We start from the raw sequence: 142073 nt of genomic DNA on the forward strand, positions 1-142073 counted from the left end.
TGAGGGGGTTAGTGAAGTAAAAGGAAGTATTTGGCTAACAATGGACCTTGATAGATGCAAATCCACATCTGAACTTTCCTGGGAACGTTCGGGCTAACATATGGGCAATGGTTTGGCCTGTAGAGAACTGAGTCATGCATGGACATGTGACTTGCCCATGTGACTCCAAAACTCCATCTTGCAGCTGTGATTCTACACAGGGGGAGAGAGGGGTTTCCACCCCCGAGAGAGACTATATAAGCCTGTGGAAATCTCTCCATTTTGTCTTTAGCTGGCTCAAGAGATAGCCTCTCCACCCCAAAGAGATGCCTGAAAGAAACTGGAACAAAGGACAGTAACTACAGGGGTGTGAGTGATTGCTGGACCCAGACTAGGAAGGAGTCTAGTCTGTCAAAGAAGCTTATTGGAACATCTCTGAGGGTGAGATTTACCTGCATTTAGTTTCTTACTGTATTAGGCTTAGACTTATGTGTTTTAGTTTATTTTGCTTGGTAATTCACTTTGTTCTGTCTGTTATTACTTGGAACCACTTAAATCCTATTTTTTATATTTTTAATAAAATCACTTTTTACTTATTAATTAACCCAGAGCAAGCAATTAATTCCTGAGGGAGCAAACAGCTGTGCATCTCTCTCTATCAGTGTTATAGAGGGTGAACAATTTATGAGTTTACCCTGTATAAGCTTTATACAGAGTAAAACGGATTTATTTGGGGTTTGGATCCCATTGGGAACTGGGTATCTGGAGACAGGAGCACTTCTTAAGCTGTTTTCAGTTAAGCCTGCAGCTTTTGGGGAACGTGATTCAGATCCGGGTCTGTGTTTGTAGCAGGCTAGCGTGTCTGGCACAACCCGGCAGGGCACTGAAGTCCCAAGCTGCCAGGGAAAACTGGCTCAGAGGTAGTCCCAGCACATCAGGTGGCAGTTCACAAGGGGGTTTCTGTGACTCAACCCATCACAACAGTCACAGAGTTTGTTCGCTGCCTAGCAGAGGACAGCAGCTCAGTGAGCAGATAATGACATTCCTGGACACCTCCAAGCAGCAGGGACTTGTAGAACAGGACCAATAGCTACTGTGTATGTGCTGTGCAAGGATGACAGGCAGTGCAGGAATTTTTGGCAGACAGGAAGTGTAAGGAACATCAGTTACTTTAGCTTTGATCTGCTGTATTGATACCTGGATGGGAAGGGCATAACGGGGAGTGAGGGAAGGGAAAGTGGAAAATCAGAAATTTTGTTTGGCCAGAGATATTAGGCCATCCTGACTGGAGATGAGCTAATTTTTTTTAGTTTATTGGCGTGTTGGAGTTGGAGTCATACAGTGTATTGGGAAGAAAAGTGAGTGATGTTTTATTTTGCAGTGAATGGAATTGTTCAGTAGTCAGCACTTTTACAATCTGACTGGTGCTCAAATATGGATTTAGGAGCCTAAGTTTAGGCCCCTGTTTTTGAAAACTTTGACCTAAAAGAACAGTAACCATGAACAAAAATTAAGTGCCTAAAAAGAGCTTTAGGAAAACTTATCTGTGTCAGTTTTTTGAATATTATTGTGGGTGCTATGGTTTGTTACAATATGATGTGACAGCAAGAATTGTTTGGCATCTGAGAGCCGGAGGGTGGGCCAGTCCCAAATATCCACAAAGTTGCAGTTGAATCTTTTGTCCCTGGGTAGGCAGCCTCCAATTTCATAGCGTATGAATAAAGAACTGTATAGCAAATGATAGAAGGGATGGGATTTTTGGGGGCAGCGGTGGGGGGAATGACACATTTCCCAAGCAACGGGATGCAATTGCAATTTGATCAGTTAGCGGACTTTCTCACACTCAGCCATACAAGATATTTTTAAAGGAAGACTTTGCATGGAAGTCCTCATCGGTTTAGTTTAATGGTTTTATTCAATATCTAGTGCTGTTTGTGTATTTTTACAGTGTTACTTTTATCTTCCCAGAGAACAGAATAATAAACCCTTTATAATTATTATTGGTGCTGAGCATCATGCTTGATTAAATCTTAGCAGACAGCTCTGCCCATAGTGATCTCTTCCTATCTCCCCCGCACACACCCCATGCAACATTAAATCAATAAAACCACAAGAAATAACTCAAATTACTTAAGTAAGACGGTACTTTCCATTTTAGTTTACCTCAGGCAATTTAAACAGGCCCCCTTGAAACAGTGACAAGAAGAGTTATAGGAGCTTAGGCGCACCAGACACCAATTACAATTTGAGAAGTAAATGCCATAATTAACAAGACATTTACTTTAATCTAAATCAACTCAAATATGTGGCTGGATAAAGGAAAAAAAGGTAAAGGTAAACTCCATAATTATAATAAATCGGTGCACTGGGGAAATACGTACCTTTGAGGGATCTTCTTTTATTCTGCAGTTAACTTTCAAGTGTTTCACTCAAGCCCCCCGCCACCACCACATTCACTGCCTCTCTCCCTTATAGCCCACAATCACTCTGACCAACTCCTCCAGTTTTGTGTGTGCATGCTAAGTGTATTGGGAGTAAAGCTGTGTGAATAACTGAATATTTGGTTTAGGTGAAGGTCTGAAAATTTAAAAAAAAGTTTTGGATCAGCCTGATACTGAAATGTTTCAAAATTTTTGGCAGACTAAAATGTTGGGGGGAAAAAATTAATTTTGGGTCAACAAAAACAGTTTGGTTGACCTGAAAGTAAACATTTTGTTTTGATTTTGTGGTTTTTAAAATGTTTTCTTAAATAAAATGGAGGGAAATTCTGAAACAAAACCTTCTTTCAAAGTGAAATGTCAAAACTTTTCATATCAGAAATGCCAAAACGAATAGGTTTGACATTTCTGAATTTTTTTTCCTTTTTCTTTTTTCTGACTGAAACACTTTACCATAATTGACCCAAATTTGTAAATTGTTTTGGTTGACCCAAATTTGCATTTTCTGGGGATGCGGGAAAAGGGTTTCCACAACAAATTTCACCCAGCTCTTGTTAAGAGTGCAAGGGGGCCAACATGGAGGTTATCACACCCGGATTTTCACACACAAGCACTCAGCATTGGCAATTTTACCATTGACTTCAACTGGAACAGAATTAGACCATCCTAAGTGCTTGTGAAAATCTCACCCCAGATTTTTCTAGTATGGAAGTTCTCAAATTGGAGGGGTGGGCCCCCTTGGGGGATGTGGAATGTATTCTGGGGAGGTGTGAGAAGCTGGGGCCGCGGAAGTACTGTGCACATTTTACCTACAGCAATGAATAACTAGGAAAGCTAATTCCTCCAGACATATCAGGTCCTCAGATGGCGCTGTGGATTTCATGGATTTCTGTTAAGCCTGCATAATATTATACAAAGTCACTGCCATCTATACATTAATCTGTTTGCTATGACGCAGTGCACATGTAATTGTAAGCATCCAACACAAGTGCAGTTTTGCTTTTGCTCTTATTACAATGGATTGTTGGCTCAGTTTGAATCAATGTCTTACCATTTTTAATATTTAGTCAGAGTTGCATGTTGATTTTTTTATCAGTATATGTACTTGTATGTGGGGGGGGGCATAAACTACTACAGACACAAAGAAGGGGGGCGTGATCGAATACATTTGAGAACCACTGCTCTAGTATAACTGGACCTTCAAAGAGGCACCATTTCTCTCAGCTACATAAAGAGCATATATTTGTATGCTTTGCTTTACATTACAATCAAGTGAATAAAGACATGAGCCTTCTACTTTTGCTTGAATATGTTTAAATAACTGCCTAATACATTTATTCTGTGGAGAGAGCCCTATTTATATAAACCTCTGCTTAGGCCATATTTTTGCCACCTGCGATAGTCTTTTAGAATATGTGTTGATGATAAACCATTTTGAATTCCCTGATGCTCTTGCTAACAAAGATAAGTGAGAAAAATCAATTTTTTGTTTTTTTAAAAAAAGAGAGACAGCACTATCCTCTTTTAATTTACAAAGGCATTTGCCAGAATCAGACAAGTATGAAAAGGTAAAGAGAAGGGACTGTTAAAAATGGAGCTTTATGAGTATAAGATGAATGTGTCAAGGTTAAAGCAGTCCATTAATCCCAGGGTTGGAAAGAAAAACTGCAGTTAATAAAGTCTGTCCATGCAGTTTTATTCACTTCCATGAAGGAAGAAGAGCAGTCTGGAGACCAATTACAAAGCACTTGTCTGATTTGTTTAATCCCTTATTTCCTTTTTTGATCAAAATAACAATCTCCCCTCCTCCTTCTCCCCCCCACCTCCCCACAGAATAAAAATACCAAACTTGTGTAGAACATATTGGGTTTGGGTACAGACCCGTTTCAGACCCATAACGTTGTATAACGTTAAAAAGCCTTCTCACTCTTTGACTCTCGTATCTTGTGGAACACACGTGAGTCAGGCTTTTCAAAATCTCAGCACCCACAGCTGTGGTTGAACTTTCAAAAAAGCTCAACATCTGTAGCTTTTTTGAAAGTCCAGTCTCTTGTTTTGGTGGGTTAATATGGGAGCAGAAATCCTTAGAAAATCTGGCCATCAGAGCCAGATTTAGAGCCCTCAGGCACACAGGGCAGTTCCCATTGAATTCAGTGTCATTGAAGCCAATGCGACATAGAATCATAGAATATCAGGGTTGGAAGGGACCTCAGGAGGTCATCTAGTCCAACCCCCTGCTCAAAAGCAGGACCAATCCCCAATTAAATCATCCCAGCCAGGGCTTTGTCAAGCCTGACCTTAAAAACTTCTAAGGAAGGAGATTCCACCACCTCCCTAGGCAATGCATTCCAGTGTTTCACCACCCTCCTAGTGAAAAAGTTTTTCCTAATATCCAACCTAAACCTCCCCCACTGCAACTTGAGACCATTACTCCTTGTCCTGTCCTCTTCTACCACTGAGAATAGTCTAGAACCATCCTCTCTGGAACCACATCTCAGGTAGTTGAAAGCAGCTATCAAATCCCCCCTCATTCTTCTCTTCTGCAGACTAAACAATCCCAGTTCCCTCAGCCTCTCCTCATAAGTCATGTGTTCCAGACCTCTAATCATTTTTGTTGCCCTTCGCTGGACTCTTTCCAATTTATCCACATCCTTCTTGTAGTGTGGGGCCCAAAACTGGACACAGTACTCCAGATGAGGCCTCACCAATGTCGAATAGAGGGGGACGATCACGTCCCTCGATCTGCTCGCTGTGCCCCTTCTTATACATCCCAAAATGCCATTGGCCTTCTTGGCAACAAGGGCACACTGCTGACTCATATCAAGCTTCTCGTCCACTGTCACCCCTAGGTCCTTTTCCTCAGAACTGTTGCCTAGCCATTCGGTCCCTAGTCTGTAGCTGTGCATTGGATTCTTCCGTCCTAAGTGCAGGACCCTGCACTTATCCTTATTGAACCTCATCAGATTTCTTTTGGCCCAATCCTCCAATTTGTCTAGGTCCCTTTGTATCCTATCCCTGCCCTCCAGCGTATCTACCACTCCTCCCAGTTTAGTACCATCCGCAAATTTGCTGAGAGTGCAATCCACACCATCCTCCAGATCATTTATGAAGATATTGAACAAAACTGGCCCCAGGACCGACCCCTGGGGCACTCCACTTGACACCGGCTGCCAACTAGACATGGAGCCATTGATCACACTACCCGTTGAGCCCGACAATCTAGCCAACTTTCTACCCACCTCATAGTGCATTCATCCAGCCCGTACTTCTTTAACTTGCTGACAAGAATACTGTGGGAGACCGTGTCAAAAGCTTTGCTAAAGTCAAGAAACAATACATCCATTGCTTTCCCTTCATCCACAGAACCAGTAATCTCATCATAGAAGGCGATTAGATTAGTCAGGCATGACCTTCCCTTGGTGAATCCATGCTGACTGTTCTTGATCACTTTCCTCTCATGTAAGTGCTTCAGGATTGATTCTTTGAGGACCTGCTCCATGATTTTTCCAGGGACTGAAGTGAGGCTGACTGGCCTGTAGTTCCCAGGATCCTCCTTCTTCCCATTTTTAAAGATTGGCACTACATTAGCCTTTTTCCAGTCATCCGGGACTTCCCCCGTTCGCCACGAGTTTTCAAAGATAATGGCCAATGGCTCTGCAATCACAGCCGCCAGTTCCTTTAGCACTCTCGGATGCAACTCGTCCGGCCCCATGGACTTGTGCACGTCCAGCTTTTCTAAATAGTCCCTAACCACCTCTTTCTCCACAGAGGGCTGGCCATCTATTCTCCATGTTGTGATGCCCAGCGCAGCAGTCTGGGAGCTGACCTTGTTAGTGAAGACAGAGGCAAAAAAAGCATTGAGTACATTAGCTTTTTCCACATCCTCTGTCACTAGGTTGCCTCCCTCATTCAGTAAGGGGCCCTCACTTTCCTTGGCTTTCTTCTTGTTGCCAACATACCTGAAGAAACCCTTCTTGTTACTCTTAACATCTCTCGCTAGCTGCAGCTCCAGGTGCAATTTGGCCCTCCTGATTTCATTCCTACATGCCCGAGCAATATTTTTATACTCTTCCCTGGTCATATGTCCAACCTTCCACTTCTTGTAAGCTTCTTTTTTATGTTTAAGATCTGCTAGGATATCACCGTTAAGCCAAGCTGGTCGCCTGCCATATTTACTATTCTTTCAACACATCGGGATGGTTTGTCCCTGTAACCTCAACAGGGATTCCTTGAAATACAGCCAGCTCTCTGGACTCCTTTCCCTTTCATGTTAGTCCCCCAGGGGATCCTACCCATCCGTTCCCTGAGGGAGTCGAAGTCTGCTTTCCTGAAGTCCAGTGTCCGTATCCTGCTGCTTACCTTTCTTCCCTGTGTCAGGATCCTGAACTCAACCAACTCATGGTCACTGCCTCCCAGATTCCCATCCACTTTTGCTTCCCGTACTAATCCTTCCCGGTTGAGCAGCAGGTCAAGAAAAGCTCCCCACCCCTGCAGTTGGCTCCTCTAGCACTTGCACCAGGAAATTGTCCCCTACACTTTCCAAAAACTTCCTGGATTGTCTATGCACCGCTGTATTGCTCTCCCAGCAGATATCAGGAAAATTAAAGTCACCCATGAGAACCAGGGCGTGCGATCTAGTAGCTTCTGCGAGCTGCCGGAAGAAAGCCTCATCCACCTCATCCCCCTGGTCCAGTGGTCTATAGCAGACTCCCACCACTACATCACTCTGGTTGCTCACACTTTTAAACTTAATCCAGAGACACTCAGGTTTTTCTGCAGTTTTGTAACGGAGCTCTGAGCAGTCATACTGCTCCCTTACATACAGTGCTACTCCCCCACCTTTTCTGCCCTGCCTGTCCTTCCTGAACAGTTTATAACCATCCATGACAGTACTCCAGTCATGTGAGTTATCCCACCAAGTCTCTTATTCCAATCACGTCATAATTCCTTGACATCACCAGGACCTCCAGTTCTCCCTGCTTGTTTCCAAGGCTTTGTGCATTCGTATATAAGCACTTGAGATAACCTGCTGATCGCCCCTCATTCTCAGTATGAGGCAGGAGCCCTCCCCTCACAGACATTCTTGCCTGTGCTTCCTCCCGGTATCCCGCTTTCCCACTTACCTCAGGGCTTTGGTCTCCTTCCCCCGGTGAACCTAGTTTAAAGCCCTCCTCACTAGGTTAGCCAGCCTGCTCGCAAAGATGCTCTTTCCTCTCTTCGTAAGGTGGAGCCCATCTCTGCCCAGCACTCCTCCTTCATGGAACACCATCCCATGGTCAAAGAATCCAAAGCCTTCTCTCCGACACCACCTGCGTAGCCATTCGTTGACTTCCACGATTCGACGGTCCCTACCCAGGCCTTTTCCTTCCACGGGCAGGATGGACGAGAACACCACTTGCGCCTCAAACTCCTTTATCCTTCTTCCCAGAGCCACGTAGTCTGCAGTGATCTGCTCAAGGTCATTCTTGGCAGTATCATTGGTGCCCACGTGGAGAAGCAGGAAGGGGTAGCGATCCGAGGGCTTGATGAGTCTCGGCAGTCTCTCTGTCACATCGCGAATCTTAGCCCCCAGCAAGCAGCAGACTTCTTGGTTTTCCCGGTCAGGGCGGCAGATAGATGACTCAGTCCCCCGGAGTAGAGAGTCCCCGACCACCACCACCCGCCTCCTTCTCTTGGGAGTGGTGGTCGTGGAACCCCCCATCTCAGGACAGTGCATCTCATGCCTTCCAACCAGCGGAGTCTCCTTCTGCTTTCTCCCCCCAGACATATCATCTGGTCCACTCTCCGCAATGGTACCTGTGGAGAGAACATGAAAGCGGTTAGTTACCTGTGTCCGCGTTGCTGGAACCCGGACATTCCCCCTTCTTCTTCTGGAGGTCACATGTTGCCAAGCTTCTTCACTGGCCTCTTGGCTCCGCTGTGCAACCTGCTTTAAATCTTTAGAGCTTTGTGCCGTAGAAGCATATCCTGACTTTTGTCCAGAAAATCCTCCGTTTCTCGTATGCAACGCAGGGTCGTTATCTGTTGCTCCAGACCTTCAATCTTCTCTTCCAATATGGAGACCAGCTTGCACTTTGTACAGACAAAGTCGCTTCTGTCCTGTGGAAGGAAGACAAACATGGCACATCCAGTGCAGGTCACAACAGCTGAACCCCGCCCCCTTCCATATCACCTTCCTACTATGAGCTTCCTCAGAGAAGTTGGCAAGCTGTAAGCCTCACTGGGCTCACTCCAGGCGAACTCCCAGGCAAACTCCTGCTGTGTGCTGCTCTGCTGTCCCCCGCTGCATGCATGTAGCTGAGGGCAGAACTGAGCATATAATATACTTCTAATAATTCAGAGCAAATGTAGATAGAAGATCCCAGCATACTGAGGTGGGGTGGTTTTTAAATTTCATAAGCCAAATTCCACGCATGGCTACTGACACACAACTTCAATTGTGGGCAATGGGAGTTCTGTGTGAGTAGCTGAGGGCAGAATTGTACCCTTTAACTGTTACAAATCAGGTCCTAAGGAGTTAATCATCTGCTTGGGTGAAGACAAGAGGCATCCAGGTTCCTCAAGTAAAGAAATATCAGAAAGGAAAGCGTTCATCATTACAGGTTTCAACGTAGAAAATAGAGTCAACTGTGAGATGATGGACAAACCAGTAATATAGTGCCTGAGGATTCAGCAGAGATTGTGCTATATTGTTTGAAGGCTTTGGACAATATTGCCCAAACAAAGAAACTCTTTTAATCCAAGGGCAATAGTTTACTGCTATGGCCCTCAAACCCAGTTAATATTTATTTTATTAACCTGGTGGATGGTTTTAGTTTAGAGTCTGTTTGTGGTTTGTTTGAAGCAGTTTGTACCTGGAATTTCTGTGAGATGTAAATAACACTGAGAGTCACAGCAACAGTGGACTATTGTGTTGAACTATTGCTTTTTATACAGAGACTGCTGATCACTTGGTTTGGTTTTGAGGGCATCAGCATATGCTGCTTTTCCTGACACAACCTCAAGCATTCAAAAATCAAAAAGATTAATAAATATTTATAAATAGGTGTTGGACAAAATATTTTCCTCACAAGTGCTTGCTGGCTTTGCAGTGCATTTTTTTTTCGTTTGCTAATATTGTCGGACATACAGAAATATGTGAACAATATCATTATTAGCAAACTTCAATTATGTGCAATGCACCTGCACTTAAAATTTTGTTAAGCCATGTGATAATACAGCATTTCTTGACATATGCAGATTTTCTTTATTGTAAACAAAGCTGTTAGGAATCTGTTTTCATTGTTTGGAACATTAGCGTTTTGTCTCTTTATGTTTTGGATTATTCAGAATCATCATAGTTGTTTCTTTACGAAAGATGTTTATTTACAAAATTAGCTCCATGGGCTTAACTACATTCAGCATATATTTGCAACTATAAGGAGCTGGTGTCTCTTTAAGAAGCTATCTTGCCCCTGGAGGCAAGCCTGGGAGATCCTGTATGGGAATTTTCATGGGCTTGAACACCCACCTACTGGGAAGCCTGACAGACCATGTGACTGCTTCTTCACGGACTTAAAATGTATCCTTTCTCTCCGGTCAGGATGGAAAAGGAAAAATTTCTTGAGCCACGTGACTTACATCCCTACGAGTGGTAATATTCACCAAGGAAAGGATATATTAAGAGTAGCCAATTTTTGAGACATCAAGGTACAATGAGCAGACATCAGGATATACTGGTACTGTCCTGATTTGAAGGGACTTTTTTGGTGTACTGGTCCATTTTATTGAAACAATTATTTTGTCTTTTTCATTAAAATCTTGGGACATCTGCAGTGTAGCCAATCTCAGGCATTCAAAAATTGTGAACCAGGCCTCAGTGTAATCATGAGATTGGCATTAAAATAATGCAATTTTAAAAATAATAAACTTTGAGCTGCCTTCTGGTATTTGAGCCTTTAGGATTCACATTCTCAAGTTTCCTTTGCAACCATGAGGGCTAGAAACATCTTTTTAACTGAAAGCCTCAAATCTCACAAAATAACTAGATTCCAGGAGCAGGGACTTTAAAAAACAACCCATCAAATACCATGAGACTTGTGATTAAAATTGCAGTTGGCAACACTGTATCTGGTCAGTCTGGTCTTTTCCATTAGTGCTGCAGTGTGAGCTTCATACAATGTCACTGCTCTCCCCCTGCCCCAACTGCTTCTGAGCTGATCAGCAAGGGAATGAAAGCCACCTCCACTCTTGGCAACCGTGGAAAGATGCAAAGAGGAGAGCTGAAGCAGCAGTGGGTTCTCAGCTTATCAGGAAGGAGATCTTCAGGTCTATGACCAGCAAAGTGGTGGTGGTGGGAGAAAAACAGAAAGGGGAGTATGAGAGAGTTGGTGGGGAGGAATTGGGTTGGAGAAGAGAACAGGAAATGTGAAAGAATAGTAGGTTGAGTCTTGATGCTAAGTGAGGACCAGAGACCAGGATGGGATATTGCCCTGAAAGATATAATAAGGGGAGAAGAGTTCTGGAGGGGAAAAGAGGGAGACAGAGAAAAAGAGGAAACAAAAAACCAGAAGTAGCAGGATGATGACAAAAGATATAGACAGAAGGAGTGAAACAAGAAGTAAAAGTTGCTTGGTGTTGGAGGGTAGAAAGAAGGCTATAGCTGTGGAAAAGCAATAAAGAATAAGACAGGAGGGGGAACAAGGTAAAAGTTTGCATCATGTGTGAGGGAGAGACTGGAGAAAATACCAGTGCCACAGTTGGATAAACATACTAAATAGCAGGTGACAGGGGAGGGGAGTAGACCGGGATGAGAGAAAATAGCAACACATGTCTTGAAAACATGGTTATCTTATTGCACATCAAGGTCACAGGTCAGATCTAAGGGTAATTCTCTCTCCAAGGGCATGCCCTTCATCTCTTTGTAATAATCTAGTAGAAGTCTGCATTGAACCTTTCATATATTCTGAATCCCCACACTGTACATGTGGCATCTCCTTGGAGTTTGCTGTCAGTATCCTTTGGATATGGATTACAGTCTACAAGAGGTGCCTGGGGAGTATGTACCACATGTGATGGACATTGAATAACATGATCTGTGCTGACAAGGGTGCACCAAGGATCAACTGTTTAAGTAGGGTCTACACCACTTGGCATCATGAAAAGTGTTATGATGGATACCACCCTGTTGAGGCCTTTACTAGTTCTAACTTTCTTTCCAGCAAGCAGTGCTAAGCACCACTGCCCGGAACTGTGGTGTCCACAAAGTTTCCATGTACAGCCATGATGTGAATGGCAACACCCAAATGTTTGCAGTTCTTAAGCTGTCAGAGTGAGTTTAGAGGTTAAATATTGTCTGGGGGCCCAATTCAATAGCAAATGTTTGCAGAATAATGCTTCACTGTTTCAAAGACACTTCAGCTGTGGTGCAGAAAGCTCCCATGTGGTTTCGTTTTTGCTCCTACTCCATATAGATACTAATTATGAACAACATAGATCTGCCAAACTGTGATGTGCCCCTTCAGTAGTTATAGGAGCTCAGCATTTAGGTAGTACCATGCTAGATGTGTTAAAAATGCTGTCTGTCCTCCCTGTAGTACCCATGCACCTCACAGTCATACATGGATTTTATCCTCACAACACTTTTGTGAAGCAGGAAAGTATTAACTTCCATTTTACAGAAAGGAACCTGAGGCACATGATAGATTAAATGGCTTGCCTATAGTCAGACTCCCTGTGTGAGAGAAATGAGTTCAGGTCTCTTGAATCCCAATCCAGTGTCCTGTCTGCTAGACCATCTTCTGATCCCATGCTGCATTTAGAGTAGATAAGAACAGTGGGTCAAATTCATCCCTTTTTTAACAGTTGTGACCATTGGTATGGTGAAGTTACAACAGGGATGAATTTGGCTCTGGGACTTTATACATATCCTCTTATATTTCTTCTTTATCCTCTAGCTTCTTATTCTGCTTTCCTCTGCTCCCCAGAGTTTAGTTCTCTTGCACAGTTCTCTTTGCTTGACTGATGCACTGCTACAGATTTTCTCAGAGAAGCACCCTGCATAAGACAGCTGTGATTCAAATTGCCCAAGTGAACCAACTCTAACAGCTATAAGCAATACGTAACAGGCTGAGCCACTCTTTCCTACACTGTTTGCTGTGGTCACTGGAGTGGTAAACCATACCAGGCATGATCTTTCCCTCTGGCACATAGATTGGCCAGCAGACTTTGTGCTGGGCTAATCGCTGCGGTCAGTCATGGGTCAAACAGTGTCTGCTCACAGAGGAAACACCACAATGGACTGTAACATTAAGCCCTGGCGCTGGCTATGTGATTATACAGTGTGCCATTCTGGACAATGCACTAGAGCAGTTTTGTTATTCATTACCAACTCCTCTGAGAACTGTCTTTTTTCCCCATCTTGCTTCTGGTGATTGTTTTAAAAATCATAATTACAGTAAAAATTTGCTTTATTTCTCAACAGTCTCGACAATGAGGCATTTTGGATGACATATTCCCATTTCACAAACAGTACACACAAACGCCACCCACACATCTCTCCTCCCCCTCACAGATACTGACTCCCCCTCATCTTACATGTACTACACCTCACACTCACTCCATCTCTTGTCAACTACTTACAGCCACTCTCTGTTCTCTTCTCAGACTCCCACACACATTCTCTCTCACACACCCCCTCTCTTTCACAATCACCCCACAGAATCTCCCTCCCACATGCCTCTTTTTCTGACCCGCAAAAACACACCCAGCACCAAGTTCCTTTCTTCCTGGATGGAATTGTAAGAGGACTTTAATTCTGACTGTCCTTGCATTCATACAAGGAAGCACTTTTCCAATGGGTTTGAGCTAAGAGTCAAGAAATGATATGAGTCAGTGGTTGGGGAAAATAGTAATAATATGTTTTAAAAAACACGCAAGATATTTTCTTCTGGACATAGTTATTTCAGTAATTTTATATCACCTAATTATCTAGCATTTATACAATATATAAGGCAGGCTGTTGTCTCCCACTGTGGATCACCCAGGGTGTTCTCCTGTGAACATGTCAGGATTGCCCATTCATCAGGTTTCCCCCCAAGCTAATGGACAGGAAAGGTTGACTTTAGTTCTGATGTCTCTGTTTTTTATTTTTATTTATTTATTTTTTGCTTAGAACTGAAATGAGGGGATAGAGTATTTTTTTTAAAGTGATTTAAACAGGATACATTTCATGCTGCCAAGAGGACTCTGACAGAATTAAACATAAAGATCTTAATTGAAGAGGAAAGTTGATTTCATATCTTGACATGGGCTTAATTATTTTATTTATTTTTACAAGGGACTATTTGTGTGTGTGTGAGAGAGAGAGAGTCAGAGACTTCTCACTCTTACACTGACACGCTTTTTTTGCACCTATAAATATTCAGGTTAGTACATGCCCAGCACTGACTTTTGGGTGCTGGTGATCCTGAGCTGTCCATTGTGTTGTTAAAGGGCAAGTCCAATGCCTGCTTTAAATTAAAAAAAAACAAACATGTAATCCCTGTGTTTCAAAAGCTACTTTGTTATTGAGAAGATGGACAAAAGCTCGCCAGCTTATATTTCATGCTATGAGGCTGTTCCCTCCTTAGTATCAGACGAAAGGATGAGTCCACTAATGATGTTTACCCACCTTGGCCATAAGTAGGAAAGGGATTCTGTTATCATTAGACATTCCAGAAGAAACACCTTTAGAACATCAGCCAAACTGGGAAAATGGGAGGAGGTGGAAAGGGAGGGAGGAAAATTGGTATAATTCCTATTCTACTGCCTCATCATCTGCTTACTATCTACTTTAGGGCTCTCTAATTATTCAGCACCATCTAGCGGTAGATGTTAATATAGCAACTCTAAACTCCGGCTACAGCCAAACAAGACCATTTGAAAATTGGTTAGTATGTGGCGTACACACACTGACTCTGTCCCTCCCTGTATATATTATTCACAATTTCCAATTGGTGAGGGAGTGCTGTCCCAATCAGTGAGGTTAGAGTAGGGAAACTAGGTTTCATGACGCTTGGATGCTATTCTGCCACCAGCACCAATTTATTGTGTGACCTTGGGCAAGTCACTTAACCTCTGTTCACTTCAGTTTAGCCATTTGTACAATGGATACAATGATACTTCCCTGCTTCCTAAAGGTATTGTGAACCTTAAATAACCTCTGCAAACTACTTTGAGGTCCTTTGATGGAAGGTGCAATATAATGTATTATTGCAAAGTCACACCTTGCACAGGCTGTGCCTGCCAGTGGTGGGGAGTAGAATAGGGACACTTCCTTAACTCTACTGACATCCACTGGAGTAGGTGAGATTTTTGGAGGAACAGCTGGCATGTATTTTAGAACCAACAGGGGAGCTGAAATTCTGTGAAGATAACAGGTCAGATCCTCTGGTGCAGTGCAGCTGCTAAACATCACACCTGCTGACTGCTCTGAGTTATGCTGGAGGACTGTCCTTGCATGGAGTGGGCTAAGACTTAAGGGAGCACAAATGTCATCCCTTTGCTGTGCTGTGTGCTCCTTAGCCATAGCTGAGGATTGGGGCCTATGTGTCTATTTGGGATTAAAAATTAATTTAAGAAAGAATTTTTTGGGGAAGATGTCTCCCCAGTGGCACTGAAATGAAATAGTCTTTGGAATTCATGGTGCAGGGATGCTGTACAGTTACTGACCCATCACTAGAGGTGTACAAAATATTGACAATGACATTTGAAATGCTCAGGGATGAGTGCTTTTGATCTCAAAGAAAATAATTAAAATATCTATTTTTAAGTGATTGATTAGGGTCCTTTTGGCGTGTAATGATAGGAATGGCCTTTCCCTTGCACCCTATGACCAGCAGTCCACAATAGAGTACTGAATTTCAGAGTTCTATCTCAATGGGAGCATGTCAATGGATCGTGTCAGTCAGTCAGTAATTTGCGGGAGCTCCCTGTTAATTTGGTAATAACTGTATCCTGGGTTAAATAAACTCGGAGGCCCTCAGGATATAATTCCTGCTTTGTAGAAAGGAAACCCCCTCAAGAAGTCACATAAATAATATTGCTATTTCTCTACCACACATCTCCTAAAGAACAAAACATCTCTGTAAGATTTTTTTTTTTATAAAAAAGGTTACAGTGAATTTAAGTCTTCAGTTTGTGTCGATAGCACTGGAAACTGAAGTTTGCTGTTTAGCCACAGAACATGAGCAGTATCGACGAAAGCTTCCCCATCATATCCCACAAAATGTGCCTTAACTCTGAGCTAGTGGAAGGAATGTTATTTTTCATGGTACTTTCCGTTCTTGACCTATTCTGATGAGCTGCCAACACGGGTACCTGTTAGTGCCAGATGCAATCTGATGTGAACATCTGGGAACTGGCATGAGACCCTAAGTTCATTTCTCATAGACTGTCGAACAGCCATCAGATGATAACGGTGTTTGATCATTAGTATTACCTAAACTGTATTAGATCTGTACAAGGCACACTGATATATGCCCTGATTCAGCAAGGTACTCCAGCACGAAATCATTCTCATTGTGAAGTTCCCTCACCCATCCATCTTGTTTTAGACCATGCCAAAAATAAAAGAATTCCATAATCTATAAAATGTCACCAATCCCAAGGAGCCGTTCGGAGGATTGTACAGTATCCACAGATAACATCTTTCTTAATGTGGTGGTTTATGTTCTGTCACTTATTTGGCACTGATGGTGGCATTTCAGTGGTGGGGGCTATGGTTTGGGGAGCTTGTTTTGAGGAGAGAGTATTTCGTTGCATTAAGAGTATAGACTTATAGATTCCAAGACCAGAAGGGGCCATTGTGATCCTCTTGACTGACCCGTGTAGCACAGGCCACAGAGCTTCCCCCAAAATATTCCTAGAACAGATCTTTTAGAAAAAATCCCAATGTTGGTTTAAAAATTGTCTATGATGGAGAATCCACCATGATTCTTGGCAAATTGTTCCGATGGTTAATTACCTTCAGTGTCAAAAATTTACGCCTTATTTCCAGTCTGAACATGTTTAGCTTCAGCTTCCAGCCACTGAGCTCTGTTATACCTTCCTCTGCTAGACTGAAAAGCCCATTATTAAATATTTGATCCCCATGTAAATAGTTAGACTGTATTCAAATCACCCCTTAACCTTCTCTTTGTTAAGCAAAATAGATTGGGCTCTTTGAGGCTATCACTATAAGGTGCGTTTTCTCATCGTTTAATCATTCTCACAGCACTTCTCTGAATCCTCTCCATCCTTCTTCAATTGTGGGCACCTGAACTGGGCATTAAATTCCAGCAGTGGTCTACCAATGCCAAATACAGAGGAAAAGTAACTTCTCTACTACCACTCGAGTTTATGCATGCCAAGATCACATTAGCTTTTTTGACCACAGCATGACATTGGGAGTCAGCTGATTATCCACCTCAACCCCCAAATGTTTTTCAGTCACTCCTTTCCAGGATGGAGTCCCCCATTCTGTAAGTATGCCCTACATTCTTTGTTTCTGGTTGTATACATTTACATATAGCCACATTAATAAGCATATTATTTGCTTGTGCCCAGTTTACCAGGTGATCCAGATTGCTCTGTATCAGTGACCTGTCTTCATTATCTACCACTCCCCCCAATTTTTGTGTCATCTGAAAACTTTATCTGTGATGATTTTAAGTTTTCTTCCAGGTCATTGATTAAAAATGTTAAATAGCATAGGCCAAGGACCAATCCCTGCTGGACTCCATTGGAAACACACCCACGTGATGACGATTTCCTGTTTACAATTCTATTTTGAGGCCTATCAGCCAGTTTTTAATATGTTTAATGTGTGAAATTAACCTCAAATTAAAAAAGAGGGGACTAGGTAGAAAGTTCTCCATGAGGGACTTCTCAGTCTGAAATAGTCCTGATTTGTTGGTCTTCAGGGCACGCTGCAGGTGCACCTATTTACGAGAGCTGCTGTGGAGGGTGGGTTTTGATGGGGTTCAGATCTGTGGGAAGGGAAGGGAGTTTTGTGTTCTGTTGGCTATTTAAGTTTATTTTTGAATCTTTGTAATTTATGGTAGGGACGCCTACAATCTTGGATAAATGCTGCTAGTTATTTTTATAAAAATCTCCCCTTGAGCAAGACCTTTTTACCTTTCCAGGCTATTATTAATTAGTTTATACTTTCATATAAGTTTGGTTTATACTTTCATAAGGTGTTTTATTTTTCAAAGGTTTCATTATATTTTCCTTATATCTTTCAGAGAAAAAGAAATCAATTCCTTAAACAAGTTGATTCTTTCAACAGCTTTTCTTTTAAGTGGGTCTCAGTGTAAATAAGCCAAAGAGTATCTGAACTGGATACAGCCTAGTTGCCAACATTTCCAGATATATTCTGTGGGTAGCTCAGCTCTCTAGATTAGCCAGGGGTGTTTGTGCATCCAGCTGAGTTATAGGTTATTTCTAATATGTCTGTCCTGTTTATCAGGGCCTCAGAAGGTTTGAGATTCAAATAAGCTTCCAGGAGTTTGGATGTTTATCCCAACTTCTGAAAGCCCCATGAGCCTTCATCATCAAGTAAATCCTCTGCCCTGGAGTTGTCTTCTTGTGGAGAGGTGCAGTGACCTGCTGCCCTCTTTACAGGGGTGAAAGTAAGTCGAGTGACTTACCGGTACTCTGGGGCCAGCTCTGGGGCCTAGGGCAGAAGGGGCGGGGTTGAGGGGGTCAGAGCCAGCCCCAGCCCACCGTGTAAGGTAAGTGCCCACCCCCCCACCCCGGGGTAGCAGCAGCAGCAGCCCGGGGCTCTGGGGGCTATTTAAAGGGCCCGGGGCTCCCCTCTTTTACCGCCCTGTCCCTTTAAATAGCCGCTGGAGTAGCAGCTGCGGGGTTTCGGTGGCTATTTAAAGGGCCTGGGCGGTAGAAGCAGGGGAGCCCCAGGCCCTTTAAATAGCTGCCGGAGCCCTGCAGCTGCTACCCCAGGGCTCCAGCAGCAGGGCTATGGAGGCAATTTAAAGGGCCTGGGGCTCCAGCCACTGCTGGGAGCCCCAGGCCCTTTAAATTGCCCCCTGGGGAAGCCGGGCTGCCCCAGTACGGTGCACTGGCTCTTGCCAGTATGCCGTACCAGGGCGTACCAGCTTACTTTCACCTCTGCCTCTTTGCCTCACGTCTTTCATCATCAGGGGAGAATGGCAGGTCTGAGTATGGTGTCTTCAGGGAACATCTCCTTTCCTCTCCCTTAGCAGAGAATAGGGGCATGGGGTTCTCTCGTCTTTCCATCAAGAGCCTAATCCAAACTCCACTGAAATCAGTGGGAAACCTTCCACTGGCTGCAATGGGCATTGGACCAGGCCCCAAGCAGGTGTAGCCTCAGGGCTTCTCACCTCTGTTTATCTGATGGAGGTTTGGAAGTGGTTACGGCTTTTCCTTTATCTCTAATTTCCATGTGGCCCACTTCCTGTCCCTGGGGTCTCCTTACTGAGGAACACATGCATCATATGAATGATAACGGCTGTAGGTCACAGGTCGAGAGAGCAAATAGGGTTAGGCCCTCTTAGTCAGGCTGTGTACCCACAATTATTTTTAAAATACATCTGTGTGGGAATGAGAGAAGGGGCCAGAAGTTTCAGTAGACAAGTGATTAAGTATCCAAATGAGCCTCTCTCTTCCACTCATTTGATGACCACTACAAACTGGAGAGCATTTAAAATTCTTTCCTGGTTGACTGACAATCAGTGTGCTGGGAAATACTCTGCCTCCGGATCTGACATCGACTGCATTTTAGGGACCAGCAATTTTGAGGGCTAATTTTGCCTTCTTTGGGCCTTCCCTCAGTCTGGAGGAGGTTCAATGTGTAATGATGGATCTAAGTATTTTTAGTACATGATGATTTAGTACAGTCTTTTTCAGTCATTGGGCTCTCAGACAAGTTTATATCAGTTTACTACTCTACACTCTAGGCTCCTTTTCATCTCTGTGCTCACTATAATTATTAATATCTGTAGAGTTTGTGCACATAGATATAAAGACCAAAATATTCAACAGATGCCAAAGGTAATTATGATATACTCATATGCATGTCCCCATTTATACGGAAGTAGGGCTTCATAAATGTTTTGGTTGTAGTCCAATCCCAATTTACTTCACCAGCCTCAGGTACTTGCAGAACCACTTATCTCTAATCCTAGTATCTCAGTACAGGGATTTCCCATGTTACTTTCACAATGCCAGAAGCACTTGTCAAATGGAAGTAGAACCTAAGAGAGCCACATGGAACAGCACCACCTGGGGTCGCTTGTCTCTGCCTGCGAGCAACTCTTGCTTCACCTTTACAAGAAAATCCAGAGAGAGCAAAATTGTTAGAGTATTAGCAGTAGATTCAATACTGATTGTGAGCTGTTTAGTACCCAAAGCACTGATGACAGATCTTCAGCCGGTGTAAACTGCCATATCCCCATTGCAGTCAATGACGCTATGACGATTTACACCAGCTGAGGATCTGCCCTAGGGATTTTGTGTGTGGACCTGCAAAATCACTCTGAAGTTCTCCTCTAATTTTTAAAGCCAATCTAATTTATATAACACTCCAAATTTCAAATCGCCAGTTAACATAACATAAATTAGAGGAATGCTAGTATCTCTATAACTTTGTTTCCTTTAGGAGATACCATTTTTAGCCTAATGATGGCTATGTGCTGTAGTTTCTTTTCCTTAAAGCCAATATTATACAAATCTATCAATAGAGAATAGAATTCTCTAAGTTGGACATCTCCAGATTGTTGGGAACTCTAAGATCCCCTTCCCACACCCAAAAAGAAAAGGAGTACTTGTGGCACCTTAGAGACTACCAATTTATTTGAGCATGAGCTTTCGTGAGCTATGAAAAGCTCATGCTCAGATAAATTGGTTAGTCTCTAAGGTGCCACAAGTACTCCTTTTCTTTTTGCGAATACAGACTAACACGGCTGTTACTCTGAAACTTCCCACACCCAATGAATCAGTGGAATTTGTGTGTGTGTGTGTGTGTGTGTTTCCAAGAGCATGGATTTTGACACACAGTATTTCTTCTGATTAACTTCTGCATAACACAAGGCTAATTCTATGGCTGTCAGATTAAATGTAATGTTTTCTTTTCAATGTATATGGTGTTTTATTTAGGGATAGGATATAAATTGGCAGTAGAATTCCTACCATGCGTTGTTCACATAGATTGTACTATGTTGGCCCATGATTTTTTCCAGCTCCTTGTCCCCTTCTTATAGTGTGTTTTCTTCAATACGCATCACTGATTTCTTTTCTTACTCCCTCCAAACACATTTGGGCTGTCCTTTACATAACCTGGCCATGGCCTACAAGTTCATTCAGAGAGGGTCTTTACTCCTTCATTCTGAGTCACCATTGACCCATAGTCAGAGCAACCATCATTACTCATCCAGAGTCAACCAGTGGTCAGAAGTAGAGCTGGCTGGAACATTTATGACTAAGTGAAATTTCATAAAAATCTGCAGTTGTGACAAAGACAAAACATTTCACAGAGATATCTGTTTCAACAAAGCTTTTGTCTGGAAGGTTTTTCAAGTTTTAGGACTCCCTGGTCACTTCTAAAGAGAGAGAGAAAGAGACCAGATTGAAAACTCAGGTTTTTTATTTGAAAACAGCCATTCTGACTAAATTCTGTTTCACAAAAATGTTTGAAAAGTTTTGTTTTTTTTCCAAGGTGGAAGAAAAACAAATTTTGAAATCTTGAAAGTTATCATAAAACAGAAGTGTTGTCTCTGCAGAGCTCTCTAGTAAGAAGCTACATCATGGTGTTATCAACTCGATTCCTGTCTGGCCCCACAGCTGTATCAGTTTGCACAGCAAACTCAACTAAACACCTAATTGTCCACCAAATGTCTTCCTTCCTTCAGAGCACCATTCATGGCACTCACCGTGCTGTCTTTTGCAGCTTCCTCAAAGGTGACCTCACACCAGTGTATAAGTTGAGGGTGCTAATAAAGAAGGAGGCAAACTATACATCCTCAACTTTTCACCCTCCTACCTTAAGAGGCTTGGAGCATTTGGTCTTCAACACTTCTAGCTTACGTGGCCCTGGAAGCTGAAATCGATTGCTTGTGAGTCTGGGCATCCAGTACTCCTGTTCTTTTTGCAGATACAGACTAACACGGCTGTTACTCTGAAACCTGTCATTTGGCAGTGCTTCCCTTTGCTTGCCAAGACATTGGCTGACAGACAGTGTGGTTCTTGGTAATTATTACACAGTTCAAGTCTACTCTGAGACTACACTCACTTAGAAGGTGAAACAAGAAGACCCCAGGACAGCATCACCATGAATGTCTCTCTGCTGGCAGTATACAGAAATTATTTACATATAGAGACAGACCTCTATATTTTCTGGAAGTTGCAGGCATGGACAGGATTATTTATGCCCAGCATTTTGAAGCCATTGTCTAATTAATTTTAAGAAATCACCAACATGTTAGCATGTGTTAATGAAAAATTCAGATGCATAGGTTACCTGGCATTCAAAAGGGCAAGTAACTTAAACTTAAAAAAATAAACATACACTCTCACAGAAATACATTACAGGTGTACTTTGTTATACTTTTGCAGTCAAAATCCATTTTAATTTACATTTACATTACCTTTAATTTAATATTCTGCCCCATTGTATAAGGACAGACTCTTTCTATTGATTATCATTATTAGAATATGATAGTTTATAATTTTTTCTGCTGAATATATGAAAGAAGTACACAAACTTCCTCTTGAATTTCACAGGCGTGAGAATACTGAATCCTAAAGGGAAACAGACTACTTGAAAAACCACATTTCTGTCCAAAAATGTTGTACCTACTATAGTTGTAAGTAACCCCTAAAATGATTGTAATTGAAGGAAATTAGCGGGGAAAATGTTTTTCAATTTGCTTATTTTGTGCATTTTGCAGCATTTTGTGTTTAGTCAGTTTCACTCATCCTTTGGAGAGTTATTTTCTCACTCACTGAAAAGTCTCTTATAAACATCAACAGGAGAGCAGAGCAATCTTTATCTTATATAATATAATACGAAAATGGTGGCGCTTTTGCTCTGACTCATTCTTAAACAAATGCAGATGGTTTCATGCCATCTGAAGGCCCATTTTTCCTTTCTCTAAAATGCCTTTCTTTACACAGCTGCTATATGACTTTTTTTTTCTCCTGAAGTGACAAATGTGACCAAAAGGTTTTCAAGGCTCAGTAAATCCAGCAAGTCTGCTTTCAAGTGTTGGTGGACCTTCAACAGCATGTGTGTGTGGGGGAAAGGACATGTTGTTATCTTCCACAACACATACACAGCCAGTGTGGGTCTTGAAGTATGTAATGTAAAATTTAACACCTGCTTTCACCACAGTGGGGACCTGTACAAGTCTTTCTCAATTCGCTTACACTTTGGTAGTATGTGGGAATTACTAATGCATTAAGCAATCAACCTTATTCTTAGAAGTGTGTGTCTCTCTCTAGCACACCCTCCCTGCCTGCCCCAAAGGCAGCTCCTTTATCTGTCTACAAGACCTGGTCAGAAAATGGTATGTGTTTTCCATGTATAATTTCAAAAGAAATGAAAAAGTATAGTTTTTTTCCTAAATTTTTGTGGAAATTTTCCAGGTTTAATTTAGAAAAACATTTTTTTTTTTGAAGACTTAAAAGAAAAGAAAAGTTTTCCGTTTTTGAATGAAAAAAAAATGGAAAATTTTGATCAAAATCAAATCTTGTGGGTGTCCTGGTAGATGAACGTCTTTCTAACCCTTCTGCAAGGTTTAGGGTCTCCCTTGCCCAGAAAATGGTGCCCATCCTGCTTGACCAGGAAGACTAGCCTGAATCAGTTTAAACCTAGCCTTTTTATATCAAAAGCTCTTTCTTTGTCTGGTGGGGTCAGGAAAAACCCCAGTTTGAACCAGGACACGCAAGCCTGCCCAGGGGATGGTACCTCTCTGGGGGTGTTTATAACCTATGCAATTCACCTCCATCACCCTGAGCTGTGGCAACCCTCCCCTCCCACTCCAAGTTACATACCACCCCTGGCCCACAATGAGACATAACCATTCATAAACTTAATGCACGAGGTTTCCCCAAAGACCCTGCATGTGGCTGCAATATCAATCACATATCCCCATGATGAAGTGGTTGTGGCTAGGGTGCTTGACCAGCATCCTAGTAGAACCCACAGGTTTATTCCCTGGGTGGCATGGCAGCCAATACCTTCCCTCATTTCAAATGACAGCAGTTTGTGTCATAAACATTCTTCCCCATAGCCTGGGCTCTGTGGCATAACCTCAGTTTGACCACCCCTGTCTTTTTTCCCCCCCACACTGAATCAAGGTGACTTCCCCACCTCGCAGGGTCCTTTACATTCTTACAGATTATGATACAGTCAGACTGGAGTAGGGTCAAGCAAACTTCCAGCTCTGGCTCCAGCCTATCAGTCTCTCCTGCATAAGGTTCTTGCCATCATTGCTGTTACTGCTGGACTATGTGGACTATATGTGGTACTATATGTGGGACTATAAGTCCCCTGCATGCTCTGTAGGTGGAAAAGGGAGCTCCCCTCTCTGGAGGGGGTACCCCATCTTGCCTCAGGTCATCTGAGCGCAGCATGGCTCACCATCTCCAACTTCTTCAGCTCAGTAGCTGCTCAGATGCTGTTTCTTCAGGGGTTCCTAATTTCTGCTGTACTTTTTCATTCTGTATCAAACAGTATCGCTTTCACTGCTGTTGCCACTTACGGTAATTCACCACTGTCATATAGATCACACACACACACTGCCACCGTAGTAGCATCAAGAGATGTATCAAATTCAACCCTTACTTAAATCCATTGGCTTTCATTGAGTCACACCATGGAAGAATTTGCCCATTAGGTTTTGCAAATTATATCTGCATCATTGTTAATCTAATAAATGACAAAAATTTGATTCAGTGCAAATATCAGTTAAATCAATGGGAGCTTTGACTGGATTTCATTGGGAATTTTGCTCGGTGTTAGAACTTCAGGTTTAGGAACAATTAAAAATTAGTAAAATCTATTTTTCTTTGTTTCCTATTCAAAAATTCTGCACTGTGATCTTGAAAAGTTAGGTCTAGAACAATTAATAAATTACCCAATAAGGATATCCATCTTCCAGCACCTCTGAAATATTGTTATATGTTGCAATAAACACCACAAGAATAAAGGGCATGAGCCGCTGCTGCTACTGATCACAATGATTAAAAAAGAAACCGGGCAGCAAATTCTCTCTTTGCTATCTTGAGTCGGCGGCTTCAAAATACTTCAATTAGTGGTTAACATAACTTCCCCCCATCTCTGTCCCTTTGACTGAGATCAAAAGACCATAGCACTGTGCCATTTGTATGCCTCTATTTGTGGGAGCAAAGCCCAGCACTTCATCCTCAACTTCGGTACTGAGGCAGTCAGTCTTAGCAGATGAAAGTAGTGGTTTGGAGAAATTTTCCTATGCATCAGCTTAATGGTTTCTGAGCTGAAGTCTTGTCCTCTGCCCTGCCTCCTGGCTGAAACAGCTTTTGCTAGTCTACTACAGTGTCAAGAACCAAAAGCACAATCCATGTTTTCCGGCATAGCATGTGCAATACCTGCTACCTCCTTTTGCCAGACCCACAGGAAACATGTAATTCTCTACCAAACAAAATGCAGAACACTAGGACATTTAGGGCTAGATTCAGTCCTGTACTGTACTAGTTCACTGGAGAAGTGTAGGGGGTATAGGAGGAAGCCTCTTTCTCACTCTCATAATCCAAAGCAACAACATAGCAGGATCTATTCCGACTGCACAAAAGGTCCCTAGAAGAAAAGCTCACTATCAGAGCCCAAAAGTGTTGTCTCAACCCCCAGCTGTTATGCTGTGGTCAGCAGCACATACAAGCTGGGACATCACTCCTCATCAGAGCAGTATTAAAGGGTGTGCCACCAGATCCATCTTGTGGAATCCCATCCTGACCAGCAGGGAATTACTGGAATGGAGGATGCCTCCATCAAAGTCCCTGGTTAGGGCAAGATTTAGCCCTTAAAAAGAAAACGTTGATCATATATGCACATTTACTTTGTGGATTACTTACTCTTGTTCCCATCAAAGTCTCAGCAGCAACCTTATTAACATGCACAGCTTTCTTTTTACCCGGCACAAGAAGTACAAGGCCCCCTAGGAACTATAGCCTAAACAAACCTACTATAAGGTGGGTGCACAACCGGTTGGAAAACCATTCCCAGAGAGTGGTTAACAATGGTTCATAGTCGAGTTGGAAGGGCATATCGAGTGGGGTGCCGTAGGGATCTGTCCTGCATCCAGTTCTATTCAATATCATCATAAATGATGTAGATAATGGCAAAGAGAGTACACTTCCGAAGTTTGCAAACAATACCAAGCTGGGAAGGGTTGCAAGCGCTTTGGAAGACAGAATTAGAATTCAAAATGATCTTGACAAACTGGAGAAATTATCTGAAATAAATAGGACAAAATTCAATAAGGACAATGTGAAGTACCACACTTTGGAAGGAATAATCAATTGCACACATACAAAATAGGAAATAACTGCCTAGGAAGGAGTTCTGCAGAAAAAGATCTGGGGGCTATAGTAGATCACAAACTAAATATGAGTCAAGAATGTAATACTGTTGTCAAAAAAAATGAACGTTGTTCTGGGATGTATTAGCAGGAGCGTTGTAACCAAGGCATGAGGAGTAATTCTTCCATTCTGCTCAGCACTGATAAGCCTCAGCTGAAGTACTGTGTCCAGTTCAGAGCACTACACTTTAGGAAAGATGTAGACAAACTGGAAAAAGTCCAGTGGAGAGCAACAAAGGTGTGTAAAGGTCTAGAAAACATACAGGGAAAGCCTGAAAAAACTGCGTTTGTTTAGTGTGGAGAAGACAAGACTTTAAGGATGTAAAAGGTTGTTATAAAGAAGAGGGTGAAAAATTGTTCTCCTTATGCACTGAGGAAAAGACAATAAATAATGAGCTTAAATTGCAGCAAGGAAGATTTAGATTAGACATAGGAAGTTTTACCTTAACTGTCAGGGTGGTTAAGCACTGGAACAAATTACCTAGGGATGTTGTAGAATCTCCAACATTGGAGGTTTTTAAGAGCAGGTTAGACAACTCCTTTTCAGGGGTGGTTTAAATAAAACTTAGGCCTGGATCAGTGCAGGGTTCTCGACTACATAATCTATTGAGGCGCCTTCCAGTCCTACATTTCTATGATTCTTGTTATAAATATGTCTACTAAGCTAAAGTCTGAACTGGTTCCACAGCTTTTCCTGTTGTAACACACCTTTCTGCAGCACAAGAAAAGCATAAGTAGAATATAAGATGCAGTAACTGACCCTCCTGGTGCATAACTTTTCCCCACTCGGTCACATGCTGGAGTTATGCTTTGGTTTGTGCTAGGAAACATTCTCCAGTGGGATTCTCCAAATTCTTGCTTAACTCAGCAGGCATGGGAGTGAGCTGGTTCCATTTGAAGAGAACATACAAAACTGGCTGCTGTTGCATTTTCCTACCACTGTTCTGTAAGCTCTTAAAAGTGGAGCATATTCAGTAAGTAAGAAAACTGCCCTACGGGTTCTTGTATTTAGAGAAAAAAATATATTCTGAGATATGGTATCTGGTATTCGTTTTCTGCCTCAGACAGTTGTTTGAGGCAAGAACTCACAGAGCCAAGCCAACACAAAATAATTGACTTCTTGCTAAGGAGCTAAATCCAGTGTTATTTTGCAGCACTTCACATATAGAACCAGATTGTCCCCTTTGGAATAGAGGTGCACAGAGTGAAAACATTCTTCAAAGACTGCTGCCATATATGGAAGCTTGAAACGCCATTAAAGCCTCATGAATGTTCAATATTATCAGCAATCAGTGGGTTTAGTTTCTTTGAGGCTTGATGGAAAGGATATAAAGAAGAGACTGTTTTTACCCGTGGGATTATAAACGCCCCTTACTTCTGACTCCCAGAGACCCATGAACAAGCAGACTGTCCATAACTACAGCAAGCAGCTCAAGTGAGAGGTTTGTGCAGTGCAAATGGCAGGTATCAGATGGTCAGCAGATGGTATCAGCAAGAGTCTGCATCCAGTTGGTATGAGAGTAGATGAGTGGGGAATGGGAATGCAGTTATTTATGCTGGGAGTGAAAATAAGCAATAAGAATAGAAGTCAATCAGCCAGGTTCAAGAAGACGTAGGTGTGCTTTACCGAAGTTGCAAATCTTTTTGGACTGCTTTCTACTATATGCGTGTACAATGCCTAGCACAATGGAGCCCTAACCTGGTTATAACAAATGGTTACTTCAGTCAGATACAAATGTGCACACAGAAACTTCTGTTTGTGTCCCATGACTAATTATTATTCTTATATATCTGTATAGTGCTGTAGATGTACATGACTCTGTGTAGTCGGTTCATTATACTGAACAAATAGCAGTGTCCATGGTCAGGAGAGTTTACATTCTGAAAGCATGAGTTAGTACAATACAGGACAATACAAAATGGAACAAACCAGACAGGAATATGGAGAGAGGTGTTGTGTTAGAGCTGGAAGGGGTGAGACACAGTAGATCCTCCACTGGCGAAGGATTCACTGAGGACCCTGTGTCTGTGGCACAAATTAGAACTGCCCAGAAGTAGCTCTAAGTTATGTGAGGAGTAGAACTAGTGTCTGGATCCATCCACACTACTGTGCCAAGCCGTACTTCAGAGGAGAATATAACTAAGCCCAGTGAGGATGATCAGCATTGCCGACCCCAAACATTCAAATATCATGAGTCAGGCCCCCGAAAAATCAAAAGGTTTTTTAAATGTTGGATTCTTTCTTGATTTTTGAGCCTTCGAGGTACACTTGGGTCACTGTTTCAAGCTTTTCTCTTGAGGGCTAGAAAGTTAGTTTTTTCTAATACAACCTGAGATTCTCATATAATCACCCAATATCACGAGATTGGCGATAAAATCTCAGGAGTTGGCAATCCTGGGTGATTCTCTTCCCACTTACACGAGTTTTACATAGGTTTAGCCCTGCTGACTTCAGTAGAGTTATTCCCAATTTGCCTCAGTGTGAGGCAGAGGAGAATCAAATCCTTTACTCTTGAGGAATAGAGCAGGAAGACAGTAGAGACATTAAAGCTTTGGTTGTTTTTGTCATGTTGGTAGTGAAATGTGCTTGTAGTTCCCTAATTGACATTGGAAACAAAATCATCTGCCAAAACTATTTGGAGGGGGGTTATGAAGCTAAAAGAAAGGGCAGGGAAAGGGAAGATAAGAGCAGGGGATGGGTTTTTTAACTATACTCCATAAAACCCTATTGTCATTTAATCATTCTGATATGTCCATTGAAGTAAAACATCAGGAGTGCAGGCCACAGACCACAACTTTAGTCTGTGTGATCATTGTGCACCCATGTGCTTCCTTTAAGCAGCTGTTACACAGGTGATTCTGATCTAATTGAAGTCAATGGCAAACATCAGGTCCTAAGTCTCCAATATGACATCTAATGTATTTTATTACTAGCATCTTAAGGGGTCAGTCACCGTTGTACCGTGATGCACATGGAATTGCATTAGACCAGGGATGGGCAAACTACGGCCACATCCAGCCCTTCAGACATTTTAATCCGGCCCCCGAGCTCCTGCCGGGGAGCAGGGTCCTGGGCTTGCCCCACTCCATGTGTGCCATGGCTCCGCATGGCTCCCAGAAGCAGAGGCATGTCCCCCCTCCAGCTCCTATGCGTAGGGGCAGCCAGGGGGTTCCACACGGTGCCCCTACCCCAAGTGCCGCCCCTGCAGATCCTATTGGCTGGGAACTGTGGCTAATGGGAGCTGCAGGGGTGGTGCCTGTGGATGGGGCAGTGCGCAGAGCCACCTGGCCACCCCTCCACATAGGAGCCGGAGGGGTGACATGCCGCTGCTTCTGTGAGCTGCTTGAGGTAAGTGCCTCCTGGAGCCTGCACCCCGACCCTCTCCTGCACCCCAACCCCCTGCCCTAGCCCAGATCCCCCTCCTGCCCTCTGAGACCCTCGGTCCCAGCCCAGAACACCCTTCTGCACCCCCAGCCCCTCATCCTCAGCCCCACCCCAGAGCCCACACCCCCAGCCCCAATCCTGAGCCCCCTCCCACACCCTGAACTCCTCATTTCTGGCCCCACCCCAAGCCCTCACCCTCTCCCACACCCCAACCCCCAGTTTTGTGAGCATTCATGGCCCGCCATACAATTTCCATACCCAGATGTGGCCCTTGGGCCAAAAAGTTTGCCGACCCCTGCATTAGACACAGCCACCTAGGGCTGCTTTACAGTATGGTCTCCTAGTGCTTCTTTCCCCAAGCACAGTGGAGAGTAGTGTATAAACATACTGTACGTGCTCTGCCTTTAGTCAGACCACAATTTTTATTAACTACCTTCCTATTTTTCTGCCTCTTCTGTTCAGTGTACACTGCTAGCATGCTCACTGATCTGAAGGCAGACACACAGGCACAGCATCACATTGCTTCTGTTTTCATGGACCTTTTCAGTTTTTCCTTGACACACACTGCAGTTTTGTTTGGTTTGAGGTGGGGGGGTGGGGTTTTATTTATTTATTTATTGCACTCTGCACAACAGAGCACAGAACAATTAAGCCTTTGATGTCAAATGTGCATCAGAAGAGACACTTAGGTCCCTCTTCTTGGGCCAGATCCTTCACCACTGTAAACTCAGGTAGCTCCATTGACTTCCATGAAACTGTGCTGATTTTCATCAGCTGATGATCTGGCCCATCATGGTTAGTCTCTTTTGCTTGATGTTACCATGCTGAACTAAAAAATAACAACCAAAATGAGGGAGAGAGGGAGAAATATTTTCCCACTGGAAGAATCTAAAATTAAATTAAAGTCACATGGCAAGATTTCAGTAACTTATGTTACTCAGAATTAATTTCTTCAAACAGACCCAACCCACTATAAGCTTTGGAAACAAAACATCTAGCGTCTCCATGTTCTGGGCCACTGGGATTTACTCTCGTTCTAGTCAGGGTTTTAAATGGTCTTCTTCCTTCTCCCCCTTTCTCCTTCCTGCTGCAGATGTCACACCCAGGCTTGACTACCACAAAAGCTGGTTGCAATTTTTCAAATTTTGAAATTTCAAGGAAATTTGAAAAATAAATGGGAAAATTTTGGACAAAATGTTCGCAAATACTTCCCTCTCTTCCCCCCCCCCCCTCTTTTTTTGATCTGGTCAAAATTTTTTGAATTTTGAAATGTCAAATTTCAGAACATTTCAAATTTTGAAGTATCAAATTTCAGAAAAATGGGGCCGAGGGGAGAGAAATAATTTATTTCCCCCATTTATTCAACACGCAAATGTTCAGACCTAGTTTCAGGGACTGAATTGCTTTTCAGTTCAATAAGATCTTTGCTGCTTAATTTTTTAGGTTTTTAATGTTTCTTACAAAATGTTGGCATTATTCTGAGCTCTCCAAAATGATGGACTGACTTGACCACAATCTAACACACCCAGGAATGTAACTGAGATGAAAGCTGATGAAGGGCACTCAGAGCAGTGTGTGTCTGTAACTGAAAACCTCTCTTCCTCTAGGACACTTAACTCACCACTCCCTCACAAAACAGTTTTTTGCTTATATAAAATAAAAATAACATGAACCATGGTAGTTTCAGGACTCACATTGTCTCCAGCTGTAAAATCCAACCAAACGAACAAAGAGACCATTTTATTTCCTGCAGCTTCTGTATTTAAAATGGAGGGCTACTGTACAATAACCAAAAGAAAAAGAGTACTTGTGGCACCTTAGAGAATGCATCTGATGAAGTGAGCTGTAGCTCACGAAAGCTTATGCCCAAATAAATCTGTTAGTCTCTAAGGTGCCACAAGTCCTCCTTTTCTTTTTGTGGATACAGACTAACACGGCTGCTACTCTGAAACCTGTACAATAACAGTTAGCTCTTTGATCTCACGGACACACCTTCATAAAGTAAACAGAGGTAAATAGAAAGCACAAGGGTGGAGATCTCAGTCTGATTTCTTTCTCAAGAGTTTAGTTGAGTCACACGATTGTAAAGCAGAGACATCCATTCTCACTATTCTAAATCTTAAAATCAAAGGAGAGTGAGAAATGCCCAAATAGTTTATTTTTCACTGGTAATGAACTCAAAACCTATAGGACAAAATCTGTCTTCCTATACACAGTTGTAAGTAATAGGGGTTGCAGGCTTGTGTCCAACAACAGAATTTGGTTCCCAAAATGGAAATACAGCTCCGCAAATAGAGTAACCAGTAAATAAATAGCTGAAAGAATCTACTGTGTCCCTTTCTGCTTATTATATCCTCAGTGGTGCAAGAAAGCCGGTACAGTGAAGAACACCGTAGCATGAAGACATTTATTGCCGGTACACCGTACTGGAAAGAGACACTTTCAAGAATGAGCTGTAGAGCCCTGGGCGGATACAAATTTATACCCGCGGATGCAACCGTCCACGGATAGAAGTCAGGATCTGCTGAACCGCAGGGCCCTCCCAGGAAATACAGCAGTGAAAGGAGCCGAACGTGGGGCTGCTGCTCCCAGGAGCCAGCGCCCGCAGCTCCTCTGGCGCGGCTGTGCAGTGCAGCTGCATGGAAGGGCTGGGGTGGTACAGCTGTGCCGAAGGAGCTGCCGGCGTGGGGTGCTGGCTCCGAGGAGCGGCGGCCCCTGGTTCTGCTCCTTTCGCCATTGCGGTTCCCAGGAGAGCCCTGCGGTTCAGCAGATACTGATTTCTATCCGCGGATATCCGCATCCGCGGGTCTAAATTTGTATCCGCGCAGGCGTCTATTTGTGGAACATTTTTTGTGCAGGTTTCAGAGTAGCAGCCGTGTTAGTCTGTCTTCGCAAAAAGAAAAGGAGTACTTGTGGCACCTTAGAGACTAACCAATTTATTTGAGCATGAGCTTTCGTGAGCTACAGCTCACTTCATCGGATGCATCCCGAGTCGGGGGGTTGGTACCGTATCAATAAGAGTTAAAATCTACTTGCAGCTCTGTATATTCTGTCTCGTCTCCTTCTTTTTGTCAGGGTATTTTAGATCTTAAATATCTTCATTTATCTGGCAAACTTAAAAAGGAGTTTGATATATAAATTGGTGCTAAGACGAGGGGTGAGCTTCTGTGCTGCATCTATAAGAAATGCAGCCCAGAACTCACAGCGCCCCGGGGGGAGGAGAGGCTTTTGAGCCAGATGTGACTGGGTGGGTTCTGAACTGAGCAGGGAGTTTCTAAGAGGAGAGGAAGGGGAGCTTTTGAGCCTAGCAGTGGTGAGTGTCAGTTATGAAGAGGAAGAACTGTGCCCTGGAGGGGTGTGTGTGTGTGTGTGTTCTGAGTCCAGGGGTGCCAGGCAGGGAGATGTCTCAGTTGAGGTGATCATTCTAAGCTGTGAAGAGGCTGAGTTGGAAAAGGAGGGGACCTCAGTCTGGAGGGATAGGTGTGCATGTTGGCAAGTGCTGGGAGTTAGTTTGGGAGTAGCTGAGAACGCTCAAGGTAGGGTCTGAGTGAGAAGGGGGATGTTTGGGTTGGCAGGTTGAGTCCAAAGTGGAATTGGAATCACATGGGAATGAGGGTGTGGGCAAATTGGTGGTGAGTTTGTGTGTGGGAGGTTAACAGAGAGACTGGAGAGGGAGAGGTTGAGAGGAGAGAACAGTGAAGGGATCACAGAGGGATGAATACTGTTCTCTCTCATGTTGCCCTTTACTGTGAAGTGTACCAGGTTTTCATTCTGAAAGGGAAAGAGGGGAGGGAGACCCTTTTTCTTCCCATCTCCCTCTAAAATGCTTCCTTGTAACCGCGCCCCCCCCCTTCACCCCGGCTAATATCCTTGTAGGTGTGAGGGTGGCTTGTGACCCACAACCCCACCAATTCTTCTGAGCCTCAACTGCCACTGCTCCTCTCTGTTTTATAAATACTGTTTGTCTTGAAGTGTTTTCATAGAGTCAAAATATAAAAAGAAAACATCCCAGACTTCATTTTATAATGACAAACTTACTGAAGCTACTAAAATCTACAGACAATAGTTAATCATCACACTCTGAAAAAGATGAAGTCAATGAAGCTTTTGCTTGAGTTAAGGGCCTCAGGAGACCTCAAGAATATTCTTCTCCACTCACTGCGTCTCTCTTTCTGAGTTTCTGAGCAGTGTTCTCATCTGATCTAGACATAGTGTGAAACAAATGATAATGGAGCATTCTGCATTGGGTAGAGTATGTTTGTGTGGTAATCTTTAGTGGTTAATGGGAATGTGACACAGGTGTCACTTTAAACACTGCACAGATGCCCTTCATTACATTATTGTAACTGTAAATTTTATTAAAGAAACTCAAATAGAAATAAAGAGACAAACATGTCACATCATGAAATTTTTACACTGGTGAATTTTGTGGGTTGGGGTGTTTTCAGATCCAGCCCTCAAGTGATCTGTCTCAATAACATAGATAACAGCTAGTGGGTGACTCACCTGTCATGCAGTAATGAGTAGCAACTCTGTCACCTTCTGTTGTTGTACCCTGAGGCATGTTGGAATTCAGCTTCCTTGATAAAGAGATAAAAGAACAGAACAGAAAACTCAGGTAAAAGAAGAACGCTTATTAAACTGAATCTACCTCCTGGCCTCATCTTTCTCAGCTGCTTTTCAAAGTATTATTAATGGGAACAGATTGCTTTGATTAGTGAGCAAGTACTCACATGAGTAGTCCTATTGACTTGGATGGAACTACTCATGTCAGTAACTCCTCAGGGTTGTGAGTAAACAGCTCACAATTGGGCCCTTAAAAATTAGTCTGTCGTTAGTATATTTTTATGCCCAGAAATGGGCAACTTGTATAATATTGACTGAATAATATAGACAAAATTCTGAGGTCCTCACTCTGTTTTTACTTGACTTTTACTCAGGTCAAGGGAAACTTGCCAGAATAAGGGCTGAGTAAGACCTCAGGTTTTGGCACTGTAAGAATATGTTCATTTTTCTAATGCCTTCCATCCGAGAATCTCAATGTTCATTAATAACATTAAGCCTCGGAACACCCCTGTGAAGTAGGAAGATATTACTGCCAGCATTTTACAGACAGGGAAACTCAGGCAGCGAGAGTTTACAAACTTTTCAAAGGAGGTCTCTAATTTATGGGGGGCCTCTAATTCTGGATACCCATCTTGAGACACCTAGTATGTCTCAGCTGGGTATTCAGAAATGGAGGTAAGCAGAATTAGTGGAGAATTCTGAAAAGGTTGGCCACAGGGCCGGATCACAAGGGGTGCTAGGCACGCACAACTCCCAATGGTTTGAGCCAGAGCTGTGGATTCCTAAAGCCAGATGGAATGCTGTTGTAAGGATTTGCCCAGAGAGCACTGGAAACAGTAGGCAGAGCAGTAGGGTTATAACGTAAGGGTGAGAGGATAGTGAACACATTTCTTAATAATAACAATAACCACATGAGAGTACTTCATGCTACCTCAGTAATAAGTGTATTATGGGCTATTAATCTCAGAGGTTTGATGGCCTCTTAAAAAGGAAGCCCCCTCAATTTATCACTGAAATAACCTTAATACATAATCTTAATAAACAATTTAATTAAAAAAAATGTTCTGACTGCGAAGTTGTGTGCCAGGTTTCACTCTGGGATGCAGTTTATAATAGCTTTAAACCTCCACAAATAGGGCTTTGTAGTGGAAGTGCTGACAGGTCTTTTGTTACATCCTTGACAAGTCATCACAATTCAGTGGGTATAGAAAACGATGATGCACTTTTGCATGACTGCTTGTGGGATCAGCCTTGAAATCCTTACTCAGATTGTGTAGACACTCTGGAACAAATAATCTCTGACCTCGCATATCAGCTTCCTTAGAACGACTCTTAAGGGGAATTTTCATACAGAAGAAAACTTGAGAAAAGTGACAAATTATATGAAAGGAAATGTTCTTGGCCAGTACTTTTCTGTGACTGGAGAGATTTGGGGCCTGTGACCAAACTGTATGCATGGATGCCCAAGAGGGGAGGGCTCAGAGAACTTCCACTCCTTACACAACATGGAATAGCAACCCTTGCACTACCTTGAGCACAAGGACTGTTTGAGTCTAACACAGAGATGGGCAAACTACGGCCCACAGACCCGTCCTGCCCAGCCCTTGAGCTCCTGGACGGGGAGGCTAGCCCCCAGCCTGTCCCCTGCTGTCCCCCCTGCCCCGCAGCCTCAGCTTGCCATGCTGCCAGTGCTCTGAGCTCCTGCTGGGCAGCGTGGCAGCGTGGCTGGCTCCAGCCGAGCGGTGCTGCTGCCAGACATGCTGCTCTGAGCAGCATGGTAAGAGGGCGGGGGGGTTAGATAAGGGGCAGGGTGTCCTGGGGGGCAGTCAGGGGACAGGGAGCAGGGGGCGGATGGATGGGGCGGAGGTTCTGGGGTGTGGGGGCGGTTGGGGAACAGTGGGGGTTGGATATGCGTGGGAGTCCAGGGGGGTCTGTCAGGGGCCGGGGGTGTGGATAGGGGTCAGGGCAGTCAGGGGACAGGGAGCGGGGGGGGGGGGCAATTAGGGGTGGGCAGTCCCGGGAGGGGGTGGTTAGGGGACAAGGAGCAGGGGGGGTTGGATGGGTCGGTGGTTCTGAGGGGACAGTTGGGGGTGGGAAGTGGGAGGGGGAGGTTAGGGGGCAGGGGCCAGGCTGTTTGGGGAGGCACAGCCTTCCCTACCTGGTCCTCCAAACAGTTTTGGAACCTCAATGTGACCCTCAGGCCAAAAAGTTTGCCCATCCCTGGTCTAACACAACTGTCAGCACTAAATCTCCCAGAAGGGGGAAGAAGATGTTGGGAAAGAACCTGTTACCATGTGGTGATCAGACAGAGGAAGAAGACCTAGTGGTAGGGATATTCCCAGAGCAGGCCCACAGAGAGTGCACTACTTTTCACTCACTAGGGTTAGCTAGGCCAGTGGTTCGGGTACACAGAGGTCTTCCAGGGAGTACAACTCATCTAGATATTTGCCTACTTTTACAATAGGCTACATAATAAGCACTAGCAAAGCCAGTACAAACTAAAATTTCCTACAATGACTTGTTTATACTGCTCTATATACTATACCTTGAAATGTAAGTATAATATTTATATTCCACATGATTTATTTTATAATCATATTGTAAAAATGAGAAAGTCAGCAATTTTTCAGTAATATTGTGCTGTGGCACTTTTCTATTTTTATGTCTGATTGTGTAAGCAAGTAGTTTCTAAGTGAGGTGTACCTTGGGGGTACGCAACACAATTTGGACTCCTGAAAGGGGTACAGTAGTCTGGAAAGGTTGAAAACCACTGAGCGAGGTGGTTACCGGTCATTGCATTTAGACAGTGGCAGATCCTACTGTGACACACACATTTGAAGACTGAAGGAGGGGTCTCCACAAATTAGCCTCCCTTTTGGATAGGGGCTCCATGTGTCTCAAACTGTGTCTTTGACATTGTAGGTTGCACGTACCAGCAAGTATCAAATGTTTAAATTCATTTTCCTTTCTTTGTATCTTTCATACAACATATTGGGCCAAATTGTGCTCACAGTTACACCAGTGTAAATCCAGAATAGCTTCACTGAGATAGACATGGTTGCTCTGGTTTGCAGTAGTGTGACTGAGAGCAAAACTTAACTCATAATGCACAGAGTTTTCATTTCATTTTTAGTATCTAGGTCTCACCATGAAATCTGATATTTTCACTTTGACAAACTCATCAGATGTGTCAACTTTTGCCCCATGATTAACGCAGGACTCTCCTCACAGCAGAGTGACCGGCAGAAGGAAACTAACCAGACAGTCTGAATGATGACTGAGAGGGAATGAAATAAGCCTTCTCTGGGACAATGTTTTTTCCTGCTTCTGGAAGTTCCTCCTGTTTTCACACTGACTTCTGCATCCGGTACTTTACCAGGATCCTCTTTCACATCAAAGCATCTCTCCCCAGGCTGCACATGCAGGGGCACAACCTTAATTTCCATGGGAAAGAATCTTATCCCAAAGGAAAGGGAAAGAAATGTTTGGTTTAGCTACATTTAACATTCCCCCTTCTGCATAAGGCTTTTTCTCTGTTATTACACTCTCTCTGGTCCCTTGAGGGTAACAGCGCATTCTTTACAGCATTCAGGCCCGGCTCTCTGTTGAGGTGTTTGAAAAAGGCTATGAGGAATTTTTCTCCCATTCAGTTTCAATAATGCAAACACCTAGCAGAAAGCATGCTAAAGTCACTGGGCCAAATTCATTCTTGCTAGTGAGCTTACACCCAGGATGAGTTTGGCCCATTTTTCAATCATTCAAAGGAACTCTGCTGCAGACAAAATGGAACTCGGTCCTCTCTCCCTGTGTCTGAAGCAGCCCAGGAAGAGCCAGTGGGTGGGAGATACCGTTGCTGTGACTTAGCCAAGTGACTGCAGACACTGGGGTCAATAAGTTCACGTGAAGTACTGCAGTCAAGGAAGGTCCTGGGCAATAGGCTATAATCTGAGATGAGCTATGGTTGAGATTATGTTTCCCTGGGCAACTCACAGGACCTCAGTCAGCCCACAGAAAGGCAAGAAATCTTTGGAAACTAGAGTCTGCATCCTGCTTGAGCTTTTCTGAGTAAATTACAAACAAAAATCACAAGTTTATTCATAGATTTCAAGGCCAGAAGGGACTACTTTGATCATCTAGTTCAGTGGTTCTCAAACTTTTGTACTGGTAACCCCTTTCACACAGCAAGCCTCTGAGTGCGACCCCCCCCCCCCATATAAATTAAAAACACTTTTTTATATATTTAACAGCATTATAAATTCTGGATGCAAAGCGGGGTTTGGGGTGCAGATTGACAGCTCACGACCTCCCATATAATAACCTCGTGACCCCCTGAGGGGTCCCGACCCTCAGTTTGAGAACCCCTGATTTAGTTTGACCTCCTGTATAACACAGGCCATAAAACTCCCTACCATCACCAAAAAAAAATTCCTAGAGCATATTTTTTAGAAAAACATCCAATCTTGATTTTAAAAATGTCAGCAATGGAGAATCCACCATGACCAGTGTTCCCTCTAATTTTTGACAGGCCATGTGTGCAAAAAATTTCTTCTGTGCAAATTTTTGACAGACCCTGTTCGCAAAAAATTTCTTCTGTGCAAATTGTTGTGCTTCGGTGCAAATTTTTGTGTGTGTGGTATTTCGCCGTGTGCGTGGGGTTTAGGATCTGTGTGCACGCGCCCACACGCACAGTTTAAAGGGAACAGTGACCATGACTCTTGGTAAATTGTTCCAAAGGTTAAATTACTCTCACCATTAAAGATTTACGCCTTATTTCCAGTCTGAATTTGTCCAGCGCCAACTTCCAGCTATTGGATTGTTTTTTACATTTCTCTGTTAAATTGAAGAGATGATTATTAAATATTTGTACTCCGTGTAAGTACTTATAGACTGTAATTGTCACCCCTTAACTTTCTTTTTGTTAAGCTAAATAGACTCAGAGATGGTTCCCCATTTTCATTTCATTTTGAGACCTATCAGTTAGCCAGTCTTTAATCCATTTAAAGTGTGCCTGTTAATTTGATATAATTCTAATTTTTAATCAAAATATCATATGGTACCAAGTCAAATGCCTTACAGAAGTCTAAGTATATTACATCAACACTGTTACCTTTATCAGCCAAACTTGTAATCTCATTAAAAAATAAAAAAAAGATATCAGGTTAGTTTGACAGAACATAAACCCATTCTGATTTGCATTAATTATGTTACCCGCCTTTAATTCTTTATTAATCAAGTCCCATATCAGCTGCTCCACTATTTTGCCCAGGATCGATGTCAGGCTGACAAGCCTATAATCACCCAGGTCATCATTATTAATAGCAGAGGAGACCACTTCTGATTCAGATATCATAAAAATCATAGAAATGTAGGTCTGGAAACGTCCTTAAGAAGTCATCTGTTCCAGCCCCCTGCACTGAGGTAGGATCAAGTATATTTAGACCAGACCTGACAGGTATTTGTCTAACTTGTTCTTAAAAGCTTCCAGTGACAGAGATTCCAAGACCCTCACTTGGAAGCCTATTTCAAAACTTAACTGTCCTTTATACTTAGAAAGTTTTTCCTAACATCTAATCTCAATCCCCCTTGCCACAGACTGAGCACATTACTTCTTGTCCTACCTTCAGTAGACATGGAGAACAATTGATCACCATCTTTTTATAACAGTCCTTAACATATTTGAAGACCGTTATCAGGTACTTCCTCCGTCTTTTATCAAGCCTAAACATGCCAAATTTTTCTAACCTTTCCTCAAGGTCAGGTTTTCTAAACTTTTTATAATTTTTGTTTCCTCTGCATCTTCTCCAATTTCTTCACATCTTTCTTAAAGTTTGGTGCCCAGAACTGGACACAGTACTCCAGTTGAGGCCTTACCAGTGCCAAGTAGAGTGGGACAATTACCTCTCGTCTCATATACGACATCCTGTTAATATATCCTAGAATATTAGTCTTTTTTGCAAGTGCATCTCATTGTTGTTTCATATTCAGTTTGTGAGCCACTCTGCCCCCCAGATCCTCTTCAGCAGTACTACCACCTAGCCAGTTATTCCCCGTTTTGTAGTTGTGCATTTGATTTTTTCCTTCCTAAGTGTAGTACTTTGCACTTGTCTTTACTGAATTTCATCCTGTTGATTTCAGATCAAGTCTCCAATTTGTCAAGGTTGTTTTGAATTCTACGGCTAATTCTTCTGGCTATTGCAAAACTACAGGCAGGATGGGGTTTCACAAACACTCACTGTCTGCTCTCACTGAAGTCAATAATAAAACTCCCATTTACTTTAATAGAAGCAGAGTTATGCCAAGACTGAGTGCTTTTGAAAATCCTATGAGCAGTGTGTTCTTGTCCTAACATGACCAGTCCACTCACCCCAGATGTCAATACAACATAGTTGTTTTGTTTGCCCAATCCTTAACTGTTTTTTGGTCCCCGGGCTTTTTTCCTTCTGCATCTGCTGCCTTCCGTTTCCTTCTACCCCAGACTCTTTGATTCTATCTGGCGGTGTATGTGGGCTGGGTAAGTCTTTTTGATTATTGTTAAGGTTTTGTATTTTGGCTTTGATTGCAGTGTTTTGAGATGCATGCTCAGGTCCCATTGAAAACTTCATTAGGAATTCTGCCTGATGAAAGGCCACAGCATCAGGCCATAAATAGTTAAATAAACAAATAACTAACAGGAAGTGAGAAAAGTTTAAAATTTGGTGCCTCAGTGATCTGACTGGAACATCTATGTAAGCATTTTGTAAAGGGGACACCGCAATTAGTGAAGAGCAATATGGGAAGCCACTTCCCTTGTGCCATTTGTCTTTGTCATTTTTTTTTCAAGAAGTATCACTGCAAAGTAAACTGACATTGTTAGGGACAGAGTGCCCAGCAGAGTTGAGTATGAGGGATATGAAAGATGCCCTTTGAGCAACCCTGTTCCTGAGGCTGTGCTGTTGTGCCAGTTCCTTGCCACAGTTTCCAACAGCCCCAAGGAACAGTTCTGAAAGTCAGGGGAAGAGGAGTTCTGGGAAGCCCCAGCCATGCCCTACTCTTATTCAGCCACATCCCATAGGTTTGAGCCATGAAGGGGGTGGCATAAGAAATGTACAGTGGCTACATCCCCTGGAGATGCCTTTATATAGAGGAGATCCTCTGGGGTCTGGATCCACCAGAATTAGGGTGGCTTTTTGGGCCAATGGAGTGGTGCAATGTGGCTGAAGCTCCTGTTTAGGATGGTCTGCAGCTGAAAACTGCTTAAGGTAAGTGCAGCCATGTGAGTCGTTTACACATGGTTCTAAATGAGGGGATTTTGAGAGAGAAAGTGGGTGGGTAAATCAATTGTCAGGATCCTACCCATCCAGTAGAGGTCACCAGGGTCCCATTTTAATGATGGAAAAAAATAAAATCTTTTCTGCAGAACACCTCTGCATTGAGTTGACTTTGAAGGAAATCATTTTGGGAATAGCACCAGTTTGACACAGCACTGAAAGTAGAATTGATGTTTCCTGTTTAGTACAAGCTTATGCTTCTTTTTGTAAAGTTCAGTCTCTTAGCTTTTCTCAACATGACCGATGCAAGAAAATCCTTCCCACAGGAGCTATCGTTTCAGACTTCCTCTTCCTGGACTTGGAAGAACCCACTGCAGCTTATACCATTGGTATTTTAGAAAACCCAATTTGCAATCCAGTCTTTCCAACAAACATAGCCACATGAGCTATGTGATAGGGTGACCATGGTATCATGCATTGGACCGAATATTCTGTGCCCTGACTGCCACCTTCAGGATGCAGTGAAATCAAGTTAGCCTTGTGCCGATGTACCAGACTCTTCAGTTCATCTCAACAGCTGGTGTCATGGTTTGTTTTGCTGTTCTGCTTACAAAATGATAGCTGTTAGGATTTCAGAGATGGACTGAGGTTTTCACTGATAAACTTTGATGTAGGCAAAATGCCCATTGGTGCAGCCAGTTGATGGGTAAAGGTGAAAAGCTGGAAGTGCAGATAAAAACAGGAGCAGATTGAAAAAGCTGCTTAGACACTAAGGTGTCCAGATGTTCTGATTTTATAGGGACAGTCCTGATTTTTGGGTGTTTTTCTTATATAGGCTCCTATTACCTCCTACCCCCTGTCCCGATTTTTCACCATTGCTATCTGGTCACCCTATTAGATACCTAGCAAATTGCAAGAGTTAAACAGTCAAATGATATAGTAGATGAACAGGGAATGTTTGGAAAATTGATTTCCATATTGCTGTTATCTTGGAAAAAAATTTCATAAAAAACCTAATAATTAGTTATTAATGATTATCTCAACTGACTAGATGGGACAAAAGTTAACAGGTATGAGGTTGTACCTGTATATGTAAAACCTTGACGTACACTCGGGCCCTGATCCAAAGCCCACTGATGTCAATAGAAATTCTCTCATTGACTTCAGTGAGCCTTGGCTCAAGGCTCTCAAATCAGGCCCTCCCCGAATAATGCGCAGCCAGATTGTGGGTTGCAGTGTGCAGGTGAAAGTCCTCCTCAACTGGTCATTCTTTTATATTCTGGAATAACTGCAACCCATGGCTAATTTTCAGGGGTGGCCCCAAATAAAGGCCAACTCATAAGTCTAGTCTAGGAGCCACTAAAGGAGTGGATTGCTGTAGCAGGGTCAACAGCCAGAAGAGAAAGGTTGCCAGCTGCACAATATGTCAAGAAGACACTGCTTTGAATTTGGCCCAGGCTGGTAGTAACTGAAAGTCATTACCATCTGAAGGCTGCTTGGTGGTCCATGTGAAATACATTTCAGTTCTTAGTTGACAGGTGTCCGTGTAATAAAGCTGCTAGTAGTATCACAGCTGCTGGCACTCATTAGCCCCCTTATTGGCAGTCTCAGAAGAGAGGCCAAGAATCAAATGGGCCTGGAGACCTCTTATGCATAGAGAATGCCAATCCAGATCAGAATTGAGAGGAATATGGCGAAGGTGGTGCTGCCTAGATATAGCTGGTCTGTGTCTAAATAGAGAATGCAAGTTTCTGCTGCTGTCAGTTCATTACCTTTCACCAGTATTTTAATTTTAAAAAAATTCGAGACACATTTTAAAAAAAATTGAATTAAAGAAAAAGTGAATTCTGCCAAACTATGAGCTCCCACTCAAAAATAACTTCCCAGGAGCTAATATTATCAACCTACTTAGGGAATAATCCATTATCAGATAAAGCCAGAACTGAACAAGCAAGATTCTCCTTTATTATGAAATCCCCCTTTATCTTGACTTCCTCTCCAGCTCCAAATGCTCATTGACATGCCCCCTGATTTTAGCCCCCTTTGCACCTCTGTGTTTTTCCACCAGCATGTCAACCTGCTCTAAGGGTATTTTCCTTCTCGGAGCTAAAGTCTGCAATGTGACTAGAAGAAGGCAAACAGAAATGGCTTCAATCACTCACAGTGCTTAAAAATTCATAATCATTTCTATAGCTAAAGGCAGAAAAGCTAATTATTTACTGTCCCAACCAGTCTCATCACCTCCCGGGAGAATGTGCTACTGAGAAGCTGTACTGATACATCTGCAGGAGGGAACGCTCAGAGCTGGAACCCAAGTGTATCGGGCAGCTTCACTGGTGGGGATGTTTTCAGCTTTGAACAGAAGTGCTGTAGCAGGTTAACTGTAAAGTCGATGAGCTCAGCCACTAGGGAGAGGGGAGAAGGCAGAGCCTCGCGTTGCTCTCTAGTGAGCCTTCTGGCCATTTTGGAAGTGGCATAAACTGTAGGGATGGATTATTAAAACTAAGGGGGGTATTAAACCACAACTTATGGGGGGTGGGAAGTAGACAGGCTGCTCTGGTGCAGAAGCTCCAGAGGAATTCCCTGATTCCGCTCATCCAGCCCCACAAACAAATTCTTTCCCCGCCCTCTTCCCAGACAGACTCATGCTCTTTGTCTCTTGCCCCACAAACAATATTCTGAACTTGTCCATATCAGTGAAAATAAACATGAACATTCACAGAGGTAGTTTATACTGGTGGCTTCTGATATATATATATATATATATATACTGATATAGCTTCTATCCTTGGGAAAGTCCTGTGCATTTGTTTTCACTGAGAGAATTTGGTGCTGCATCCAAAAAAGACTGATAGGAACTAATAATTAAATAAACTATTACAGAGATATAGTGTACCTGTCACTGAGAGTGACTGCAGGCAGGGAATAATGGCAGGACTCTTCCCTTGGAAATGAATGTGACTAGTGACTTTCTCCTGAAAGGAAGGCCTTTATTCCCGTGGTCCTCTGCCTCCTTCCTCCTTGGACAGCACACAGACATACACAAGGCACAACTTAAAAGTGTGTCGGTAATGTGAGTGATGCAGGAGGAGGATGATATTTGAGTGGTGGCAGCATGTCACACATATGGCCAGCATTGCAGATTCCTTGTTTTTCAAGATGAAAGGGTCATTTTCAAAGTGTGTTAAAAGAGAATTGGTGCTGAAGGCAATGAACAGAATCAGTTGAGTTGTAATTACTTTTTCATCCTGTACTGCCCTCTGTTGATGATGACTTCAACTGCAGGGAAAAATCTGAGTTGCCCTTAGCCACTGTGATTAATAAGAATAATTTTATACTGCTATATTCTACATTCAGCTATCTCACAATTTAACCCCTACCCTGCCTCCCAATAACAAACTGCAGTTGTTGTCAGAGATTTTCAGTTCAAAAAATATTTTTGACTTGTCAAGCTTAAAAGTATCAATGCTGATCTGATTAGACCCCTACTGTGTGCAAGTTCAGTAAGTGAAGGTAGAGTTTTGACGAAGAGAGGAGGAAAGTTCATATTTTTTTCAAACTGGTTTTCATATCCCTAGCTTGTTTCTTATTTGCCTGTTGCTATTTCTAAATCATCCTGTTTCTGATGCAGCTAGAGTTTGGCAGGTTTCCCTGTGTATAGGTACATTATTTCTGCCTCGTTTACTAAACTGTTTAATTTTGGGGATGAGTCTAACTAGATTTTCATTTAGATCATACAAGCTATGCTGCATGAATGGAGAACAGGGAAGTGGCAAAAGCACCACATATGGAATTCCTGAGTTTGCTGGAATGATAGGTTTACATTCTGACCGTCTCAGGCCTTCTACCTTAAGGAAAAAAGTTGAGTTCCAGGCAGCTTATTAGGGGGTGATCTTGTCGAGTTAAAAGACAAGAGTCTGCTCCATGTGGACGTTAAAGGTCCTGTGGCACTTCAGAAAAGCAGATGTTTGTCCTTTGCCAAAACATTCTTCTCTCTCACTGTGGTTCCTTGCCGCAGAGTGTCTTTGAGATTCCTATGTGTGCATAATTTCCAAACTGCTTCGGGATAAAAGATACTAAATGAGTCAAATTGTGGCTGCTCCAGCACAGGCAAGTGCAGAGGATGCAGGCTGCTCTTGTCTCCTACTGCACCCATAGCAAGAGGAGAGCCAAGTTCAGCTGCGGACCTTGGCAGATGCAAGTCAGGGCCGCTGGGTCAGGTTGCTAGCGGTGCTAGCAGCTCCAGAAAGAGCGGCACCTGCATGTGATGCATCTATTACCCGTTCTCCTGAACGCCAGCAGAACTGCACTACACCTTTTTGAGAGACGTAGAAAGGCCAGCTGCCCAGCATGCTCCCCTATTAGGGATGTAAACTATTAACTGGCTAACATTAGTCTTACCTGTTAACCCGTCTTCACTGTTACCCCCTGGACTGGTCGGCCCACCGACCCCAGCAGCCTCGGGCTGGCCAGTTCGCTGACCCTAAAAGCCCCAGGTTGGCCGGCTGGCCAATCCCAGCTATGTTGGCCAGTCGGCCAAACCCGACCCCAGCCCCGGGCCAGCTGGAGCAGCCCCAGCCCCTCTCCCTTTAATTGGTTAAATACGTAAATGATTAAAATGATATCCTTTAAGCGGTTAACTTTTTAAATGCTATTTTACATCCCTATTACCTTTGGAGGAACTGCTAGTTGGACAGTGCCCCTTCTTCCCTTCCGCACCCTGGCTCAGCCTCTGTGGAGGCATAGCTGAGCCCTGCAGATGTAAGATCTTGTTGCTGAAGATAATGTCTGAATAGATTTCACACATTTCGCATTATTTCTGAAAAATAAATCCCTCCATGATACCCCTGTGCTGCATCCTGGTGAGGTGATGCCAATGACATTCTTCAGTCACACAAGATTCTGTCATGCAGCCACCGTCATTAGACAAGAAGCCCAGAAACAGAAGACTTTACAGATTACAGGTGTGGGAATCTAAGGTGAAAAGTGAATGGAGAGGTTGCTCACCCTGGAACTCACCGTCTTATTTCAAGACTACTTCTGAAACCTCCAGAGGCCAGTGCAGAGAATAAAAGGGTTTGGTATGCTACTAAACTATACAATATGTGACATGCAGATAAGAAAGGCTTCGGACAGCTCATAATTGTGCTGGTTCTGGGGAGGCTTCTATTTGGGACCCCTATTATGACAGCTTCCTACATATGTTTAGGATCACAGCTTGAGTCTCAGCCACCTTAACATGAACACATCAAAAGCACATCCAGCCACTGGATGAGGGATGGTACTCACAGGACAAATCTACCCTAGTGTTTAGTCACTAGGCTCCAAGCAGTCAGGCACAAGCAATCAGGTAAAAAGACTGAATGAACTGTTTCTGAACTAGCAAAGTGGTTTGCAAAGCTGGGATCCATCATGATCCCCATGACAAATAGACTGACTGACCTCTTAGAAAAAAATTATAATTGGAAAAGCCACAGGAGTAAATTCATCCCTAGCATAAGCAGGTTCCATTCCATTTATTTCAATGCAGCAGAGGTTGCGTCCCAGTTCACCAGATGGTGATCCAGAGCAGTTTACTAACAGTGTGTCTCCAGAATCAGAGGGGATTTTTATATTGGTCCCAAATAAAATCTCTTCACTGGCATGAAATGGGAGAAATTGGTTGAAGATCTGTCAAAAAAAAAAAAAAAGGAAGAAGAAATAGTAAGTTTAAAATTATGGTGAGAATGATCCATGCAGAATGATTACCACTATCATTAAAATATGCAACTCATTAATTTTAATTTAATGTAAATGTGTGTCTTTATGGACAAGAGGGCTGCAGCTGAATCCTATGTCACATTTCCCTATTGCTGTGGGGACTTTCCCATCCTGTAGTTGGAGTCCCATCCTCTGTCTCTGTAATGCTGAAAGCCTCTAAAACAATGAAAGTAACTGAGATTGAATAGCAAACAACAAAAAGTTCAGAGTTGATCAGTGATGATGAGAGAACTCCAGCTGGGCTCTCTGGGGAGCAATAATCAAGAATTAAAGTCTTGATTTTTTTTAAGCTAACAAATGAAGCTTCTTTATTCTACTTAAATGGGATAAAAAAGGCCTATTAAATAGAGCTAACACTAGTACTAATCTTCAAGCCACATCCCTGCTGGCCCCTGAGAGAAAAAAAAGAGATTCTAAAAGCGTTTAACAAAACTCACATAAAAAGAGAAGAGCGGACGATAACTCACACAACTTTGAAAAGCTCAACATCAGAAATGGAAAGGAAGAAACAACCTGGTGCAGTGCAGCTTTCCTACCCTGTCCCCCAAATCCTTCAGAGTTCACACTCTGCAGAGAGCCTTGCAGGATGTGAGAAGGGGTGGTCCCTGCCTTTTACTTCCAGGGATTTGATCTCCTGTGCACCCTGCTTTGTTGGGGTTGTGTGTGTTTCTGTCAGGAGTGATCTGAGCAGTGGGGTGGAAAGGGGTGGTGTGCCCATTCCTGGGCAGGCCTGAATATTGGCTCACTTTACTGTCACATTGGCAGCATCTTCTGTATGCTCATTTCCACCTAAATATTGCATAGGGCCTGATTTTGGCCCATAGTGTAAGTAGACCACCATCTACAATCAGTATGCTCTTCTGTGTTACTGAGCTACTCAGGCAGGGGGGAGAAAGGAGGAGGAGCATGAGTGAAGTTATCTAAAAGATCTACCACTCTAGGGATTGTCCCAATCTTCTCCTGTGTGGATGCCAAGTAAATAATATATGTGTAGCTCTGTGGTAGGGAGGGGATTATTATTAAAATGAGAATTGAGGGTAAAATGTCTTCATTAATCTAGAACAGTGGTTCTCAACCAAGGGTCTGGGGCCTCCTGGGGGGCCACGAGCAGATTTCATGGTGGCTGCCAAGCAGGGACAATGTTAGACTCACTGGGGCCCAGGGCAGAAAGCCTAACCCCTGCCATGCAGGGCTGAAGCCCGGAGCCCTGAGCCCCACCACCCAGCGCTGAGGCAGAAGCCTGAGCAACTTATCTTCACAGGGGCCCCTGTGGCGTGGGGCCCCAGGCAATTGCCCGGCTTGCTACCCCCTAAAAACGGCCCTGGCTTTTATATGGAGAAAACAGTTGTTGTGGCACAGGTGGACTGTGGAGTTTTTATAGCATGTTGGGGGGTCCTCAGAAAGAAAAAGATTGAGGACCCCTGATCTAGAACACTGAAATAATGACGAACTTGCTCCCGGGGCCATGTTGTGCAGTAGTTGTGCCATATTCTTATGCTATCCCTCCCGCTGGTGTATTGAGCCAAGCAGGAATCTAGCCCACAGCTCAGGATGAGGAGTTTGGTTTTTTTCCCCCTCTTCATTGTTTTTTTATTTTCATGCACCTCTGCATTTCCACCCAGGATCGGAAAGTGCTGACGTACCATGAGAGAGGCTGTTACCATAGCCTATCCATAAACAGGAAACAGTGGAAATTTTCCAAAGCGCTCCGGATCCTCCACAGCCTTGCACCCTTGTGTAGACATTTGCACCTTGCACAATAGGTGTAAAATGTTACCATTCTGTTTTGGGAGCATTTTACACCCACTTTGCACTGGTGTGAGAGACTACACAAGGTGCAAAGCAGTGAATCTCAGCCAAGAAGTTTAAACCATCTGGATAAGCTTCAGACAAGTCTCTGAACCTTAGGGCTTGTCTACACTGGTGAGCTTACAGCAGCACAGCTGTACTGATGCATCTGAACCTCTGTAAGTTTGCTTGTGTAGCCTCTCTGTGCCGACAGAAGAGAGCTCTCCTGTTGACATAATAAAACCACCTCTATAAGCGGCGGTAGCTATGTCAGCGGGAGAAGCTCTCTCACCGACATAGTGCTGTCCACACCGGCGCTTCTGTCAGTGTAACTTATGTCACTCATACTCCCGACTGACATAACTTGTACCAATAAAAGTGGTAGTGTAGATAAGCCCTTAGAATCTTCTAAGCTTCACCTGTTGCTACCAAAGCTGCTATTATTACAGAATAATGACATACAATTATCAAAGAAACCCTCCCCAGCTAAAGCCAGTAGGAGTTTTGATGCTGATTTCAGTAACAACAGAATCAGGACCTTTGTCTGTGGGTATCAGAGTGTCCTTTTCAAAGACTCAAATCCAGTTCTTAATTTGTAATGAAAGAGGTGTCGGGGCGCGAGCAATTAGGTGTCAGGGCTCAAGCAATTTTTTTACTTTCCTAACTGATGCAGCAAGGCCAGAGGTGCCAGGGCTCTGAACTGCCAAACCTAGAGGTGCCAGGGCTCAGCCCTGGCACAAATTAAGCACAGCCCAAACCTGATTTATATGATTAGAGATTGCACTCAACTAACATCACTGTATATTTTAAAAGAAAATTCCTCTTAATAGCCTGATTTTAAAGTTTTTTACAACATATTTATTATCTCATGCAGTGATGTTTTGTAACTTGGATTTTTTGGCTAACGAGTAGCTCATCTAATGAAAATAATGATTTTTTCATGCTGTACTACATGGTAATTTAAAGCATTTCAATTAAACAAACTGTCTCATTAGTGTGCCTTGATAAAACAGTTGAATTTTCTTTGATACGGTCAGAAATATCTATCATGCTTTTGGGATGCAATCAAACTCTCCAATAAACTTGTTGCTAAAGACGGCTGCCTTGTACCATATACTTTCAGAGCAGTCAAATGACCTAGTTTAGAAGTGTTTGAAGCTATTTTATAATGTGGAATAAGAACAAATTAACCTTGTTTAACAAGTAGTTTTCAATTTGTGTTTCAACATTCCTCTAAGCTCTATCATCTCAGAGGCAGGTTATATAATATATATTTAATAACACTGGAAAGCACCCCTTAAATGATGTACAAGGCCCTTGGTGTGTGGCACTTCCATTGCCCTCAAAATGTATCTTATGCCACAGGGTTGGTTATTTGATTATTCTGTTGCTCTTTGTGTGTATTTAGGTGAGCAAGTCTAGGCACCATTCTTTTCCTCTTTGATTTGTTTGGCCATTTCTTCCAGGTTACAAAGGACTTATTTGAATTAATAAAAATGGCAAAGGTAATGTAGAAATAATTGTAGCAGAAATAACTTTGTGTATCTGTAGCCAAGGTCAGTTGCACCTTCCTTGCAGTGGACTGCTATGATTGAGGCCAAATGTTTCTTTGAGCGTGAGGCCAGATCCTTCGCTGGTATAAATCAGTATAGCTCTATTGAAGGCGATGAAACGATGATTATTTACACCAGCTGAGGATGTGGTTTTCATTCACCGTGCTGTTATTTCCCCCTAACAATGTGTTTCGCGTGCAAAACCCCAACACAGTGCCAGGCTGTGTTAAAGTGGTGACATGCAGGAAGATGCTATAGTATAGCCTTTTACTTTTGGAGTCTTTGGTTCAAATATAGTCAAATATACATCACAGGGGGAAATGAATTGTGTGATCTCATGTTAGTGATAGGATATTTTATCCGTGTCACAGCTTGATTGGTTTTAACTGCTGAAGAGAGATAATGGAGGGGTACAAGAGAACCATGGTTTGTGATATCTTGCAAGTCAGAAGGGAGACATGCTGGCAGGACTCGAATGAGAAGTTTGCACAGACAAATAGACAATCTGCAATGTCTGCTATAACTAGTCTTTTCAGAAAACAGAACAAACAAACCCAAAGCTGAAAAGCCAATTCAAAGGGATCTGAATTTACATGTGTATTTATGATACTGGTAGATCAGGAGCCAGCTCATGTCAAGGTCCCCATGTCACAACTAAACACTGACAAATACATAGCTGGAATCAGTCTGGCTCACCTGTGTTACTAGGTTTCAGAGTAACAGCCGTGTTAGTCTGTATTCGCAAAAAGAAAAGGAGTACTTGTGGCACCTTAGAGACTAACCAATTTATCTGAGCATAAGCATAAGCTGTGTTACTAGTATCGTTAAAATAGGTATTAGGATTGTAAGAATGCATTTGGTGTTTAGACGTTATTGAATGCTAGCGAGTTGTTGCGTGCGTTAATCTCACTTATAATGTCTGTATTCCACATTGTAAGATTATATTTAAGCATTTGTAGAGTAAGCCTCTGTGACTGTGTAACTCACCAGACATGAGAGAGACATTAACTAGTGTGAAATGCTGGTCTCCAACAGAAGGTGTTATGTCCTATCGGACAAGGAAGGCTCATTGACACCAGATGAACTATTATTGAACATTACAGAGGACAAAAGACTTTGTTGTTTACACACACACCCAGGAAGATTAGTGATGCAAGTGAAAGGCTTTGTCTACACTAGGAACTGAATAAAACTTTTGTCATTCAGAGGTGTTAAAAAACACACACACACACCCCAAAAGACAAAAGTTTTGTGGATGAAAAGCGCCTGTGGGAACGGCGCTTGTCAGCAGGAGTGCTCTCCCCTCCCACAAAGCTACCTCTGCAGGTTGGGGCATCAGCGGGGAGGACACGTTGCATTCCTGTGCTGTGATTGGCCTCTGAAAATGTACAGAACACACAACCAATTCGGGGTTTGTGCCCTGGTTTTTAACAGTCTGTTCTTGAGCCATGGCAGGACAACTTGACAGGGTTAAAACTCGATCACTCCCTGCACTTTCAGCAAACAGACCAAAAAAAAAAAAAAAAAGGCTGAGAAATCACAGGGACCTGGAGTGCCCTGCCCCTCCTCCCTTCCCCCGTCCCCCAATATCTGAGCATGGAAGGCAGCATCCACACAGGGATCCCCTCCCTCTCACACAACGGGATGCTTGATGGGGGGAGACAATAAGTATCTTTAACACCATTTTACAGCTGGGGAAACTGAGGCACAGGGAGGTGACATGACTTACCCAAGGTGACCCAGCAGGCTGGTTAGCTAAGCCAAGCATAGAATTCAGGTCTCCTGAGTCCTAGTCTAGCATGCTACCTGATAGGCCACCTAGCCTCCCCTAGAAGGTGGGAAAGGAAGGATGGCCCAGTGGTTAAGGCACTAACCTGGGCTCAACTGATCCACATTCAGTCCTCTGCTCCACCATAAATTTCCTGTATGACCTTGGGCAAGTCACTTAGCCCCTCTGTGCCTCCGTTCCCCATCTGAAAATTGGGATAATAGCCATGCTCTACCTCACAGGAATGTTGTGAAGGGCTCAGGTACGACAGTGGTGGCTACCATATAGGTAGTCAGACACCTCCATGTCCCTTTCTCATTCTGTGGACCCCAGAGAGACCTCTCTGTGGGTCCAATATCTATGTTGGAGGAGGGGATGGAGACTAGGGTTTGAGAAGATGCTGTAGAGAACTTGGGTGGACACTGAATTTTACTCGGTATCTTTTCTTTTACAGACGTGTGTAACTGACTTAGGAGCCTAAGTCCCATTTTCAAAAGTGACTTAGGCACAGGAGCCTCTCATTGAAAGTCAGTAGGACTCACATTCCTCCCTTCTTGGAATCATTTTTGAAAACAGGACTTAGGTTCTTTTGGTCACTGTTAAAATAAACACCATGTGTTTTTTAAAATCCTTGTCAGACTAATAACACCGTTGTTACTACATATGACGGAATGTTACAAGTCAAATAGTGTTTACTTTCTGCACTTGACTCCCCTTCAACAGTAGAACTAGACTGGACAATATCACTTTCTGTTTCTAATGGTTTTTGCTTGATGGTTCTCATATACCAGCAGAATGATCATATATTTGGGTTCGAGTATTGCAAGGAAATATTTATATCCAACACACAAGCCCCTCATTTACCCACCCCTGCTTTTTAAGAAGGGCTAAATTCTAAGCCTAAAATAAGCAGACAGTGTCCCTTTAATCAAAATTTAATGCTTGTTTTCTATCTCCTCCAAGTACTTACAAATCTAAAGCCTTTGGAAAGAAACAAATCATTAGTGCTGCTGTTTTCTTCTGGTTTCCAGCATGTGGGAAGTTTGACCCTGAGGTATCATGTTAATTTGTTTATTGTTTTGTTATACACAGAGCCCTTTTTGCAGCCATCTGTCACAGTATTTCTCGTTTTGTTGTTTAATGGGGGCCGTCTTGTGGGGAAAGTACAGAATGAGCTAAAATCTGCTTGAGCACAAGATAAGGCCAAAACACTTCTTCAGCAGGGTACAAAAAGCATCTGCTTGCATCCTCCAGTTACAGAATAGAGAGGTCCACAGAAAAACACTTCCAAGCATGGCAGAAATATTCTGTACTGTTGTGTAAAGTCTTGTCACTGGTATGTCGGATGAAGCAGAAGTTGGCCATTAGGCCAGCGTTTTCAGAAAACACTCAGTTCCCATTTAGACACCTAAAGAAGTGGCCACATTGAGTGCTGAGCTCTTCTGGAAATCTTTGGCTCTGAGGTTGAGAACTGAGCACAAGAAAATCTGGCCCTTTGTGTGTCCATGTACATCTCGGAGTCCTGTACAAGGAGCAGCTCATCAAGGAGAAGCCTAACTGAGACAACCAGTTTGTCACAAACTCATGAAAAGGTAAAATCTCCAGGGGGTTTCTCTCCACAGAGTGAGGTATAATGTTGTAGAAATATTTTGTGTGTTCTGTGCCATACATGTAGCCAGCTGATCATAGGCATAGATATCTAAGGCTGCCTTAGCTTATTGATCCAGGTTTTCTGTTACAGTGGGAAGTTTTGTATTGCTAGCAAGCAGTGTGACTTGCTGTATTTTTCTTTACAAAGCAGAAAGGGAGAATCTTTTGAATTAGCCATTACCACCATGCAATCTGCTTAGTGCAGTTGGAGGCTGATGGGCACTGTATTGTATAGCATCATTTCCTTGTTGCACACACAACATCTAATTTTTTTACAACAAATTTCCATATGTGTTGCACATTGCATGGGTATAGATAGCCCTTAGTTGTTTTATTTCCAGGCTGTAACACTATCTATCTAGCTAGATTAAGTATTTATACCACATTCATTGCCCCATTCTTGACAGCTCCAAACTTTAGTAATTTTTAGTCCCTAGAGAAAAGTAATGTTCTGCAGTATGCTGTCTAAAGTCTTACTGTTCTTCTCTTATCTATCAATGAGTAATGCCTTCCTTGGGGCTGTGCAGGTTTGTAACTACCCCACAGTGTGAGCACGGAGGTCAAATTCAGCCCTAAATGAATGTGCAACACACTGATGTAGGGAGGGCAGACAGCTGTTCTTCAAGTTTTGGATCACATAGTAGCGTGATATTCTTTGGTTCCCAGTGTGCCTGTGATGATGTTGCTGTCCTTTTCAGCATTTCCACCTTGGTACATATTAGAAACCAAACCTGAGGTTTATTTCGGTTGTATTGTGATCTAGAGGTACAAAGGCAGTTTTCTCTACATTAAGCAAAAAATCCTTACTTTGAGGAAAGAGGCATTATGGGCCAACAACTAGGCCACTCAGCTGTGACTCCAGAGATCTGAGTTTCATTTCTGGGTCTTCTACTGACCTGCCCTGTGACCCTGGGCAAGTCACTTAGTCCCACATTTTTGAAGGTATTTAAGCATTGTTCTGAAGACTAAGTGCCTAAACCACTTTTAAAAATGAGCTTTGGGTTCCTAAATCACATAGGCTTTGCAGTGCTGAGCAGAGCAACACCAAAATACCTTTAAAAATCTGGGCCTTAATCTCTCTGTGCCTCTGTTTCCCCTCTCAGCCTTAATCTGTTTTGCCAATTTAGCTTGTAAGTTCTTTGGAGCAGGGACTGTTTCTTACTATGTGCTTATATAATGCCTCACATAGTGGGATCTGATCCCAGCTGAGACCTCCAGGCAGCACAAATAATATACAGTATTATTATTATTCAGGGAAATGACAGGTTGGCCTATTTGCCACTTTTGGTATTATCATTATTTTATTATTTATTTGGTGCACCTAGAGGCCCCACTATGCTAAACACTGTGCAAACACCTAGCAGGAGGTAGTTCATTCCCCACAGAGCATACAGTCTTAACAGACAAGACCAACAAAAGGTGGGTGAAAGGAAATATTATTATCCCCATTCTACAAATAGGGAACCCTGAGGCACAGACAGATTTAAGGACTTCCCCAAGGTCACACTGGGAGTCTGCCGTAGAGTTGAGAATTAAATGTTGATCTTCAGAGTCTCAGTCCATAGATCATCCTTCAGTACAAGACAGCTAGTTCTGCGTCGTTTTAACATTTACTTAGCTAAAAGCAAATGAAACAAAATGATCCTGTCACCCTCTTTTCCTCTTTAAAAAAAAGATGTGGTAATGGGGGAGGGGCAGTCTGTTTCATATTTTTAATTCAGTAATGTACATGATTAATGGGGTGATGCATTCTTCTCTCTTCAGATGATAATAAAAAGTGATCAAAATGGATTTTTGTTATCCTCTGGGCATTAAGAGCTTAAATGCAAAATGCATGACTTATTATATCTAGCCAACACTTAGGGGTAAATATTCAGCACGGGGAATTAGTTGTTGTTAATTGGAGTTGTGAGCTGAATTCCCAGGGCACTGTACCCCTTTGTTTTAATATTGAAATAGGGAGAAGCCAGCACTGTGATCTAGGAAAGCATGTGTATTATGCTCTGTAAGCTGGAGTGCATGCTAAAAATCTTCATTATCTAAATGCTTAATTGCAATTGTTTGAGACATACATTTAAGGGAGAACTTGCTAAATGCACCCTGGGAGGTGTTTAAGGGTTTTTTTTTAATGGGTTATGAACATCTCTTCCATACACTATTTTGAAAAGTTGGGGCCAAATCCCTCGCTAGTATAATTACGCATAGCTCTATTGATTTCAAAGGTGCTAGCTGATTTATACTGGCTGAAGATATGGCCCCACTGTTTTTCATCCATTGTCTAAATGGATAAAACATTGCATAGAAAATGCAGGGGGGTCAATTCTGGTCTCAATAACTCATGTGCAACCCAAACTGAATTCACTGGGGTTGCATAAGAACTGAACTTGGCCTTTATCTTTTCCTAATAGTAGTTCCAATTAGAAGGTTTCACTGCAACCAAAATGAGCAGTTTTGTAATGGGTCTGCTTTACAGTGGCATATTTGAGGTTGTTACAGAATCTACATCCTTGTACAGTATTTCAGCTTTCTCATATGCATTCCCCGTCTCTCTCTGAACAGTTTTTAATTACTACAATAAAAAAATCTCTCTAACACATTTAAGAGACCCAAGAACACCCTGAGTCTGCACTTCAGGTTTTTGTCCCCTGAGCCAATCCAGGCTGCACATGCTGAGAAAATGATAAAGTAGCAATCCCTGAAGTAGAGGCCACAGGTCAGACATCTCACATAACACCCTCTTTTAGCTGATCCTCCTTGCATGGTTAATTGCCAGTGGTATAATCCAAAAAGTAACAGATAAACCCAGACTAACCTTGCCTGTTCCTGTCAGTAAAACATCACAAAGAAATGTTCACAGTGCTCCTGAACGGCTCAGAAAAATAAGCTGAGATGTTTAAATGACTTATAAACCCCTTAGACTATCTCACCTGCAAATCCTTCCTGTACCTCTTCATTGATCTTTAACTTAAGAGCACAAATACATATTTTTAAAGAAAAATTGACTCATGATTGACATTTCATCATCCCTTGCCCAATATTTGGTGCATTTGCTAATGCTTCACTGTTCTTTAGGCCTCAAAGTGGGACACCAGCTCCCTTGGGCTCTTGTCCTGCTGTCTACTCAAGTTACAGTTCAGTCCTGTGCTCACGCACTGAAATCAAAGGGAGTTTTGCTATTTATTTCAATGGGAACAGAGTCTAGCCCAGATCATTCTTCTCTGCCTTGGCGGGCTTTCTTTTACCATGTGGCCAAATTGTTTGAGTCAGATCTTATTCAGTGCTTGGCGTTTTCATAGCACATATGGTCTCTTAACTGATTAATTATCCTCCTTGCAACATACCTCCAAGATAGGTAAGTATAAATTATTACCCTGTTTTGCAACTGGAGAAATAGGAAGCAGAGATATTAAGGGTGAAAATTTAATCAACTTTATTGCCTTGGGTTTTGAGTGCTCATCTTGAGACAGCTTAATGTGTCTTATGTTGGGCACTCAAAAATTGGGGCATCCAGAATCAGTAGCCACTTTTGAACATGTGGCCCTAAGTGATTTATCCAAGCCCACAGAAGGAAACTGTGTCAGAATGAGGATTAGAATTCTGTAGATCTTGCCCTCCTGGCCCTGTGCTTAGGACACTGAAGCACACAGTTGCTCTATAATGTAGGTTAAAAATAAGTATGTTCCTCACTTTAAGACACATCCATAAATGAGACAAAACAGGAGATCCTGAAGAACTGTGGAGAGGTTTCCAGCACAAACCGCTCTGGAAATTGTGAGTATATCATATAGTAATGTGGCAAACAAATAGCCTGCAGCACCTCCCAGCATCCTCTGTACATTATTGCAAGAGGGGTTTTATACAGAGTGACATGAGCTACAAACAAAATTAATTTGCATCTCACATGAAGGATAATATGTAGCTAATGCAAAGGGTCTGCACAATTATGAATGCCCCACTGTAGCCTCATAGTAGGGATCTCAGGGCAGAGTGGAGCGAATCCTGCACTGACTGTGTACTGAAGTGAAGGCATCTGCACTCATCACACATAGACTGGTGTAGATAGGAGCGTGGGGGCTGGACCAAGGTTGATGCCACTGTGTCAGCAATTACGTGTCTTCGTAATTGCTGACACAGTGGACTGAATCCCTGCATATGTGATGTGTGAGGCCAGTGGCCACTACAACAGCTTAGGTGGAAGAGGCTGTGCTGGCTTCCAAGGAGGATCCGTGCTTTAACCCCATGCTCTGCCCACATGTTGGGTGTTGTATTCCATCCCATACAACTACTGTGTGGAGATTTACACAGAGCCCATTTAATTGAGTTTAGTGCAAGACAGGTTAAATTTCACCTCCAGAGAATAGGAGGATTGCAGGTCTCCTCCAGACGGTGAGACTTTTTTTTCCAGGGTAAAGGAGGAACTAAGCAGGTACACAAATGGGGCACACCTATGTTGGTTTTATTCAGCAACTTTAAGCAAACTCGGTGCTCTAATCAGCAAAAGAGAAAAATAAACAGCTGAGCACTATAATTCATTTACACTTCAAATATACTTTTGAGTTGGTTATTCCTCAATTAATCAAATAGCTGGTGTATCCCTAAAGTAGTATAAAGTGACACATTGTGTGAAATCAATTTTCCCTTCCAAAATCATTAAATTCAGTAACCTGTGACTACATCCCTACTAATTCTGGTACCGGTCCTTTCATCCTCCATTAACTTTGGCGCGCCTAACAGGCTGTCAAAAATAATTTCCCAGAACGTAAATAATTCAGAAATTAAAAATTAATAAATAATAACAGAGAGCTACTGGGAGATAGACTGGGTCAATTAGTCGGCTCTGCATTCTGTTTCTTCGCAGCAGGGAGGTAGCCACATTCGTTACTAGAATCTTTCCTCTGATTCCTAGGTCTGATTTACGGCTCTTCATTACTGGATCCAGTCAGACACAATTACCTCCATCACCATCTCAGTTCCTAACTTCAAAGAAACACACATTTTCTTGTCTGCTTTTTTTCTCCTTGCAGCAGCCTCAGCTTGACGTCCTGGAATTTCTTCCACGCGGACTAATTAATAAGACTTTGACTTATCATATTCACTTCTCTTCTTTGATGTCCTACCTTAGTCAATCATCCTATTTAATTAGAATTTCAATGATAACTTTACTTATCTTGTGGCTAGATGTAAATTAAAATAACGGGATTTTAATTCTCTTTCTTATGAGGTTATGACATTTTTGACAGAAAAAGTTTCAACCCAAATACGACATTTATGAACTTTCTATGCTAGACGTGCATTCTGCTAAATTGTTTTCCCCATTGCTACAAAATAATTTTGCTTGTTTCACAAGCTCCACTGAAATGGAAATGAATCCGGTTACTTGTAATGTAATTTCTACAAGTCCATGTCATGAAAGGTTACATTAGCTTAGATGAATACAATTGAATCATGAAACACGTCACACAGTTAACAAGAAAAGATTATGTGATTTTGTTTTTTAGACGCAAGAGTTTCAAAGGGGCACCAGATTTTAGGACTTTTCCCTCTCTGCCTTTTTAGTCAATTCATAGCACATACCATAAAGATTTCTTGCTTTCTTTCCTTATGTAAACACCCAATCCTGCTGTTCTTATTCAACCAATACTCTGGGCCAGGTTTTCATAGACACTAAGGCAGTGTTTCCCCAACTTGGGACGCCGCTTGTTCAGGGAAAGCCCCTGGAGGGCCGGGCCGGTTTTTTTACCTGCCGCATCCACAGGTTCGGCCGATCGTGGCTCCCACTGGCTGCGGTTCGCTGCTGCAGGCCAATGGGGGCTGCAGGAAGCGGCGCGGGCTGAGGGACTTACTGGCCACCACTTCCCACAGCCCCCATTGGCCTGGAGGGACGAACTGCGGCCAGTGGCAGCGGCGATTGGCTGAACCTGCGGACGCGGCAGGTAAGCAAACCGGACCGGACCGGCAGGGGTTTTCCCTGAACAAGTGGCGTCCCAAGTCTGGGAAACACTGCACTAAGGAGTTTTAGTGTAAATGAGAGTAAGGAGAGTTGCAGTCAGTGAAAATATGGACTGAATGAGGACTACAAGTCAGGCCCTTAATGAGAAATGACAGACTTTATAGAACATGCATATGAATAAATCACAGGATGACTGCAGTCCATTCAGCATCTTTTCATCCCCAAACACATAACTCAAGGACTGCTTAACTGTGAATAGTAAAGGTATCTAGTGGGGTGTTTTTTTTTTAATCCAGAGGAAGAAGTTTCGAATCTATTGAAAAAGGTGCTTAAATGTCATGCTTTTCAGTATGGTATCATGAAGTCAAAGAGCTTCTCTACACACACAAATTGTACTGCTTTAATTATACTGGTATAGCTACACCTTGGACACAGTTATACTAATACAAAGTTGTCTTAGACCAATATAGCTTATGTGTGGGTTGTACTGCTTTAATTATACTGGTATTATACCTCTATAACCTATATTGGTACAAGATAGTTTTAAAGTGGTATAGCTGCATCTACATGAGGGGTCGTTCTAGTAAGTAAAAGCTCACACTCCTAAATGACACAGTTATATCAGCCACAAAAACTATGTATAGACCAGTAAACTCAATAAATGCCACCTGTCCGTTATATATAGTATGTCATCTTACAGGTTTTCTTCCCCATTTATTTTCATCCCCTTCTGTCTAGTCTATTGTACCCTTTACCTGCGTGCATCCTCTCCTGTCTAGTCTCTTGTACCCTCTACCTGTGTGCATGTATTCACCTCTGCTGATGCAATGTGTAGCCACACTACCAGTGAGAGCTCACACAGTTGAATGGGGATTCACTCTGGGACAGAGCAGGCAGCGTTTGCACAGCAATCTTCCACAGAGCTCTGCAAGTGGAGAACAGCTTCTGTAGCTGGGGCTCAATAGGTTCAACATATTCCCCAGTTGCATCTAGGCTTTTTTCTCTTCCATACTTATTTGCGTGCACATACAGTGCTTGCTTCCCCCACGTCTTTTAGAATTTTGGCAGACTAGGTGAGTAAATCAATGAATGAATAAGAGATTAAATAGTAGTTCGATCTTGAAACAAATTTTATGAACTAGAAGAGCCCATAGGACTGCAGAAGTCTACTAGCGAGCAACATCACCACAGGGGCAGAGGACCAGCACAGTGGATTCACAGTGGAAGCCTGCAAGTACTAGACTACCAGAATGAGACAGGACAGCCAGGAAAAGGAAAGGAGGTGGTGAGAGGATACCTTCTGAAAGTCCAATTATGTAAGCCTTAGAGCTCTTACCCTGTGACTTCAAGGGAGCTACTAGTGTGAGTGAGTGTTCTCCAGTGTGAGTATGGAGTATGGGGTTGCACAACTGAGGATCTTGGGAAGGGAGACGGTCATGGAGGAGGACTGTATAAGGAAGAAAAGAGCAGTAGCTAAGTACGGGGGCAGGGCTCAACAGCCTTTGGACTCTCTTCTGGTTTATGCCTGAAAAAGGGTTTCAGCTGGTCTTCTCTAGGGATCAGGAAGGGAATTCCCTCCAGTGGGAGTGGGGGTAGTTTTGATCTCCTTCTGAAGAATCAGATATAGCCACAGCTGGACATGGAACACTGGGGAGGTGGGCCAGGGCTATGAGGTGGCACTGAACATTCTCTCTTTCAGGTGTGTCATAAATATAAACGGAAGGGTAAACACCTTTAAAATCCTTCCTGGCCAGAGGAAAAACCCTTTCACCTGTAAACGGTTAAGAAGCTATGATAACCTCGCTGGCACCTGACCAAAATGACCAATGAGGAGACAAGATACTTTCAAAGCTGGGGGGGAGAAACAAAGGCTCTTCCTGTCTGTGTGATGCTTGTTCCGGGGACAGAACAGGAATGGAGTTTTAGAACTTAGTAAGTAATCTAGCTAGATGTGCGTTAGATTCTGTTTTGTTTAAATGGCTAAGAAAATAAGCAGTGCTGAATGGAATGTAGACTCCTGTTTTTTGTAATTTAAGGTTTTGCCTAGCGGGGATTCTCTATGTTTTGAATCTGATTACCCTGGAAGATATTTACCATCCTGATTTTACAGAGGTGATTCTTTTACTTTTTCTTCTATTAAAATTCTTCTTTTAAGAACCTGATTGCTTTTTCATTGTTCTTAAGATCCAAGGGTTTGGGTCTGTGTTCACCTATGCAAATTGGTGACGATTTTTATCAAACCTTCCCCAGAAAAGGGGGTGTAGGGTTTGGGAGGATTTTGGGGGGAAAGATGTTTCCAAGCGCGCTCTTTCCCGGTTATACATCTGTTAGACGTTTGGTGGTGGCAGCGATAAAGTACAAGGGCAAAAGGTAAAATAGTTTGTACCTTGGGGAAGTTTTAACCTAAGCTGGTAAAAATAAGCTTAGGAGGTTTTCATGCAGGTCCCCACATCTGTACCCTAGAGTTCAGAGTGGGGAAGGAACCTTGACAAGGTGCTTGGCTGGTGGATTCTTGCTCTCATGCTCAGGATCTAACTGATTGCTGTTTGTAAGGTCGGGAAGGAATTTTCTTCCAGGTCAGATTGGCAGTGACCTGGGGGGATTTTTGCCTTCCTCTGCATCATGTGGGTGTGGTCACTTGCCAGGATTAATCATTTCCCTGCCATTTCAGGGGCCTTGGGCACTGGTGCACCTCAGTCCCTTGTCTTCTTTACCTGTGATGCATAATAGTCTAGTCTCCTGTGAGCTGTAATACTTTGGCCTAATTTCAGATGTTGGGTTTAGTGTGCGGGGCGCTGGGTGACATTGGTGGGATGTGATATACAGAAGGTCAGACCAGATGATGTGGTGGTCCCTTTTGGCATTAAACTCTATGATTCAAGATGTCATGAGATGATCTTAAAATATTTACAAAGCACCTAGAGGCCTGGTTCAGTCGAGAAGTTTTGGTTATACTTTGCTGGCCAATGCTAAATGCTGTTGTTCATCTTTCTTAATATCCAGGATAAATGAATGAAGAACTTGGAATTTCTCTGGGGATGAAGCTTGGGAAAAAATTTGGTGCAACATAAAGTGCACTTCACCTTCACCTAACTGTTACCTAACACAAAACAAAGTATTGAGTAGATTCTATTGGAAAAGACCCTCTTGTACTCAAATAAATAAAATATCTTTCTGAAAAAACTGTCATGATTTTTGCCTGTCTGTACGTCTCTCTCTATCCTATGCTCATCAAGAGGGTATCTCAGTGTATATGACTCCTGGCATGTAGCCAGATTGTCTCATCTTTGGAGGAGGGTAAAAAGTCCACTGGAACTTCTGTGAGGTTCTTTGTACAGGGAATCTTCCCTATCCACCTCTGAAGAGGGAGGGGTTTTCAGTTTTGCAATGAAGACAAAAGAATGGTCTGGACACCATACGAAGCAAAGGCTCTCTAGGGAAATAAGATTCACTCCCCCCAGACCTATGCACCCAAGGACATCACCGAAGGAAATGATTCTTCAGTGATGCTCCTGGCTTCCCATTCCCTGTTGAGAAGTTGTGCTGCATTTGACTGTCATCCCTCACCAGTACACTATGCTTCATCCAAGGGGAGCAGCAGAAGTTAATGCCACACGTCAACCACAGTGCCTCCAGAAAGTCAGTTCAGCCCTGTGAAGTAGTGGGAGCAATAAAGGGAGGGTCAAATCACTTGATCATCACTAATCTGTACAACACTAGTTACATTCTACTCTAAGAACATAAGAATGGCCATACTGGGTTAGACCAAAGGTCCATCTAGCCCAGTATCCTGTCTTCCAACAGTGGCCAATGCCTGGTGGCCCAGAGGGAATGAACAGAAGAGGTAATCATCAAGTGATCCATCCCATCACCCATTCCCAGCTTCTGGCAAACAGAGGCTAGGGACACCATCCCTGCCCATCCTGGCTAATAGCCATTGATGGACCTATCCTCCATGAATGTATCTAGTTCTTTTTTGAACCCTGTTATAGTCTTGGCCTTCACAACATCCTCTGGCAAAAAGTGCCCGGAGCAGGGGATGCCAGGCCCAGTTCAGAGCTAGCCAGGCCAGGACCACAGGGCCAAGTAGGAACGAGTCAGCGGCAGGCCCTGCCTTGCACCACCCGGAGGGAACCTGGCAGCAGCAGCGAGAACCATACGAACAGAGCCCCGCTCTGCCCGAGAGACACCCAGCACAAAGCATTAGCTAATCCAAAGCCCAGCCGAGCAGTATCACCTGGGCTGCCAGGCTCAGCCGCCAAGATCTCTCCCCTCTCTAGCACTCCTTGGCCACCCACCCTGCTGCGCTCAGCCTTCTGCTCCCCGCAGGAGCCAGCTGCTCTCTGCCTGCAAGCCCAGGGACCCCTTGCTGATGCGCCATGGTCTCCTGGATAATCTGCCGCGTGGTAGTGCTGGTCTTTGGGGTGCTCTATCCGGCCTATGCCTCCTACAAGGCAGTGAAAACCAAGAACATCCCGGAATACGTCCGCTGGATGATGTACTGGATTGTGTTCGCAGTTGACTGTGCATTGTGTGAAAAAAATACTGCCTTTTCTTTGTTTTAAACCTGCTGCCCATTAATTTCATTGGGTGACCCCTAGTTCTTGTGTTATGAAAAGGAGTAACTAACACGTCCAAATTTACTTTCTCTACACCAGTCATGATTTTATAGACCTCTATCATATCTCCCCTTAGTCATCTCTTTTCCAAGCTGGAAAGTCCCAGTCTTATTAATCTCTCCTCATACGGCAGCCGTTCCATACCCCTAATTATTTTTGTTGCCCTTTTCTGAACCTTTTCCAAGTCCAATATATCTTTTTTTCAGATGGGGCGACCACATCTGCACGCAGCATTCAAGATGTGGGCATACCATGGATTTATATAGAGGCAATATGATATTTTCTGTCTTATTATCTATCCCTTTCTTAATAATTCCCAACATTCTGTTCGCTTTTTTGACTGCCACTGAACTTTGAGTGGATGTTTTCTGAGAACTATTCACAATGACTCCAAGATCTCTTTCTTGAGTGGTAACAGCTAATTTAGATCTTGTCCTGAGGTGACATGTACCCAGTCAATATGGGGATAGTTGAAATTCCCCATTGTTATTGAGTTTTTTATTTTAATAGCCTCTCTAATCTCCCTGAGCATTTCACAGTCACTATCCCCATCCTGGTCAGTAATATATCCCTACTGCTATATTTTTATTATTCAAGCATGAAATTACTATCCATAGAGATTCTATGGTACAGTTCGGTTCATTTAAGATTTTTACTTCATTTGATTCTACACTTTCTTTCACATATAGTGCAACTCCCCAACCAGCACGACTTGGTCTGTCCTTCTGATATATTTTGTACCCTGGTATTATGTGTCCCATTGGTTATCCTCATTCCACCAAGTTTCTGTGATGCCTATTATGGCAATATCCTCATTTAAGACGAGGCACTCTAGTTTGCCCATCTTATTATTTAGACTTCAAGCATTGGTATATAAGCACTTTAAAAACTTGTCACTTTTTGGCTGCCTGCCATTACATGATGTAATTGATTGTGACTTTTTTCATTTGACTGTTTCTCATCAGATCCTACCTGTATTTTATCATCTTCCATCCTCTCCTCCTTATTAGGACATAGAGAATCTCCATTTATAGTTCCTCCCTTAAGGGATATCCGAACCACGTGCTCCTCTGCACCTGTCGGCTTTCCTCCAGCCCTTAATTTAAAAACTGCTCTACGACCTTTTTAATTTTAAGTGCCAGCAATCTGGCTCCCTTTTGGTTTAGGTGGAGCCCATCCTTCTTGTATAGGCTCCTCCTTTCCCCAAAGTTTTCCCAGTTCCTAATAAATCTAAACCCCTCCTACATACACCATCATCTCATCCACGCATTGAGACTCTGCAGTTCTGTCTAACTGGCCCTGTGCGTGGAACTGGAAGCATTTCAGAGAACGCTACCAAGGAGGTCCTGGACTTCAATCTCTTACCTAGCAGCCTAAATTTGGCCTTCAGGATCTCTCTCCTATCCTTCTCTATTTCACTGATACCTACATGTACCATAACCACCGGCTTCTCCCCAGCACTACACATAAGCCTATCTAGATGTCTCAAGAGATCCGCAATGTTTGCACCAGGCAGACTCGTCACCATGCAGTTCTCCCGGTCTTCGCAAACCCAGCTATCTATGTTTTTAATGATCAAATCGCCCATTACTAATACCTGTCTCTTCCTAATAACTGGAGTTCCCTCCCCTGGAGAGGTATCCTCAGTGCGAGAGGATACCACAACATCATCTGGAAGGAGGGTCTCAACTATGGGATCGTTTCCCTCTGCTCCAGTTGGATGTTCTCCTTCCCTGAGACGTTCATCCTCCTCAACAGCACAGAGGCTGTCAGACCGGGGTGGGACCATTCTACTGTGTCCCGGAAAGTCTCATCTAGGTACTTCTCTAGCTCCTTCAGCTCAGCCACCCTGGCCTCCAAAGCCTGTACATGGTCTCTGAGGGCCAGGAGCTCCTTGCACCAAATGCACACATACGTTACCTGCTCATAGGGCAGGTAATCATACATGCTGCATTAGGTGCAATAAACTGGGTAGCCCCCACTCTGTTGCTGGACTTCTGCCTGCTTTCTCTTTTTACTGCTGCAGCTGGTTTCTTTCTTGTTGTTTTCTTTTTACCATGGAATGTTTTTTAGCTTAAGTTTAAAGAAGTTCAAGGAATGTTAAGTATGCAGCACCCCCACCCCCCCGTAAACTTCCTCACAAAACTTTGCTGTTCGCTAGCTCCTCTGGTCGCTTAGGAGCATGCTTTTTAAAGCCATGGTCTTCCTGAGTAGCCCCGCCCCCTGGTTCAAGGTTTATGGGTGCTAAAGGGCTTAGGGATCAAAGCCTCGTTAAGAAGCTCTCAGCCTTGCCTAGCAGGCCGCTTGGCTCAGCACCCACACAGTCAGCACACTGTCCCTCAAACAAACAGACCACAAGCAAACACACCAACACAAACACACACACACAACAACAAACTTACCCTAAGGGTCATGTAATCGCTCCTTCTTCACCTGGAGAAGTCCCTCGCAAAATTCCTCTGTTAGCTGCTCCTGTTCACTAGCTCCTAGTAAGCTTCTTCTTCAGCTTGAGGGTCTGATCCACCAAACCAGATAGTATTAAAAAAAGGTTGCCATCAAACTAATATTTAAAGATGCATTTGTAAACTCGTTTGACAGTCCTGTTAATCGTACAAAATAAATTGCATGTGTTTTAAAACAATAGGCCAGACCCTCAGCCAGTGTAAATCAGCACAAGTTCATTTACTTCCATGCAGCTACTTTTATTTACACCAGGTGACGTTGTGGCCCAAATTTGCTAAGTCTAGGTAGTATCGGTAACTATTCCTTGCTAATAAACTGTTGCATTTCCAAACTACTTCATCAGTAATTTAATAGTGTTGTTCTTTAACAATTGGGTTCTGTTACATTTTTATATTTAGAGCATGATTATTTAATGTAATTTAATTGGTTTCCTTACTCCCCATAGGGATCTGGACCTAGAAAGTTCAAATTAAATACTTTAATTGCTCTGAAATTCACTTGTCTAAAATGTGCTTCTTTTTCAAATGTACTCTCATATCTAGTTCAGACATATTTTTTCTTTCACGAAGCAGGAAAATTCTGGTGCCCATAATTTGCATTTAAAAAGAGTCAATAATTAACCAAAATAATAATTATAGATATAAGACAGGCAGAATGCTGCACAACAAACTGTGAGCTAAAATCTATAAATAAGGCTATGAACACACATCAAAGGTTTCTATATACATGCTACTTCCAAGAGCAAAGCTCAAGTGGCTAATGATTGCATCAGAACCTTGAGATGTGTGTACAGGTCCTTTGAAAATGTATACAACAGATTTTATTTTTTGTAATACTGTTTAAACAAAAGTAGCAGAGAACACTTCATGGCTTCATTTCACTCATTTGGTGGAATCCTGCTCCGAATGAATGAGGAGTGGGGGCTTGCATTGAAGCCAATGTTAAGGCTCTGTCTTCAACCTTAGGCAGAATTTGGCCTTATAAATCAAATGCAAATAAACTGTGTCAGTTACCACATCACCCACAATGCGTTCTCATGTGCTGTGTGAAGTAAAGAATGGAACCACCAAGAGCAACCACAGCTCAGGAGCAGAAGGAATGGAAACATGTTTTAGAATATTTTGTTCTTTGATGCCTTGGCGTCCCATAGTGGGATGGGAGCAGCATCCATGAGGTAGAGAACAAAATGAAAAACACAGGCCTTCCTATTGCCAACTAGTCACTAATTTCGAAGTGAAAAGGCCAGCCATGCTTGTCAACATACTCGTCAACCTGTCAAGGCCTCAATGTGTGGGATGTGATCTCTGACAAAGGTCCAATTGAAGAGACTGGAGAAACCTAATACAATGGGAATCTTTAAAGCTAGCATTCCTTTCTTCAGTATAGGTAACAAACTCCACTGCGTAAAGGTAATTGAAAATTATTGATAGAAATCATTTTCCGAAATAAATAAGGAGATAACATTAGATTTCCATGGGCGGAGTTGACACAGCTGGAGTACTCTCATTGGTTGTTGAGAGACCATCTGACTTCCTCTGTGCTCAACTCTTACTGCTTCCAGTCTTAGCATCTGTCCCGTGTTGTGCAGTGCAAGTGGGAGGCAGTACAAGTTCAGATAAGGGCATAATTTGTTAGTGGACTATCCAGGCTCAGATGCACCAGATTATCCCCTATAAGAACCCTCCACTATTATGTTTATGGGCTAGCAGAATTACATGGGTGGGTGTTAACAGAGACTGCTGAAGAACCTCTGATGCCGTACACCAGGGAAAAGAGGAGTCCCCATCCAGAACTCTCAGTTCAGCTGCAAGTAGAACAAGAAATATTGCAGACAGCTGTAACCTACGTGAACACAACTCATGTCACTGCTGAGTTTTGGAGGGCAAAGGGGTGCGTGTTGAGGACTGAGTAAGACAGGAATAAAAAAAAGTAGAAGGGGACCGGACATGCACAGGAATCTGGTGCAGCCACAGGTTCAAGAAACATTTGTACTTGGGGACAATTTTTCCTTGACCAGTGTAACTAGCTGTGACCTTCACATCTTTGTTCTTATTATAGGAAAGGGGAATGCATCTGTCAAGGCTGATTCCCCACTTTGGCACTTCAAGTGCAGAAGATGGGGGCCTGCAAGGATTCTAAAAAAATTAATAATGGCCACTCCAGGCTGGTATTAAACTCCCAAGGTCACAGCTTCTCTCTGAACTTGGAGGGGTAGACGCTGCCACCACCAAGTGCAAAAAAATACCCCCCTTTTGAGAACCTAAGAAGGAGCACTTGAGAATTCCTTCCTGTGGGGTACCCTCAAGCCCTTTCACCCCCTTTCCTGGGAAGAGCTGAGAAAAAAAACAAAGGAAATCAGCTGTTGCCACCAGCTAATTAAACAACATATGCACAAACCTCTTAGGGACACAAAAATCCAATCCTGTTCTTAAAAAAGGTAAATTTTATTAAACCCAAAAAGAAAGGAAATATATTTGGAACTTAGGCTTTTTGCTAGATCTTCAAAGAAACAATTACAAAAATTAAGCATTAAGATAGCTCTCTTAAGGTTTCAGCTTAAAGGTTACAAACAAAACAAAAGCTTGGGGTTAGCACAGAGGAGTCCATAAGCCAATAAGAAATAAAAGAAATAACCCTAATTGCATCTTTCTAGACATTTCCTAATTTACTTACATATCTGAGGCTTCAGATAAGTAAGTTCGAGGTATGAATTGATGATCTGTGATCATACCTGGCTTAAAGCTGTTTACAGCATTGCTGCTCTGTGTCACCACCCTTCTCCTGGAGAACAACACCAGACAAAGGGAAGTTTTTTCCCAATTTTAAAAAATTCTAGCCCTCCCCTTGGCTCTTTTGGTTAGGTGCCCACTCCTTTTCCTTTACCTGGGGGACTTTGTTAACCCTTTACAGGTAAAGCAAGCAGAGAACAGCCACCAAGAGGGACTTTATAGCTAACTAGCTGTCTGGGTGTTCATAAAAGGGAGCTCCACCCGCCCTTCATTCATCACAGCATCTATGTGTAAACAAAGTCATTCTTTTTAACCCATGGTGTCTGTGCTTTTTCAACTGCACCACATGGGCATTCCTCAGAAAGGGCTTTCAAGACCAGGATTTCACCCATGGATTTCTTGTATAAAAAAACAGGATGTGTCCAAGATGCTTTGTCTGCCCTTGTTCCATTAGCAAAACCAAACAAAACCTATCAGGTCATTTATGGTTTAGATTTTTGAGTAGTAGATTTAAAACTTTCTTCCTGTGGGCATGAACCATAACTGCCACAGTATAAAACAATAAGGTGTTCAGGAAATAATCTGATGTTTAGAAAATAGGCTTGCATAAAAAAAAATCAGGATTAGTGGAACCCTGGAAAAAACAGAACGGTCTACCCAGATATACATTTTAAATGATTTCCTTGACTTCAGCTGTTCCAGCTTCACTGATGTCAGAAAACCAGCTACTGCAATTCTACTTTTTAGACACAATCCTGGGTTCAGCAATGGTGTCAAGCAGCAGTCTGAAAACAGCTCACAAACTGAAAATTATAATGTATCAAACTGCAAGAATTAGCATCTGTGTAGACGATCCTGCTTCACTTCTGGAATGCAGAAGAGGATTAGAACCAGTCAGAAAAGAATGGGGAGAAAACAGGCATCCACAGTGCAGTTCTTTACCTTGAAGGGATCACTTGTTGGGATAGGCATGTGTTTTTTATTTTCCATTGGACAATTTTATTGCAGCAAAGAAATAAAAAATAACAAAGGAAATGGAAGTAATCACTGGGGGTTAAAAAGGAACTGCCTGATTAGGGCTCTCTGTACTTTTTCTTTATTGGCTGTCCAAAACATTATCTCTTGGCAAAAAGAAAAGGAGTACTTGTGGCACCTTAGAGACTAACCAATCTATTTGAGCATAAGCTTTCGTGAGCTACAGCTCACTTCATCGGATGCATACAGCAGCGGAGCGCCGCGGCTAGGAGCTGGCGGAGCTGGGAGACCGTGCTGCTGACTGAGCTGTCATGAGGTTTTGAGTTGAGCTGTGAACTCAAAGCCTCATGACAGCTCAGTCAGCAGCACGGTCTCCCAGCTCCGCCAGCTCCTAGCCGCGGCGCTCCGCTGCCCGCTGCCGTATGCATCCGTTGAAGTGAGCTGTGGCTCACGAAAGCTTATGCTCAGATAAATTGGTTAGTCTCTAAGGTGCCACAAGTACTCCTTTTCTTTTTGCGAATACAGACTAACACGGCTGTTACTCTGAAACTCTCTCTTGGGTTGTTTCCAGGTTTCTGAGGAAACAGCTAATAGGTGTTATATACCTCTAGCTCCGCATATTTTCAGGCTTTTGGTTTAAAACTCAAGATTCTAGATTTCTCAGGTCCTCAGGACTGCTTTCAAAATCTCAGGATTACTGGAGTAGTAAATATTGTCAATGCAGTAGATACTATGCCTGCAGCAGCCACAACCATGACAATGGCATCCACTAGATTAGAGGAGAAACAGAGAGATTGGTCCTGCAAAGGCAGGCTGCTAAGAAGATAACTCTTAGGTCCCACTGTTGTCAGAAAACATGTGAAGTCTTGAGTAGACTATTTTCCTGATTTAAAATTATATAAAAAGTTACCACATCATTTTTTTCCCTTAAAGTGAGAATTAATCCCAGTGTGGCAACTCAGGGAGCAACCAAGGGGAAACTTTCAGGCTTGTCAATTGATTGGAATCCCTCCCTGTGGGCATAGGTAGTGTCTATACCAAAGCTAGTATTTAAGCCTAAGGCATATTCAGAGAGCCTTCCAGCAGTGCATCAGGCAAGGCAACCAAGATCTGCCACCTGTGATTCAGTCCTTCTCCCCTCCATTCCCAGGGTGAGGAGGTGTGTTAAGCCCAGTGCTTGGCTCTGGCAGGGTTTGGGTTTGTAAGGTACGCACAGTGCTGTGTGTGTTAGAGCCAGGGTGGCCGCAGCCAGTGTTATGGGTCCAATTTAAGGTTGTCAGCCCTCCCGGATTGGCCAAGAGTCTACCGGAATCGGCCTCAATCCCCTGGTGACTATTAAAAGCAATCTGGGAGATTACACTCGGCCAAAAGTCCGGTCAGCGGTGCAGCAGGGCTAAGGCAGGCTCCCTACCTGCCCTGGCTCCATGCGGCTCCCAGACGTGGCCAGCATGTGCAGCGCTTAGGCGCAGGCGGTCTCCGCAGGCTGCCCCCCATGCCCTGCCCCGACTCCACCGCTCCCATTGGCCCGGAGGCACAGCCAATGGGAGCTGCCGGGGCAGCACTTGCAGGCAGGGAAAGCGCACAGAGCCACCAGGCCGCCTCTGAGCCTAGGAGCTGGACCTGCCAGTCACTGCCGGGGGCCGCCCGAGGTAAACGCTGCCCAGCCGAAGCCCGCGCCCCAGCCCCCTGCCCTGAGCCCCCTCCCGCACCCCGAACCCCTTCCCCGGCCGGGCTCCAGCCCGGGGAAGGGAGGGCGAGAGGCGGCCCAACGGTGGCGAACTGTGGGCTCTCGCCCGATCTTCTTCAACGCCCCCGCAGGCAGAAACTCACACCACGGCCAGTAGCCCTTAGTTTTCCGTACAACATGGCGATACCCATGCCCCGCTCGACTGCGATCAGGAAGCTTGACCTAGTAAACGGGAATACTACTTCCGGGCTTGCTCCGTCACTATTTGAACTTTGACCCGCGCCCTTCCTCTTCCTCTTCCGGTCCCGGCGAGACCAGGTATGGTGGCTTCCATGGCTTGGCCTATGTACGGGAGCTGGTTCGATCCGCTTCCATCCGCGGATTGGCGGGCCCGGGCGGCCTGGGGCTGAGTCCCGGGCGGGTACTGGAGTGTGGGGAGCCGCGGGAGGGCGGTATTGAGGAGCGGGGATTGGGTCAAGGCCCGGATGGAGCCTCGGGACCGGGGTGTCCCGGGCGGGGCCGCGGTTGGGCTCGCGCCTGCTGGTTGCAGCCCATGCCCCGCACTCTCTTCTGCGGCCTGGCGAGCCGCTGGGGCCATCGACAGGCCGCGGGGTTACGGGGATGCTCCGGAGCCGGGCCGGGCCATACCCGCTTGGTGGGGGCGCCTCTCCTGCTTCTCGCGCGGCTGGGGCGCCAGGCAGGGAGATGGGGGAGCCCTGCTGCCTTCTAGTGACTCGTGCAGCTTGTGTCAGAACGACCGGGAGAGCGAACACGGGGCTTCTGGGATGGGCCTGGCGCAGTGGTGGTGACAGGGCTGTCGTTCAATGGGCAGGAGACGGGGAGCAGACAGTTCTGCCTGCTATGAAAGGTATAGGGGTTTTCAAGCGCTCAGTATGTAGGTGCTAGCTACACTGTGATTCCACAACATCTCAACATAGAATAATTTGTTTGTAGATGCGGATACTTCCCCCCCTTTATAACGTGCTTTGAGATTTAGAGGAGACAAATGCCAAGACTCAGAGCTTATTATTGTTATGTTTGTGGGATTAGTATTACATCTTTACTACTAGCAGGTGTGAAACCTGAAGCATTCTGCTGCCCATGTCAAACTTCAGTGTACTGCTGTTGGCAGGGCCATTAAAAGTAATATAATTCACTGATGATGTCATCTACTTCTTGTTGTCCAAATTCTCCCCCCGCCCCTCCAAAACAAAAGTTTAAACCTAGTGGCAAAAGATCATTGTGAGTCTAATGCTCTTTCTCTCATTCCTTTATTTAGATATAAAAAATGGTTCAGCGTCTGACATACCGTCGTAGGTTGTCCTACAACACAGCCTCTAACAAGACCAGGCTGTAAGTAAGATCAAAGTTTCTGAGGGTTTTATCTGTTTGAATGTAGTTATTTACACTAATTGCATGTTTCTCTGATGCACACAGGTCCCGGACACCAGGTAACAGGATTGTTTACCTTTACACTAAGAAAGTTGGCAAGGCACCAAAGTCTGCATGTGGTGTGTGTCCAGGAAGACTTCGCGGTGTAAGTATTGTACTCATATAACCGGTTTCAGAGTAGCAACCGTGTTAGTCTGTATCCGCAAAAAGAAAAGGAGTTCTTTTGGCGCCTTACAGACTAACAAATTTATTTGAGCATAAGCTTTTGTGAGCTCACAAAAGCTTATGCTCAGATATATTTGTTAGTCTCTAAGGCGCCAAAAATACTCCTTTTCTTTTTACTCATTTAACTGGTCATTTTCGGTACCATGATCAAATACTTCAACTCCCACTGTTGCTGACTTGCTGTGTGATTTTTCTTTTCTCTTTTCTTTTCTTTTTTTTTCAGTTAACAATCTTGCCTAGTGCTTTCCAGTCTTTAATTGGAGATATGTGTTTGTTGTGAGGATTAGTTGTTAAAACTCTGAAAACGTAAAGCATTTATTGGATAGTGATGCTATTTTTTTCCTTAATTTTTGTGCTTATAATCCACAGCATCTGAGCCCCTTTAGCTTAGGGGATAAGTAGCAAATGCCCATGCAATAAAAATTGGGCATGGGTAGACTTAACAGAATTCACCTTTTTTATATATATATATATATATATATATATATATATATATATAATCTATATAGATATGGATGGATGATATTTATTTTAAGTGATTTTTTTAAATGGATTTAAATTTTCAGTTGCACTAAATTCTGGGGGTGTCAGAGCATTATTTAATGACACCCCTACGTTCTTAAACAGGATTTTTCTTACTTTATCTGTAAATTTCAGTTATCAATGGAAATAATATTTTTTTCATTGGTTCGGATGGGGGGGATGAAATTGCAGTTTACTGACATTTAGCCATAAAAGTCTAATCCTTGCTAGTCTAGACGTAGATAACTATCAAAGAGATACTGTAGTAGGAAACTGTAGTAGTTCTATGTGCAGATTGTACAATCAAAAGTGAGTTATAGTAACGGCAGTATTTTTTAAAAAAACAAACAAAAAAAACTGTCCATGTAGCAAAGGTATCATTTTATTCTTACAGAAAGAAGGAAATTGATTTAATCTTTGCTAGGATTGCTTCCAATATATCACTAACTACCCTGCCTGCTGAAACACTTAAAAGGGTTTGCAGGCTCAGTGTGAAAAGTGACATTTTAAAGGACAATGTCTATTCTAAAACTCATATTGTCATCCTCTCTGACTCTACCATTTCCAAGTAATACCACCACCAACCTAGCTTGATCTGGCTGCTGTGTCCATTGTATTTGATAAAACTGATATATTTGTAAAGAAAATATTTGGGGCTTTATTTTAATTTTTTTGTAAAAGAGGTTCTTATTTGTTTGTAGTACATGGACTGCTTGCTGGTGATTGCCAGAGAGCTTGTTCGACCACATGATACGTCGTCATCTTGTTTCTAGCACTAAATGTCTTTAAAAGATAGCTAGTACATAATGTCCAAATGTCACTTTTCAGTAAAAGCAATTACAGTAATATCTATTATGATGTAGTCTACAGTGTGATGAAGTTTGATGTAGAATATGTACAATGACTTGAAGAGACACTGTAACACAAATTTCCTTAGTTATGTTATTAACAAACCATGTTGGGTTATTTAAAAACTGATAAGTCTTAGAATTTCTTTTTATAGTCTAGTTCTCAGCTTCACTTCCAGGTTGTCATGCAGTATTTTGGCCCAAGCAATCTACTGACATTTAACTACCAGTTTCCCACAGTGCCGGTTGGGGGAGATCCTAGACCAATAAATTATCAAAGTAGGGACTTTTTAGTAAGATATTTGTAGTAAAGAGATATTGCAAACAGCTGTATCTTGTAAAAGCATATCTTGCACATTCAGCAGAAGTTCTCTTTTTTTTCCAAGAGAAACTGCTCAACATCCTTATGCTTAGTCTGAAGTGACACGCTTAAATGGTCTGCTTGATTTATTTTTTAAATATGGCTAGTATATCCAAAAAGTATGCATGATTATGAATTATTCTGTATGACATTTCAATTTTTGCTTCACGTAGGTTCGTGCTGTGCGCCCTAAAGTCCTTATGAGGTTGTCAAAAACAAAGAAGCATGTTAGCAGAGCCTATGGCGGTTCCATGTGTGCTAAATGTGTCCGTGACAGGTAAATTTTTAAAAAGCTAAGCAACTTTATCATAAATATTGGTCAAAATGGGGGAGGGGAGAAGAATTACTGTTCATATATTAGCAATAACACATTTTTCTTCTTATAGGCCAAATTTTTCAGACCTGGGTGCTTAACATTCTTTTTAACAGAATATTTCTCTTGACTGACTTGGAATGGATAAACATGGGACTATGAAACTCAGCAGTGATGTAATAATCTAGATGCATTTATATGTACAAAATCTTGTCCCCTGGATTCCAGCTGGTTCCTGTTTTACTATCTTTTTGTTATAAAGGTTTTAGATTCTTCATTGTAATTTACCATCAAACATCATGATCTTTCTGTATAAACCTGAACTTTGAGTTATGTTCTGAATACTGATTGATACAGGAGAGAAGTGTAGTTATTTAAGGAAAGCATTAATGCCAAAGCTGACCCTGTATAAAAGTATGACACTAGTTAATCTTCTAGTTTACTGTCTGTCTTAGGGCTAAATTGGCACTGCTGCGATCAATGCAGCAGAGTCGATTTAGTGAGTCTGGTTAAGACATGCTAAATTGATGGGAGAGCGCTCTCCTATCCACTTCTGTAATCCACCTGAAAGAGAGGCAGAAGCTATGTAACTTACATGGACTTAGCGCCTTAGTGAAGACAAGCCCTTACTCTGCATACATAGCACATATTCTTACAACTCAGGTATTTTAAATAGTTCTGCCTGTCTTGTGTGAACAGTGACTAAGAATAGATATAAGTTGAAGTGTTAGCTTTTTCATGCTGTTCACTGAACCCAAGTCCTGACAATTATTGTCCCTGTTAGCTGCACGCTGAGCATCTCAGCATTGATATAATGGCTTTGCTATATGGATAAATTTTACATTGCACACTAAACTAAGGCCATCTTAATTAATTTTATGGCAAAGTGCCAATGTGTATTAGCCATGTCATAGCCAGAGATAACAAAAAGGTCCCTGGTGCAATGAGCTTCGTCTATGCGCGTATTAGACCAATTTGAGTCCAGATCTCCAAAGTTAAAAGGTTAATATACTATTCCCTGCCTGATCTGTACTATAACCATTGCTAGCAATTTTTCTACCTTTAAGTATTTTTAAAAACCGAATTGCAGAGATATGTGGAAGACATCAGGTGTGTGACTGACATAATGCGTAGTTCAAAATTTTCCATGCTAAATGCGCCACCGCCCTCCCCCCCGCCGCCCTCCCAGCTTGTTGAGGATGCTAGCTCGTACACTGGTGTTTAATTCATCTATATAAAAGTTTTATTTTGTGACTAAGACAGCCTACTACAGGTGTGAATGATGTGAAAAGCAGCTTTATCACATGAAACGTGTATCTTTAAGAATAAAGATAGCTTGATATGGAAAAAAGTGATAGTAAAAAACCACCTTTTTGAACTGTGCAGAACTAAGTGTGAAGCACTAATATTCACGACAGCTTGAAGGTAAATTGGGTGTTTGGATACAACTCCAGGAGGTGAAGGAAGTTTCTAACTGTGAGACGCTTGAGCACTACTGCGTTATATCCTACAGAAAAGGCAATCTAGGGTTCAGTTAAACTGTTTTTAATATTGATTAACTAGGAAGGTGACAATTCCAGGGTTCTTTTGCTGCTGGGCTACAAAATGATTCTCTGTATCACGCAAATAAATCTGTATATGGCACTAGAGGGAGTTGGTGCTGCTAGTGGGGGGAGAAAAGATCCTGACTATCATGCAGGAGGGGAGCAGGGGTTCTGGGCAACAGGAAGGAGCCACAGACTGGGTGTCAGTGTAACAAATGTCTGCTGCCATGTGGCAAGGCAAACTTCTAGTATTCTTTATTTTTGGGGTGGGTCTTATATGTGTATAATTAGGGATGGGAGGAGTATTTGTAGAGACATGGATTTGAGAATCAGATTAATCCCATCACTAGTATTTGAATTTGCTTAGGCTAACAGCAGCTTTTTTAATGAGATTATTAAACTACTCTTCCATGTCACTTAACCACCTTTGTATTAAATGGTAACTAGAAATGTTCATATGGTATATTTGTGTTTGGGTATGGCAAACCATCAAGCAAGCTGTCTGGTGAGTTAAGCGTTCAATCTTTTTAGGCTTGAGATCCTCTACATAATGACCATGTCTAACCTACAAAAATAACCATGTTTAAACATGACTGTGGCCTCTGTGTGCATGAAGGGTGTGGGGGGGAAGAGAGAACTGTTTTAATCCTGAAATACCTAGGCCTTTGCAGTTTTCTGAGTGTTTTTTCTGCCCACTTTGCCAAGAAAATACTATGTGAGGCCAAAAGCATTTTTAAATTCAGATGGTATGCATGTCTTATTTCAGTAGTGCTGGCAGTGGTGAAGAGTGCAAGTAGAAAAGTTAAAAATTGGGTTTTAGGTATCATTTTGTGCTTAATAGCTGGGCTTGGAGAAATGTGTGTAATATCAAAGCACAGTTTATATATTAAAGAGCTAATGAAGGCTTTTTCTCTTCCCTAGAATCAAACGAGCTTTCCTTATTGAGGAGCAGAAGATTGTTGTGAAAGTGTTGAAGGCACAAGCACAGAGTCAGAAATCTAAGTGAATCTCTTTGTATTGTCTGCCTAATAAATAAAAATTCAACTTTTCTTGTGTCCTCTACCATTCTACATAAGTATGGGCAAAGCTAGAAAGCATCTTCATCAGAAGATTTGCTAAATGCAAAAATAACCTTTTAGTTCGGTGTTCTAGTGCAGTTTTCACTCCCAAGGCAAGATGTTCTTCTCTGTTGTAGTTTTCACAGCCACTGTAACTACTCTGTGAAGAGCTTTAAAGTCACTACACAGACTCGGTATGCAACTTTTTAATCATCACTCAAATCTCTCTGTGCATATGGGAAGAAAGAGCCTCCCCTTCATGGCCCTGGCCTGCCCCAGTACAAAAGGGTTAGTGAGCTTCAGAACTCCTCTGCAACCTGAATGTAGTTGAGATGGGACGGAGTGTTGCTGAACAGGGATCTCCCACTAGGCCAGCCAGTGGGGAGAAGAGTTTTGTAGCACCGATGGAGGAGCTGCTGAAGTGGCTGGGGTATGTCCTCAAATGTAACTTGTTATGCATCTCCTCACTCAGTAAGTTGGAACGTGTCATTGATCCTCCACTCAGAATAAAATGTTGTCATTTTACTGCTACTGTTAAATTCAGGTAACTACTAACATTTCCCAAAGTGTGGTGTGTGGAGAGATGACTGGTTGCAGGATGCTGGCTCTGTCTGTTTGTAACTGATTCTACAGGCAGCCCAGAGATAAAGAAAAAAGGTGAAGCCTCACTCTGTACAGCTGCTACAGAGGGAAATCAAGATTTACTCTGAATCAGTAAGATGGGAGCTGTTGACTGGGTAATATGTCCAAGGAAGCATGCAAGTGGCAGGGAAGCAGCAGCAGGTCCAACCGTGTTCAGATATCACACAGTGCAATATAAAAATCTACCTAGGAACAGGCAACAGAAGTATGAGGGAGATCAAGCACATATATACACTGAGCGCTACAGCAGCATACAATGGTGTGTAGCTATGCCATGAAACATGTTATGTAGATGCGCACTACACTGATGAAAGTTTTTTCTAATGCTGTAGTAACTCCACCTCCCTAAGTGACAGTAGCCAGGTTGCTGGAAGCAGTCTTCCATCAACGCAGCTTCATCTACCCTGGGGGCTAGGTCAGCGTACCTGTGGTGCTCAAGAGTGTGAGGTTTTCATACCCAAGTGCTGTAGCTATATATACTTAGGTTTTAAGTGTAGACCAGGCTTGATTTTTAAAGGTTTTTAAGTATTGCTCTGCTCAGTGTTGCAAGGCCCAAGTAACATGTCCAAGTCTCATTTTCAAAAGCGACTTGGGGTATATGTATGTTGCAAAAAACACTAAACGGCAGCAAGTCTCAGAGCCCAGCTCTACTGACTCAGGCTCATACTGCAAGGCTAAAAGTAGCAGCCTAGATGTTCCTCCTTGGGCTTGAGACAGGGTTCTGAAACCCAGTGAGGGAGAAAAGTCTTAGAGCCCAGGCTCCAGCCCAAGCAAGAATGTCTGTACTGCTATTTTTAGCCCTATAGTGTAGGCCTGTGTCAGTTGGCCTGGGGTTCTGAGAGTCATTGCTACAAGATTTTTTTCAGTATAGATGTACACCGAGGTGCCTGTCATTGGGACATAGGACTTAGCCATTTAAATCACTTGCACTGTTCCAGTGACACCTAGGGGACTAAGTCCTTTTTTAAAATGGGACTTGGACATGTAATACTTACTTAGGCCTTGCAACACTGAGTAGAGCAATGCCTGAATACGTTTAAAACTCTAGACTTAAGTAACTAGTCTCCAGAGGTATGCAATATTCTGTTAGGACAAGTAAAATATACTAAATCTGCTAATACTGATTTTTACAGTGAGACTTGTAGTTGCCATAATGTAACAAAGTAGGAACGGTGGAGAAATGGGTTCCACATTATGAAAACAAACTAGAGAAACTCCTGCTTGTGGTCACAAGCCGATGCATAACCATCAGCTAGGAAGAGATTTCTCACTAGGTGCAGTTTATCTAGTAGTAAAGTATACAACTTTTCTCTTAAAGGTGATCTCTAAAGGGAAAAATGGGCTTGTACATTTTTGCTTTTTTTCTGTTAAAATATCCTTAAATAATACCTAGCTTTTATACAGTGCTGTTCAGCAGTAGATCACAAAGGAGGTGAGCATTATTATTCCAATTTTCTAGTGTTTTTTTCCCCTTCTAGCTTTTACCTTAGTAATTCTAGTTCTGTCTGTGCTAGAAGACTATGATTTACCAAAAAAAAAAAAAAAAAAAAAGGTCAAAAGGGCAAAAGCCCAATTTTATTCTGCTGCAAGCTGCCTTTAACAGCTCTTCCCTAAGAGCAAAGAACCCTTCATTCGGCCTATACTGTAACCAGCCAATATTCAAATATGGAAGGGGAAGAATAATTTGATATTAAAAAACTGACCAATGGTGGTAGTCTTCTGGTTTGAAGAGGTCCTCAGTATCATTCGTTGCTCATTTTTCTCCCAATATTATGGACCTCAGCCATGGTCACTTTTCATGGAGAAACAAAGGTCTCCATTTAAAACTCCTGAATAGTTTGGTGGGGTATTAACAGAAGAGATGAAACAGTCTCTGTCCCCCAAGAGAAGTGCCCTTCCGGTCTGCCAAGGCAATGAAGACAGTTTTGTTAATGTTCTCAAATTGAATGAACATACACCTATTTAGACTGTAAGCTCTTCAGGACAGGATGCTTTATTATATGTTAGTACCTAGCAATGATTGAGAATCAAAGACCATTCAAAACCTAGGGAGGTGGTGGAATCTCCTTCCTTAGAGGTTTCTAAGGTCAGGCTTGACGAAGCCCTGGCTGGGATGATTTAGTTAAGGACTGGTACTGCTCTGAGCAGCAGGTTGGACTAGATGACCTCCAGAGGTCCCTTCCAACCCTGATATTCTATGATTCAGAGCAATAGCTCTACCATTGCCAACCCAGCTTGGAATGTGTTTTTAAAGGCTATAAACTAGCAGAAAGACCTTGCCCTGGGATTGTAACATTCACTAAATTGTCTGAGCAGCAGTGTAATATAAAGTTCAGTTTTCAAAGTTGAAGTTTATATTCACTGTCTTAATGTAATACAACTGTATCTGCTCTGCAAAATGCTGAAAAGTATGGATTTCAGACAGGAAAGGGAAATGAAGACAGGTGTTTAATCTTCCCCATAAGTGGTTTTTCAATTAAATATGATTCAACATGCATGATTTACATTAATGTCTGTTAGATTAGATTTCCTTTAGGGCTCTTGGGGGTGGGGGAAGAATGGTGGGAGAGGAGTTGATATTCACTGTGAGCTTCCATTTTGGTTTGTACAACATTTCCAATTTAATCATTGCTAAATAATGAACAGGCAGAAATCAGTGAAATTAGGCAATTTGCTCTGAACTGGGGTGTGTGAGGGTGCGGGGGAATTGGAAGGAAAGAAAAGAAACCAATTATAAAAATGAAATTTGAGTGAAGAACAAGGGCAACTAAAATTTTAGTTTCCATGTATGATAGCTTGGCTAGCAGCAAAAATAAAAATGCAGTCATTAGACAAAGTATCAGGGAAATGATAATAAGGCTGTTAGATCTGTGTGTGCGTGGGTTTTTTTTTTTTTTTTTTTTTTACATTGATGACAGACTCAAAGCAGACAGCTGCAATTTAGATATCAAGGCAGTTTTTACAGGTGTGATGTGCCTCTTAACTAGCAATGTCTTCAAGGTAGTCACTAGATTAAATTATTTAGAGGCAAGGTATGTTTTCTTGTAGAGCAAGTCTGCTAAACACTGACAAATAACCAAACATTTTCATGGTTGACAGTGGGGTTTAGGTTTCATGTACAAGTTTTATTGCTTTACCTATGGAGTCAAATTATGCCTATTGAATGGTAGCAATATTCCTATTTACAGAACTCTTTACAGATGTATAAGAAGACATGATACTTACCATTATGCTGCTGTCAATTAGAGTTTTGATACTAACTTCAGTATGAGTTGGAGCAGGTTGTAATTTACATATAATTGAATACTGACATCAGTGGCGGCTTGGGCAGGTAATGCTGCTTTGGGGAGAGATGTGGAGTACTCATGGTGATGGTAGAAAATTGATTTTTGTGTGTGTGGAATTCCTGCTTAATGGACCTACAATCTGGACTTTAAGGGATTTGTCGCTGCATCAGTTTCCCTTGAAAAACATGGGGTCATCTTCAATGTAATGGGGTTCCAAATACATCTCAATGAAGTAGAGATTATTTTTTTCTCTTCATGCTGATGATTAAAGGATAGTGCTAATACTGGAAATGAATTGAAAATTGTATCCTTTATTTCACCTTAAATATTACCTGCTCTTCTTTTCCCACAATTTAAAAGTTAAGATCACCTGCACGTGCCACACTGCATTTGATTAATTGTCGGCAGAAGCATGTCAGCATGCTATAAATATTCAGATGGGCTTAATGCACTAGATATTTCCCTCCATCCAAATTTGAGAAATCTTTTTGATGAAATGTATATTTTTCTGGCACCGCTGACAGTGCCATCATCCTTCCTCTCAAACAGGGCAGTAACCTGGAAGTTATTTTTGACTACTTCCTCCCTTTTGGTCCATGGATCCAGCCTACCTCCAAATCCGCTGATGTTTCCTCCATAACAGTTCCAAGCCAGGACACCTTTTTCTCTCCGGATAGCTAAAACACTTGTCCAGGCCCTTATCATCTCACATTCTGTCTACTGCAATCACCTCCTCTCTGGCCCACCTTGCTCCCATCTAGTCCTTATGAAACATAGTTATTAAGATCATCTTCCTTGCCTGTTGCCCCAGTCATCTCACCTCACTCTCTGAATTGTCCATTGGCTCTCCTTTCACCGTCTCAAATTCAAGCTGTTTAATCTCAAGGTCCTTCACAGGGCCCGCTGGGGCTTGGGGCTTCAGCCCTGTGGGAGGTGCCGGGGCTCTGGGAAATAATCTTTGAGAATTTAAGCCCTGATGGTAACACATGCTCTTGATTGAGGCTCCATTATACTGGGAGCTGTACAGAGAAAAGAGAGGGTAATAACTTTTGATCTCATCTGACCTGGGCCAGATTTGAATGAATGACCTAAAGGTGAAAGGCTTTAGAACTAACCTCCAGTCCTCTGAAGAATCCTGTTTCCCCACAGTTCCCAAAAATGTCTTTCAGTATATTGCTATCCTCCTCTGATACTCAAATGAGTCCTCATTCCTTCATTGGCCTAAGTAGTCTTTTACTGTGATAGCTGCCAGTATTTTCCTTTTCTTAAGATCTGCATCTTATTTTTCTGAGCAAATGCTACAACAATCTCTCCTGGGAACATTCAGAGTATGATACACGTTTTTCCATCTGTTAAGATTAAATTACTGTGGACACAATTACTTTAAAAGCGTACTCCTACCACGCTGTGGCCACCTCAGTCAACTACAGTTTAAAATATATCAATTTACAATAATATTATATCAAAGTAGTCAGCGATGAAACAAAACAAAGACTTTCAACTAAGCAGATCAGGACTAGTTTCATCTCAGTTATGTTCTATTATTTAAATCTATTCAGAGACAGCACAAAATTCAGCTTATTAGGACTGGAATTTCCATTGTATAGGGTTTACTGCTCTGGATGTATACCTGTCCTTACCTGATATGAGAAACTGCTGGGCACAAGTCTCCAGCTCTGTGCTCTCTTCCCAGCCCCACTGAACAGTGCACACATTTGTGTACTGTCTGTAACATAGTATGGTGTCAAACATGGGGAAGAGAGAGACCACAGCAGTAAGGAACGGGGAGAAAAACAAAGGAAAGCTATGTGGGGAGAATTGCAGAGAAGAATGAAAACTGAGAAAAAAGCAAGAAATAATTGAAGTTGAGTAGGGAGGAGAGGGATGAATAAAGCTGTAAGGTAAAGGGCAGTAAGGAATTAAAAACACAGAAGGGTGCGGGGCGGGAGGGCGGGAACACCACTAGAAGGAAAAATGAGAGGACAGAAAAAAAAGGACAGGAGAAAGAAAACAAATGTGACCTCAGGTATGCTAGAAGGACCAGGCACAGTTCCACTGATCCAACCATTAAATGTTGGGAAGCACAATTTTAATGTAAATGTGAGATCTCATTATCTAGCTGAATGTGATGGTTCACTGATTTCTTTCTAAACTCCACAGTTGGGAGCAACTTTTTCTAGAATATCTTTATTTAATGGCTTTGACCTGCACTGTTTGCAACACACAAAAGTAGCTTGAATTATTTATTTATAAATTTGTGACTTTGTGTGATGGTTCTTGGGGTACCCAGGAGCCTAGTCACCTTGTTACCTCCCGCCTTCAGCTGAGGGAATCTTGCCTATGCCTGACTGGGTATCAATTCCCTAATAGCACGAGCTTTTAGCTACTCAAGCACTCTCCTCTGGGCTATGCCAGACTTGTCTTCGCTAGAGATTAACAATAGATGCATCCCAGTTCCCAAGTTCCTTTGCATCATTCCCCTGTGATATCCTGACACCGGCTATTCACAGAAATCCCAGATCCTCTGCCAATGTAAAATCACATAGCACTTATGATCACTTATAATAAAACAAATGTAGGTTTCTTTAAGAAAGAATAGAGATTCTACTAGAAACAAGCTGTAGTGCTGTAAACAACCAGATGCAATACAAAACAAAATATGCTCCTATAAAATGTCACAGATGCCCAGAGACATGGCAAATGCAAATCAAATTAAGTCTGTAGTCAATTACAACCTATAGCCGGGGTGGGCAAACTTTTTGGGCAGAGGGCCACATCTGGATATAGAAATTGTATGGTGGGCCATGAATGCTCATGAAATTGCGGTTGGGTTGTAAGAGGGGGTGAAGACTCTGATTGGCGGTGCAGGCTCCGGGGTGGGGCCAAAAATGAGGAGTTCAGGGTCTGGGAGGGGGCTCCAGGCCCCTAAAATTACTCGTATTCAAGCGAGTTCATCGGCAATCAGTCAGAACTATGTAATACAAACATTCAAATTAACATGAAGTTGACTGAGCCCCTGTTAAAAAGAAATGCTGCATCTAAAATTCTTTATATTTACTTTCTTATCTTTAAGGCTTTAGGGTTCACATGGGGAGGGGTGACACACACATCCCTACCCCTCCCACACACACTCCCTATACACCTCTCTCACACAGGGGAGGTGACTGACTTACCCGACCATCCCTGCCTGGCGCTCTCCACCCACCATGCTGGACTGGGCCCCCGGGACAAACCCATCCCTCCTGGTACTTGGCACCACATCTTCTCGAGGCAATACATGGGGGGCATTCAGGGTCACATGCCCATTTCTGCGAGGATACACAACAGAATATGGTCAGTAGCAGCCTTTCAGCACTGTGCGGGAAGGAAGGGATGGGAGCTGTTTCCAACCGCAGAGGAGGAGGGGGGGGGAAAAGGGATGGCCTGGCCCATGACTTTGCAGAGCTCAGGCCAGCAGCAGGACCCACCAGTAGGGCTGTCCTTAGGATTTTTGGAGTCCTACACAGTATTATTAAACTGGTGCTCGCAGACACCTCTGCACTGCTGACACACTGAGCTGACTGCAGCAGCCTGGGGCAATGGAGGGAAAGGGGAGGCAGAAAAGGATACCGAGCCGCCTGGTGGCGGAGAGTCAGAGTTCCCCGCAGAGACCCCCGTACCCTTTCCCTCTCGCAGAATGCGCCACACCGGCGCATCCGGCTCTGTGAATACGGCCCCTGCCTAAGGAGACTGCCACACGCGCTGGGTGTGTGGGACCCGACCTGTTCTTACCTGCTGTCCCAGCGGTGCACCAAATTTTTGGGTGCCCTATGCAGCCACATATGCTGCGTATGCCTAAGGATGGCCCTACCTGCCAGTACCGATGGGGGGGGGGGGGTGGAAGACAGAAAATATGGGACAACTTGCCCATTTTTAAGAAAAAGTCAGGACACCTGCAGGAGGGCATAAATACAGGACTGTCCCTTTAAAAAGGGGATGTCTGGTCACAGTACCTAAAAAAAGCTTGCTGCACCCAAACTTCTCAGAGTGCCGCAGGGGCTCGGCACTTGGCATCCAGCTTTTCTGCGGTCTAGCGATAAGAAGGACCCACACCGATTTTGCACCTTGGGAAGTTCACACGCTCCTCGACAGAGGCGACCCACCTGGGCGTAGAACGGCTACGCTCGGGAGAGGACGGGCGCGTAGAAGGGAGACCCTGCTGCCCTCTCACCGACGCAAGACTAGCTGCGGGCTCCGCTTTTTGCTGGGCTGGCCGATCCGGGGCCGAACCCAGAGGCAGTTCCCGGCGCTCTGGTGCTGGGAGAAGGCACACGCTGGACAGGCTTAACGCACCGCCCCCCACGTGCTGCCCGGCCGGTGCCGCAACGGTAACGGGCGATAACGAGCGATAGCCCAGCCACGGCGCCCCTCCCCCGGCCAGGTTCCGCATTGTGGGCGGGGCCTCCTGCTCTGTGGGCGGGGCTTCGGGTGGGCCAGTCCCGCCCGAGACTCTCCCAGTTGCCGTGTCTAGGCCACGTCAGGGGCTGCTAGGATCTGGCAGGTGTGTAGTACTGATATTCCCCGGACACGTATAGTCGGCTTGAAACTCCAGAGTTTGGCGGTGTTTTAACGACGTGAGATTTCGTAGCTCGAGTTTTTCTCCAGGTGACCTTTACCATGCTCAATTTTGCACTTTTTCGCCCTATTCTTATCACCTTCCAGGACCCCGCCGTTGCCCTACGTTACCTCTGTAGCTGGCTTCCGCTTCCGCATTCGTGTAGAGTGACGGTGGCCGCGGCGGGTCAAGGCGGGGTAGACGGCCGCGGTGGTGCTGGCTTTGATTAGCCTTCCGTGGCGGTGGCTGGGTTGCCATCATGGAGACGCTCTACCGGGTGCCGTTCGCGGTGCTCCAGTGCCCCAACATCAAGCTGAAGCGGCCGAGCTGGGTGCACACGCCCTCAGCTATGACCGTCTACGCGCTGGTGGTGGTGTCCTACTTCCTCATCACCGGAGGTAACGGGCCCGGGCGGGCGGAGGGCTGGGGGGCCGGGAGCGGGCCCCGGGCGGAGGGCTGGGCGCGGGGAGGGGGAGCAGGATTAGGCCTGTTCTTTCCGCTCCTAGAGCGGCGGGCAGTGGGGTTACCCCTACCTCTCTCGGTGGGAGCCTGGCTGCGGGCGAGTGCCTCCCCCCGATCCCCACACTTCCGGGGCTGGAGCCTGCTGCCGGGGCTCCCTGAGGTGGTGGCCGAGGGAGACCCCGGGTGAGGGAAGCGGAGGAGTGTGACACACTTCCCCCCCCCCCCCGCCCCATATAGGTGATCCCGTCACAGCCGCACGGTGTGTGTGTGTGGGGGGGGGGGGGTTGCTCTGCACCCTCTCCTGGGGCATCGCGGTTCCCCGGATTCCGCCTGCGGCCCGGGGAAGCCCTGCCTGAGCCTGCCCGGAGAGGGCCCCTGTGAGGACAAAAACAGCAGCCGGCACAATTTTCCCACCCGTGAGCAACTTGTGTCACTACGCCCCGCCTCACACAGTGCAGGGACGCCCTCCGGTGGGGTTCCCAGAGAGGGGTCGTCTTTGCCCGTGGTGTAAACCCCCACATCCGCGCTGAGGGTGGTACGCAAATCCCCGTCCCCGCTGGGGTGATTGGCCCAGCTCTGTGACCAGCGGGCAAGGCGGTGGAGAAGGTTTTGGTTGTCTGGTTCAAAAATAGGCCTTGGTGAGGATCTTAGTTCAGGTGCAGTAACCGAAGAGATCTGTGGGACCATATCCATCTCCAGACCAGGATACACTTGCTTAGTATAGGCAATATTGGAAATCAAACTGATACTGTGTCTGAGTCAGGAGATGAGTGTCCCAGAGGGAGAAACCTTTGTTCCTGTAGGCAGACCTACTTTCCATTCTTGGCTTTTGGAACAGATAATTTTAAGACCGCTCTTATAACATCTTTCTCTAGTGGTGAAGGATTTTGCTCTGTGTGTTTCAAAGACATTCAAAAGTTCCCTCCTTTAAATTGATATGCAGCCTGAGAAGAGCAGCCCCTAAACTCTTATATCTGTTATGTCAGTGAGGTGTATTATGTGCTCCTCCCAACCCCCCAAAACTCCCACTCTTCTCTGTCCACTATGGAAATTTTGCCTTAATCCTGATGCTGGAATGGGACTTTCTAGTGTGTGATATGTAGAATTTAATCAGTGATCAAATTAGAGATTTTGGTGCATATCTGAAAACCTTATTTTAGCTTTGATTACCTGGTTTTTGGGGAGTGTTGATTAAGGAATGAGAATGGTACTGTTGAGTAGTGACTTGGCAGGTGGCTGTTTTGCTTTCCTATGCCAACCCTGTAGCAGTTTTTGGCTTATTCATCACTACTGCTGCTTAATAGCAAATGGTATGTGGATCACAAGCTCTTTCTCTAGTTATCAAAGGAAACTCCAGTCAAGTGATACAATGTAGTTTGGGTTGATGCACCAAAGAAACATAATTCTGCATTTATTACAATTATCCCTAAATGGCATGAGAAGTCTGTTGCACTAGTCTGCAGAGCTGCTCCATTCAAATCCTTCATGAAGATCCTCTCTTTGTCACCTGCAAGAAATATAGGTAGAGGGGCATGTAGAATAGTTTATATTAGGGCTGTCAATTAGTCACAGTTAACTCATGTGATCAACTCAAAAAGTTAATTGCTATTAATTGCACTGTTAAACAATAGAATACCAATTGTAATTTTTAAAACATTTTTGGATGTTTTTCTACATTTTCAAATATATTGATTTGTATCACAACACCAAATACAAAGTGTACAGTGCTTGCTTTATATTATTTTTATTACAAATATTTGTACTGTAAAAATGATAAAAGAAATAGTATTTTTCAATTCACCTCTTACAAGTACTGTAGTGCAATCTCCTTATTATGAAAGTGTAATTTACAAATGCAGATTTTTTTGTAATATAACTGCACTCAAAAACAAAACAGTGTAAAACTTTAGAGCCTACAAGTCCACTCGGTCTTACTTCCTGTTCAGCCACCTGCTAAGACAAATAAGTTTGTTTACATTCATGGGAGATAATGCTGCCCGCTTCTTATTTACACTATCACCTGAAAGTGAGAACAGGCGTTCTCAGGGCACTTTTGTAGCCAGCATTACAAGGTATTTATGTGCCAGATATGCTAAATTTTCATATGCCTCTTCATGCTTCGGCCACCATTCCAGAGGACATACTGATGATGCTCATTAAAAAAATGTGCGTTAATTAAATTTGGGACTGAACTCCTTGGGGGAGAACTGTGTCTCCTTTTCTGTTTTACCCACATTCTGCCATATATTTCATGTTATAGCGGTCTCGGATGATGACCCAATACATGCTCATTTTAAGAACACTTTCACAGCAGATTTGACAAAAGGCAAAGAAGGTAGGATATGAGACTTCTAAAAATAGATAAAGCACTCAACCCAAGGTTTAAGAATCTGAAGTGCCTTCCTAAATCTGATTGGGACGGAGTGTGGAGCATGCTTTCAGAAGTCTTAAAAGAGCAGCACTCTGATGCAGAAACTACAGTACCCGAGCCACCAAAAAAAAAAGAATCAATCTGCTGGTGGCATCTGACTCCGATGATGAAAATGAGCATACGTCGGTCCGCTCTGTTTTGGATCGTTATTGAGCAGAACCCGTCATCAGCGTGGACGCATGGCCTCTGGGATGGTGGTTGAAGAATGAATGGACATATGAATCTTTAGCACATCTGGCACATTGATATCTTGTGACGCCGGCTACAACAGTGCCATGCAAACTCCTGTTCTCACTTTCAGGTGACTTTGTAAACAAGAAACGGGTAATATTAGTTCCTGCAAATTGAAACCAAACTTGTTTGTCTGAGGATCAGCTGAGGTAGGACTGAGTGGACTTGTGGGCGCTAAAGTTTTATGTTGTTTTATTTTTGAATGCAGGGTTTTTTTTACATTATTCTACATTTGTAAGTTCAACTTTCACGATAAAGAGATTGCACTGCAGCTCTTGTATTAGATGAATTGAAAAATACTATTTCTTTTGTTTTTTAATGTGAAAATATTTGTAATAAAAATATAAAGTGAGCACTGTACACTTCGTATTCTGTGTTGTAATTGAAAATAATATATTTGAAAATGTAGAGAACATCCAAAAATACTTAAATAAACAGTATTCTAGTATTCTTTAATCGCCCAATTAATCACGATTAATTTTTTTTAATTTACTAATTAATCACGATTAATTTTTTAATCGGTTGACAGCCCTAATGTATATTAATTAAAAATACCATATCAAGACATGGCTAATTTATCCTCCTGACCACTTTCCTTGTATGTTGTATTTTCTGCTCCCTCTCCTTTTCTTTCCCCCTGCTTCTCTTTCTGGGGCTGAGAATGTGTGTCCTGTGAGTTTATACAGTGCCTCGTATGCTGTAGTCACCCAGAAACAAATAAGGAATGTGAAGTCCAACCACAAGAGGCAGTAGCTCAAGTAAATTTGCTGGAATAAATTTAGAGTTTCATGTAAGTAACTCCTAAAATTCTAGATTAAATTCAAAATTACAGCTAAAGTTTACAGGATCTCTGTTCGGCTCAATGACATTGCAACATGAATCTTCCCATGATATTCTATAGTGTCTGTACCTATACAGTAAGAAAGAATGGTCCCTAAATAGAACACTACTGTACATTTTGAGTCTTTTCAGCCAAAAGTGGTTTTTATTTTTGTTATCCTTATAAAGGTAAATAGAATTAATCAAGTTAACAATCCCAGATTAAACTCTATTAAGTAGGAAAACAAGGTCTAGTGTCCTAGGCTCTGATATGAAGAACACTTAAGACTGTGAATGTGAAAAGTCATTGGAGCACTAATCATGTATAAGCCACTTACTGTGAATGGTAGTCTACACAGCAGCTGGGGTGGTGATTCTCCGCTCTGGTAGACATACACACGCTAGGAGTGGTTGAACTAGTGTCCTAATAGGAGTGGTGGTGTGGCAGCTCAGCTGCCTGAGTACCTACCCTGGGGGTCGGGCAGGATTGTACTCTGGTAACTAGCCTGAGCCACTGTGGCCATGCTGCTATTTTTTTGCATGCTAGCTTGAGCAGAACTAGCATGTGTATTTCTACCCAACCTGGGAACGACCCTCCCAGCTGCTGTATAGGTGTACCCTAATGTAAAAAAATGGCTTTCTGAAATGTCTGATATCCATCCCATTATAATTTAAGGTTATAACTTACTTAATTATGTGTTTCTTACCATTTGAACAGGAGATGTAAAATGGCAAGTAATTTACTAAACTGTTTCCTTTCTATTCATACTGTCTGTAGAAGGAAATCATTCTTAATATTTAGAGATGGATGATGCTGGCTCATCTTTCAAAACTAATGTCCTTTTTTTCTTTTTCTTTCTTTTTTTATAGGAATAATCTATGATGTGATTGTAGAACCTCCCAGTGTTGGGTCTATGACAGATGAACATGGACATCAGAGACCAGTGGCCTTCTTGGCATACAGGTAGAAATTATCCTTTGTCATAATCGAACGGTCTCTCCCTGACCTGCAAACAGATGAATGCAAGTGAGCCGTAGTGCTCTTGGAGAGCTCCATTGACTTCAGCTGTGCTCTCTGAGGGCCCCAGGATCCACAAATATGCATCTGATTTCACTGATTGGAGCCTTCTTTTGCAAATGAATTGTTTAAATATTCACAGTATATTTCATATATAGGCTTGGAAGGGTTTGAGGTTTTAGTAGATATGTAATTGATAAAAATACAAAGATTTTTGCATTACAGGAAATGAAATTTCAGGTAGATGATACAAATTAATTTTCATGAGTAGAAGTCAAGATTTATAACAAACAGAAGCTATATTTGATCATATTTCATAACTGATATCTTTTTAATTACTTGTCAGAGTTGACATCATACACCAGTTTTGTAATGTGTTTTTTTATACATTTCCTTTCTGTTAAACTTTGTTTAATAATGGGTGAAATATTTTTGAGTGCTTGTTTGTAAAAGGAAAAGTGGGTGGTTGCAAATATGTAACAATTAAAACTGAATACCCCAATCTAGTTGTGTGTATTAATATAACCTGTCTTTAGTTGGCTTTCACTTTCTTTTCCCTCCCCAACTCTTTTCTAATATTTTGAATGACCATTTTTCTGTTCTACATCCAGTTCTGCTGTAAGAGCAAACCACAAATCTTATTTTTCTAATTACGCTCAACAGCAATAAACTATAGAACTCGTATCTGTAATTTGCATTCAGTTTTTGAACCCAAAATAAAATGATTTGCAAGATCAAGGTCTTAGTTACTTTGCATAAATGCAGGGGATCACCCATATGGAGTAACTTGCAGTTTAGGGACAGATTTTATTCAGTTTGAAACCTAAATCTACAGTGTCTGTCCTTCAAAATTAGTTCAGCAGATTCTTCTTGCTTAGAATCTAAAATTTTATTAGAGGTAAAACTAATTTAGTCAGAAGTTAGTTGAGAAAATTAATGAGTAAGTTTACAGAGCTCTGGATTTTGTCTGTCTGGATTGGTTATCCTTAATTCCTGCAGAAAATGTTGGGCTATTTTTTTGTTTTTTAACTGAAAGTACCTCATTGTAAAAAAGAGCTGACACTGTATTTAAAAAAAAAATTGATTATAAAATACATAGTAGTTTCTCATTGTTACTCTTGACTCTAGGAATCTTTTGCGTAGAGTTTGTGTTCAGATTAACATCTTCCAATATATGCTTCAGATTTCTTTGGGCTACTGCAATATACATGAATCACATTGCTCTAGGAAGTTGGGAGCACTTTAGTGAAAGTCATGGGGAAGAACAGTGTAAAAGATTCAACTACTATTTATCAAGATTAGACACTAATGAAATGCTCTGCACCCTTGTAGATCCTTCCAGCAAAGTGCTTTACCAAGGTGGTGGTGTATACCTGTATTACAAATTGGAAAACTGAGGCACGGATGTGTTAAGGGACTTATCCAAAATCATGCAGTGACAGAAATGAGAATGCAGTCTAGTGCCAGGGTTCTCAACCTTTTTCTTTCTGAGGCCTCCCCAACATGCTGTAAAAACTCTGTAGCCCATCTGTGCCACAACAACTGTTTTTCTGCATATAAAAGCCAGGGCCAGTATTAGGAGGTATCAAGCAGGGCAATTGTCCGGGGCACCACATTGCAGGGGGCCCTGTGAAGCTGAGTTGCTCAGGCTTTGGTTTCAGCCCTGGGTGGCGAGGCTCAGAGCCCCGTGCTTCTGCTCCATTAGGTGGGGCTTTGGCTTTCTGCCCTGGGCCCCAGAAAGTCTAATGCTGGTCCTGCTTGGTGGACTCCGTGAAATCTGCTTGTGACCCCCAAAGGGACCCCGGACCTCTGTTTGAGAACCACTGGTCTAGCACATCTTACTCCTAATGCTGTGCTGGAACAAGGAGACACAATTCCTCCCTTGATATGGATTTGAATAACGCTTCTCTTCTTGCAGTGACTGGAATTCGGGGTTTGTCTTCTAAGAAATGGTTTGGGAAACAAACTTGAAAGCTCAACAGTCTAGAAGTTTTGGGTCCCTACTTACATTCATTTGTTAACTTATTTTTGCTTTCAACTAAGACACATTTGAAATTACCACTCATATCTAAAATTCTAAATAAGTAATGTATATAATGTGGTGGTTTTGCATACAGTCACATTACCCTTTTATGAATACTCATGATTAAAAGCATTAGTACGTTTCTGTCACCTTGCAAAGTACTGATCCAGGAGCTAAATTATATATTAATCCCTTATCGCATCAGGAGACAGCTCCAGCAACATGTGTTATGTTCCACTAAGTGTGTAAACATCAAAATGAACTGTCCTGGGTTTTTGTAAAACGGAAGCAGATCAAAATATTACACTAAATAGCTGGCTCTTGAAGTGAAAATAATACTTTGAGGGGCTGGTGTTCTACTGAAATATCTTTTATTCCTGTTTTTTCCCTTCCCCCAGAGTAAATGGACAGTATATTATGGAAGGACTCGCATCCAGCTTCCTCTTCACAATGGGAGGCTTAGGCTTCATAATTCTGGACCGATCCAATGCACCAAATATCCCAAAGCTCAATAGATTTCTGTTGCTTTTTATTGGATTTGTCAGCGTCCTGTTGAGCTTCTTCATGGCAAGAGTTTTCATGCGGATGAAATTGCCGTAAGTTGTTTAGGACACTTCATGCTGTTCTCCCCTCCCTTTCTGTTACTGATGAGCAGGGATCCTAGTTTTGTGATAAATCAGATTTGTATGGTTTTTTTCCATGATTAAAGTGGAATGCTGAACTTCAGTTTCCCTAGCCACTATAAATATAGGTGTCAGTTGAACACACTGTTTTATTGGTATATTAACATTTTTGGAGCAAGTTCAAAGCCTTCCAGTGACATCAATCATTATAATAAAATAAAATTAATAGAATTACAATTTGTATTTCTTACAAATACCAAATATTTGTCTGCTTTCTATATTTTCAGAATTTTTTTTAACGCACAAAATAAAAAGCAAAAATTGCTTTTCTATTAACTTTACTCACTTTCTGAGTTAGTCCTGGAGGCTGAAATTTGAGATGCATTAAAATACAAACCCCTAACGGTCACTTAGTAACCTCTATATGCCAAAGCAGTGTATTGGAGTGTGTTTAGCTATGTACAGTTTATCCGAGTCTCCATTATCTGGCTGTCTGTACTAACTGAACCACCAGCCACCCAGGGCTGACTGTGGTAAGGGCTTGGGCGGTCAGCGCATTCAAAAATCAACCACAAGAGGGAGAGGTTGTACCCATTGAATAAGTGGCACTGGTACTTTCATCAGTTAATACATTTTCATTTTTTCACAAAATGTTAAAACTAAAGAATCTCTGTAAAAATGCAAATTCCATGTTTTTCTGTGGCAAACTGATTTCTAGGATCCCAGCTAAGTTTACAAAGTACTACATATGAAGCAAGGATAAGTTGTATTTAAAAAAAAAAAATGGTGTAGATTAAACACTCACAGCTTTGCTTTAAGGTGTTTTAGTTAAAATTGGAATGTGCCCTCTTTAGTGAGGTGTAAATGTTTTTGGGTCTGCCCATTCATTCTGAGACATCAAGTTGTTGTGCAGGGAGGTGACAGGCTCCCTGTCAGAAATCATAGCTACAATACAGTTTGATTCTAGACTGGATGGGTTGGATTTTGAGGAAAGATTAAAAGACTTAATCTATACAGGTTGGCTAAAATCTAGCACAGGCTTTAGAGAGAAGCATAAATAGGTAAACATTGGGAGGATGGGAGATGAATTAGGGGTATAACAAGGTGAAAATTAAGAAGAAGGAAAACTGAGGCTATCTGGAAAATTGTTCTACAGCCTGTGAAAAATCTTCCAAGGAAGGTAGAGTAGTGTTAGTTCTTGCATGTACTGACAGGGCTTTCGAGCTTCTTGATTCTGTGTTTTCCAGTCTATTCAGTAGCTTATAATGAATTTATTTTATTTTTGCTGCCTGCCTGCCTCTTCTCCTTCCCTCCCACTTCTCAACCCCACTATGACCTCTAGAGCTGCCAACAGCAGCAGTTTCTTTGAGGGCCACTGCTAAAACCACTCCATGAATTAACTGGCAGGGGATGTTTCTGGTTTGTTTTTGTTGTGTTTTTTTTTTTTTTAAATAATGATATGGTCATTTTCCATTTCTTGGAGAGTCACTAAATCTCCTCTGCAATATAATTACTGGCCCATAAAATGTAAGTGTTGGGTTTCCTGGCAGTGTGTAGCAATTCAGCATAAAGCACCAGCATACAATAGATTTATTTTTTTAATCAAATGTGGCTGGTCTCAAGAGTTCGTGGTCATGTTAGAGAAACTCTAAAGAATAGGAAGGAAATCTTATAAGAATCATTTGCAGCTTGGACAGATGTTCTAACAATAACAAAGGTTTTACATGGTATACTGACTTTGTATCATTTCAGTTAATTTCCTAGCACCCTTTTGTTCACTGATTATTTGATATTCAGGAATATCTTGCCTAAGGGAGAGTTTGTCACATATGAGTGCCAAATAACTTGCTAAATCCTCATTAATGAAAATACAAGACTTATCGGATACAGGACACGACCCTGAATTTTACTTTTATTGAAAGGCAGGCAGTTCCTAAGTTACTCAAGGCACAGAAAAGCCTTTGTATTCTGGTGGTATTCATTACATTGTTTTTGATTAATGTGGACATTATTCTTGTTTTTGTATCTGAGAACACAGGTTTAAAATCTAAATCATGATTCCCATTGTTGTTGTAGTTATACTCACAACAATAGACTTATGCTGTCCCTTCTGTTTTTGCTCTGATTTTCAAACACCCAAAATTGTGCTAGATGCCTTACAGAAACAAGTAAAGACAGTCATTGCTCTGAAATGTTGTGGTTCAGACATGATTCAAGAAGTGAGAGCCATAGACCGACAAGGGGAAATTAGGGAAAGGAAGGACAAAGGTTGCAATAATATACAGCTACTCTGTAAGACGTGTGTCTTGGCCATTACTTTACCTTAGTTCATTGAAGAAGTGGAGGTTAGAGGAGACAGGAAAGGAGAAAAGTTGGGGCTCAATTGTACCAGTTTGGGCTGAATGATGTAGGATCTTGAAATTGATAGTCTGTTTGAGCAGCGCAAATGCAGAACCTTTCACAAAATGTAATAAAGGCTTCCAGAATTCATGATGATAAAGGCTAGGTTGAGAATAATAGACTGAAACTGTTCCAGTAATTATATCAAAGTAAAATGGGGGTGGAGGGTGGAGTGCTCAAGCTAGTCAGCAGAGCAGGTTCCTGTTTGAACCAGTCTCACCCTTGAATTTCTCAGCAAGTTTCTCTGCAGTTAATGGCACAAACACTGAGGCTAGGAAATGCTGGTATATGAAGGTGCCCCTTGGATTTGCTAGTATAGAAGTCCCTTGCCAGCCTGCTGGATATCTTCTCAGGGCTACCTGGCTATAACTACCTACACCCAAGCACAGCTGCCATGATTCTCTTCATGTAGATCCCTATCTACAGTAGGTAATAGTGTGCCAGCAAAGGAGAAACTTCCCAGACTACTACAAGTTGGTAAAAAGGAATGGAAGAAATTTCTTACAAGGAATGTTTTACCGGATTCTTTATAAAATCCTTGTTAAAAACATTAACCCAATGTGATGGTTATTTGATGGACTTGAGAGGACTTATAGTCCTCTCCAGATTACACTTCTGAAAGTTTTTGATCTTTAATATTCATCAAATGAAAATTTCCTTTTTGGTTAGAGAGGGTTTTGTTTTGGTTTTTTTGCTTGATAAACATAGAGTAGAACCCTCCATGGACATGAATGTGATGAAAGATCAGAAATAAAGACAGGATTTTAAGACCTGTTTCAAATGACCAAAGATGCAGCCTTTTTTTAAGGACACAGAGTAGGTGTTTCCAATGTTCCAGCAGTGCCCAAAGTGTTTCCCACCATTACAGAGCTTGTTTGCATATGTTACCAGAACAACACCACAAAGATGCCAGTTTGAGCTTTACTATAAAATGTTAGAACTGTAAACTGAATTTGCATTTCTTTAAATTTCAGACAATTGCAGGGAGTAGCTATCTTAATTTTATACAGACCAACTCGAAACTTGCATTTAGAGAAGTTGATCTAAGGGCAACTGCAACTAGTTTCAACCACAAGCCAATGTTTGGAGTTGACCTTGGTGAATAATCTGGTTGTCAGCTACTAAAACCAGATTTTTGGACCTGAGACCTAATTATAACTAGACTCCAGTTAATTAACCGAGAACAGAGAGAATCCTTGGATCCATACTTTATTGTATGGTTATTTCTGAACAACTTCATCTCTTGGTCTTCTGTTTTTGAAAATTATATTCTTAAAAGAGGCTCTGGAATTGTGGAACTAAACTTCCATTAATATATCACATTCACCACAGGAATAGGTTCTGTGTTCTGGTGAAAATTTTGAATATGGAATAGACTCTAAGTTTTAACTGAGTGGAAAGTTTCATAGGTATCCATTGACCATGTTTCTAGTGAAGGTCTATACCATAACATTATTTAAGGCTTGAACTGTCATTTTAGCTAGCAATTTGTTGTTCCTGTTGTTTGCTCATTAAGATTTTTTAATATATATAACTTTTTCAATTGTTTAAGTCTGACAAATCGGTACACTGGTAACCTGGTATAGCTTTATTTTGAAAATTGTAATCTGTTCAGTTTAGGTGTGCTGTGCTCCTAACTTCTCTCTCTCAACTTTTATTTTGTCCTGCAGGGGATACTTGATGGGTTAGTGCCTTGTGTGATATATGCAAGCACAAAATGGATTTGCTTCTCTTCATGAAGAGCTTAAAAACAAGCAATCTCTAAAAAAAAATTAAATAAATAAATAAATAAATACTGTCCACCACAAGAAGACACAAGAAAGGTCTAGTTATGCGAATCAGCAAGTGCAAGAAGTGCTTCCAACTGTCTCCTTTCATTAATAAAAACCGTCATTACCCGTGGTTGGTGTATTTTTAAAACAGGGTTTTATCACTTGTCTATTTCTATGTTTAAAAAAGAAAAAGTTACTGAACTGTTACTTAGCTTTAGGTATGAATTTGTATCTTGAAACAATTCACTATAAAATGTAAAACTGGTATTTTTGCCCTCTGCATTTTTTCCCTTAACCTGACTGAGGTATTGGACAGACGTTTTACAATTCCTGATTTTAAAGTGTGCAGCACTCTGGCCTTTTTTCTGTGGCCTGCCCCATACCAAGTTTATACCTGGAGAGAAGTCTTTTGGTGATACTTTACTATCAAACACACTGTGTCTAGTGAAGTTATTTCTAAGGCACCTGTTGCCTTGATATTCATGGCAACGCATTAACAAATCCAGATGTACACTGGATACAACACTGTGTGAGTGCATTTCTTTTTGGAACAGTGTATGAAAGGAGTCAAATTAAACATGTTTTCTACTAAACCACTTGCATTTTGTGTGATTTCTAAAACAGTAATTTTTGCAAATTGTACACAGTCTATTCTATAGGTTCTGCAGTAACAATGCTACTACACAATGGTTGTTTACTTAATGTATCTTTTATTGGATAGTGATATTGTAAACTGCAGGGGGCAACTGTAGCTGTCTCTCTTAAGCTCACCGGAGCCTGCGGTGAAATGGTACACCATTGAATTACTTTGGAAGCTTCTGCTTCTGTTTTAAATTGGCTAGGGACAGACACTAACTTATTTTTTTTATTAGTGTGTATACACATGAGAGGAAATATTAACAATTAGAGTAATGAGATTATTTGTGCAGGTCATGCATTGCTTTTCTCTGTGGGAAGAAAGTCTTTGTCAAAAATCACAGCAAGGTCCTTTACCTAGTCACAAGTGTTCAAAGTTCTATGTTATCCTCTGAATTCAGAAGTTAATTCTGTCACTGGGAGCCATAGTTCTGTTTAGGACCTCAGTATGCCTACGTTTTTAAAGATCTTGCTGTTTGACATCTACTACCTGACATGCCATCGTGAGAAGCAGACTTTCCACTCATTCCTTCTCATATGTTTATGTAATCATTGCTACATTCATTTGTTTTGCTACACCTATGTCTATAAGGAGAATTGGTGTAGTTAGTGGGTTTTTTTTTAAAAGCTATGAGTGAGTTCTGATGGAAGCTTATGATCACAGGAATCCTGCATTTTCCCAGGTGTGTTGTTTGTATCCCTCCTGGTACTGACAGTCTTAGTGGGGAAAGTACTATTTACAGGACCACTACAGACCAGCTATTATCCTCTGCTGTAAGGAGAGAGCAGAAAGAAACAGATGAGGAGAATAATAAGAGAGCGAGCCCAGAGGTGCAGTACACCATGCAGAAACGGGAGTAGTTTGGTTCGTAAAGCCTCAGTACAGGACTGAACCTGGTTCAATTCTGGCATGGTCTTGAGAGGTTTCTTCTGTGAGGTAGTGTACCAAACAAACTGTAAAAGAGCAGCATTGCTGGATCTCATCTAACTCTTCAATTATGTGAAGGGGTGTGTGTTGTAAAATTGTATGCTGTTTACTGTACACACCACCAGATGGCTTCATGTGCCTGGTTTTGGGTTATTCAAGAAAATGTATGAATGAGTGGAAGAGAATTATACAAAAAAAATTTGGCTTTACCTTTTGTCTAGACTGCCCCATCCTAAAGCATATGATGGGAGAGAACCTGTCAAGCGGACTGAAAAGCTGCATGAAGGTAAAGATATTGATAACAGGAAAACATCTCTCCATAGTGGGGAAATAAAGATATGGCTATTTACTAGCTTGGTAAACACAGCACTTTCAATCTGCTTTGTGATAGAAACTTCGTGGCAGTCAAATTAAGAACTCCTGTGTTCAGATATATTTAAAAAAAAAACTGTCCCTCCTAGGCTGGTGTGCTAGAAATAGACTTGAATTTGGAACTCTTGCATGTCAGCACTCCAAGCAAGGTGAGAGGTACTAGACTGGTAATAGTGCTGAGAACTGTGAGAGACACTGCCTAGAAGTGTGGTTATCAAGCTTGGGCACTGTCCTGACTTCCTTTTTTCTACTACCCCAGCCTTCTGAGAATTAAATATCAGAAGTAGAATATGGTGTATTTGTGGCATTGAATCAACCCTCTGAAGAACAAGTTTGTGGTTTGAAAGATATGCTGATAAAGACATTACTCTTTGAAAAAAATATGCCTAGTGAGGTATTGTTTTAAAACGAGTAACTCGCTGCTCAACAATACCATGGCAAAATGTATGGAGTAATGTTATATGTAAAATTCTGAATCCCCCCACCCCCATATGATGTTTCTAGAATATGTTCAAGACCAGATGGCTTTGCCTATGTAAAACTGTTAAATAGGTCTGTCCTAAACAAAGTAATGGGGCTTTGCCTCAGTTTTTGTACAAGCAGTAAACCTGACCATCAAGACATCAGGGGGAGGAGATGGCAGAAAGAGAACAATTTGCATTTTAGCCAATGCCAGTGAGGGTGGAATGAGTGTGGTGGTGGTGAAGGAAGCTCCATGCTCTGTCACCTTGCTCAAAGCTTGAATAAAGTTTACACGGAGGGGTAACCTGCAGAAGAAAGTTTCAAAAGGTTTACTGGTCTAAAGCTACGTTGCTATTTTTTTGTATCTTAGCTTGAGCAGAGCTAGAGCACATATGTCTGTCAGCTGGGCATCACCCCTCAGCACCAAGTGCAGACATAGCCTCCTGGCTCTTCTAATCTTATTTCAGGCTCCCCAGTGGCTTTGCCCTTCTCTGTTCCCTTGACTACTCCTGTCTTCTCTCTTAGTTACCTGGTATCACTATGTTTTTATAGCTCCACTCTCCTCATTATCTCTGTAGTGCTTCTTGCTTGAATCATTCTGAAAACAACAGAAATCCAAGTGCATCGTACAATAATACACTGGAGATCTAACAAAGACACTGCAGTGTCCAAACTCCTTTCCTGTAGCACTGTCTCTTTAAAAAGTAGACTTTCCTTTCCTGGTCTTGGACTTAAAACATCTTTTAATTGATAAGCTGAAAGTTCTAAAATTTCTTTGCAATGTAATTTAGTTGTTTTTAAAAAAATCAATTGAACATTTAATGGGCATGGATAGCATATCTCTGTACATAATGGAACAAACAGAGAAAACTCATAAAGTAACAGAGTAGCATACACAGCACATAAGGCATAGCCAGGAAATGCACACATTCAGAAACGCAGGAAAAGGAAACTTCCTTCAGGCTTCCTTCTTAAAGATATCAAAACATAAGAACTGCTACCCTAGGTCGTATCCCTGGTCCATCTAGCCTAGTATCCTGTTTTAGTCAGTGGTTGATAGAACTGCAGGGGGTGTACAGATCAGAGCCTATTTTGGAGTGATCCAACCCTGTCTTCCACTCCTGGTTTCTGACAGAATTTTAGGGACAGCCAGAGCACAGGGTTGCACCCCTGACCATTTTGGCTAATAGCCATTGATGGACCTATCCTCCATGAACTTATCTAGTTCTTTTTTGAACCCAGTTATACTTTTGGCCTTCACAACATCCCCTGGCAATGAGTTCCACAGGTTAATTGTGTGTCAGGTGCCCACCTAACCATTGAAATCACTGTTTCTTGCACAGGTAAAACAGAATGATTATGTTAAACTAGATTAAATCAATATTTGGGTTTGTAACCTAGTCAGGAGAAATTTAAATAAACATCAGCTCCCGCCAACTTAGATCTTTTCTTCTTTTGGTACTTGTTGAAGTCGTAGCTCATATCATTGATGGCCCTAAACAGATTCTCCTCTCGCCTAGCACTGGTGTAATTCCAGAGTAAACTCTATTGAAATCAATGGAGATGTGCCAGTGTAAGAGGAGAATAAGCCCTGTAATTTTTCAAATGAATTTAACAGCCATGCTTAATTATGGTTTAAATTAGGTTGTGGCTGAAACAGCCTCATCTGACATGCTGTGGATCAGCAGTGTGGACAAAGCCAATTGTAGAAATTGTCTCAAAACTCATGCTGTAGTTAAGGTATCCCTTAACTTAGGTAAATCCGAGATGGCCACTTTGCCTCAGCAAACCATGGCTTCAGCCATGACAGCTCAAACTGTGCTTAAGCATTGTTGTTAAATTTTGTTGAAAGCTCTGTGTAGATTGAACCAGAGAAAGACTGAACCCCAAAACACCCACTACTAAAAACATTAAGACATTATTCAGCGACTGGCAGAGATAATCCTGTTGAAAATAACATTTTTTGTTTTACTTCAAAATTATAAGTGTTTCTGCAGTTGGCCAAATAAAAATATTTTTTCTACCTTCCAGTAACTCTGGCACTACCATCAACCCCACCTCTGCTATTTTTCCAGCCGTAACTTTTCAGCTTTATATAACGTGTGTATCTGCAATATGAAGTGTCAGTCCAAATCCTCACTGACCACTGGATGGTGCTCACTACAATGCTATTCCCCTGTCTCTGAGAATACAGAGGTGCTGGAGAGAAGAAACTCCTTTAAAAAGTTGTAGAAAAGTACTGAAGGGCAATGAAACAAACACTCTAATACTTTTGTATTTGTTTTACAAAATCCGACAAAATATCAGCATTGTTCATGTATTTAACACGCCATCTTTCTGCTTAAGAGTACAAACATGAGAACAAATTTTCTCTTTGAACAACTTGTGGCTGAGGTTTCAAACATAATTGAGCTGTAGAGATCTTTCTGACTGAGAATTCATACTGACCACCTTGCCCTTCTATCAAGGATGTCAAAGTTGTTTCCAAAGACTGATTAAATTAATACATCGGTGAGCAGGTAAGTAGTATTACACATATTCTGTAGACTAGAAAGCTGAAGTGCAGTGATGTTATTTGGCTTGCTCAAGGTCACAGAACATTTGGGAATGAGCTGGGCATAGAATCCCTATCTCCTAGTCCTAGATTTTAACCATAAAACCATCCTCCTGCCACTAAGAGGCAATGAAATTACCAAAGAGGAACACCACTAATGAATTTTCCATTTACAGTGGGTCAGATTTTTTCTAAATCTGTACTTACATGTTTTCGAGTGCCAAAAAACTTGGCCCTGTAGCTATCAAATTTGCATATGCAAATGTATGACCCACAGACTTTGATTTTAGTACACGACAAATACAAATTATCAGGCAGATTAAGGCTTATTTGAAAATTCAGCCCTGTGTATTGAAAGTCATAGCCAACATCTGTCTCTATAATTGCCAAACTAAAATGCTAGATCTGAACACAATCAGGTTTTGAAAAAGTTCACACTAAGACCTGAGCCTCACACTTTGCAGTTCAGGCCCTTCTCTAGGAGTAATATGAAAACCTCCTTTTTGATATCCCAGCTCACTAAAGGCCAAATTCTGAGGTGCTTTGTTCAAGACACTAAGGGCTTCATCCAACTACCATCAAAGTCAATGGGAGCCTTTCCACTGAGTTGAATGGAGAACTAAATGACAGCCTATGATGAGTATGTCTTATAGATACAAAGTAAACAGAAACTGGGAGAGAAAAGGGCAGTCTGCAAAGGAATGTGTGTGTACATCCTATACTTTGGAACGTGTGCTACAGTGTCTGTGAGCTAGATCCGGCCTCCCTCCTAACACTCTGCATTTCACAAACAAAAGTGAATTAAGCCTCACACTGTGCGTGTGAGGTAAGCAACTGTTGTTATGGCCCTTTTACAGATGGGGAAGCTGAAGACTTGCCCAAAGGCATGTAACAGCTCAGTGGCAGAGTAAGGAATAAAATGCAGATCCTTCTGATTCCCACTCCTTTGCTTTAATGAGAAGACTAGTGGCTTTCATATGCTATGGCTAGGAATTAATGTCAGCAGTAAATATTTTGATTGTTATTCAGTGTAAAATGGCTTTTTTGTCAAAATAGAATTTTCTATGGGAAATGTCCTTTGTGACAAAATTTGAAAAACAAAACAAAAATATTTATTATTTCTTTTGGTAACCAAAACCTGAAAATATTTGGCTGGTTGGGTGAAAGTTTTCAGTAAAACCAAACATTTTTGCCCAAACAAGTGAAATATTTTGGTTGGGGTTGTTTGTTTGCTTGGTTTTTTTGGGTTTGTTTGTTTCTTTTTTCTTTTTTCTCTCCTCTGTAATACTAAAAAAAAGCCTGTAGCAGAATTTTGGGAAAATGAATAAATGTTCACATTTCTTGAACTATTTAATGGGGAATCGTAATAAGAACATAAGAATGGCCATACTGGGTCAGACCAAAGGTCATTCTAGCCCAGTATCCTGTCTTCCAATAGTGGCCAATGCCAGGTGCCCCAGAGGGAATGGATAGATCAGATAAACATCAAGTGACCCATCCCCTGTCACCCATTCCCAGAGGCTAGTAGCCATTGATGGACCTATCCTCCATGAATTTATCTAGTTCTTTTTTTGAACCCTGTTATAGTCTTGGCCGTCACAACATCTTCTGGCAAGAGATTCCACAGGTTGACTGTGTGTTGTGTGAAAAAATACTTCCTTTTGTTTGTTTTAAACCTGCTGCCTATTAATTTCATTTGGTGACCCTAGTTCTTGTGTTATGAGAAGTAAATAACACTTCCTTATTTACTTTCTCTACACCAGTCATGATTTTGTAGACCTCTATCATAGCCACCCTTAGTCGCCTCTTTTCCAAGTTGAAAAGTCCCAGTCTTATTAATCTCTTCTCATACGGCAGCTGTCCCATACCCCTAATCATTTTTGTTGCCATTTTCTGAACCTTTTCCAAGTCCAATATATCTTTTTTCAGACGGGGCAACCACATCTGCACACAGTATTCAAGGTGTGGGCATACCATGGATTTATATAGAGGCAATATGATATTTTCTGTCTTATTATCTATCCCTTTCCTAATGATTCCCAACATTCTGTTTGCTTTTTGACTGCTACTGTTCATTGAGTGGATGGTTTCAGAGAACTATCCACAATGACTCCAAGATCTCTTTCTTGAGTGGTAACAGCTAATTTAGACCCCATCATTGTATATGTACAGTTGAGATTATGTTTTCCAATGTGCATTACTTTGCATTTATCAACATTGAATTTAATCTTCCTTTTTGTTGCTAGTCACCCAGTTCTGAGAGATCCTTTTGTAGCTCTTCGCAGTCTGCCTGGGACTGAACTATCTTGAGTAGTTTTGTATCTGCAAATTTTGCCACCTCACTGTTTACCCCTTTTCCCAGATCATTTATGAATATGTTGAATTAGGACTGGGCCCAGTACAAACCCCCTGGGGGACACAGCTATTTACCTCTCTCCATTCTGAATACTCCTTGCATCTCCTCACCTGTTCTAATCTCTACATCAAATAGGCTGAGGTTTCATATTAGTTTTAAAAGTTCCTCTTGGAACTCCCCAGTGCCGGCCCTCCTTACCCCCACTTTACTCTCTCTCTAGTTTTTCTCCCTTTCTCTCACCCTCCTCCCTGGAGATCTATTTGCTGAAAAGTGCTGACACACTAATTAGATTGTCTGTGCTTTCTAACCCCCTAGGTCTTTATTCAAATTGCTGGCCAGTAACTTTCTCCCTATTTTGGTTATGAGCCTTTTTCTGCCTAGGAACAAATCATGACACACCCTCCACTGCTGTCCTATCCATTTTCCTGCTGACGCTACGTGTTTGTGTTATGCTGCTTGTCCCAAGCTAACCTCTCACTGTGTCTGTGTGCTGTTGATCAGATGTACTTCTATGAACATACAGAATATGGACAGACAGTCTGCGAGACTGAGCATGTTAACTCATAGTGTGCTTCATTTAGCTACCACTCAAAATGATAAACATAACAGATCAGGTTCGGCACTGGGAGTGGTTTTACAGGAAGAAAGTTACAGGAGACTTTAGGTGTAGAATTTTTCTGTTCACCTTTTCTAGAAGATACTGACATTCTCTTAGAGATGGTGCTTAGTAGCAAACCCTGTAATGATGGAAAAGTTTCCCTTACATTAGCCCTTTGTTTTCTCTTCTGAGCTGACCTATTGCCCACCGTAAGAAATCGTTGCCACATTTTTTATTTACACACTTCACACTTAGGTCCTGATCCTGCACTGAGCTCTGTGCAGGCACAGAGGTCCACCCACGCAGAATACCTTGTAGGATCTGGCCCTGACTCAGTGACCCCGTCTTTTACATAGAATATAGAATGGGGAAGTCATTGAGTAAAGTGTACACTCACCAGAAAAGGGCATCACTAAGTGCCTGATTTTGATGTAACGCTACTGAAATCAATGGAATTACACCAATGTAAAAGTACAGAATCAGGCCCTGAATGCAGATCTTGTGCAAGGAAGAACATTGCACTGATGTCTAGCAACCAACATAACTGATTCCTGTTCACCAGCATTACAGTTCTGTGCACTGGCTTGGCTTAGGGATTTTGAGGTTCAGTGATATTATTTTTTGAGGTACACCCCCAAGCTTACCTGATTCATTTTCAATCACAGTCTGTAAGTGGTGGGGGATCTTTAGGTTCTCACCCCTGCCCCCACCTCCTACTGCAGAAGTGGACCCCAGCAGCATATTCCTATTCACTTTTGCTATTAGTTTTTATTGCTTTATATTTTCAAGGCTTTTGCACAGTGAAAAGGATTAGAGATTAACTTTTGTTTATTTAAATGAAAACTGAGATTCTTCATGGGGTCAAAAGGCTGGAGCTGCTAATAAGGGGCTCGTGTGAGCTCACTCTAGCTCATCAGTATAGTGTGGAGCTGTTAAGAAGGCCTCTTTCTGGAGAGTCTTTCCAAGACAATCTTCTGGGGAAAATCTGTCTTCTGGACTCGAGAGGGACGTGTATGCTGATGTCAGGGGAAGAAAATCCTAGAGAAGCTGCAGTGTCCCCTCGGGTTAGAAAGACCAGTGGCAGTTCCAGAGTTCATTGATATTTGATTCACCAAAGGAAGCTGTACATGGACAAACCTAAGCCAAGATTCTGATTGAGAGTCAAGCTCCCCTACTGCATGTTGTCTTTGACTCTAGGATTTTGGTTTGGCCCATTACAGAAAACAGTCATGGCCAGCAATGAATCTGGATCCAATCTAATCAAACTTGCTCAAAGTTTGGAGGTTTGGATCTAGGGTTCCCTCCTCTATGTAACTGAAATGTGGGGCTGTGCCTCCTGGCGCACAGAATGAAGCCACCTTTGGGCAGTCAGGATTCTGGGCTGTTGTGGTGCCCTAAAATGTGACTCCAAAAATATAGGGAGAGATTCTGGCCCCTAATCAGATGCTCCTATCCCACTGTGGCAGTGTGTAAGGCCTAGAGTTGTGCCCTAGAGTCCTGTCTTGATAGGCAAAAAGGGTCTGCTTTTCAATACTGTTTGTTCAAGTGTAGCTTCACGTGACTGAAGAATACTCTTAACCCTTGTTAAGATGCTGGCTAACACATCAGAAGCCATGTTCATTAACTATGTGGTTGCTTAGGCTCTCATCTTACAACACACCCTGCTGCATGCCTAATGTGCCCCCCTGCACCAGGACTTGCAAATAGCCCATCATAGGGCTGATTATAGAGGTCTTCCACTATGCTAGTAGTGGGGAAATTCTCCTATGACCCTTAGGGCACAGTTCTGGCACATATACACTACTGCAGTAGCATACTGAATCCAGATTAAAGGACAGAATCTATCTATAACAGGGTGAATTACCCCTCAGGCTGGAGAGCCTGAGGTTAAGCCAACCTGATTACAGAATCAGCCCCACTTGAAGATGGCTGCCCTAATGGAAGGGAGAGCTAGGCTTAAGTGGTAATGAAGGCCAGCTGGGCAAAGAGCTGGAGTGTGAGTTAGGTAGGCAGTTCAGAGCAGCAAGGAAAGCTCTCCAGACAGGGAGGCCTGGGAGAGACCCTGATTAAGCAGGGAAGAGACAGTGAAACCCGGAAGGGAACTTAAGCAGTCTTGTGAGAGAGGCAGTGGCATAGAGAGAATGGCAGTGCAGATAAAGAAGATGACCTTGTGGTTTTAGTACAGGGCCCTGGGCTAGAACCCTGAGTAGAGGGTGAGACAGGATTCCTCTTCCATTGCAAGGGTTATTGAGCCTAGAAGGAGGGCTGCAGGCTAAGCTCTGGAGATGCTCTGAGGAAAAGCTCCAGAGCAAGGGTGGAAGGACTTTGTGTTAAAGACATTTTGGGACTTGGACAACTGTGACCCTTAAAGGGGTAGACTTAAAATGGTGACTCTGAGCTTGTTACTGTAGTGACTGTTGGCAGGGGAATGCTAGAGAAGCGAGAGAGATGCTATGCTATGTGGGCGTACCTAGCAGTGAGTAGACTCATTTATACTATCCTATTTTTTTATTAATATTTTTAGGGCAACAAAGCTGAACAGATCAGCAATCAAGCACCCAGATTCTTGAGGTAGGCAATAAGTAGTTAATTAAAATATCAGTCACTTGGGATGGCTGTTTGATTTTATTTATAAGTAGGATTTAGGAGTAGGATCTAACTCTGTCCTGTTCAAGTCCATAGTAAAACTCCTGGTGGCTTCAATGGAAGCAGAATTGGGCCAATACTGAATGCTTCTAACAATCCCAGCTTCAGGTTTTGATATTCTTGTTTTCATGTTGTTTACATGAAATGCTCTTATAATTACCAGTTGTAACATCCATGTGTGTAGGATGTGTTAATTATGTGCACTTACTATTATTTGTAGTGTGGTAACAGAGGTACCAGTCCAGACTGGGGCTCTCAGCCTGTCTTCCAATCAGTGCACAGCACAGTGAAGCCCCAAAGAGCTTACAATAGTCTTTCTTTGTGAGTTTTTTTTTTTTTTTTTTTTTTTTTAAAAAGGACACTTTGCCGTACCCCATGTTAAAAGCTCCCTGAGTGGAGGTACAAATATAATAGTATTGACCCTTGTGGTCGCACTGTTGGGGCAAGACCAAATGGAAGACTCAATTTCTTCATCTTTGCTGCTTATTAGGCCATTACTTGGCCCATACACAGGGCTGGCTTGGGGTGGAGGGGAAACCATCCCACAGCACTCACCAGCAGTTTGTGCTGGGGCCGGGTCACTGCACTTCCCGCCGCCTATGAGTGCGGGCCTGGCCCTGCTGCAGAGCTCAAGGCAGTGGGGGCAAAGCGGGGGGGAGAAGGAGTGGGGCTAGGGTGGGGCAGAGCGGAGTGGGGGCCTTGGGGAAGAGCTGGAGTAGCACATAGCTGTGGAGGGCATCAGGAAATTTGGTGCCCCACGCAGCTGTGTATTTTGTGTATGGGTAAGGATGGCTCTGCCCATACACTTGACATATGTTGTCATCCTTGAAGGCTTTTGCCAAGTTTCATTTATTTCCTTTATTATAGTTTTTTTTTTTTTTTGGGCGGGGGGGGGTCTCCCCTATGCCACATAGTATTATGTTCATTGGTTTTCTCCAGTAGCCCAGTTATTCTGTGCTTGATTTCACTGAAAATGTGCACTCGGTGTGAATTAAAACTGTCCCATGATCTCACGAAAAGTCCATTCTTAATAATGTTGAAAGATTATATAACACTTCAGGGACATGGAATCACACACAATGAGTTGATAACACAATGTCTAAAAAATATTTAACCACCTCTGCCTGGCTCTGCCAGTACTCTTACGTTACAAATGAGGAAATTTTGGTCAAACAAATCCACATGAGGTTGCTTAAGGGTCAAGATTCCTGGACTTTGCGATTCCCAGTGGATTAAACAAGTTTCAGGAAGATTAAAAAACACATGCAGTAAACTAGCATGAGGGTGTCATTAAGTGCTATAGAATTTAAGCTTTTCTCCCAAAGTATCCCTAAATGCTTTATAAACTGCATCTTGTACACAAAAGGAATCCCTTCTTCTATCACTGGAATGTAGCCATTTCTAGGGTGGAACAAAGCAGCTGCTAGCACAAGTTTAGGACAAGAACTTTATCCACAAGAATATCGTGTCCAACTGGGCTTACCTACGTTGTTACTAGAGATTCAATGTGCCTATCTCTGGTAAATTGGAAATTGGCCAGGGAAATAGGGCTAGACACCGCAATGCTTGTGGAAAGTCCAAGGCTTGTGTGTATGTTTCTGCTGTGTGTGTTTTGTTTCAAGTAATCAGGACCATGGGTTTTATGTTTTTTACGAAATAGGGTAGCACAGTGTCCCAATACTTAGTTCAGCACCGCTTACTGAATCTCTGACTCTCCTGCCTATTTTACTTCTTGAATTTCACCTATTCAACTGCTGATTAGACCCCCCCAAAGCCCTGCTTATCTTATAAGTTCTAGAAGATTCTTACAGCCCTGGTGCCATAGATAGATAACTCCATTCCTCAGGTTTCAGGGTAGCAGCCATGTTAGTCTGTATCTGCAAAAAGAAAAGGAGTACTTGTGGCAGTCTCTAAGGTGCCACAAGTACTCCCTTTCCATTCCTCAGGCACACTGGGACTGCCCACAGCAAAGGTAATGCTGTGTAGCACATTGCTTTAGGAATTAAGTACCACCATAGCCTTCACCACTTTCCACTTCTTTGATTGCCTTGCCTAATACACATACAGCATATTGTACCTATAACTTATTTTTACAAAACCCAATGAAACAATAATCTTCACACACTATTTTGCCTCTGAGGAGATGTGGAGAGAGAGAAATATGTTACTCATCGCACATAATGGACTTCTGGAACGTGTTCAGATGCAGTTGTGATGAGTCATAAGAACCTGAATAGACTAGCCCTACTCTAGACTGAATAAAAAATTGTGGGTATATGGGGATCACCTTCTGAGATGCAGGTAGTAGATAAATGAGGGGCAGGGTTAGTTGTTTATTGGATGACAATGATCTGTGTTAAATAACTTTATTTTCAGTATATCTCCAAGAGCAAGTGGATGACTCAGGAATTGGTAATAAGATGTACCATTTTTCACGTCTAGGTTGCCAGTTAGTCTGTGAGTAGGGCTGAGAGTTGCAGTCTAATGGCTGTTCAGAGGCTTACGTGGAATGAATTTGGTGCCCTCCGTGGACATGGCAAAACCAAAATCCATTGCCACACTTGGCACTAGCTGGCAGTCTCAGCAGAGTCCAAGGACTGACTGGGAGCAGACTGAGTCATGCTCTCACCCGCAGAGATGGTCCATGAGAAAGTGTAGGAAAGTTACCATGCATTACCACAGGATCTTTACTCTAAAGTAGCAATGCCGGTTTATTAACAATGTAGAGAATAGGTAATAAGTTATCCATCTTGTATAGCCAGGCTGCCATTTATCATCCTTTATATGGAATGATAGCTTGAGCTTTAAGTTCCCTGGGAGTGTGAGAAGCTTGAGACTTGTACAACAGCATTGTTTCCCCTCTTTGGAGCATGAAAAGTTGATAGAGCTTTACAATTGCTTAAAAAGGGAGAGTTAGACTTTAGCTGATGGTGCGAACACGTACAAACGTGTGCATATTATGAAACCATGGACAAGTTTCTTTATCACAAAGCACCATCCAGAATGGCATTAACTGTTAGCCATCTTGTTGGCAGTTTCAGCAGACAGGCAATGGATTCAATGGGCTATGGAAGCTGCATTACCCTCTTGCCCCTGGGAGTGGCTGCTTCAGCTCAACATTGAAATAAATTGCCAAGGCATCAGGGAGACCGTTACAAAATAGGCAGCAGCAGTGCATCCATTTGGGATAAACAGAATATTTTGGTCTCCAGGGCTGTCACAACGGTGAGCCATTACTCCCACGTATTTCCATGGAGCCAGTGAGTCTAATCACATGAGTAAATACTCCCTGCTGTGAGTAAGGGCTCTACATCTGGCCTTTAAAAAAGGGAGAATTTTTAAAACTAAACAATCTACTATTAAGCAGAAGCATCACACATGGAGAAGACAGAAATCTTTAAGTAGATGCTAATAGCTGATACATGCCAAACTTACAAAACACTTGTGTTCTGTATTTAAACTATTTTGAAAAAGGAATATGATTCCACCCCAATAATAGGTGATTCAGCCATGTAAAATGTGTAAAACAGAGAGTTTATTGGCGAGAGTGCTATTATCAGTTTTATTAAAGGTGACCTAAAAGGAAAAACCATTGCCTCTGTGCCCTGTTTTGCCTCTTAATAATGTATGAAGAAAACCTAAAGTTTGTGTTGGTATTTTAAATTATTGTACAGAGGGGAGTAGGGAAGAGAGGAGATTACCTAAGAAATTAAGATCTTATCATTGCTAGAAGCCTCGATAGACAATTGGGGAACTAGTGGATGTAACGAGGCAGAAAACTCAACAATTGGGAAGGGGTTAGTAAGACTGACTAAAACTTTCTGGTGCTTGGTGCTAACATCCATTTAACTCTAACACCAAATAAATGGTTGGAAGAAAGATTCAAGCCCCAGATTCTGAGATTTACCAACAAAAAGGGAATAAAAGTCTTAACATCCCTGATACCTGAGGCTAAACAAAAAGAACCCACGCTTTTTTGTGGAAACCTGCAATTCTTTTTCATAGTCAAAATCAGCAAAAATCTCTCCCTTTCTTTCCCCAGCCTTCGCAGCGCATGAGAGGCAAAAAACATCTAGCTGATAAACGGCATCAACACTCCAAAAAGCAATATCTAGGTCAATGGTTCTCAAACTTTTGTATTGGTACCCCTTTCAGAAAACCTATGAGTATGACCCCTGCCTTATAAATTAAAAACACTTTTTAAAATATTTAATAAATTATATTATAAATGCTGGAGGCGAAGCAGAGTTTGGGGGTAGAGGCTGACAGCTCGCGACCCCCCATGTAATAATCTTGTGACCCCCCTAAGGGGTCACAACTCCCAGTTTGAGAACCTCTGATCTAGCTGATAAACAACATCAACACTTCAACATTCACTTCACTTCCTCTGTTCTAGTCCTATACAGGTTTTTAAATGGAGCTCGTCAGTGTAGTATCTGAACGCCTTCCAGTACTGCACTAAATGATGAGACTTGTTCCCTCTCTCTCCTGGGCAAGAACTGTGTGTGCAGTGAATTTTGTTTTGGGTTTTTTAATATAAATGCCTAGCCATCTGTACATTTAAAAGAGAGAAGGCAAGCAGTTGGACTTTACAGATGGCCTGATTCCACCCTCCTTTACAAAAGCAAACTATCCAGTGAGTTCAACAGGCGTCTTCCAGAAGTAAGGACTGCAGAATTAGGCTCAGCGGGTGAAATTTGCTCTTGTGTAAAAAAGCTCAGCACTGAATCTGTGCTTCACTTAAGCCCCTATGTAGCCCTCAGAATAGGACTTATGTTAAGTGGCACTAGCCCTTGTGCTGCTCTGTCAACATAGAATGTGCCAACCTAACAATGAGCCATTCTCGACCTGTAGCCATTTAATTGAATGTAAGCCATTTTCCTTCCCTGTTTCTGCTGGAAAGCTCAGAAGACCTTAACTTTGAGTAGTATCTCCTACCATGAAATGTTATCAGTGTAACTGAACCTGGAGCTATCGCAGACAGGATAAAACCAGTCAGTTTCAAGAACACAGCCGAAAGGTCAAAGAACTGAAAACTCAATACTGCCAGGGCCAGCTTAGGTTACAGTACAGGGGAAGGGGAAGAATGATGCGGTAGCTTGGCTCAAAAATAGAAAGTGACTTTGATTCTATTTGGGGGGAAAATATGAAGAAACTATATTGGATATGTACACCTGCCATTATCACTCTCAAATGCCAGGAGATCAGGTTAGAAACCAACTGTCTCCAAACCTCTCAGCTCTTAATTTAAAATCAATTACATTTATTAATTTAATGAACTGTTGGGCTGGGAGAGAGATGTTGGAATTGGCACAAGCACTATAGAAACACGTAGTTGTCTGTGTGTCTGGTTCTGCAGTCCTCACTCAGGCAAAATTTCCAGGGATTTCAACTGGAGCTTAGTTTAGTATGAACTGTGGAATCAGGTTTTATACCGTTTTTGTTCATAGAAGTAAGAGGTAAGAACACCTTCTCTTCCTGATATGATCTGATCCTAACTCCATTTGAAGTACTCCTTTTGTAAAACTATCACATGCTTCTTTGTACCCAGGATGCCATAAATAACTTCTACCAGAGAGAATCCCCTGATCCTATATTCTTCTCTTCACACTTTTGAGGCAAGCTCCAAAGGGAACCTGTGAAACTTTGAATGAAAAAACTGAGCTAGAAAACCAGCAGCTGCTTCTACCCTTGATTCACTTGCAAGGAAATCTAAAACCCAGTATGCTTTCTGTGTCACCACCCAAACTGTCAGCTGCATCCAGTGCTTTTCAGGGCAGCAGTAGAAAAGTCTGTGAATTGCCCTATACTTGAAACTAAGTGGAAATAATGTAGGGATATGTAGCAGTGAAGTCTCTGTTTACATTTTCCTGGTAGGTAGAAAATACCATTCTGTTTGGCAAACCTGTGTGGTATTAAACCAGTAGTCTGATTTACCATTGCAAACGAGGGTCCTACTGTACTGCAGCTATGTTTTTGAGTCAGCATAACAGATGAACAGGATTAATCAAGGGATTGAGAGGCTGGAACTCTGCTGAGGAATTCTGCCTTTTGGCACATGTCAACACCATGCTGTCCTGACAGTTCTGAGTGGGCTGGGAGGGACTCTGGTGCCCAGGGAGCCATGTCTGCAGAAAGTGCCAATCAGACAAATAAGATTACCCCACTAAAAGATCCTCTTTGGATTATGGAGTCCTGCCTGTGGAGCACCTCAGGATGTGTCCTTGTCTTCCACACGCAGTCTCCATGTCCTCTGCAGTTGAATATCAGGACAATCCATCAGCCATGTGACTTTATTTTGCCTCTGGCTGTCTTCCACCCTTGGGTGGATCCAGCATGTGTAGAGCCCCTTAGTGATGCACTAGCCCTTTAATTCGGCGTAAATGGGCAAAAGTAGAGATGTGGGTCTTATCCACAGACTTGCACATTCAGGGCAGGTTTTGCAGCCATTCAGGTGCTTCACAGCTCCCTTTTGTGAGGAAGAAATTTTCCCACCTCAGCACTTTCCCTCTGCACTGCAGAAACGGATTAACAACAGTTTAGCCAGTGACTTTGGCTCCCCAAGGACTGGGTCATTTGCCACTATGATAGGGTTTTGGGAAGGGGTCCAATGGGGCAGGGAGGGGGGCGGAGACTTTGGGGAAGGGGTTGGAATGGGGGCAGGGAAGGGGTGGAGTTGGGGTGGAGCTGGGGCGGGGGGTGCAAGCAAATACACCCTCCCTCCCCATGGAGTGTCCTCCTTTTTGAATGTTCAAATATGGTAACCCTACAGTATGATGATGTGCTCTTCCCCTATTCCATATTGAACTGATTTAAACAAGTTGATTTTGAGGTTAGCCATGAACTCATGCTCTACTGGTAAGGTGTACAAATTTTGAGCGCCCTGAAACAGACTGACAGACACGCAAGTGACATTGATATGCTAACACATACAGTGCTTCTCGGAATATTCTAACTACTAGTTCCTTCATTTTTTTTTCAAGAAGGTTTGTTATGATTCTGAATTCTGGATGAAGCAGCTCTGGTTTTAACTTAATAGGGGCTGTGTAATCATTTTAGTTACCTGAGCCAAATTACAATTTTACCTGTAATGCTTTGGAGTTTGATCATCTCTTCCTAACCCTACTCCAATGTAGCTTAATGCAAGTGCAAACACAATAGATTTTTTGCTTCTGTGCAAGGACAACCCTACCCCAAAAAACTGATTATTCCCAGTAAATTGTGAAAGATTTTACATAATACAGGCCAATAGGAGACTTTAATGATTGACTTCTTAAATTTCCATTGTAGTCTCCATCACAAAGGCTAGCAGAGTGTTTTACAAGCTTAAACCAATACATAGATTGTATTCCCATTATGTGTATGAAGTAGCATCTAAGAGCGGCAGTCATGAACTAGGACCCCATTGTGCTGGGTGCTGTACAAACACAGAACAAAGGCAGTCCCTGCCCCAAAGAGTTTACAGTCTAAGTAATGAAAACAACTGCAGCCACTTAATAAAAACATACTACTAAAGAGATTTTAAGGCCAGAAAAGACAACTATAATCTTCTAGTCTGACTTCCTGTACAACACAGGAGGTAGAAGCTAAGTCATGCTGTTTGTTTGCCTTGGTTACTATCAGCTGTATTCCTTGCATCTAAGGCTCTCTGTTGTGACATTGATAGTTAGACTTCACCCTCTCCTTGCTGCTGAGGTAGGGGGTTGGGAAGCAGCAGAAGTTTCCTGAAGCTAGTCAGATCTAATGTTTCTGGAGACTGTAGAACAGGCTTGTTAGATAGTGGGCTTAATTGGTGTTGCAGGAATGGTGCCAACAGGGCATTCTGGGGCCCAGGGCACACCATCACATGGTGCTCCATGCCTCTATCATCCACTTGGGGTTGTGATGGCAAAAAGCCCTCTCATTCTTAAAGGCAGGTGGCAGGATGTGTGTGGGTGGGTGGGGGGAGGAGGGGGCTTCTTCTCACAGGGAGCAATGGGAGAGGTGCAGCAGGCCTCTATCACCCCAGCTCCACCTCTCCTTCAGGTGAATGTTTAGGTGGGTGTGTGGAGCTCACTGCACTCTTCTGCCACACACAATCCTTTGCTGGGATATTGTCAGCAGGGTCTCCCAGAGCAGTGAGGCTTGGACTTAATCGTTCTGTAGCTGTTGGTTCAGGCTCTCTGTAGACTCAAGCAGATGTCACTGCATTGGTCACACCCATCTTATGTTTTCAAGGTTTTCTTCATAAATCTTATTTTATTTTGTAAATGAAAGCTGGGATTGTAACAAACATGACTTCAGGAGTCGGGAGGCCTTAGGCAAATGCTTATAGTGCCTATGCTTTAATGTAGCCCTGTTCCTGATTCTTCCTTGCTCCTTGTGTAGTCACTTACACCTGTGCAGAAGTGAGTGTAAAACACTACTACTTTGATCTGGTAGCTGTTTACACCTGTTTGGCCCATTGACTTCAATGGAATTGCTCCTGACTTAGCCTAGTGTAGGTGAGACCAGAAGCAGGCTCCAGATTGCCAACTGCAGGGATGCAATTCAATATGAATTACTGCTGGGGAGAGACAGTCCCTAATTCTTCTAGCAAATTATTTTCCATGTCTCTGCTCCATCCCTCCAAAAAGCTATTCTAGTCTAAAGGAGTTTTATGGAGTTGTGCCTATTTGTCTCCTTAAAATGTCCCCAAGTATAACTTTCAGTGGTTGGCAAGTATTTGTCTGGTTAAACAACCACAGACTTCAGAACACACAAGGCCATGAGTTCTTATGTAAGAATGTTACATGAGCATTTTGAACAGTATTAGGAGGCTAGACTACTATGACAGCAAGACCTCTGTGTAAAGTGCCCAGGTCTGCAACTGCTCCTGCAGGGAATTTCCACTGAAACCAACAGGATCTCTGAAGTTACAGACTCGTGGACAATATCAGGAAAGAGCTAACCATGAAAAACAGCCTTACGCTGCCTCTGTCAACTTAATTTTACTTCAGTGCAGTGTCAAATCTTTTTATCAGATGAAACAAGAATGGATCAGAGCTGCTCCAGCCTTGTGGATAATTAGTACATATTTTAGACCAAATCCTTCTCACCTTACTCATACATACATCTTACTGAAACCATGGGATTTCTCATATAGCTATGGTGAGCAGTATTTGGTCAGTTATCACCAAATATGCCATTTCTTCCTGGGGCGGGGGGTGGGGGGGAGGGCTTGCCTTCACTAGACTGAAGTACCTTAAGTTAGTTGGCAATCATTTAACCAAAGATACATAACACATTTGTAAAAGTTAGTGTGGACACTCCTAAGCATTTGGTCCAGCTACAAAAGAGTACTTTACACTAGCCTGATCCCTAGGTTAGTGGATAGAACACTGGACTGGGACTCTGATGATATGGGTTATGTTACCGTCCCTGTCCCTGGCCTGCTGGGTGATCTTGGACAAGTCACTTAACTCTCTCTGTGTCTCAGTTTGCCCTTCTGTAAGCCAGAGTATGATATTTGCCTTCTTTGTAGAATACTTTGAGATCTACTGATGAAAAGTGCTATATAAAAGGTAGGTGGTATTAGGTTAAATTCAAAAGTAAAGCTCACATCTCCTACAAGTTTTACAATGTGACTGACCCCAGTGTGAAATAAAAATCAGGCCTGTCCTGTTTTTTTAAATTTACACCATCTTAAATTTATTCCATGAAGACCAGTTGTAACATAGGTTGTTCACAGAACGCACCTACTCTTCTTGCTTTATACAGTTTGCACTGTGCTCTCTGTACAGAAAGCTAGTGAGCATGAATTTAACGCCTTACTTCGATGCATTTCAAAATCAATCTTGTTGTGACTCAGGAGGAGAAACATTTCCTGGACTGAAGCTCTGAGGAAGGAAACAATGTGTTGTCCTACAGCACAGGACATGGGCTTCAAAGATTAAAAAAGTAATCGGACAGATGGACAGCTTTAGGAATGGGGTGGACAGCAATGCCCTTTGGGAGATGGATCGCGGCTCCCGTTTCTTCTACACCCTGGAGAAAACGAGGGGGGCCAATAAATACGTCACCTGCCTTCTAGCAGAAGACAGTGCCCCCCTCACGGATCCGGTGGAGATGTGTGGGAGGGCCCGTGACTTCTACACAAGCCTTTTCTCCCCGGATCCGACCGATCCTGGCGCTTGCAGGGTGCTCTGGGGGGAACTCCCCATGGTCAGCGTGGGTGACCGAGACCGACTAGAGCTGCCTCTCACCCTGGCCGAGTTCTCGGAAGCCCTCCGTCTCATGCCCACCAATAAATCTCTGGGCATGGACGGGCTGACCATGGAGCTCTACCGCGCGTTCTGGGACATCCTTGGCCCAGACCTAGCCACTGTCTGGGCTGAGTCTTTGCAGGGCGGGGTCCTCCCTCTTTCGTGCAGGTGAGCAGTGCTCGCCTTGTTGCTGAAGAAAGAGGACCTCCGCGATTTATGAAACTGGCGTCCCGTCTCGCTCCTTAGCACGGACTACAAAATCGTAGCGAAAGCAATCTCGCTGCGGCTAGGGTCAGTGATGGCAGACATGATCCACCCAGACCAGACCTATACTGTCCCGGGTCGCAGCATTTTTGACAACCTATTTCTAGTCCGAGATCTTTTGGAACTTGGGCGTAGAGACGGTCTGTAGTTCGCCCTCCTGTCTCTTGATCAGGAGAAGGCGTTCGATAGAGTGGACCATGGGTACCTCCTGGGCACTCTGCAGGCATTTGGATTCGGACCTCAGTTTGTGAGTTTTCTCCAGGTGCTGTACGCTTCCGTGGAGTGTCTGGTTAGGCTCAACTCAACCCTGACCAAACCGGTCATCTTCGGGCAAGGAGTACGGCAGGGGTGCCCCCTCTCGGGCCAGCTGTACGCTCTGGCGATCGAGCCCTTCCTCTGTCTCCTCCGCAGGAGGTTGATGGGGTTGGTGCTGCAGGAGCCGGAGCTGCGGCTGGTCCTGTTGGCGTACGCCAATGACGTGCTTCTTGTGGTCCAGGACACAGGGGACTTGGCGCGGGTGGAGGCTTGCCAGGCCACCTATTCAGCAGCCTCCTCCACCCGAGTCAACTGGGTCAAGAGCTCTGGCTTGGTGGTGGGGGACTGGCAGCAGGTGAGATCCCTCCCACCCGCGCTTCAGACCATCCGGTGGAGCGCAGGTCCACTGCTCTACCTAGGCGTTTACCTTTCTGCCACGCACCCTTCTCCACCGGAGAACTGGCAAAATTTAGAGGTGATAGAGCGGCTCCGGAAATGGACGAGGCTACTCCGATGTCTCTCCCTGTGAGGGAGAGCCCTGGTGCTTAACCAACTAGTCCTGTCCACGCTCTGGTACCGGCTCAACACCCTGGTCCCGGCCCCGGGTTTCCTGACCAACCTCCAGACATCGATTCTAGAGTTCTTTTGGTCAGGAATGCACTGGGCCCCTGTTCGGGTTCTTCATCTACCCCTGAAGGAAGGAGGGCAGGACCTGAAGTGTCTGCGCACTCAAGTCCGTGTCTTCCGCCTCCAGGCCCTGCAGAGGCTCCTGTATAGTGCAGGTAGTTCAACGTGGAGCATATTGGCACACGCCTTCCTGTGCCGCTTCCAAGGGCTCCGATACGACCAGCAGCTCTTTTATCTTTGTCCGAGAGGTTTTCTGCGAGACCTCTCCAGGCTGCCGGTCTTCTACCAGGACCTCCTCCGTACCTGGAAACTGTTTTCAACGACCAGGTCCGTGGCAGCCACCGTGGGAGCAGATCTCCTCACGGAGCCCCTGCTACACAACCCCCAGCTCCATGTGCAGGTGGCGGAGTCCCACTCGGTGCGCCAGAGTTTGGTCCTGGCGGAAGTCACGAGAGTCGGAGACCTCCTGGACTACGACCGGGGAGATTGCTGGATCCCCTGACGCTCACTCGGCGCATGGGGCTCTCCAGACCTTGTGCCCCCCGGCGCGTACTTCAGGAGGTGAAGGCCGCCTTGACGCCCGCTGCTCGGGCTTGTCTCAACTGAGCCCTGCGCGAGGGCGCACCCCGCCCACCCTCTACCCCAGGCCCGCTGGACCTTTCAATTGGGCCCCTACCCCGTAGATCCCAACAAACGCCTCACCCTTTCACTGCAAGCCGGCTGCATGAACTGCAGCCAGTGAGCTTCCAAATCGCGCCACGGAAATATCTATACACACTCACGCTTCACACCCTTCACTCCCTCACCCTGGTGTCCCGCCCTGATACAAAGTGGCGGGACCTCCTGCCACCTTTAGAGGGTGAGCAACCCCGATGGGCCAGCCTGTATTCCACCTTGGTCCTGAGGCCCGTCGGGAACATTAGTTGGCGGCTCCTTCACGGAGCTATGAGCACGGGCGTGTTTTTGACACGGTTCACCCCCGTCCCGGATACTTGCCCTTTTTGCAAAGTGAGGAAAACCCTGGCACACGTATATTTAGAGTGTGCCAGGCTGCAGCCCCTTTTCTGGCTCCTCACGAATATTTTATTATGCTTTTGGCTACACTTTTCCCCTCACCTTTTTATCTACACACTCCCAATCCGTGGCCCCACAAAATCGCGAGATCTCCTGGTTAACCTCCTCCTAGCCCTAGCTAAAACAGCCATTTATAAAACCAGAGAGGGGAGGTTGGCTAATGAAGCGTCCTGCGATTGTAGGGCCGTTTTCCGATCCTCAGTACATTCACGTATCTGGGCGGAGTTCCTCTGGGCGGCGTCCACCAACTCCCTTGACGCCTTCAAGGAGCGGTGGGCGCTGTCCGAGGTTCTCTGCTCGGTGACCCCGTCCGGTTCCCTCCGTCTGACCCTTTGATTGAGGGGAAGAGCGAGAGACCCCAGCCCCAGCCGTTGCTGCTGTGGATACCATCATCACTGTCACCTAGGAGGGGTCCTATCACACGTGGTGTACGTTCCCCCCACCCCCAAACCGCCCACCCCGCAGCCGTGCCCATCTTGTTGGGCACTCTCAGGAGAGGAATAATCAGTGACACTGGGCGTGGCACTAGGTAACTTGAGGGGGTGGAAGACCATGAGTGTCGAGGAAGCCCCCCCGCTCTAGGCCACCAGGTAACTCAGGAGGGTGGAAGACTACGAATGTCGAGGAAACCCCCCGGCTCTGGGCCCAGGCTAGCCTGAACACTTCCCCCTCCTGAAGGCTGCTGTGTTATACCTTGTGTTTGCTTTTGTTTTGTTGCATAGTTTTGCTTTATCCTTTTTGGTGATTCCTTGTAAGTGTTACACAAATAAAATTCTTTTCTACTTCAAAAAAAAAAAAAAAAACCACGCTCCTGCTGCCCTTTGGCTATGCTGTATCACAATGGTTTTGGATGAGGTGGGAGACCAGAATATCACTGTGGTGCTGACCATGTGGATATTGCTGGAGGTGGCTAAAACTGAGCAGTTATTTTCATGATTTCCTGGGATGGCTTTATAGACGCTCCCCGGGTTATGCAAGACCCAATTTACGCAAATCCGCATTTACGGAAAAAGTTCCATAAGCTAGAAATAGGAGGTGTTGTTTTGGGGTTTTTTGCGTAGCAGTAGGGTAGACATTTCCAACTTATGCAAAATTCGAGTTATGCAAGGCGTTCTGGAACGGAACTATTGCATAAGTCAGGGAGCGTCTGTATTTGGTTTCTCCACAACCATGCGGGTTAGAAAAGCTTGGAAGTTTGACCTGAGTGGACCCTGAAGGCTCAAAAAACAGATGGCAAATAAACACATTCATTTTTTATAAAAACCTGATTTTTAACTGAAGTCCCAATTTTTGGGACCTAACTCATGACCTTTGGGGTTCACAGTACTGTGAAAGAGAAACTACGGTTGGCTTTTTATATAGTGGCCATTTAACAGAAACAGTTATAAATAACTGAGGGCTTATCTTCACCTACAGCAGCAGAGCTACACCAGTGCAGCTACATTGCTGTAACGCCTAGTGAAGATGCTCCTACGCCGATGGGAGAGCTTCTCCTGTCAGCGTAGTTAATCCACGTCCCCAAGAGGTAGTATCTATGTCAATGGGAGAAGCTCTCGCGTCAGTAGAGCTCTGTCTACACGGGGGTAGGGGGAGGGTTAAGTTGGTATAACTATGTCAGCCAGGGATAGGAATTTTTCACGCCCCTGAGTGATGTAGTTATACTGATATAGATCATTAGTGTAGACCTGGCCTGAGTAATATAACATAGGCCTGGTCTACACTAGAAAATTAGGTTGATTTAAGTGTTGGTTAGGGGTGTATAAAATCCACACCCCTGAGAGGCATTAAGTCCACCTTAAAAGTCACAATGTAGACAACACTGGACTGACAGAAGAATTCTTTTATCACCCTAGCTGTTGCTTCTCAGGGAGGTGGATTACCTACCCTGCTGCTGATGGGAGAAGTTAAGTAGACATACCCTCAGGAAAGTTAAGACTAATCAAGTACTGGGGTGAAGTTAAAAACCCAAATGAATGCTATCCTTCAGAAATAAAGAGGCCTTATTTTGATTTAGCTTAACACCCTTCACAGGGTGAACGAAGGCCACTTTACTTCTGAATGAGAGCATTCAGACAGGTGCTGAATGCACTTTAAAAGGATATGACATTGGAACGCATTAGTTATTGTCTTAATTTTCCTGAGCGTCGCCGTGTGGACAAGCTCACAGGCTCAGTGCTTAAATCCTATTGACGTCACTGGGATTTAAGCATATGCTTTAAGTATGTATGTGCTTCCCTGACATGAGGCCTCCAGGGGTTGGAGAAAATGTAGGTTTGTATAAGGTTTCAGTCACTTCCTGGAAAAAGTGAAGCTGGTCTGTAATGTGTGCACGCAGGACAGATCTGGTTTTGCAATGGAACCTGGGTGTGACTCTTATTGCAATGACTTATATGAAGAGAGAAGCTTCAAAGTGGTTACTATAAAATAGCCATGAGCAACAATGGTCATGAGTTCACACAAGCAGCATTTGCTTCTGTTTTTTTTTTAACACTTTCAGTCAGTACAGCTAACTGAAGTAGACTATCAGGTATGAATACTGCTCCCAAACCTCTCATCCAGGGTTGCAGAGGTGTCCAGATGCAGTGGAGGCAGTCAGACTCTGTTCCAAGGGGGAGGCTGGACTTGGGGAGCACTTGTTGGACCTTCCAGTATGCTGCTGTGCACAAAGGGCTTGTAAGGAGAGCTAACACAGACTGGGGAAGATCTAATGGATCCATTGCTATGAAGATCCATGAGCCATGGCCATCAGCAGAGGGGGAGAATAGGAGCAGTGAGTTGGTGTAGCCTCAGAGCTGTAATAGGAGCCATGGATCAATTGTAGGGGAAAAGGAATCCTTTATACCAAGGGTGGCCAATAGGTGGATCATGGGGCCAAATTCGGACCTCCAGATGCTTTTGAACGGACCCCAAAATCTTTTTATTTACTTCTTATTATCAGTGTTTTTGTTTTTTTTAATTTTCTCTGGAGTCTGGACCTTGACTACCTTGACCAAGAAATCTGGACCTTGACAAAAAATAGTTTACTCCTGCTTTATACCCTACAGCACATGGACCCACCCCTCCCACCACCATCACAGAACCCAACCACTTAAACTAGATGGAGACTGAAGCTAGGTGTGAAGTGGGGCAGGATGTAGCTTGTACACAAGTCCTCCACCCACTCACTGTGCTAACTTGATTCATTTTTGTTTGTACTGGTACCGAGTCTGATGTATTTTAGTCATTGGCCTAGAGCCTCAGCTAGTATAACTTGACATGCTTCTACTGAAGTCAATTGAACTATACTGATTTACACCAGCTTTGAACATCTGGCTCATTGTAGCTGGTTTAAGGCCTGTGTGTTTTATTGGATTGGATTCATTATTTCACGTGGAAACCACTAGGACGCTCAGTTGTTTTGTCTGAATGGTAGGGACTCCTCTTTCTGCTAGGTTGTTCCAAACTTAAAACCTTTGGGGATGCAGACATTCCTCAGGAATCACTTCAACACAGATCTACCCCAATGCATATACACAAGCCTGTCATTGGAAAGAACAGTCAGGGGAGTACTGACTATATGCAAATGCCTAAAAGAAACACTACCTGCTTTAGTTAAACGGGCTGAATGGTCCCTACCAGACTGTCCCTTCTGGCCAAATATTCAAAGGCATTTTGGCACCTTACTTTTATCAATCCTGTTTCAAAAAACACTAAATTAACTAGGGAATTCTTGTGTGCACTAGCAGAGGCCACATGGGCCAGTTAGTGTGAAACACACTAGTCCATGCTGTAGCGTTGTGCACTGATGCACCATGTAGACAAGGGCTTAGGTAAACCCAGACGAGATCTAAGATTGCAAATCAGTTTCTTAGCCTAAGGAGCAAGAGATTAGGAATCAAAACCAGGTTGTGCACATAGCAGTGTAGAAAACAACTTCTTAGGCCAATCAAAGCCACAAGTGGGAAAAATGGAAACAGATTGTTTTGATTGGCCTCCCAGAGTCAGGCATCACACCTACTCTTTCCTTGTATATCAGTTGTCACACGGCCTAAACATTAAGAGTGACCACCTATGCATGTGACTTTATTATTCCTTCTTTGAGTTTATGAACTGTCTGGATTTACCACTTTGCTATAGAAGTTTCACAGTTCTGTACTGTCTGGATTTGTAACTAAGGATGTAAGAAGTTAAGAAAATAAGTCTCTTAACAAGAGATAAAAATTGTAATCTGTTTTGCTAGACTCAGTCCCTCTCTCAGGGAGAGCTATTCTTTAGCTGCCAGCCTCGAGAGCTACTGAATGTGTCTGTCATCTGTGTACTGAGTCGCTGCTGGAGTTTGTTCCTGAACGATGACACAGCTGTTGTGTAAGACTACAGGCCTATATTAATGTTATCAACTGCTTGACTCAGTTGTTTGTTACACTTTTATAGGCCAGTGCTAATCTGCCTCTTGCCCCCTGCAGAGCTATTTGTTCAGTGCTGGTTATGCAAGTTACATAGCTCTTTGCCTTCTGTGGTTCTGAAGTTGTATATGTAAAAATAATCAGAAACCCTAGTTTTTCTGGAATCATTGGTTGCAACATATATCACGGTATTCAAGGACAGCAGTAGAAATTATTTAATGAAAGGGTTCCCCTTCTGAGCTCCCTTGTCTTCTCTGCTGTCTCTCTTTTGTTCTCACTAGAGATCCTTATTAAACAAATGTTAAGACCTCTGAAAAGAACAGAAAAGAGAAGGCTGAGTAAGGGAAAGAGAAAACCAAGCAAAGGGGGACGATAAGACAGTTCAGGCTTTTAAAATTATTTATGTAAGGTGCAGGATTAATAATATGGGAAAACACTGCAAAAATTCAACGAATAGGACATGCCAATTCACCTTGATGGCTTTCATGACTCCCCCCCTCCCCTTGATGTGATTTCTACAGACATTTATGTGAACAAATAAAGAGAGAGAGAGAAAGTGTTGGGAATATTCATTAGTACCCTGTATATTTGCACAAGTATTTGTTGTGACTAGTGTGTTGGTGTAACCATCCTGAAAGCTCATTTTGGATGTGGGAGTTATCAAATCAGAGAGCAAAAGCAACATCATAGATCCTACAAAACTGAGAACAGCTAGGGGGGTACTCAGAGCAATAGTTATCCCTGACCAGCCCATAGGGTGAAAATTAGGACTGTCAAGTGATTAAAAAAATTAATCCCTATTATTCGCACTGTTAAAAATAGAATACCATTTATTTAAATATTTGGGATGTTTTCTACATTTTCAAATATATTGATTTCAATTTCAACACAGAATACAAAGTGTACAGTGCTCACTTTATATTTATTTTTATTATAAATATTTGAACTGTAAAAAACCCAAAAGAAATCGAATTTTTCAATTCACCTAATACAAGTATTGTAGTGCAATCTCTTTACCATGAAAGTTGAATTTATAAATGTAGAATTATGTACAAAAAAACCTGCATTCAAAAATAAAACAATGTAAAATCTTAGAGCCTGCATGTCCACGCAGTCCTACTTCTTGTTCAGCCAATCGCTCAGACAAACAAGTTTGTTTACATTTGCAGGACATAATGCTGTCCGCTTCTTGTTTACAATGTTGTTTAAACTGCAGCAAGGGCGGTTTAGGTTGGACATTAGGTCAGGGTGGTTAAGCACTGGAATAAATTGCCTAAGGAAGTTGTGGAATCTCCATCATTGGAGATTTTTAAGAGCAGGTTGGACAAACACCTGCCAGGAATCGCCTAAATAATACTTAATCCTGCCACGAGTGCAGGGGACTGAACTAGATGACCTCTTGAGGTCCCTTCTAGTTTTATGATTCTAATAGGTTTCAGAGTGGTAGCCGAATTAGTCTGTATCAGTAAAAACAAACAAACAAAAAAACAAACAAAAAAACCGAGGAGTACTTGTGGCACCTTGGAGACTAACAAATTTATTTGGGCATAAGCTTTTGTGGGCTAAAACCCACTTCATTGGATGCATGCAGTGGAAAATACAGTAGGAAGATATATATACACAGAGAACATGAAAAAATGCATGCTGCCATACCAACTGTAATGAGACTAATCAATTAAGGTGGGCTATTATCAGTAGGAGAAAAAAAAAAGCTTTTGTAGTGATAATCAGGATGGCTCATTTCAAATAGTTGACAAGAAGGTTTGAGTAACAGTAGGGGAAAAATTAGCATGGGGAAATAGTTTTTACTTTGTGTAATGACCCATCCACTCCCAGTCTTTATTCAAGCCTAATTTAATAGGTGTCCAGTTTGCAAATTAATTCCACTTCAGCAGTCTCTCGTTGGAGTCCGTTTTTAAAGTTTATTTGTTGGAGAATTGTGACTTTTAGGTCTGAAATTGAGTGATCAGGGAGGTTGAAGTGTTCTCCAACTGGTTTTTGAATGTTATAATTCTTGACACCTAATTTGTGTCCATTTATTCTTTTGCGTAGAGACTGTCCAGTTTGACCAATGTACATGGCAGAGGGGCATTGCTGGCACATGATGGCATATATCACATTGGTGGATGTGCAGGTGAACGAGCCTCTGATAGTGTGGCTGATGTTATTAGGCCCTGTGATGGTGTCCCCTGAATAGATATGTGGGCACAGTTGGCAACGGGCTTTGTTGCAAGGACAGGTTTCTGGGTTAGTGGTTCTGTTGTGTGGTATGTGGTTGCTGGTGAGTATTTGCTTCAGGTTGTGGGGCTTGTCTGTAAGCGAGGACTGGTCTGTCTCCCAAGATGTGTGAGAGTGAGGGGTTGTCCTTCAGGATAGGTTGTAGATCCTTGATGATGCGCTGGAAAGGTTTTAGTTGGGGGCTGTAGGTGACTGCTAGTAGCATTCTGTTACTTTCTTTGTTGGGCCTGTCCTGGAGTAGGTGACTTCTGGGTATTCTTCTGGCTCTGTCAATCTGTTTCTTCACTTCAGCAGGTGGGTATTGTAGTTTTAAGAATGCTTGATGGCGATCTTGTAGGTGTTTGTCTCTGTCTGAGGGATTGGAGCAAATGCGGTTTATCTTAGAGCTTGGCTGTAGACAATGGATCGTGTGATGTGGTCTAGATGAAAGCTGGAGGCATGTAGGAAAGTATAGGGGTCAGTAGGTTTCCGGTATAGGGTGCTGTTTATATGCACTGTAGTGTCCAGGAAGTGGATCTCTTCTGTGGACTGGTCCAGGCTGAGGTTGATGGTGGGATGGAAATTGTTGAAATCATGGCGGAATTCCTCGAGGGCTTCTTTTCCATAGGTCCAGATGATGAAGGTGTCATCAATGAAGGGTAAGTAGAGTAGGGGCATTAGGGGACGAGAGCTGAGGAAGCGTTGTTCTAAGTCAGCCATAAGAATGTTGGCATACCGTGGGGCCATTTGGGTACCCATAGCAGTCAACTAAAAGTGAGAAAAGGCGTTCTCATGACGCTGTTGTAGCTGGTGTCACAAGATATTTATGTGCCAAATGCGTTAAAGATTCATATGTCCCTTCATGCTTCAACCACTATTCCAGGGGACATGCATCCATGATGTTGAGTGGTTCTGCTCAATAACAATCCAAAGCAGTGCGGACCGATGCATGTTCATTTTCATTATCTGAGTCAGATGCCACCAACAGAAGGTTGATTTTCTTTTTGGTGGTTTCGGTTCTGTAGTTTCCGCATCAAAGTGTTGCTCTTTTAAGACTTCTGAAGGCATGCTCCACACCTTGTCTCTCTCAGATTTTGGAAGGCACTTCAGATTCTTAAACCTTGGGTCGAGTGCTGTAGTTATCTTTACAAATCCCACATTCATACCTTCTTTACGTTTTGTGAAAGTGTTCTTAAAATGAACAACTTGTGCTGGGTCATCATCCGAGACTGCTATAACATGAAATATATGGCAGAATTCAAGTAAACCAGATCAGGGGACATACAATTCTCCCCCAAGGAGTTCAGTCGCAAATTTAATTAACGCATTATTTTTTTAACAAGTGTCATCAGCATGGAAGCATGTCCTCTGGAATGGTGGCCAAAGCATGAAGGGATATATGAATATTTAGCATATCTGGCAGGTAAATATTTTGCAATGCCGGCTACAAAAGTTGAATGCAAATGCCTGTTCTCACTTCCTGGTGACATTGTAAATAAGAAGCGGGTGGCATTATCTCCCGCAGATGTAAACAAACTTGTTTGTCTTAGTGATTGGCTGAACAAGGAGTAGGACTGAATGAATTTTTAGGCTCTAAAGTTTTACATTATTTTGTTTTTGAGTGCAGTTATGTAACAAAAAAAATCTACATTTGTAAGTTGCACTTTCACGACAAAGATTGCACTACAGTACTTGTATGAGGTGAATTAAAAAATACTATTTCTTTTATACACTTTGATTTCAATTACAACACAGACTACAAAATATATGAAAATGTAGAAAAACATTCAAAATATTGAATAAATTTCAATTGATATTTTGTTGTTTAACAGTGTGATTAAAACCACGATTAATTGCGATTAATTTTTTTGAGTTAATCACATGAGTTAACTGTGATTAATCAACAGCTCTAGTGAAAATACATTTGCCAATAAGCCACTCATCGTATAATTAAATACAAATATACCCATGGCTAATCTTCCCCCAGGAAAAGGAATCAGGTACAACAAAGAAATAGCCCAGATCTATCTTCCATTTATGTACAGAACAGGTACAGCATAAGTAGCAGTGGTACAAGCTTCCCCTCCAAAGTGCTTTAACCCTGAGCTGTAGGGTGGCGAAAGAATCGAGTCCCATATGTAACTTGCCCCACTGTTCAAGTCACTGCCAAATTTATCCTAGAGGTTTTCATGGGAATTGCACCTCCTTATGCAAGGGATGAATCTGGCATCTTATCATTTGGCTAATCCAAATGAAAATGTTTAAGCGTAAATGGAGACAGCCGTGTTTTGCCCTACATGCATTATTTCTCGGTATCTGTTCAAAACTTGGTAAGCAAAACCTTTTCTGTGTAATCATCCACTGCACGTATATAATTGAACTAATAACACTAAGACTGAAGAGGTTTTTTCCATTGGAAAAATGGGCTCACGCTTAGTTTTGCAATTTAGGAAGATGTAGGACTAAATTCACTATTGGTATAAGCAGGTGTATTTATCAGTTCAATGGGAGCCGTATCCACTTGTAGCATTAGTAAATTTGGCTCTTTTTATGTAAAATAAGTTGTCATGAGTTTGAAAATCAAAGTCATTTAGACATACTGGGCCTAAGCCAGGCAAAATGCAAAGTTTTTTGTACTGAGTTTTGCCCTGTGAAATTTTGACTTAAAATCTGAAAGTACAACAGAATAAACCAAAGGAAAAGCTTATATGGAAACCTCTGCAAAGCAGGATTGTTAATTTTTTGCCCTCTTCTATTAATGATCATATTGAAATGCTAGAAATAGAGGTCAAGGACCTGATCAGAATACAACTCAGGAAAAAGGAACTGATTGTAACAAGTTCTTAAGCCAATATATACAGGCCTCACCTATCCATTATCTATGGTGTCTATTATGTTTGTATAATATTGTCCATTTTGGGTCAGATCCTCAACTAGTATAAATGTAGATTAACTTGGACAGAATGGGGTTCTACATTAGCTGAACATCAGGCCATTTCAGCCTAGTCCTACCATTGAGTCACTCCTCCATTGATTCCAGTGGGAGAATCACAGGTAGAACAATGAAAGGATTGGGTCGTTTTTTGTTTTTGTTTTTAAGAGCTGCACTTCATCTCTTGATTATTTGAAGTTGCTAGCTGGGCACACGACTTCCTAAAAGGAATAACTGAGAGGAAAAGGGCTATCTATAACATACAAAAACCCATGCTGCAAAAGTTCTTTAGCTGTTAACATTTTACTAACAATTGTTTTTCTTACAATGTATATCTGGTATATGTAATTTAATATAGGCTGGTGATATTCTGTTACTTCTGTAAATAGGAATCCTTTTAATATTGTTGATTGACAGGTAGAGATCAAGGAAGTCATAGACTGAACAGTATGGGCCAGATCCTTATCTGGTGTAAATCCGGATAGTTCCACAATGGATCAATGACGATATATACCAGCAGAGGACCAAATTTTTTTTACAAAAAACGCAAGCATTCAGCACAAATACATTTTTTACTACTTTATTGTAAAATGCTCCTAATTGTATGGCTTCACACTGGCAATGTTAGAGCTAAATCCTGCTTGGCTTACTGATGTAAGTAGTCTTGCCTTTTTAGGTCTGGTCTAGAATGGGAAAGTGCTCCCCCGCCCCCGGTATCTTTTTAGGGTAGGTTGGAAGCAACATAACTCCACTGTGGAATGAATTATATCACTGTAAGGTTCATGTGGATGCACCCCCATTGTGATGGAACTATACTGCTTCATATAGTCTTCCCACAATGCATTTACTTCATATCTGGACTGTGGCAGAGACCAGGACATGGACAGTCATGCCTGGTGGTTGGAGCAGGGATCAGGCAGCCAGAAATAGGACCGCAGGGTTAGAGCCCGAGGCCAGACACCAGAGCCAGTGGCCACAGCCCAAGTCAGGAGTCCAAGCCAGGTTACCTGGAGCGAGGCAAAGCTGTGTCCAGGACAGAAAAAGGGCGGGGTCCAGAACAGGGGCAGGAACTAACACAGCGGTAGAAATGCTTTGAACCACCACCAAACTGCTGTTGCTGCTGGTCTTAAGAGGTGTCTCGTGACTCTTCCCACCAATCAGGCAGCCTACCACAGGCCAGCCATGCTCATTAGGTGCCCAGAGATTGGCTCTGCTGCAGGCCCTCACTCCCAACTGGCTTGTCTGGTTACCTGTGTGCTCTCCACTGCTCTGAGGTAATCTTGATCAATGTTCTCTTGTTAAATGCTGGGGCATGCTTATGTGCATCTGTTTGTGACTGCAGTTCAGACACCAAGTCCATTACAGCTACCATGCCCCATGTTTCCACACGGTCATATCAGCAGATCTTGGACTTCCTGGCCTTCTAGGGAGAAGCACGTGTCCAGTCTCATCTTTCCAGCAGTAACTAATGCAAAGATCTACCAGCAGCTAGCAGAGCCAATGCAGAACAAGGGGTGCTCCTGGGGATGCATGCCAGAGCTGCACCAAAGCCAAATAGCTGTGGCAGAATTACAAAAATGCCAAAGACAAAAAAAAAAAGCCTGCTGATAATGCTCCTAGGACATGTGCTTACTTCGAGGAGCTAAAACCCTATTTTTGCCTGAGGCTATCACAGAATCTCAATACATGTTGAACAATTTCATGACAAACCACAATGAGGCAGATGCACCTTCAGAAGCCATAATGGACACCACAGACCCTGACCAGGAGGAAATTCCCTAGACAACCAAGATCTTGCAGCCAGCCAAAAACCTATCTGGAGATGCTGCCAGGTTCTTGGTCAGAGAAACACCTGAATCTGAGCCGGAAAGCCAGAGTGACACAGCTGAAGAGGGGCTTCATCCAGCAAGTATTATGTGCTATTTTATAATCTGTCATTGGTACCTGTTATGGGGAACTTGGAAAACTTTCTTCTGGGTATCATTATCTGGCAGATATTGCTCAGGCAGATGTGTTCATCCCTGTGCATTACCATTACTCCTCTGTTGTTCCACTTTTCTCTGACCTTCAGGGCATGCTCCAAATGTTACTGAGGACAGAAAATTAAACTGTCAAATGCAGCTTTGTTCCCACCAAAAACATAGGCATCCCCATACACCAACACATACCATCCCACCCGTCTCTCCAAGTTACTTGATGTTCCCTATCCTTTAGTTGCCATTCCCCACCACCATCACGCAACCAGTACAATGCACGATATGGTGGTCCAGCAGCAGAGGAGAAAAATCTATAAAGACCAGGACAATGCAAATGAGACAACTTTATTATAATGAAAGAAAAGGCAATGATATACCAGTAGAAAAAGCACATGTTATGGATTTGGAACTGCTCTGTAACTTATGAGTACTGCACATTGGCCTGATTATTTGGATGTTTACTGTGAACATATGGGCTTTATTCAATGGAGGACTAACCAGAGAAACAGGCAGGAAGGAACAGAATGGCTCAAGTTAAGCCACCTCTCAGAAAACACTTAAGGAACATTAAGCAACAATGCCAGGACTATTACCCGCGATTTTTTGTGTTGTTTCCAGCCAACCTGGTTTGGAACAGGGAAGGAAAAGGTCTGCGACCACAGAAGAAGAAATGAACCCTGTCAGGAATAAAAGGGACCCTTTCTCAAGAGAGGTGAGTAGTTGTTTGGGGGAATCACGCAACCCCAGCCACCAGAGATGTCTAAACAAGTTAGGTCTGCCTAGCATCAAGGGATTGTTAGACCTTAAGCAAAAGAGTGTGTAGATTGTTTGCTTTTAAAATTATTTTTCTCTAAATGCTCTGTTCCTATGGTTAAAATAAACAATACTTTGGCTTAAGAAGACCGTGGCCACTTTTCACCACTCCAAAGGGAAAAACCAGAGCTCAATCTCAGACTTACTGGGTAAGACGGATGTATGTGCAGGGTACTATATCCAGGGCCTGGTCAAGGAGTGGAAGAAGAGTGAAATTCCACCCCAGGTAGGTACGCTCATTCCCGTGGCAGGGGACAGACAGCTCCCATGCCATTCCACACCCAGTACAAGGAAAATAGCTACAATCCCACCTATGCATATTTGTGACCTCCACCTGCACAAATATGGCGGCGGTGGGGATGGTATTATATCTCATCCATAGCCACCAGTCTTCATGATTGCCACTACATCTGGATCACTGTTGGAATTAATGGCTCCAGAGTGCGATGCTTGCCAGTGTTCCTTCCATGCTGCCTGACAGCACTTTGGGTTTGTTTGGTTTCTTTTTATAAATTGAAGCAGTTTGGAAATGTTGTTGGCTAGCAAAAACAGATTGTTATAAGATACCATGGTAGGAAGCAGGGGAGGTTTTTTAGCTCAAGTCTCAGAATTCCAGTAGATTCTAGTAACCTTCCCCCCAATCCACTGCAAAAAACAACCCAGAACGCACAAGCTGGCAGTAGAACTTACCGAGAAAGCTGTGCCATGTGGACCCTATCCTTTGCAAGGGAAGGCACTTCAGCCACTTTAGACAAGTGTGGATGCACTCTTTCAGTTTAGTGTACCTGTATAATTATAGCTCTTCTTGCCCCCCCCCCCACCTCCCCAATACCTTTCCCATCTTGATAAAGCTTTAGACTGAAGGCCATTATTGGCTTCATGGGCCTGATTCGCAACTGCCTGTCACTGAGTAGACATTTACACCTCCTCAAAGAGTGCAAAGTGGGCCTAACATGCCACTATGTACTTTTCACAGGTGTGCAAGGCAACAGAGAAACAGGACCCATCTGAACAGTGCGCAGAAAGCTTTGCTCCCAAGAACAGCATTATGGATTGTGAAGGAACATTATATGTACACGTTTCCAGATGAACTAGTCTCCTTCCTCATGTCGTGACTAGAGTGAAGAAGCTGAGTAATCAAGGATAAGCCTTGGCTTTATTTTTGCTAGATAAATGCTCTGTGCCAGCTGAAAACATGTTTACAGAACTTTCTGGACAGCCCGCCTTTTGATCTGTGGGTGTGCTTTATCATTCGTGTCATTTAATACAGTCGCGGACTGACTTTATGCAAACCAAAGTCAGGCTTTATGTCCTAATGATGATGGCTTTTTCAGATAGCAAAACCTCGTGAATAGATGTGGCACATGAGAAGCAACAGCAGGGAAAGTGACTGCATCATCTGCAAATTTAGTAATCAGTACTATCTGTACTTTGTTAGTGTGTGACTTATTACCAGGTATAATCATTTACATTTCTTGTTAGTGCTTGTCATCCAATAATTCCAAAGTACTGTACATTCATTAACTGAACCTTCCCTATACCAATCCCATGCAGTGGTTATTACAGCTCTCTTACAGATGGGAAGCTCGGGCACAAAGGCCCAGGCTCCTAGCTTCTACCGAACTCAGTGGAAATTAGGACCCTGAATACCTCTGAGGATCTGGGCCAAAGACATTAAGTCATTTGGCAAAGGCTACACAATGAATCAATGGCTAAACTGACCCCAGGAATCATATCCTCCAGTTCCTTATTCTAACCACAAGACTACACTTCTTGCCTATATCTAATAAGATACTCATAAGCAGACTCTTACTGACCCATTCTGGAGTATTTCTCATCAATCATCTCCTTCTGTCTTTCTCTCTACAGCCTCACCCATTTTAAAATGCTTTACTAGGGGGTCAGAATGTTGCTTGCCCCAACTTTGTGTTTCAGGGAACTGAAGTGTGAAAGACTGTTTTTGCTTATTAGAGATTTGTCCTGAGCCTGTGAAGTGTTGATCCTGCTCCAAGCTTCTCAAATGTTTGAATCCAGGATTTTCATTCAGGCCCCTCTCTAATTCTTTGATTGTCCATCCTGATATTCCACTAGGTTCTCATAATGCATCCATGTGGCATCTGATAAATAATCTTGAAATGGAGGTACTGAGAGGTGAAGGCCCAGATCCTCAAAGGTATTTAGGCACCTAACTTCCTGGGGTGACTTGTTCAAATAAACACAGTGATTCAGTGGTGAAGTCAAGAATAGAACCTGGCCATCTCATTCTCAATTTGATGCCTCTTTTACTGGACCCCAGTGCTTGGTAAAATTAAGAGCTTCAGCTGGGAGGATAAAACTGGATACAAGAGCTGTAAGAGACAAGGGAGTGCTATTACTGATCTGGCCTTGCTTTCTTTTGGTGGGGGAGAGAAGGGAAGGTGTTTGGTTTAAATCACATGTTAGCTAACACATGATAAACTCCTAGTGTGAACAAGGGACTTGCTAACACATGACATATATATCTGCCATGTCCACCTTAGGAGTTTACTATGTGTTAGCGAAAACAGCTCTCAAACACACCCTTTTTTCCTGCTCTGGACGCACCCACAATGCAGGGTGGGATAGAGTGAGGTGTGTACACACAGGATCCCTGAATGAGTGGAGTCCTATGCATATGGACCAGGCCTCTGCACTACTATTTCTCCCTACCCCAGCTTTTAACTGCCAAAGCCACTGAGGCCTCTGGGGTTTGAGTTTCTGCCTGGTGTTCTCATGCTTTTTGCAATGCTGACAATTCAAACCTGGTTTTCTATAATGTTTGACAACTGAGTGTATTCATACTGCAGTGTTTCAGAGCTAATGCCAAGTCGTTTTGTATTTTTCAAAGGTGTGAATGCTTGTTGTATATTTTCCTTTCAGCTCAGTATTGCCATGTACAGGGATGTCTTTTGTAACAGGCTTTTTCAAGTCAGTTGTGCTTGTATGGGCCCTCAATGGGTCTGTCTACGCGCAAGCAGGGGCCCACGGCAGTAAGTCTCTGAGCCCAGGTATACAGCCCCTGGCTTGCAGGGCTTCTGCTGCAGTGTTAAAAATAGCTGTGTTGGCTCAGGCCCTAAGTCCAGGCCCCAGCCTGAGACCGAATGGCTACACGGCTATTTTTAGCATCATAGCGTGAAGCTGAGTTTGTAAACCGGGGCTCTGAGGCGATGCACGATCCTGCTTGCTGTGTGGATGTACCTGCTGTGTATAATGGTCTTTTATAACGATTCTCAGCAAGCGCTGGGCTGTTATTTCTCACCTTTCCAATTTGCCTGTCTAATAAATGGAGCCTATATCATGATATGAGGATATTAGTCAGGTGACAAATGCAGGGGAACAGGACTCCGGAAATCTGGGTTCCCAGTTTCCTATATAAGCTAGGGCAAGTCATTTAGCTTCAACTGCCCACCTGTACTTCCTTTTTCCCATCCGTTAATCTGATATGTCTATTTATATTGCAAGCTCTTCAGCATGGAGACGCTCTCAGCACAGTGGGGCCCCGATCTCAGTTGAGGCCCAAAAGTACTAGCAGAATATAAACAAGAATAGTGGCAATGCAGATAGGTCTAACCCAAGTCCTGCTAGCTCTTGGATTTTTTGTGCCCTAAAACCATTCAGATTGTAGGGGTTTCTTACAGAGAAACTGAAAAGGCACCAAACTTCTTTGTTGGAAAAATAAGTATGTCTGCTACTTGCAGTTTAAACAACTTACTAGCAAAAGCCTTATTGAGCCTTATTCTCCACACCTCGTGGTCATGAGTGTAGCACAATGTAGGTGTAAATCCTTGCCAACTCAGAATGATAGTGTTTTCACCCACTGTGCATGTGTGTGAATGACGACTACACACAGTGCAAGGCAGCAGCGAAGTAGGCCCATTGGGTTTATACGATTGTTAATCACTTTCAAAATCAAATTAGCCTTGGGAAAATGTGTTGTTTGAAGTGTACTTTGAAATTCAAGATTCATGACCTGGCTCCGCAGTAGAGTGAGGGGTACGGTATAGCTTGCTGGGTTGTGCTTCTGAAAATAAGTTTCCTAATAAATACCACTGGACTTTGCTCATTGGGAACTATGTACTACTTTTGCCTCACTTGTAATGTGTGGAACAATACACTAGCCCATGGTCCATGCAAGCAGAGGGCTAAACTGGGCTTCAGTAGGGAGTAGGACAGCGACATAGTGTCTCAGCAGGCGCTCCAGAGGCATTCTACATGGGCCAGACAATACTTTCTGCAGTGTAAGGGGAGGACAGTTACCGCTAACTCCATTAGGGTATGTCTCCCCTCAATTAGACACCCACGACTGGCCAGTGCCAGCTGACAAAGGCTCAAGGTGCTCAGGCAGCCCTTTAGCTTGAGCCCTACAAACCGGAGTCAGCTGGCACGGGCCAGTTGTAGATGTCTAATTGCAGAGGAGATGGACTCTAAAGGCAGAGAATGTACTCCATCCCCCTTCCTCCCTCTCGGCATTTTTATCTGGATGAATTTAATTTATCGCCAGTTAATTTGAAGTAGTTAACACACTTGTAACAGGTTTCAGAGTAGCAGCCGTGTTAGTCTGTATCCGCAAAAAGAACAGGAGTACTTATGGCACCTTAGAGACTAACAAATATATTAGAGCATAAGCTTTCATGGGCTACAGCCCACTTCATTGGATGCACAGAATGGAACATATAGTAAGAAGATATATACATACATACAGAGAAGGTGGAAGTTGCCACACAAATGGTAAAGAGGTTAATTAGTTAAGATGAGCTATTATCAGCAGGAGAAAAAAACTTTTGTAGTGATAATCAGGATGGCCTATTTAAATAGTTGAGAAGAAGGTGTGAGGATATTTAACTTAGGGAAATAGATTCAATATGTGTAATGACCCAGCCACTCCCAGTCTCTATTCAAACCCAAGTTAATGGTATCTAGTTTGCCTATTAATTCAAGTTCAGCAGTTTCTTGTTGGAGTCCGTTTTTGAAGCTTTTCTGTTGCAAAATTGCCACCCTTAAATCTTTTACTGAGTGGCCAGAGAGGTTGAAGTGTTCTCCTACTGGTTTTTGAATGTTATGATTCCTAATGTTAGATTTCTGTCCATTTATTCTTTTGCGTAGAGACTGTCCGGTTTCACCAATCTACATGCATCATAAATGTAAAGGGAAGGGTAATCACCTTTCTGTATACAGTGCTATAAAATCCCTCCTGGCCAGAGGCAAAACCATTTCACCTGTAAAGGGTTAAGAAGCTAAGATAACCTCGCTGACACCTGACCCAAAATGACCAATGAGGGGACAAGATACTTTCAAATCTGGACTGGGGGGAACAAAGGGTTGTCTGTCTGTGTGATGCTTTTGCCGGGAACAAATCAGGAATGCAGCCTTACAACTCCTGTTAAATTAGTAGGTAATCTAGCTAGAAATGCGTTAGATTTCCTTTTGTTTAATGGCTGGTAAAATAAGTTGTGCTGAATGGGATGTATATTCCTGTTTTTGTGTCTTTTTGTAACTTAAGGTTTTGCCTAGAGGGATTCTCTATGTTTTGAATCTGATTACCCTGTAAGCTATTTACCATCCTGATTTTACAGAGGTAATTCTTTTACCTTTTCTTTAATTAAAATTCTTCTTTTAAGAACTTGATTGATTTTTCATTGTTCTTAAGATCCAAGGGTTTGGGTCTGTGTTCACCTGTACCAATTGGTGAGGATTCTTATCAAGCCTTCCCCAGGAAAGGGGGTGTAGGGCTTGGGGGGGATATTTTGGGGGAAGAGGTCTCCAAGTGGGCTCTTTCCCTGTTCTTTGTTTAAAACTCTTGGTGGTGGCCACATACAGTTCAAGGACAAGGCAAAGTTTGTACCTTGGGGAAGTTTTTAACCTAATATGGTAAGAATAAGCTTAGGGGGTCTTTCAGGCAGGTGCCCACATCTGTACCCTAGAGTTCAGAGTGGGGAAGGAACCTTGACAACATTGCAGAGGGGCATTGCTGGCACATGATGGCATATATCACATTGGTAGATGTGCAGGTAAATGAGCCTCCCTGATGGTGTGGCTAATGTGATTAGGTCCTATGATGGTGTCACTTAAATAAATATGTGGACAGAGTTGGCATCGGGCTTTGTTGCAAGGACAGGTTACTGGGTTAGTGGTTTTGTTGTGTGGTTAGTTGCTGGAGAGTATTTGCTTCAGGGGGGGCTGTCTGTAAGCGAGGACTGGTCTGTCTCCCAAGATCTGTGAGAGTGAGGGATCATTTTTCAGGATAGGTTGTAAATCTTTGATGATGCGTTGGAGAAGTTTTAGTAGGGGGCAGAAATTGACAGCTAGTGGTGTTCTGTTATTTTCTTTGTTGGGCCTGTCCTGTAGTAGGTGACTTCAGGGTACTCTTCTGGCTCTGTCAATCTGTTTCTTCACTTCTGCAGGTGGGTATTGTAGTTTTAAGAATGCTTGATGGAGATCTTATAGGTGTTTGTCTCTGTCTGAGGGATTGGAGCAAATGCGGTTGTATCTTAGAGCTTGGCTGTAGACAATGGATCGTGTGGTGTGTCCTGGATCGAAGCTGGAGGCATGTAGGTAAGAATAGCGGCCAGTAGGTTTCTGGTATAGCATGGTGTTGATGTGACCATCGGTTATGAACACTGTAGTGTCCAGGAAATGGACAGTTAGTGTGGACGCTCCTCACACATTTGTGCTTTACGGAGTAGCCTAGAACAGGTGTTTTCAACCTTTTTCTTTCCGAGACCCTTCAACTTGCTATAAAAACTCCACGGCTCACTGTGCCACAACAACTGTTTTTCTGCATATAAAAGCCAGGGCCGGCATTAGGGGGTAGCAAGCAGGGCAGTTGCCCAGGGCCCCACATCACAATGGGACCCGTGAAGCTAAGCTGCTCAGGCATTAGCTTCAGCCCCTGGTAGTGGGGCTCAGGGTGGAGGGGCTCCAGCCTTCTACCCTGAGTCCCATGGCATCTGATGCCAACCCTGCTTGGGGACCACCTGAAACCTGCTTGAGGCCCCTCAGGGGGTCTCAGACCCCAGTTGAGAACTGCTGGCCTAGAACAAGTCTGCAGGGACTATCCACAGTAGCCTTTACTACACGTTAAGTACCTTGAGTTGCAAACAAACCTTATAAGGGAATGTAAATATGTCTGGTAGCAAAACACTGAGTGCACAAGCACTGGCATTTTGCCTGGCCCTTCCCCGCATGCAAGAGAGGGAAGAAGCCTTCTTTCACCCTTTTCCCCTTGTGCACTCACACAGGGCTGGGTGCAGTTTGACCTAGAATGTGTATCCTTCCATCTCCAATCCATATCCAAATCTTCAGCAGCTGACAAGGCTCATAGCACCATACTTCCTCAACAGAAGTCTTCAGGCACCTCTGAATCCCACTAGCTTCTGCCCCTCTTCCACCACCCATCAGTAGGTGTGGCCCTCATGGCTCCATCATTCAGGATAACGATTGGCAGTAGCTAAAGCTACACTTGTTCCTCTGTCCTTCCCTATTGATCCTTGTTGTCTATTCTTTTACCTGTCCTCTATGTTGATATTCTGGTGGCCAGGGATGGGTCATCTGCAGCTGCAGCAGAGTAGCTGTTCTTCTGCTTTTGTCTTACCCACCTTGAGGTCATGCCACTGGCTGAATGTGGTGAAAGCCTAGGAGGGAGCCTAGACGTTAACTCAACCAGTTTAGCACATAGTGAATTAAAACATGCCTAGTTTAGAAGTGTTAGCTAGCACAATCTTTAAATTCTTGTCAGGAGAAAGCCCAGATGGAGGAAGGGAGGAGGCTGACTATAAACTGAAGGGACAATCATCCCAACGCTTGAGTGTATATTTGCAATGGAAGGCAACTGAGGGCCAGATTTGTAGTGGTATTTAGGCATCTAAAGGTGCTGGTAGGTACCCAGTGGGATTTTCAGAAGTGCCTGGGTACCTAACTCCCAGGGGCACCAGATTAATGAAATGAGTTTTAAAAAAAACACTGACATATACCAGTCTAACATTTTCATGCAGACAAGGCCTACATCTTGAGGATCTGTACTCTGT

At 42.9% G+C, this 142073-nt stretch overlaps 3 protein-coding genes across 5 annotated transcripts; 2 read left to right on the forward strand and 1 right to left on the reverse strand.

Annotated features, from left to right (window-relative positions):
- Positions 1 to 46703: 46703 nt before the first annotated feature.
- On the reverse strand, positions 46704 to 86953 carry LOC311519225 (uncharacterized protein). 3 transcript variants are annotated; one of them, XR_014711232.1, is made up of 4 exons: positions 86486 to 86953; positions 85517 to 85651; positions 66700 to 66812; positions 46704 to 46879 (listed from the first exon to the last, which is right to left on the reverse strand). XR_014711232.1 is itself a non-coding variant. In XM_084625518.1 (3 exons), exons 1-3 carry the CDS (start codon positions 86770 to 86772, stop codon positions 66800 to 66802), a joined length of 435 nt encoding a protein of 144 aa, XP_084481644.1. In that variant the 5' UTR covers positions 86773 to 86953; the 3' UTR covers positions 66627 to 66799. The 3 variants fall into 3 exon arrangements, 2 of the variants coding, with proteins under 2 accessions (XP_084481644.1, XP_084481643.1); XM_084625518.1 differs by lacking the exon at positions 46704 to 46879 and having other exon boundaries at positions 66627 to 66812; XM_084625517.1 differs by lacking the exons at positions 46704 to 46879; positions 66700 to 66812 and adding an exon at positions 82629 to 83362.
- RPL34 (ribosomal protein L34) lies at positions 72328 to 78405 on the forward strand. Its single transcript, XM_084625520.1, has 5 exons — positions 72328 to 72469; positions 73431 to 73504; positions 73589 to 73688; positions 75673 to 75776; positions 78278 to 78405. Exons 2-5 carry the CDS (start codon positions 73440 to 73442, stop codon positions 78360 to 78362), a joined length of 354 nt encoding a protein of 117 aa, XP_084481646.1. The 5' UTR covers positions 72328 to 72469; positions 73431 to 73439; the 3' UTR covers positions 78363 to 78405.
- A 133-nt stretch (positions 86954 to 87086) lies between the features above and the next one.
- OSTC (oligosaccharyltransferase complex non-catalytic subunit) lies at positions 87087 to 99309 on the forward strand. Its single transcript, XM_084625519.1, has 4 exons — positions 87087 to 87335; positions 91751 to 91844; positions 94320 to 94517; positions 98615 to 99309. Exons 1-4 carry the CDS (start codon positions 87197 to 87199, stop codon positions 98631 to 98633), a joined length of 450 nt encoding a protein of 149 aa, XP_084481645.1. The 5' UTR covers positions 87087 to 87196; the 3' UTR covers positions 98634 to 99309.
- Positions 99310 to 142073: the final 42764 nt, after the last annotated feature.

This window comes from Lepidochelys olivacea, assembly GCF_965140295.1.
Source record: "Lepidochelys olivacea isolate rLepOli2 genome assembly, chromosome: 4".
Taxonomy (NCBI): domain Eukaryota; kingdom Metazoa; phylum Chordata; order Testudines; family Cheloniidae; genus Lepidochelys; species Lepidochelys olivacea.

Coding starts and splice junctions, on each gene's coding strand:
- RPL34 (XM_084625520.1), top strand. CDS start 73,440: ATGGTTCAGCGTCTGACATACCGTCGTAGGTTGTCCTACAACACAGCC. Junction 73,689..75,672: donor GTCCAGGAAGACTTCGCGGT/GTAAGTATTGTA, acceptor TGCTTCACGTAG/GTTCGTGCTGTGCGCCCTAA. Junction 75,777..78,277: donor GCTAAATGTGTCCGTGACAG/GTAAATTTTTAA, acceptor TCTCTTCCCTAG/AATCAAACGAGCTTTCCTTA.
- LOC311519225 (XM_084625517.1), bottom strand. CDS start 86,772: ATGCGGAACCTGGCCGGGGGAGGGGCGCCGTGGCTGGGCTATCGCTCG. Junction 85,652..86,485: donor CGTAGCCGTTCTACGCCCAG/GTGGGTCGCCTC, acceptor GTATCCTCGCAG/AAATGGGCATGTGACCCTGA. Junction 83,363..85,516: donor CGCCAGGCAGGGATGGTCGG/GTAAGTCAGTCA, acceptor TTCTCTGTACAG/CTCCCAGTATAATGGAGCCT.
- OSTC (XM_084625519.1), top strand. CDS start 87,197: ATGGAGACGCTCTACCGGGTGCCGTTCGCGGTGCTCCAGTGCCCCAAC. Junction 87,336..91,750: donor CTACTTCCTCATCACCGGAG/GTAACGGGCCCG, acceptor CTTTTTTTATAG/GAATAATCTATGATGTGATT. Junction 91,845..94,319: donor GTGGCCTTCTTGGCATACAG/GTAGAAATTATC, acceptor CCCTTCCCCCAG/AGTAAATGGACAGTATATTA.